Source organism: Homo sapiens, chromosome 3 (genome assembly GCF_000001405.40).
Source record: "Homo sapiens chromosome 3, GRCh38.p14 Primary Assembly".
In the NCBI taxonomy this organism is placed as follows: Eukaryota; Metazoa; Chordata; class Mammalia; order Primates; family Hominidae; genus Homo; species Homo sapiens.
Window position 1 is genome coordinate 150236940 of NC_000003.12, and position 144179 is coordinate 150381118.

The following is a 144179-nucleotide window of genomic DNA, read 5'->3' on the forward strand; positions in this document are numbered from 1 at the left end:
GCTTTGGATGCATTACTTTCCTTTATTCATCCTCACAAGGGAACTCGAAGAGGAAGAGGGGGGCCAGGCTTCTTTAAACAATCTTCCTAGCATTTGTAGCTGCTGTAGTATACGTGGTACGATAGTTCCCCCACCGTAATCCACAGTTTTGCTTTCTGTGGTTTCAGTTACCTGCAGGACAGTATTATAAGATATTTTAAGAAACAGAGAGAGACCACATACACATAAATTTTATTAGAGTATATTGTTATAATCGTTCTATTTTATAGTTATTGCTGCCAATCTCTTACTGTGCCTAGTGTTTAAATTAAACTTTATCATAGGTATGTATAGGAAAATATATAGTCTGTATAAAGTTCTGTACTATCTGCAGTTTCAGGCATACCCCTGCAGATAATGGGGGCTACTGTATATACATTGTTTTTCACTCTAGGTGCCTCCAACTAAGTAGAAGTGTGGAGACTCGACAAGGTTTAGAAGGAACCTAAAATAGCTATTAAAGGTAGAGCCACCAGATCAGCGCAGCTGTCAGGGTTTGAAGGCACCCCTGCTTTTGGAGTTGGCAAAGACCTAAGGAATCCACCGCAAGGAGAGAAGGAGGGGGCATGGACACACACAGGTGATTTAGGAGCCTGAGGATACACCTCACTCCCAGGCAAGCTCTCCCACCCTCTGCCGCCAAGGAGAGTGCTGGCACATCTCTCTGGCAGTCTTCCACCTGAAAGAGCTAATCTGCCAGTCATCGCACACTCATCTTCCTGTGGGCTGCCAGGAAGAATCTGGGTCAGTGGGAGTTTACAGCTGTAGGAGCAGCCAGACCAGGTCATGAACTATGGTTCATCTACTTTGCAGAAAAGATTTAATGAATCCTTTAAGGCTATGTTGCCTCTCCCAGGGGTATTTGCATTTATAAAAGAACCAATGAATAAAACCATTATTTTATATGGGAAATTGGCAAATCAAGTGGAGGAGGCATTTAAGGCCTAGTAGATCCCTCACCTAGCCATAGATTATACCAGAAGTGTGGTCGATAACTACTGTACCTATTCAACATGCAGGGCATAGGAACAGCATGGAGACTGGCACGGAGGAGGGCTGAATTCCCAGAGGGCTGCCGCCAACTCAACAGTGAGGGGCTCAGACCCTTCACCTCTGTGGGTGTCAGTGTGCTTCTCTGTAGAATGAAGGGTAGGAAGAAGAACCAGTCCACACCGCTCCTTCCACTACCTCCTTTCCTCATCCCTCTTCCTTCTCTTTCACTGTTGGGGCGGCTGTGTGGATATCAGAGTTCAGCTGTACAAGCCGGAGTGGGAAGTTTTGGCTGATTGCCAGTTTTCTTCAGAATTTCTCTACAAGTTGAGTTAGGGAGCAGCAAGCTGGTGGCAGGGTGGAACCAGTGTTTGTTGTGCTTTCCATAAAATGAGATCCATCTCTTCCAAGCCACCCTTTTCTCCAGTACTGACTAGCTGATCTCCAAGATACCTGATGGTCTAGTTTCAGGATTAGCCCTGTGGTCTGACCCGCTGGCTACTCCAGATGGAACTGTCTCCGGGCTCTTCTGTGTGCTTAGCCTTCCCTCTGGGCAGAAATGCACCAGGGAAAGGACATAACGAAACTGGTTTTATCAGAACAGCCTGCCTGAGAGAGATCAAGCAGGGCACAGGTAAAAATGTTAATAAAAATTAAAAATAGAACCTGCAGAACAGGTATTGCTCTTTTTCAGTTGGCAGAAGCCTGCTGCCAATATCAGAGTGATCCCTACCAATGTGATGAGTGTGGGGAAGGCCATAGAAAGGACCGGCGAATGCTGGCATTGATGTGTGTTATTTTAACATTTCTGAAATCCTGTTCTTAGTCTGCACACCTTGTCCGAGGCTCCGATGTTATCCAGGTGATTCATCATTTAATGCTGTTGGCTTCAACATGGATTTAATGGTAACTAAACCAAGTGCACACTATGTGAAGATCTATTCACTTGGAGGTCCTTCATTTCAGGTCACCAGGTATGCCCCTGGGCTCCTGCCGCAGCTGATCGGGTGCTAGGTGCTGAGGATACACGGTGAGTTCCTTCTCTCCCCTCAGGGGCCGGTGTCTGGATGGGTAACTTTAATATGATGTCGGATACAGAGAGGGCCAAAAGAACATGAAGGAAGGCCCTTGACCTCCCAGGTGGTGAGCTGGAGACCTTGGGGAGATGGAGTGAGGTGCAATTTGCAGGAAGAAAGGAGTTACCCAGGTGAGCGGGAGGAAGGCAATGGCATTCCCAGTAGAGGGAGCTCTCTTTTTGTATATTGTGGACAGGAAGGAAGTGGGAGGTGGAAGGTGGGAAGAAGGTGGTCAGAAGGAAGAAAAGGAATTGCATTCTCTCCCTTTCCTACCCATCTGCACTCTTATTGCTGCAGAAATAGAGAGAGAAAATCCACATCTAGGGATGGTTTTTATCAGCTTAAAGGAGGTAGAATAAATTTGGATTACTGTTTCTAATAGCAACAAAACAAACAAATCAGAAAACCCAAGCTGCATGCAACCTGAATGTCTATCCATAGACATTGCTTAAACAAACGCAGTACATTCATATATATTATGGAATAATATGTAGTTTTAAAAAAAAAATAAGATAGCTTTATATGTAGAGAGATATCCAAGAAATATTAGTAAATAAAAAAGCAAGTCATAGGAAAATATATATAGTGTATACGTTCCCATTTATGTAAAGAAATATATGCATCTTGCTTGCGGTCATGTATTTTTGTGCATCTATATACATGCACATATATAAACACATAGAAAAAGGGTCTGGAAAGATTCTTAACTTCTGGGGAGGGAAGTGGGATTGGAGGATGGCAAAGAAGGACTTTCACTTTCTGCTCAGTTTGCTTCTATATTGTTTATATTTTTACCCGAGAATATATTACTGAGGTAATTTTTTTTTTTTTTTAGTCTGGGAGAAAGCAATTGGAAGAAATGCAAAGCTCTTCAAAGGAGACCTATAAAGTCATCTTTGTTTTGTTCATTCTTCTCATGTTTCTGCATTCTGGGCATTCTCCTAAATTGGGGAGAAACCAAAATGCCCAGAAGTCAAATTCTGCAACTGTCATCATGCAAAATGTCAAATGAGAGAACCAAAGTATGCTGGATTCTATATTGTTAGGAAGGGATGGTTAATTTGATTGACTCTTGGGAGCTATTTTTCTAGCATTAAGTAATTCTAGGGAACCCTTCTGTGATCATCTCTGAGTAAATAAAGAAGTGAAATTGCAATTCAAATAAGGAATCAACTTTAATGCTCTCATAGAGAATATAAGCCAAATTACAGTGTGAATTTAAATTGTAATATGTCAGAGGCACATTATCTCAATGGCAATATTTTCTAAAATGTCTCTTCTTTTTTTTTTTTTTTTTTTTTTGAGACGGAGTTTTGCTCTTGTCCGCCAGGCTGGAGTGCAATGGCTTGATCTTGGCTCACTGCAACCTCCACCCAGGTTCAAGTGATTCTCCTGCCTCAGCCTCCCAAGTAGCTGGGATTACAGGCATCCGCTGCCACGCCCAGCTAATTTTTGTATTTTTAGTAGAGATGAGGTTTCACCATATTGGCCAGGCTGGTCTCAAACTCCTGACCTCAGGTGATCTGCCTGCCTCGGCCTCCCACAGTGCTGGGATTACGGCTGTGAGCCACCGCTCCCAGCCTAAAATGTCTCTTCTTACCCAGCTTCCACCTCCAAGCACACATGCCTCTCACACATCTGTGATTTTGTTATCTAGTACTGAGCCAACAACAAAGCAGAACATCTAGCACCAACAAATATTTAGATGATACACTGTTAAAGCAGCTCCCACTAACACCAGATAGGCTTAGGGGTCATTTTGCTCTTTAGCATCTCCCCTACCGAAGCCTGCAGAAAATTTCTAAGCTTATCTGGTGCCGGTGGGAGCTGAGTTCAACCCCGCTAGACAACAGAGTCCCAGACTGTATGTCCCAGATTCAACCTCTGGTTCATGTCAGATCTAGCAAGAGTTTGGGGCCACCTTAACTTTTCAACTTGCCAGGGATAGAAAATGTGGATGGCCTTTCCCACTGTTTATTTATGTGGGTCAGGTGGCTTCACCTGGGTAGGCTCCCATTTCCTCACATCCGCAGGGGTGCGCACTTTCTAGACCAGAGAATGTGTTTAAACCCCATGTGACCCTTGAGGAAAAAGCTCTAATAGTAAAGAAGATCCTCTGTTTGAAGAGAAGGGCAAGGCAGTCTCACACCAAACAAAGCAATCCATATAAGACCCTTTTCTTCTGCCTCAGGAATTCTTTCTTTTCTTTTCCTTTTTTTTGGTGGGGGGTGGGGGTGGGGGACAGAGTCTCACTCTGTCTCCCAGGCTGGAGTGCAGTGGCACGATCTTAGCCCACTGCAACCTCTACCTCCTGCGTTCAAGGGATTCTCCTGCCTCAGCCTCCCAAGTAGCTGGGATTACAGGCACCACCATGCCCAGCTAATTTTTGTATTTTTATTTTTATTTTTTTTAGTGGAGACGGGGCTTTGCCATGTTGCCCAGGCCAGTCTCGAACTCCTGAGCTCAAGCAATCCACCCGCCTCGGCCACCCAAAGTGTTGGGATTACACTGTGCCCGGCCGCCTCAGGAATTCTCTAAGTGGAGAATTAGTGGTGGGAATATTACACCTGATAGCTCAGAGGTCTCTACATTCAAATTTGTCCAAGGTTTATTACTGGGGTCCCTGGACATAATCCAAAGGGTTCACAGACTAGTTGGACTGGAGGAGGAATCACTATTTCCACTAACCTCTCTCTGAAATTTAGCAAGTTTTCTATTTTAAATATGGTAACATCGCTTCTCGGCCTTTTAGCTAAGATCAAGTGGAGTATCTGTTCTTATCAGTTTAAATATGGTAACAAACTACAGTAGTCTTATTGGTACCTGTGGCTTAGTCACCAATAGAAATCAAGATAGTTTCATATAACATTATAGTTACCCCTGATATCTCAAAATATTTGCCCTGATCACTATTGCAAAATTATGGAAGTTACTTAACTTGCCATTAGATCTTTTTGTATAATGTTTAATAAATAAGAACATATAAAAATCTTTATCATAGACTTTAAAAAATATTTTAATAACTGTATTTCAGTATGCCCAGATGCATTTTTAGCCCAATGTATTTTCTTTTTATAACCCAATTTATTTTCTTTTACTGTTTTATATAAAGATAGTATTCTGAGCGGGATGCATAAACCTCACCAGTCTGCCAAAGGAATCCATGTCCAGTAAAGATTAAGAACCTCAGCTCTAAGTGAGGTTAGAATGGGGTTTGCAAATGTTGCTCAGGGTCTGTGTCAATGTCACTTTATTTAAACATTCCTGAGATTCAGCCTCCAGCTCACTGAGCTCCTCCTAACCAAATATGTGAAGGAAGAAGCTGCATCTGTATAAACATCATCCAGCTAAAGTGTCAGGTTTCCTTCTCTTCTTCACAGTTGTTTGAAGCCAACAGTTAAAGGCATTAAAAGGATCAAATATCCTGTGTGGCTGGAAGAAGAGAAAAGAACTTGGGAATTACAACCCAAGCATTTGGTTTAACTCTGCTACCCTGTTTTATTTGTTTGAATTAAGCGCAACCAATAAGAGCTCAAAAAATGAAAGAATAAGTCATAAACCTGTAAGTTACTGGTTTAATTTTCTCAGTAGGGCATTAGGGCATCACCTAATAGCTGCTTAACAGCTTGATAATGAAGAGTCATGGCTTCTGATCAGTGCCTAGACATGGCGTGACGAATGCATTTTACTGTGATCTGATCCAGTTACCACTGTGCTGGGAAGGGCTCTGAGGCCATCTCCAGGTCTAAGAAGGGGAAAGGTGCTGTGGTAGATCACTGATGCCTGCTATGGTAAAGGGATGGAGCTGTCTGCATGCCCCATAATTACCCAGAGTCCAGCCCTAACTGGTGCCAATGGCCACCTTTACTTGAAACCCAGGTAGAAATATATTCCTGAACGTTCCTTCCATATCTCCCCTCTGTGCTGAATAGAAAGGGTAACCTCAGTTCCTGTAACTATTTTGCCAACTAACTGCATTATATTGATGAACAAGGAGCATGAAACACATGATATTGTACAAAACTGTCTGGGATGCAAAAACATTATAGCACAATTGATGAGAGAGAATTTACTAAAAAATTAATAAATTGATCAAAGAAATGGGATTCCTGTGCTTCTTCCTATTAGTATTACAAAGTTTGACCTCATGACTTCTGCTTGGAAATACTCAAACTCCCAAATCCAGTGCTTACTGACTCAGTTTACCTGGCTGTGTTTCTTTTGTAGGCTCTTATTGGCGGGAGGCAGTGGGAGGTGGTGTTAATGCTACCCTGAACATACAGAGGACTTTCTAAAACACTGTCTCCTGTGATGCCACCCAGCAGGCAGGAGAGTGTCCATTGTAATCATTATTTCTATTTTGCAGATGAAGAGACTGGGGCTCCAGGAATTGACTTTCCCAGAATCCCATTGTCACTTCAGGGCTCTCAAGATGTTGCCTTCCAGAATTCTGCTTGCTCGTATCAGGTTCTCCTAAAGAAAGGAAGCCATTAAACAAGAAAAGAAACCAACATTCCGTTATGGATTAAAAATATGCTGTCATTCACCTATTAGCTCTTCTACATTGGCCAGGATGGAGGCGACATTTCTGGTTTTCTTATCTTTCCTCTTGTTTTAGCAGAATTTGAGGAATCTGCTTAACCATTTGTACTTTGTTCTACTGCCAGTCCAAACAATTTCAATCAATGGATTCCCAAGCCAAGCTTCTAACTACAGCTCACCAGGCATCCTAGTTGGACTGATTTTGTTTTTGTTTTGAGAAATTATGAAATAGGCAAGTTGTCTTACATGTAAGTATTGACCATTTGGGAAAAGCTGTTATTTGCCTTCAGTTAAAATATGCAAGAAAAGGAGATGGATGGGTTTGGGGACTTGCCTTAAACTCAACTAATCAAGATGGTAATTCCTAAGTAATTCATGGTTCCTAGCGGTCTTCTTAATCAGTGGGTGGGATTCCTGGCCTCATATTTTGCCCCAGCTACTAGTCCAATTCTCTGATGTCTGTTCACCCACACCACAGCCCTGGACTCTGGCTGCAAGAGTAGAAATATTCTGTTGTTTCCTCTAATCTTGTACGTTCATTTGTGCATCAACTATGTGCCAGTCATCCTAAAGAAACTTACAGCCAAGTTGAAGACAGACAAGTTAAAGGGCAATTTTATATTAAAAAAGAGAACTCTATGGAGTGCATGTTTGTGAACCCTGGTCTTTGGAATTCAGGGGAAATTTTCTGGAGGAAGGGACATTTAAACTAAGACCTTAAAGAAGAGTAGGAGAAAGCAAGGGGAAGGAGTGAAAGAAGGTATTTGAGGCAGAAGAAAACTTGTGCAAAAGGTAAGTAGGCAAAAGAGTGGGTTCAAGTCTAGAGCAGAGAATGTAAGGGATGGTATAGAGGTGGGGAGAGGTGGGAAGAATATGCCTGGGAAGGTAAACAAGAGCCAAATCATAAACAACCTCACATGTGAACTAAGAATTTGGGGCCACATCCTGAGAGCAATAGGTAGTCACTTTACTATTAATTTGATCATGATTGCTTTGATTGCTCTTTGGAGAATGGAATTAAGAGGAGCAATATTGCAAGCAGGGAGGCCCACTTCAATCCAGGGGAAGCTTTCTGGAAGCCTGAAATATAATGGAGAGAGTAAAGATGGAGAAAAAAGAATTCCAGAATCACCAGGTCAGCATTCCAGTGTGGCAGGTAATTATTGCTAGGTCCTCTTCATTGGATTACCGTTTGATGTTTCTGGCTTTAAGCTGTTTCACTTACCCCTGAGTTGCAGGGACTAAGCATAAATGAGCTCCACTGTTAGAAAGAACAACGGTTGACTAAGCATGGAGAAGGGTTCATTTTAGGTCTCAAGTCCAGTTAACAAGTTCCAAGGTTTGTACATATGTTTCATTATAGACACCAATTATGATGATCAAGGCTGAGACAGATGTAGGAAGTTTATTTTAGGATGTGCAGGGAAGTAAGGAAGCAGAAGAAGCCATCTTAACAGTGGCCAAGCCAAGCTTCATAGAGCGCTGAAATGTCCCTTAAGGCATCACAGTAACCCCAGGGACTCAAGAGAAGTCTGGCAGCCAGCATTTCTCTGCCTCTGCTTTTGTGCCAACATCTCAACTACCAACTCCCTGGACACCTCATAGCTTCTACTGCATCATGGCTTCTGTTTACCACCATGTGTGTGTGTGCTGTTCAGTTTTAGTCTCTACTGCCTCTATTGCTGTAGGAGGGTTTCCCCATACCTTGACACCCTGAGCCCCAACCCAAAGACCTGAAATTATCTTCCCTGATAGCTCAAGGCAGAAAACTCCTTGGGAGAATCGTTATTGGTTTTGTTTGGGTTATTCACCTATCCCTGCTCTAATCACTGAGGCCAGGAGGCTGAGGATACATGTGTAGCCAGCAATTTGGGGATCCCATCTCAACCACATGTCATGGGGAAGAGTTCTCCAAGAAAGTGGTGATCCACTAGCAACCTCTGGCAACTTTTCTGGGAAGAAAAAAATTGCCATTGGCAGGCATTTTGGGCTTCATGGCTTGTCCCGAAGGTAACATTCTTCTAAATATAGGTAACAATGTTAACAACTTCAAGTTTTAACTTTCTCTGCTGGAATATAAGTTTGTCAGGATGTTAGTTTTAAAAGAAATCTTACATCTATGGAACATTCATAAGACTTTGTGCAGAAAGGAATAAAACAAAGACAAATTATTACACGCTATCTTTTTCTCTATCAAGAGTCTTTTAGAAAAACAATGATACCAGATATATTCCTTTGGTTGCAAGCAACAGAAATCAACACTGGCAAACCTAAGCAAAGTAGAATGTACTGGGAGAATATTGAAGGAGTCAGTCACTGGAACATCTGCAGTCTCTGAAGCAGTAATCATAGAAGTGACTGACTTTAAAGCAGGAATAGTATGTCAGAGCATACCCTGAGGATGAAAGAGCTCCAGATGCATACAGGTGGTAGAATTATAAAGAAAAGCAAGAAAATCATCCTCACAACAGTCAGGATAATGGTCACCTTAAGAGTGAAGGCAGAACTAGCTATATTAATTTGTGGGACTCAGAGAAAACTTCAAATGCAGGGCCACTTACTCAAAAATTATAAAAAATTTCAAGAAGGCAACTGCAGACATTAAACCAAGCATGGGACTCTTCTGAGCATGTGCACAGGTCCCAAACCCATGAAGCTATCCGTGAGGGAAGAAGACGGCTTTGACTGGAGAATAGCATACAGAAGGCTTTGGTGGGTTAATAAACTGGACAATGCTGCTACATAGGCATTTGCTTTCGGTTATTTGCAAATCTTTCATGTCACTTTTGCATTTTTCTTTAGTTGCGTGATATTTCACAATTTAAAAAAAACTAACTGTATCTTCTGTCCTTGTGTCAACCATACAATATTGAATATTCCAAGGAATCTGAGTGGCAAAGTTTAGGTCAAGTACCCTTGTCCTGGCTCTGCAGAGGATAATACTACTACTAATAACAACAAAAATGAGAAGGCAAACAAGAAGAGGATGAAGAAGAAGAACAAGTAGAAGAGCTAATATTAGCAGTTGCCACATGTTTTATGTGTTATTTCTAAATTAACTCATCAAATATACTCATAACAACCCTGTGAAACAGAAACTTTTCCCTTCAGCTTTTGAAGTGGGAAATGGGTAGTGTACTTGGACTTTTTGACTACTAAGAGCTCATGCCATGATAGGAGATCATGCTCTAACAGGAAGCAGGGTTTACTGGGATATAGAATGGATTGTGAGTAGCCATGAAATAACAAATGTCTACTACACAGAGGGTCAGAGGACTTTACTACAATCTAGTCCTTCTTCTTTTTTTTTTTTTTGGAGACAGAGTCTTGCTTTGTTGCCCAGGCTGGAGTACAGTGCCATGATCTCAGCTCACTGCAACCTCTGCCTCCTGGGTTCAAGTGATTCTCCTGCCTCAGCCTCCTGAGTAGCTGGGACTACAGGCGTGCACTACCACACCCACCTAATTTCTGTATTTTTGAATAGAGACGGGGTTTCGCCATGTTGGTCAGGCTGGTCTTGAACTCCTGACCTCAAGTGATCTACCCACCTCAGCTTCTGAAAGTGCTGAGATTACAGGGGTGAGCCACCATGCCCAGCCTATTCCTTCTTATATGTAATAATCATTTGTTGATTTCCAAAGTTTAATGCCCTAAGCTAGGTAATATATAGGAGAGACAAAATTAAACAAGACAGTGAACTCCCAGGTACTATGTCACTTAAGAAAAAAAGGGAAAAAAGGGACACCCCCTAAGGAAAGTTCACCTACAAAGAAACAATACATGAAGTGCTTAGTAACTGAAGAAGATGAGTCTAGGACATGTCCAGGGCCATCACGATCACATCACACATCACATTGTCAAGGTAGCTTCAGTCCCTGCAAAGATGGACTCAGAAAACTAAACTCACAGTAAGTCTGCCCTCAGATTTAACCTGGCCACAGCCATCATCACTTATTTGCCAAACTGGAACAGCTGAGGAGCACGACTACACACAGACATTAGATTCACAGATATGCAGGGCTGCCAAATGGGACTCATGAAGAGGCAGAAATCTGGAAATCCCATTAGCGACAGATGCAGCGCAGCATGCGTGTCTGGGGAGGCACTGGCGCCAGCCCTTGGGGAAAGGCAGATCCATCTTGGATCATGACAGCCACTCCAAACCAACCTGAGGCCAGCATGAGGGTGAGATGTGGCGCAAAGAAGGGGTGGATAAAGCCAGGCAGTTAGCAGCCATCTACTTGCCCCAGAGTAGGGCAAAGACTCCTTGGTTTCCAAGAGAAATGAGTTCAAGTCCTTGGAGGGCCTCTAATTTGATGTTTGAATGGGAACCAGAGTGCTCAAGTTTGAATCCTACCTCTACCACTTCACCTTGGGCAGGTTCCTTCACCTTTCTTTTTCTTCTCCGCAAAATAGATGTGACCCATTCTAGGACTGTTGTAATAATTAAATGGGAAAATACATATATACTGGCAATAGTAATTATTGTTAATTGTGTCCTATATAAAATGAAGTTCAATGAAAGACTCTCTTTGTTTCTTTCTAATGCTAACATTCTGTGATTATCTTAAAAGTACCTGAGATGAGATATCCCTGGTTCATTCCTTTTGCTCTTAACAGCATCTAAACATTTATAATTTTGGATTTCTATACAGAACTAGCTGTTTGATTGAAAGTGTGACCTGTGTGTCTATTTTCACTTCCGTTTTTATGCCTGTTAAAATCTCTGATGATATTCGTGCACTAGCTCAGGTAAAAGACAACTACTTTCATCTAACCACTTCAACATTTGTAATCAGTGTTAACTAGGGAGGGAAACTTGAAGATTTCACTTGCCTATTTTCACTCAGTCCTACCTTTCACAGAGAGCTCATTCAGGAAGGGATGAATTGAGGCTGAAAGGGGCACACATAAATGTGAATATAGTCACATGACAGGAGAATTCTAGATTTAGAAGTTCAACGTGGGGATTACACTTGCTGAAAATAATCTTAATGTATATTTTAGTGGTAAATTGTTAACATTCTTTCCATATTTCCTGACCTCAGCTATTCCCTTTCCTCCGCTGTGGTTAAGGGTAAAATTCAGGAATGGATAACTTTCAGAGAACCAAGGAGACAGGATTTTGCCTGTGGTCAGGAAAAAAAAAAAAAGAGAGAGAGAAAGAAAGAAAGAAATTTCAGTTGCTTCAAAGCTGGTTTGTGAGAGGTCAGGGGTGGGGAAGGCAGAGGGAGGAGGCCTCTCCAGGGGCCCAGCCGAGGCTCCAGCTCCCTTTTTGTTTTAATCTGGTTTGTGGTCCTGCTGGCCCAGGGAAAACACGGACTTGTACTAATGTAGCCCAGGAAAAATATTGGAAGGAAAAAAGCTTAGACACTTTGTATAAACTACAGAAAATAAAAGCAATAAACTGCACAAGCAGATGAGACTTTCCTGATGGAAGTACTGTGATTTCTCAAAGCCAATAAAAAAGTCCTCAAATACATCCTCAAAGAAACTTGATTGTTTATTGTGGTGTCACATTTATGACCCACGTAAGTAGCAGTCAACTAATATCTTTATAAAACTCTGATTTATAGGTACTTTGATTGGGCTTTTCTGCTTACTGGGACCCCAAATGTGACAGGACCACCTCCCTATTTGCGTGAGGAATTCTTGTTGTTATTGAGGACTGTGGATGCCCAGTAACCAAGATGGTTGCTGTTGATGACAGTTTTACATATTCCATTTTTCCGAGGGGCAAAAGTCACATGCATATGACTGAATTCTTGGTAGAAGCTCTTTCAATTTTCTTTATGGTGATAATCAGAGACAAAGAATTTCCTTTGGAAAAGATCTCTAATAAAATTATGAATAAATCACTTGGACTGATCCCAAATGGAGAAATCAATTTGATTTGTAGAAGCTAAGCCCTTTAGATTCTTCTGCAACATTTTGGTAAACTCATTTTTTAAAAACAGCAGCACACCACAAGTTGGTCCTGTAAATCATGTAGATCACTAGATTTGGGAGACTAGAGGACTAGGAAAAAATGATGACAGTAATCCAGCAAATGTTTAATTTCTACCCCACCCCCAAAAGGAACAACTACCCTTTCAGAGCCAAGTCCTGACTTCAGGGCTGCCCACAGTCTTGCTCTCTGAAAGCCCTGTAGAAAATTAGAGGGGTGGAAGGCAATCATTTAAAATAGATCACATTCAGTTTTATTAAAAAACCAAAACAGCTGGGGTATTGATTTGCAAGCTCTGTAATGCCATTGGTATGCCCAACCTGGCCAAGATATTAAAAAGATATTTAAGGAAATGTCACTAAGTGTCTCAGGCACAAGTTTTGGCATATTCAACCAGCATTGTGGTGCTGTGGGTAATTCGTCTTCCTTTATGTTTTGCTATGCAGCACAGGGGGAGGGGACATTTACAAAATGATTTACTGTGACACATCCATTATAATGAAAGCATGTGCCGCTTGCCAGCACTCCTGGCCCATCTTCTCCCTCCCAGATGCTCGGCCATATGTCCCATGCTTGGCGTGAGCGACAGTTGTGTTGATAGAGAAGGAGTCCTGGGATCTCGGTGTTTTTAACAGAAATCCCAGAAAGCTCTGAGGTTGCTGGCTCAGGTAAGAAAAGCAGCAGGAAAGGGCCCATTGTTTGGGACTAAGTGTTTTTAAAGATGCTTCAGTGGTATAACCACAGGATGGAGTGAGATTTACTGTCTCCTCAAGGCCAGGAGGATTGCTGAGAGAGGAGCTCAAGCTTCACTTGGGGAGCTTTCCACTGTTGCTGGCTTCCCAGCTCAAGTTCTCTTTCCTTCCTCACCCCTCCGCAAGATAACTGGCTGCTCTCTGCTCTATCTTCCAGCAACAGCCCATTCCTCAGTTACCAGGACCTTGCATCCAAATTCGAGCGGCACGCATTACTGCTTCGTGAAAGCAGCTGCTACTTTGACCATGTGGATCTCCTGGCTCCCTAACTATTGCAACCCTAGCTTAATTGCCTCTGCTCCTGGAATAAAATCAGCACTTATTGAACACCTGCATATGGAAGACATCATGCTAGGCCCTGTGAAAGAAAGAAAGAAATTTGGTATACAGTTGGTTTTGCCTTGAAAAGTTTACCATCTAGTTGTGAATTAGTACTCCCATCTATGTCCTGGCAAACCTTGGACAAATTTCTTAACCTCTTTGCACCTTGATTTCTCCATCTGTAAAAGAGAGGATAATAGTATATAGGATTGATGTAAATCAATTAATATGTATAAAATGCTTAAACTAGTACATGACACATAATAATCACTCAGTAAATGTTAGCTAAATTTGGCCCCTAGTTGGAGGAAAGAAAGAGGGAAAAAAGAGGAATAAAATTAGATTTATGTGCTGTATCTTGTAATAAAATTTTATATATGTTCACTGAATTCTCACAATACCATGTAAGGTAGATATTACTGTTACTCTTTAATTTTTAGTAAATTGAGGCTCTGCTAGGTTAATACTTTGTCCAGGTGTTCAATGTTGACAAAGCTTACAGTCAAGGCCAAAACTACTTAGTGCCACAGCCCATGATTTTGAAAAGACAAATAATTTAAAATTTAAATAATGTTTACAAGACACTAGAGGTTGTCTAGCAAAGGTCAATCTCTGATTGATTTCCCAATAAATTGCATGAGAAGACATTGCCTAAGAGTTCACTTCGATATGGAGCTGGCAACCGCAGGGAGCTCTTCCCACCACTAGACCTGAATGAAGCATCGAGGAGCCATTCTTGGAAGCCAGGGAGGGGAGTGGAATGGAAAGGGCTGCCTGGCAGGAGCTGTATCTCTGGGTAGAGGGACACAGCCAACCTGCAGGAACCAGCAGAGAAGGGGCCAGGAACATACTCTGATCTTACCTCCTCCTTCCTCTCTCCTGCCAGTACTCTTGGGTAAGCAAGCCCTTTGCTGCTGTCTAAATAGGTCATCCTCCCTGGGCAGAGAACAGGATGGAAAAGAGTAGAGAGAGGACCTGGGGGTGCAAATGTAAGATATCCAACACAGGAAGTTTGTTATAAGATTAGATAACTTACATGGCACTGTGTCTGCTACACAGAAGATACTGACCACCTGATGGTTACTATTATTTCTTATTATTTGTCCTGCTTTGGTTGGCTTGGTATTTATGTGTCCAGTTCAGATCCTCTGGCCTCACCGCAAACAAAAGAGTTTTCTAATCCCTGTAGTAGCATGAGAAGTGACTCACTAAAAAGTCAATTAAGTTTCTTGTCTACAATCTTTTGCCTCTATTTTTTTTAAAGGAAGCTTTCAAATGGGGTTGGGGGTGGGGAACTTGGAAATCATTTTTTTAAACACAAGCTTTGTGATTTGTCTTATTGGAAGTTCTTAACAGAGGAAAGGGGCCTGTTTGTTTAGATTGCTATGCAACAGGAGGCATTGAGTAAATGGTTTCCCAGTTTTTATTATTTTAAACTTCACCCGGAGAAAATTGATCCAAGTTTAAGAAAGACAGGAGGAATGGAATATAGACTCTAATGTTTCCAAAATTCTAAATGGCACTGCAAATAATAGAACCCTAAAACAAACATTCACAAACAGAAAATTACCTTTGTATTTCTCACTTTCAAGGTAAAATCCGTAGAAAATATGTCTTCATCTATTCAAACAGAATTTTTTCCAGCTAATTTATACACTACATGCTAAATAATGACAGAAAGTTGAAAGTTTATCACTTTCTACCAAATATCAGCAAAAGGTTAAGTTGCTGTAGAATAATTACTTTTTATCTCCATTTTTCACCCACAACATGCAGAAAGCACAACTAGGCAGAAGCCATCATTGACCAAGAGGAAAGAGGGGCAGATGCCTCCTAAAATTCTTTCCCTATCTCAAACTCAGTCACCAGTTTTTACAAAAGCTTCACATTCCCCCATCGAGCTATTTTTCATTAGGCCAAGAGGTTTTGGGTTGATATTCATGTTGGTGCTGGCTCTATCAGGCTGGCAGGCTTAAGGCAGTTTCTGAATTTCCTGTTCAAGTTAGAGGGGAAAATGCACATGCGTCCAGTGCCCTGAACTTGGTGAAATCAGACATCTGGAAGCCAATGGTGGGGAAAGAGAGCAAAGGTTACAAGAAAAATAACACTCAGTAGCAACCAGCAAAACAAACTTTTGTCTGGAGCAACAAGAAGGCACAGCAAACACATCAGCCCATGTGGCACCAGCTCATCTTCTTAAAAACAGTGTCTTACTGCTTCTCCTAATGTCAGGAGTTCCAAAAACATAAAGAAGTAAATAAAAATAATTAAAATGCCTCTACCCAATAATTAAATGCCACTACCCTAACACTGTGATATATTTCCTTCTAGTTTTTTACACACACATATTCTATAGGTATATGTACATAAGTAAGATTGCAAAGAAATACGAAGGATATTTTAAAACTAAAAAACAGAATTATTTTATACTTGCAGTTTTATGTGTTGTATTTTAAGTCTACATTATTTTTACACATTTCCTTATATCATTACATATTGTCAGAATGGCTATTTTTTAAATTAGCTACGTAATAGTTCATCCTACAGATGTAGCATAATTTGACCAAGCTCTTGTTGTTGGCATTCACGCTGTTTCCAATTTTTTTACTGTTATGAATAATATTTTGAAGAATATCTTTGTAATTCTGCCTGCAGAATAAATTCCTAGAAGTGAAATTACTGGGTGAAAAGCACTCACTTAAAACATAAAGCCCAATCTGCCATCTAGAAAAGTTATGTCAAGCCTTGGTCTTGTGAGTAGTTTAGGAAAATATCTATTTTACTACACCCTATCGATCCTGAGAATTACCACCTTTAAAACTCTTGGCCTATTTGAGAGGTGGAAATGGTGTCTTAATATTTAAAATTTTTATTTTTCTTACTTAATAATAGTCTGAACATGTACTGACCATGCCAAATCAGTTTTTGTCATCTTTGAAAACATTGACTTCCTTTTGACTGGACTTTAAAGTGCCAGTTCCCGCAGAAAAGTCAACTTCCATGGACGTGTGAACACAGCCCTCTTAATATAAATATTACCAACTCCATATCAGTCTTAATTTTAATAATAACGCCAAACAATGGATTCTTTTCTGTCACGTTTTGCAATATAATCATGTCAGTTTTCAAAGGCTGGTACACCCTGGAATTACAAACACAGTCTGTGGCAAGAGATATTGGCAGCTCTCCAACCCAGAATGACAAGCAAGCATCCCTTCATTCTGAGCCCACAGGATGATGGTGCAGGGACAGGGGACCTAGTGACATGGGTATCCATTGGCAACCTGACACTCGTTGACCCCTCACATGTCAGAGTTCCTAACTTTCATGCCAAGGACCCCTCTGACAGGTGAGGTCTACAGATCCCTTCTTAGAATAATGCCTTTAACAGCTTAAAATAAATACATACATAGAATTATAAAATAATCCAATTATATTGAAATATGATTATCAAAACATTTATAAAAATCTGTGGTATAGTAATATAGGTGCTTATTAAGCACTATTTAACAAAATCTAGCAGCAGATCTAAAAACTACCATCACAGCAAAGTGATAAAAAAGGTAAAGATATTTCAAGATACCTGCAACAGCTAATACAATGTGAAAATGTTTATTTCTATTAGTGACAAAGTCCAAAGACTGCAAACACTGTTGTGGTTTGTTGCCTACATTCATAATGAAGGTAATGATGCATTTCAGTGAGAGTTCAGTAAAAGATGTAATTTTTTTTTCCTGTCCTGGAATGCCTGAGTTCTCTTCATGGACCCTAGGTTAATAACCCGTAGTCACATGAAGTGTTCTGAAAGTAGAAAGTTATGTAAATGCATTTATTTCCACCTCCTCCCACTACTAAGAAATGTTACATTTTCTCTGGGTCCTATTTTTTTTCTTTGCTCTAATTACTACCATTCTGGGAAGCTGTTGGAACAGTGCAGTAGGGTTGGCTACAGTGGAAGAGCTTAGTCAAAGTGTTGAAGTCACCATGTTAAAAATACCTTACTTGATGAAGTTGCAGACCTGTGCTCTCTGATCACGTGCCACACGTAGCACCATTATACCACGCTGTGATTTAACAACCCATGTCTGAGAGTCAGAAGCTCAGGGTTCTAGCTACAGCTTTGTCACTAAGCAGCTGTGTGACTGTGAAAAGGCCCCTTGACATTCCTGAGCCTTAGATTTTCATAACTAAAAAAAAAAAAAAAAATTGGAAAAGACCATCTCCCGTTTCAAGTTCTCACAATATTTGACTTTAAAACTTTGTAACTTCCATTGTATTTTGATGATGAGTGTATCCTTCCAGAAGAGTTCTTTAGCATCCAGAACAGACAGATAGGCTTACCTGTTGTCTAAAATAAAGTTTCAATCCCCTTTTTTGTCCCTGCCAGTCTCTCTTTTCCATTTTTCCCTCATCCTCTTTGTAAAACAAACGTGTTCTTTTCCTTAAAGCAACAGAACCTGAATTCTTCTGTTGGTTCTAAAGCAGAACTTAAAGTTTCTCTGGATCTTCTGTTTGTCACACGACTTCCCCAGTCACGTCTGAATGCCCAGGCCAGCCAGTGTCAATTTCAGTGTTGGTTCCAATGTTCCCAAATCTCCGCTCATAGAGCATTCTTCCTTCCTCTTTAGGTAAGCTTTCCTAGGTCTTAGGCAGGGATTTCTTAACTTTCTATGTGTTGCTTCACTGAACAAGGTAAAGTATTCTGTTCTCCTACTCACATAGAATTCACAGAGTAAATATTTCTCAGAGATTTTCCTTCCTAATCACGCAGCATTTTTAAACACTTGGCATTGTGCTCCGTTCAAGTTGTCGAGCCCAGATTCAGGGAGAGCCCAGAGCTTTTGGTGTCAGAGTGAACAGGAGTGCTGGGTGAATGAGGCGGCCTGGCAGGGACACCATAGGCCTGTTGGACCCTAAGAATACTGACAAGGCTGAAGAGAAAGACACAGAGGCAGCCTGCTCTTGGCAAGCCCAGGCAGGGTTCCCTTTGATGTGAAGTCTTGCTTGATATTGCTTTGTGTGTCTGCATTTGTCCTTGGCAGGCGGAAGGCAGTTCCTTTCCAACAATGAGGTGCCCTTGTGTATTGCTGCCATCCACCAAAACAGTGATGCATGCAAGCAGCTCCCAGGGTGATGAGGTAGGCAGAGTGAGGTTGAGGCTGGTGAAGGGGGTGGGGAGGACACTCAAGGAGAACCCAAGTGCCAAGGTGAAGATGTTAGCAAAGAAGCTGTGACAGGCCTGAAACTCTGCACCAGGGCTCTCAAAACATTTCACTGATTTCACCTTGAAGTAGGAACAATTTGAGAGGGATACAGAGTAATTAGGAGCAAAATGTTGAAAGTGATTTCTTTTGATTGAAATACAAAGAGGTTTAGAAATGCTGCCTGCAATTGCCTCAAGTTAGTCTGGGTCAAATACTAGCCTGTGAATGTTAATCATTACAGTTGGGTCTGTGGACATCATTAGTGCTGTTCTCTAAATATTTCCAGTTCCCCTTCCTCTCAAACACAAGGTAGATTGTATGTAATTCCTGGTCTCTTTGGTCAGAACCATGTGACTAGTTCTAGCCAATGAACAGAAGTGATGTGGGTCTCTTCCTGGCTGGAATATTGAATTATTGATGCAAGACGCTCCAGAACTCTTCCTCTCTGGAATGAGGGTCACTGGTATGGGGACTCTATTATGTCAAAGTCCTCCTGCCAACCCACATGGGAGAAGTAACATAAGCAAGAAATCAACATTTTTGGTTTAAAGCCACTGAGATTTGACTGTTGTTCATTATAGCAGCATAACCTAGATTATTGTTAACTGCTGCAGGCCCCAAAGACTCCTTTCCTTATCCAATTGCTCTCACAGAGATTAGATAGTGAAATGATCCTTGACTTCTTTGAGAAAGTACTCCTGCCTTATTTAAGCAAGGAGCTCTCACAGCCAGGGAATTTCTCCTAGGGAGTAGCACTGGAAGTCAACTGTCTGTGGTTGATTCTCAAAACCTCAAGCTTTGGGAAGCCCAAGATGTTGTAGATAAGAGCCATAATAGGTCCCAAGAAAGAAGCCAGAAGATGCTCGTTGAGTCTTGCTTAGCCTAAAAGAAGCCATGAGAGAAATTCACCAACAGACTGCGTTAAGTGTCTATTTGCATATATTTCTGGGGTCAGAGGTTGTAGTCCCTAAGCAGCTTTTAATGTAAGAGTGGAAAAAGTGAAAAAAGAAGAATATGGTTAGAGAAAACTCAGACTCTAAAGGACCTAGAAAGAATACTGGCTAAAAATCAGAAGAAACACAGTTTGTACTGAACAGAAAATAATTTGCAGCCCTGGTAAGGCACAGAAGAACGGACATTGATTGGCGCTTCCTGTGAGGAGCGTGAGAGCTGCAATTAATCCGGAAATGCTTCAGGGAGGTGTTGTTTTAAAGAACGACTTGACATTTAGAGGGAAAGATAGAATGGTGGGTCAGAAGAAGGACAGGCAATACAGCCTGCAGCCCTTCCTGGAAAAGGACTCAGATACAGGTCAAGGTGGCTTTACAAATGGTTTTTTTGTTTGTTTGTTTGTTTGTTTGTTTGTTTGTTTGTTTGTTTGTTTTGAGGCACAGTCTCACTTTGTCACCCAGGCTGGAATGCAGTGGCATGATCTTGGCTCACTGCAGCCTCTGCCTCCTGGGTTTAAGCAATTCTCATGCCTCAGCCTCCCCAGTAGCTGGGACTACAGGTGGGCGTCACCACACCTAGCTAATTTTTGTATTTTTAGTAGAGATGGGGTTTCACCATGTTGGCCAGGCTGGTCTCGAACTCCTGGCCTCAAGTGATCTGTCTGTCTCGGCCTCCCAAAGTGCTGGGATTACAAGTGTGAGCCACTGTACCTGGCCAGATCAAACTTCTATAATGACCATTTGTAAGCCAGTCATGGTGACTGACACCTGTAATCCCAGTTCTTTGGGAGGCCAAGGTGGGTGGATCACTTGAGGCCAGGAGTTTGAGACCAGCCTAGCCAACATGGTGAAACCCCATCTTTACTGAAAATACAAACAATTAGCCAGGTGTGGTGGCAGGCACCTGTAATCCCAGCTATTCGGGAGGCTGAGGCAGGAGAATCACTTGAATCCGGGAGGCAGGGGTTGCAGTGAGCCAAGATCGCGCCATTGCACTTCAGCCTAGGCAACAAGAGTGAATCTCTGTCTCAAAAAAAAAAAAAAAAGTTTGATCTGAGGGACTCAGTGGGGTGTTACATTTTCAGGTAAGTTGAGAAGAGAAAAGTCAGGTGGCCTGAGGTGGACTGATAAGAGAAAGAATTTTTAAAATAACTAATGCTGGCCGGGTATGGTGGCTCACACCTGTAATCCCAGCACTTTGGGAGGCTAAAGCAGGAGGATGATTTGAGACCAGGAGTTGTAGATCAGCCTGGGCAACATAGTGAGAGTCCATCTCTAAAACAGTAATAATCATAAATGAGCCAGGTATGGTGTAGCTCATCTGCAGTCCTAGCTACTTGGGAGGCTGAAGCAAGAGAATTGCTTGAGCCTGGGATTTCAAGGCTGCCGTGAGCTAGGATCACACCACTGCACTCCAGCCTGGACAACAGAGCAAGACCTCATCTCTAAAAATAAAAATAAAAAATAAAAGTAACTAATGTGAATAGAAGTAGTCCAGGCAAAATGCTTCAGGAAAGGGCAACAGGCCAAAGTGACAAAATATGATATCAGCAGAAGCATTAATACCTGGAATGAGGGTGGCTTTGGGACCTGAGATGCCAAGAAAGAGAAAACTGCATGCTTCTGTATGAAGGAGGACTGGCTAGTTACAGTTATGTGACTGAGAGTGCTAACTGTCCTCCAATACCCATTCGCACCTTCTTCTTCAGGAGGGAACCCCCAGTTTTCCCCTAAGTACATAGCTGCTCAGAATAAAGATTGCATTTCTCAGTTTTCTCTTCAAATAGGTATGACCACAGGGAACAAAGGGACATAACAAAATTTCACATGTGACTTCCTTAAAGAGAGGGACATATGTTCTTACTTTTCTTTCTCCCTTTCTCCTGGCCGGAATGTAGTATAAGAGAGTGAGCTAGAGCAGTCATCTTGGGCAATGAAGTGTAAGCGTGTGTCAAGAATAGCAGAACTGTAAGAGAGAAAGGGCCTGGATTCCTGATGGTCTTAGAGCCACTATCCCTGGACTACTTACTCCTGAACTTTTTTATGTGAGAAACAAAGAATGAAATGTTTACTTTAAAAAAAATTTTTTTTTTTGAGACAGGATCTTGTTTTGTTGCCCAGGCTGGAGTGCAGTGGCATGATCATGGCTCACTGCAGCCTCGGTCTCCCAGGCTCAGATGATCCTCCCACCTCAGCCTTCCCCAGTAGCTGGGACTACAGGCACATGCTACCATGTCTGGCTAATTTTTGTGGGGTTTGCTTGTTGGTTGTAGAGACAGGGTTTTGCAATGTTGCTCATTCTGGGAAATGTCTACTTAATTTAAGTTGCTTGTATGTTGAGTTTTCTATCTCTTACAGCTTAACCTCATCTTTACTGATTCAAGAAGTTATCCCCACTAGTAAAATTACAGATGCTTTTTATTTCCTTCTTTATAATTTTCTGTATTTCCTAAGTTTTCTACAATGAATATATATACATATATATATATATATATATATATATATATATATATATATATATATTTGTAAATTGGCAAAAAAACAACGGTTTCTTTTTTTAGGTAAGTAAGGGAGAGGCTGGAGGACAAGGCCTGAATTGACACAGACTGAAAGGCACTTTGATGCCCTTTGTAGTATAAAAGAGCTTTGGACTTGAAGTATTTTTCTTCAGTCCCACATTGACTTGCCTTTGAATGGCTTTCACCTTCTGCCATGCAAGTTTCCTCATCTTTTGTTCCTGTAAAGATTTGGTGCAGGAAATAGAAAAGGGTTTAGGTATCTCGAGTAGAAGGGAATTTAATACAGGGAATGGGGTGCTGCAAAATTGTTGGAAGAGCCGTAGAAATGCATGTGAAGAGGTCCTATTAGACTTACAGATCATGCTGATGCTAGGTTATAAGGTTATAACCCTGAAGCTATGAACCAGAGGTCAGGAAATCATTGTCAACACGCATAGGTCAAGAAACTGCTGCCAGTTTCACAGTTGCTTCACATTCATGAAGCTGGTCACTATAGGGTGATTGTGAAGTCTGTCCACTACAAAATGCATTTCTGCCAGGGCTTACCACTGCCATAGAAATAAAAACGGGCTCCACCAGCATTTCACTTTCCAAATCTCATGGGAAGGATCTTATTTCCTGGACTTCACCTCAAACCCTGGCAGCAAGGGAGCCTGAGAAATGTAGTTGTTAGCCTTCCAGCCCCTATGACACAAGAGTGTGTAGAAGGGGGTAGATGTGAACAGTGAGTGCCAAAAGAGCATGTCTGGCTTATCTCTAAGCTGTCAGACATTCTCAATACCTTTTTTGATGGCTCTCCTGCTTATGTATTTTTCTATAGCCAATTAAAAACTATTGTTGTACAGTTATTATGTGCTAACACTGTGTTAGGCACTTCAGAATGTACAGAATGATAGCATGGTTTGGATCACCTGACACCTCATCCACTCAAAAAACTTATGTTTAATGTCTATCAGGTACTCAGAAAACCATCAATAGCTCCTCGTTATCTATCAAACAAAGTCCAAGGGCCTTAATTTAAACCTAACAGACTCTCCATGTTTTCATGACCTCAACTCATGTTTTAAACCTTATCTCTCATTTCTCTGCTTATTGAGCTCTTGTGGACCAGGAAAACTGGATGATTTTCTCTTCTTTATACATGAGCCTCTTTTCTGCCATCAGCACTTTAGTTACAATGTTTTTCCTCCCCAGAATGTCCTTCTTTCCATCTCCCTATGGTAAAGTGCTGCTGGCCCCTTAATGTCCAGCTCACATGTCACATCCACTGTGAAGCCTTTCCTGACGCAGGACAGCTGGAGATACTCCTTTCTTCCCAGAATCTTGGGAACTTGTTTTAATCTCCTGTGTGAGATTTAGAACGGTCTATCCTCAATTACGGTTTTTTGTTGTTTTTTTTTTGTATAAACATTATTTCTTCCAAAGTAGACCCTGGTCCACAGAGGAAAGGAAATTATTTCTTATTTATTTTTGATCCCCCACATAGTGCCATGGTGCTTATTGAATGAATAAATGTAAAACCAGAGGACAGGCTTTGCTCTCAAATAATTTATAATCTAATAGCAAAAATATAAAAAGCACCAATCACTCTATGAATAGTATCTAAAATTCTTTGTCCAGAATTTCACACTTCCCAGATAACTGACATCCCAGTTCTTAATTCTTTAATTTTCTGTGAGAATAAATAAGCTTTTTTGTTATTGCCACATGTCAATCATCTTTCATTTCCTGTTATTCTTTCAATTAAGTGTAATTTGTGTCATGTAATTTTCCATTTGCTACTAAACCACCAATAAGATGAAAATGTCTCCTTATGTCTATAGCAATAAAAACAATTCTCAAAGTGTGTTTCTGTGTTTCTAATGTAAACCAACAATTAGTGCAAACGATGTAGCTTGAGTATAAATGATGAAGAACATATTCACAGATGTATTTAAAAATTTCACATAGGGAAACTCCATTCACCAACTCTCTTCATTTATTAACACCTCCAACTATAAAGGAAGTCATAAACCTTAGTTCTTTGTAACCAAGCAAATACCTTAAACATAGAATTGGACATAAAAGCATTATAATTAAATTGTACCTTTTTCTTCCAAACATAGAATTACCCTTTATTAAAACAACAGTGTTTATAAATGTTCTGGTTTCCTTTCTCAGATATGTTTTCTATGTTCCTCCAGTTCAACTAGTACATAGCTTCTTCAAGGGAAGGCACATATGTTTCTTCCCTTGAGCTTGAGCTTTTAACCTCTAGTGTCTAGTCCATCACACCAAGTATTCTGGTCTTCAAGCAGTGAAAGTTTAAGTAATGCTTGATATTAGGTTGGTGCAAAAGTAATTGCGTTTTTTGGCCCATATTTTGATGTCAAATAATTAGTACTGAAAATAGAATGAAATAAGTTGTCATTGATTTCTTTGTTCAAAGTTGTCCCTCCAAATATTACCTAAGCAACTACTATTCGCTGTTCAATAAAAGGATTTTTTTTCTAAATATTTCTAAATTTAGACCCAAGTCTGTTATGTAAAAGATAACATGATCAGGGGCTACAAAATGAGTAGGCTGATAGCCAGCAAACTACATAAATATGGGCTGTAAATACCATCATAGAGATAAAGACAAACTCTAAGGGAAGATAGTGGAAAGAATAATTACCTCTTCTTGGGGCTCACCTCCACCAGTCTAACCACCAGTGATCATTTGTCTAACAGGCACATGTCTTGGTTATGCTTCTGAATTTTTATAAGGAGTGCTTAACCCTACTCTCTCCCTGGTTGGTTGTCAAAGCCTATGTATCTGTCCTTATCAACAATGCAGGCTTTTGTGCTCCAGGTAAGATTGTGTTAGAGATTACAGCCTTTAACTCCCTGTGGTCCCATTCTTATTCAATGTCCAGCTGTGAGAAATAATATTTATGGAAAGTGGTTCAAGGGCATTGCTGTTCATACATGACTCTAGATAAGCTAAATGTTACTGTTGGATTAAACTAGATCATAACAAGGCTTTGTACTTGAATACGTTGTTTTGATTTCCCGTAGACCTGCCTTCTCCCAATTTGTGCCTTGGTCTAAGCCATCAGCCTACAGAGAGAACCATGAAACTCCATGATACATGATAGAACTCACTGCTATATTTACTGTATAGATTGACATTAGGGTATGGTCTGATGTATCACACAGTATCTTCATTTGATGACACCCAGGAATGAGGTTGCTCAATATCAGGAAAAACTGTTCATATCCTTTGTAAAAGATACTAACCTAATGCCATCCCCAAGACCCTCCTTTGCCCTCCTTGCTCTAAAAAGGCCAAAATGGCAGACACTAATTTAGCAGTCTCTCTTGTAGACAGGGTGTTCATATGATCCAGTTCTGGCCATGAAACATAAAAGGAAGTCTACAAGGGGGCTTTTAAGGTGGCAATTGCTTCCTGATGAAAGCTACAGATGGAGAAGAGCTCTCTAGTCTTCTCCCTGCCTTGGTCATGGATATGATGCCACAAGTTAGCAGTTCACTTGAGACAATGAAGTTACAAGTATGACGGAAACCAACATCCTAAGGATAGCAGAGATGACAGATAGAAAAAACCCACATCATTGATAATATGACTGAATTATCTCTGGGCTTCTTGCTATGTTAGAAAAAAATCCTAACAATGCCCGTAAGCCACTCCTAGTTAGGTGTTCTGTTACTTGCAACCTAATGTATCCTAACCAATAATCTAACAACCAGATTAGTTTTTATTTTATGGATTGTTATTAGTCTTGCAATTAAGCCTACTTCATCTTAACTTTAGCCACCAGGAAGTTACAAAATTGTACCCTATGTCTACCATGACACTATAAGTTCTGCTAGTTCAACTTCCTCAATCCTAAACATGGGTTGATGTTTATTTTCCTAAAATATTTATTTTGTTTTTTTGTATTATATGTACTTTTATATGTCAAAATTTTTCTAGAGGATGGCAAGGTGTAAATAAACTTATAAACAAACCCCCCAAAATTTAACTCCACTGGAGGATTGAGAAAGTAGTTGGTTTATTAAAGTTTCACAGGAGGATGACATCTGGGTCCCACTCTTTAGTCCAATTCACGAATTCAAACCATTCCTAAGGTTTTAACTGAAGTGAATTTGTATGTAGTTTAAACAGTGGCCTATTAAAAATTATGCATCTATTAAATTCAGCACTTACTATAGGATCTTAAACTAGGGGGCCCACAATTGAACTTGAGGAAATCTATAAACTCCATGACGTAAGCAAAATTTTTATTTTACACACAAATGTGTAGTTTCCTGGGTGAAGCTCTGAGGCTTTCATCAGATTCACAAAGAAGTCTATTATCCCAAAAAAGTTATGACCTACTGGGCTAAGTTACATTTGCCTTTTTTGAGTCCCTGTCTCCCAAATCACCATTTTATTCATCTGGGTTTTTGCTTTCTGTCAAGACCCTAAGGTCTATCAGAAGGCTGATGCCTGCATCATTCTGAGAGTGCACATTCAATAAATGTTAGTTGACTTGTATTGATATTTAATTATTTACAGTGCTTTTGGTGTCTTTTGGAATAGCAGTGTCTGGTTGATCATTCTAAAGGCTCTGAATCCTCAGTTGCATCCCAGTGGGCTTAGTGTGTTGTAAACACACAAATCAAAGTAGTGTGAGGGAGGAGAAAAATCATTCCTTTCTAGGATAATGCATTTTTCATGAGAAACAGGTCATTACAGAACCAACCATTGCACCCATGCGTGCTCTCATTCTACCTCTTCATCTCTTCTCTCTTTTCGTATTATCTCACCTCCTCCCCCTTCCCTCACTGTGTTCCCCTTCCACTTTATTATCCTGTATTTGATTATTTTACCATCTCCTTCTTTAGTATATTTTAATGACTTCTACATAATATACGTCTTTGAACTACTTTCCTGTGTCTTTGAACTACCTGACTCTCTGTTCCCTTTTTCCTTATGTGGCACCTGTCTCTTCTTCAGCTGCTGTACATGATACTTTCATGCTCCAAATTGATCCATTGCATATTTTCACAAATTTCAAATTCCTGACACATAAAAAGACAATATTCATACCCTGTTTTACCATGATATTTTGGTTCTCCCTGAAGATTTAATTTTATTGCAATTTTAATCTTTTTCCTATTCCCTTTCACATCTGAATATAGACCCAATAATTCACTTGTACCAATTTTCTAGTTATGCGAATTCTGTGGAAATTTCCACCCAGTTGATACATGTGAAGTGATCAATTCATCACATTTCATAGTTCAACTTTCTCTTCCCTGGTTAAAATTAAAAGTGGGTTTAAGTAAGCCAGAGATTTTTGAAGAAGATTTCTGTCATGAGAGGGATGACTCTATGGGGAAAAAGTCTTGGTGAAAATTTCACATGTCTGTTGAGAGTTGAGGTTTTTTGTTTTTTTTTTAATAGCAGCTAAGTTACAATTTTTACCAACATTTTATTACACGCAGAGAGTAAACATCTGGAAATCATCCTGGGTAATCAGTGTGAATTTTTGTGGTGAAATAGAGGCTTATATTATATGCTAGAGTTTAGTGATTATAGTCTTAATGATCTGTACATTATTCATAAAATGCTTTGTTTTAAATCTGTCTTTAAAAAATAATTAGAATTCAAGTTATTTGCGAAACAGGAATCCTGCCACTTTATTTTTTACTTTACATACATCTCCCTGGGACAGTCTGGTTGTTGGAGAAGGGAGTTTAGTATTGGTTTGTTTTTGGTGTGTTTGCTTTTCTTCTTTAACTCGTTATTTATGAAATTTAAGAAGCAGTACGGATCCTAAGTCAGGCAAGTAAGCTAGAAAACAATCAAACTCGAAAATTACCCAGGCATGAAATCCCCTTGAACTAAGGAATGCTTTCAACGTTAAGTTCTCCATAAGCTTGAACTATAAATGATAACATTTCAAAAATACTTTTTAAAGGAAGATTCATATTAGGAAACTTGATCATCTAAAATTAGACAAACCTATCTTCTCTTACTATCCTAAAATAATAGCCTACACCCTTACCCAATATGATCTAAAAATAACAGATTGTATATCACCCCTAAAGTAACTTGGCTTGGGCCCAAGAACTAATACATACATGACACTCAGAATTGCATCCAAAAAAAGAAATGGCATTTTATTTCTTGTGAGTTCTCACAGCACAGTAAGCCTCCATGGCACTATAATCCTAATTAATGTTCATCTTCTTCACTGTGTTCAAGTGTGAAAAATGCAAAGCAGCAACACTCTTCACCGGAAATCAGGCTCCCAAGAGCCTGCAGTTTCAGAAGGTGGGTCTCAAACTCGATTTTAAGTCTTCCACTCTAATAGGGATTATGTGTCTTCATTCTGAAAGCTGATAACCTGAGGAATTAAAGAGCTGACATGGGAAAGGAAAACCAATGCAAGGAAAATGCTAGTTTTTATGTTATTTTATTTTTTCACTTAATATGAAGGAGTCATATGGATATAGGCCAAATAATGCTAGAAGTAGAAGAATACTAGGAATTACAACAGTAAAGAGTGGGGTGAAGGCAAGGAGGAGATGAAGATGGAGAGAATAACAAAAAGAGAAAAACAGCAGCTCAAAGGGGAAAGGCAACAGGGCTGCATCCTGACTTTTGTGGGCTTCTTCCTCCACAAAAAAATATTAAATTTCTATTTTACTACTGCATTGGAATGAAGATCAATACACTTATATTATGTATAAAAATATTTTCTTCAACCTGAAAGTTCATCTTTTTCTTCTGATTTTGAAAGAAATAAAAACATTTTTGTGTGCTCCTAAAAGTTCTGTGGGCCTAAGCACTGGGCCCACTGTGTCTAATGGTTAAGTCATCCCTGGCAGATAGAAAGAGAGGGAGGGAGGAGGAATGTTCTGCTTGGAAATGACGGGCGAATTAAAGCAAGCAAAAGAAAAATTAAATAAGCACATAGGTGGAAGTGTATTTTCATCATTAGATATAAATTATATATTAAATTATTTATAATCATGCCAGGTAACCTTTATTGAATACTATGTGCTAAGCACATTACATTATCTCACTCATTCCACACAATAACCTTGAAATTAAGCAGAAGATGTACCTTGATGTTTTAGGGCCTCTTGGGTCATAGGCTAGAATTCAGAATTGAATGCAATCACAAACGTAAGGTGCACAGAACTCCGTTCTCAACCTACTTTTCCCAGGCAGTCTCTGTAACATCCCTGGCTTTAGCAGTCACCCATTGGCTGGTGACTACTAAATATATAGCTCCAGCTGTTTCTGTTAGGATATTTTCAATTGTCAATAACAAGACCCTTATCCAAATGATACAGGTGGCCAGTAAGCCATCAAGGCTAACCCCAGTATCCTCGGAATCACCCTATTTCACCTGCTCATCACTCCTTACTTGAATTATTGCAATACCATCCTACAAGACCTCCTTACCTCAAGTCCCCTTTGACCCGTGTCCCCATTGCTACCAGAAGTATGCTTCCAGGTCGCCTAATGAGGGAAGAGAAAAGCATGTCACTATTTTATGTAACTTCCTGTAGTAGCTCCCCTTTAGCTTCTGGATATGGTCCAAGTATGTTTTTATTCGGCAAATACTTATTGGGATCTCCATGTCAGATTTGGGTTTGGTGATATGGATGAAAGATGAACTAAATAGATGGGGTCCCTGCCTTCATGGGCATGTACATTCTAGGGGACTCTAGAGGGAGTGGATGAGAGTACCTAGAGTGAAGTCCTGATCCAGAGAACAGAGCCACTAACCTGTTTTTAAGGAAAATCAGTTTCATGAGCTTGGAGGGGAAGGAGCTGCTAAAGAATCAAATAGTGATGTTCCCAGTGCTCTTCAGTGTTCTCAGAATTCCTTGAACCTTATTAAATTGCTCACCATAGTGTCTTCATAACTGTTAATGTCCCAGCCTTTCCCCTGGGAAAGCTAAACTTTTTTTCCTAATGCCTAAAACTTCTGTGCACATTATTTCATTTCATTTTTCTGCTTATTTATACCCTGCCTTGGTCCTCCTCCAGCCCCCACAAGAAAATATCTGGGATTTGGGATTGCTTGACCCATAGTAGAAACTCAAAAATGACTGAACACCTTGACAAGTGAAAAAACTGAGACCCAGAAAAGTTAAACTGTTGCCCAAGGCCAACCAAATAAATTTCCTCTGAAAGCCACATAAGGTTGGAAGGCTTATCATGAAAGGTAAGTTCCGCATCATAGGCAGTGTCTGACAACAGAGTAGATGCTATGGGTCATAGATCATCCTGAGGTCCTCGTGGCCCTGTTCAAGCTGTGATTCTGCAAAGCACAGAGCAGGTTGGCAATTTACAATCCCTTGCAGAACTTCCTAACTTTAAATAAATTTTACAGCAATTTTATCTAAGTTCAAAATTTTAAATATTTTAGAGAATTTTTGGATAATGCCTACAAATCTTTTAAAGAAGTTTAATAGGTTCTAGACAAATATACATTTTAATGAGAACCCAAAATTATATTTAGCTATATAATATAATTTAGCCTTTTAGAAAATCAGTATGCTATAATAAAAGCATAACGCATTTTGTTCTTTTATTCATTGATTGATTTTTCTCTCACCTTAGACCTAGAAACACATTTTGTCCAGGAAAGCAGTTTCAAGTGAGTGAGTTACGTTGAATGCTCTGAAAGAATAATGCAACTTCTGGAAATCCCATGGTATCAGCCAAAGTTGTCAATGAATCAAAAATCAACTTTGAGGAATGTTTTGGTATGTAGATGCTTCTAATGAATATGCTGAAATCATGTGAAACAGCCCTCATCAGCATCAACAAATATTTGTTAGGCTTATCATGTGGATGGATTAATGAGGATATGAAAGCCTTAAGTGTCCAAAACTGACATTGCCTCAGGATGCCCTCTTGGGTTCTTAAGCCTAGTTTTTATTTAACTAGAGTCCTCAGCTTTTTATTGGACATTGTACCTTCAAATTATAATAAAATTAATTGTAAAAATATTATTATTCTTATTTCAATTGTGCAACCCAAATTTCTGGAATATACCTGGCATAGAGCAGGGTGAAATCATACTTAGAAAAAAACAAACCAAAACTTTGAAGACATTTTGGTAGGATTTATCCCTCCTGAAAATCTGTTGGTCTATTCCATGACATCTGCTGACCAGTGTTGCATATGTTCAATTCTATGGTTTAATCAGTTATTTTTTAACTTAACACTAAGCATTTTCCTGCCTCTCTAGAAAAGCCAGAGAGGAATCCAATCTTCTGTAAGCTCTAGAAACGCGTTAATATTTTTCTTATACCACCTAGTCAAATATCTTTTTTCCCAGACAGGTTCTGCTTTGTGGAAATGAGCTGCAAAGACCTGCCAATTCAACTCTCAATGATAAACAAAGCCTACTTGTCTTAAAATTTTGTCAAGGCAGAATTTTACCTGTCAATTTCATTTCAAATTGTACAGACTGCCCTATGTTTGCAGGAAAAAACCCAGCTTGTTAACAGTAGGACCCAAATACTAAACTTACAAAGGTAGTCCAAGAGGAAGCACCCACGACAAACAGAAACTTCCAAAACCTAACACAATGTGGACATGCACATCACACTCAGATCTTTGCCTTCACTAAAAAAAGTAAACAGTGTGATGACATCATTCACAGCCAATTAAAGCACAGCCCCATGGCAAAGGAAGTGCTGGGAGATCCTTCTGCAAGTAAGCATAAGAGTGAACATGCAATATGTTTGATAAGCTGTCCTAGTACATGTCCAGGGGCTCTAAGCTGTATTTACAAAATAGCATTTGTTGCTGCTTCAAAAACAGCTGAGGGTGGCCAGCAATATATCACATTCCACAAGAGGAGCAATTGCGGTGATGGACACAGGATGACCAGGAACAACCTTTGTTCGTCGTTCCATCACATGGTTCAATAATAAATATTACTACTCATCCAGTGTACACATAGGATGTGGTGAGGCAAAACCCTCTCCCAGAGGTCAGAGTTCACTCCCTTTTCCAGGCAGATCCCTTAATCAAATTTATTGTCTTTACTTTGGGGAAACACAATTTTCCCATCAAGTAGAAGGCAATCTTGGAACAGCAGATTGGGGCCTATTTATTACAGTCGCTTTCAAGTTCTCCTTTTTTTCTTCTGAGTCCCAAACAGTTCATGGTCCCCTGGTCTTGATTAAACCAGTCTTGTATTTTGAAGTTTTGCTTTCTCTCTTATCTAGCCTCCCCTAAGTTCCAAATGATCTCACTTTGTAGTTTCATTGGCTAGAGATACCACAAAAGTCCGAAGTCACTGATAATGTACTTGGAGGCACAGGCCCATTTTATGAGATTCTATCGTTTTGGTTCTTCATGAGAACACAGTCTTCTTTCAACACAGGGTTGTAGATCCATTACTAGGTGTTAGCAGAATTATAAAATAGTATTGTGCAATACACAATATAATCAATTTAACACAAAATATTGTATTATTTTAAAAACACAATATACTGTGGTTTTGACTTTTTTCTTTAGAAAAATAAAATAGCCCCTTTTTTTTTTTTTAGAAATTCAAAGTATATAGAAAACATCACACTCTATGCCTTCGTATGCAGAAAAACCATAAAGAAAGAAAACTGGCCTGGCATGGTGGCTCATGCCTGTAATCCCTACACTTTGGGAGGCCAAGGTCGGCAGATCACCTGAGGTTGGGAGTTCAAGACCAGCCTGACCAACATGGAGAAACCCCATCTCTACTAAAGACACAAAATTAGCCAGGTGTGGTGGTGCATGCCTGTAATCCCAGCTAGTTGAGAGACCAAGGCAGAAGAATCACTTGAACAGAGGTTGCCCCAAGCTGAGATTGTGCCATTGCACTCCAGCCTGGGCAACAAGAGCAAAACTCCACCTCAAAAAAAAAAAAAAAAAAAGAAGAGAACTGATAGAAAGAACTGGCACTCAAATGCCTACCTTTGACTTAACAACAACAACAAAAAAACAAACAGACAACATTTGACACAGAGTACATCCTCTGAACATCTTTACTAACTAGCAATAAACTTATTTTATAAATACTGCCTCACTGAGGACCAAGTCTGAGCCAACTTAGATACCTTCACTATGAATGATGCCTTTCTAAGAAGGACTACAAAGATCAGAGAAAGGCCAGTCCTCGTCTGGGTAGTCTGGTGTCTGAAGCAAGAATTTTTCTTCGTGCCTAACCCATGGCTCTAGTCAAGTACCTCACACTTGTTCTGATCCTCCTACTTGGAGGAAAATATTTATCATTAGAACTCACTGGACATCTGTATTCTTTTGATGATATGGTTTGGCTGTGTCCCCACCCAAATCTCATGTTGAATTCCCACGTGTGTGGGAGGGACCTGAAGAGAAGTAATTGAATCATGGGGGCAGGTCTTTCCCATGCTGTTCTTGTAATAGTGAGTAAGTCTCATGAGATCTGATGGTTTTAAAAAGAGGAGTTCCCCTGCACAAGCTCTCTCTTGTCTGCTGCCTCCCAGGTAAGATGTGACTTGCTTCTCCTTGCCTTCTGCCATGATTGTGAGGCCTTCCCAGCCATGTGGAACTGTAAGTTCATTAATCCTTTTTTCCTATATTAATTACCCAGTCTTAGGTATGTCTTTATCATCAGCGTGAAAATGGACTAATACACTTGATATATTTAAAATTCCTCCTCTTTCAATAAAAAGCTGTCTCAGGGACAATGGCATGTAATAAAGTCTACACCTACCACACTCCGAAAATCCAGGCTTCTTCTTGACCAGAAGTCACTCAACAGGCTGAGCAGTTTCAAAGATCAGTGAGGGTTGGGCATGGACAATTCCATTTTACCTCTACCTTAGTCCTCAAGCTAACTATCACTGTTTACTTAACTTTACTTGCCTACATCTCTCCAGTCTCTGGGACATCTTCCTACTTTACTGATATTCTTCTTTTCTCTGGAATGTAGAGATTGTATCTCAGACCCCCAACCATACATGCTATTACAGTCAGGACCAACAAGAAAATGCTGGGATTCCCAAGTCCAACTCCCTCCCCTTGTGTTTTCCCCCACTAGGATAACCACTCTGAGGCCCTTGTAAATTTGCCCAGTGGATTTTTATTTCGGTCCTAAAGTTCAGAGTTTAATGGCGGGAAGTTAAGGAAGTGTGGGGCTTTTCTCAACCTTCAAACCCTATGGCCCCCAATAAAAAGGATTCCAGATAGCTTTCAATCTTTTCCATTTGTACTCTCAGTCCAAGAAGAGATTTTATCTGAGCATCATAAAAATCATGCCAAACAAGCCCTTCTCTGTTTTGGTCAGTTCAAATCAGTTAGTGATTTTTGCACTTTCTAATATTTAAAGGACTATTGAAAGAGTGTCCTAACTTTTCTTTTGACACTGTTAAGAGAGTTTTTTTGGAACAATTCCAGAAAAGATTCCAAGTTGGGGCTGGAGGAAAAGAGCCAAAGGCATAATATGGTTTGTATTTAAAGTTTCTCCATATCAGATGAGATTATTGTGTAGAAAGTTCCTTTTTCCTATGTATATTTTTAAGCTACATTTTGCCTGCTGAAATGTAGCCAGTAGAATTATTGAAGCCCCAAACTTCTTTCTGAAAAGTAGCAGGAAATGCACTTCTTAGAGAGAAATGACATTTCTGAAGTGGAAGAATTGGTGGAAATTAAGTTCCTCAGAGGCAAATTTTTTCTCCCAAAGTTGGTGGCCCGGGCTCTGGTGAGCCCCAGGCCTAGCCTTTGGTAAACTGAGAAATTGTCAAGCTGAGCTTGGGTGCAACCTCCTGCACATCCACACTGGCACACACAGCACTAAACACTTGAGGTCTTTGTCTGACCAATGCCAAGAAACCCCCAGAGAGTACCCTACTGGACTTCTCTCTTCTCTGTGAAAATGTCCTCTTAGGAGGTTATCCTATTGTGAATAAAGAAAATAGGGTCAAATTACAGAATGTTGAGTGCCACTGGAGGCAACGATTTTTAAAAAAATCTTGAAAATCATCCAGTAGGGTTATTTCCAGAACTGTTAATTTTTAATATTTTAGCTGAAAATCCCTTTCTTCAAAAAAAAAGTTTCAAAAAGGCGTAAGGTATAAATAAGTGAACCAAGAGCTACTGGTTACAGCTCCTTTTCTTTCCAGAGGGAGAGCCTGGAAATCCCCAGATATTTAAAAAGCCATTACTGTAATCCAGTCCCTTCAATTCACAGATGACAAACTTGAGCCCAAAAGTGAATCAACTTGTCCAACATTACCAAATGAAACAATGACAAAAGTCAAAAGCTCCTCAAGGGTATGTCTTTACTGTCACTGGACCTGACACAGGCCCTCAAAAGCCCTGTAATAAATGCTAATTACCTGAATTCAACAATTTATGCTATGGTGTTAATGACTGATACAATCTTTAAACATTACCCCTCTTAGGGGTGTTTGCTTTCATTTAAACAGGATTCAGTTCCTTAGATCAAAGAAGGAATATCTAACAGCAAATATGTAGATGTTGTCAATAGGCTTGTTGGTACAGGAGAAAATTGAGGGTAGTATAACAGAACCTCCAGAAACAGACTCTCTGTCATTTGACAATAATACACAATTACATAATTCAATTGTGTGCATGTTGGGTGAGGGACAGGAGAGGAAGGGGATAAAAGCAATATCTGTCATTTTCATAAAAGTACCTAAAATAAGAAAACCTAAATCAAATCATATTGACTGGTGCAGTATGCTGAAGTTTGAATGAGAACACATTGAGAGTTGATCCTGCATTAATTCCGGTCGGAGCACGTCTGTTAGCTACTTCTGATGTCATCATGCGTGTGTGTAATTTACACTGCTCTGTGTCTTACCATGAGCAGAATGTTTTCTGTTTTAGGATGAGTATAAGTTTTATTTTAACTTAAAGTTTGCCTTGATAAAACAAAAATAGGGCTTTTAGGCCCTATTGAGTATGATAATAGGAGCTTTTAGGCTTTCAAAATGTATTTGTTTCTTCCTCTATTTCTTCTAGCCCATCAGATGAATACATCATGATTACAGAAATAAGTGGATTATTAAAGTAAATTTGTTTAGATTGGGTAATAGGTTCCATTAAATGGCACCAGGTATTATGCTGTGAGCCAATGTGTAAATGAAAAATAAAGAGTAATTCCATTTGTCAGAGATCTAAAAAGCTTGACACCCTGGAAAAAACAGCTACACCACCCATCACCACTATCAGCTTCATTCATTGCTCAACCAGCCAGACCAGACACTTTCCCACAGTACGCCTCATGATTACATTATTATTATTATTTTGGAGGTTAGTTGATGATGACAGGAGAAAAAAAAAAGGAACTCACATCAATTATGGTTTCACATTTACTGCAAAGGAAGAGGTTCTATTTTCCAATATGCTGCAAATCCCAACAGTCCAAAGTGACACTGTAACTGTCATTTTGACAGACACATGAGTCAAAATCACAAATATCTAATTTAAAACGCTATGGAGTTGCTTATTTTTCTGCAAGGCATAAATGTTGGCAACACATGAAACTGAATAATACTGAATTCATTAGGAATTCACAAGGGTGGTGAAAGTTTTCTATCTTGAAGTTAGGAGTAAAAAAACACCAAACCACTTTACATTCCGCATTCTGTCAAAACTATACTTGATGAGAAAATTGAGAGGAGATTCCAAAATATTTCCTTATCCAATTCTACCACCAAATGGCAAACATCTGATTTTGCCATCAATCAAATCATTGCCCTTTTCAGCCATTTTGGTGACTCCATCAAAGGATATTCAGCTCAACTGTTTGCGCATGTGCAATTGTGACTCAAGATGGTACGGAGGAAGAAATCCTGCTTTCTTACCTCTCAGAGACTATCATTAAGGATTACAATGTCTTTAAATTTGCCCAAAAGAGCAGAAATGATTAGAATACTCATGGAAGGTTCTCTAACAGTCAGAATTCTTGTGGAAAATAAAATAACAAAAGTTACCTGTTGTTGCCAAGTGTCAGCTTCCACATATGGCCTGGGCATCTACAGAAAGACCTCAGTCTTGCTCTCAGAACACCAGATTGTCTGCCTTGCATTGTGAAGATCTGCACGCTTATCACATAGTTCTAGCCTTTGTTGAGCTCTAGGTTTGTTGAGAAATCTTGTGGGCTACATTCAAGAATTGAGAGATACAGCTGCTCTATTTTGGAATACAGAGAAAGGACTAGGAATCATTCTTCAAAATATTTAATAACTAATACGGCACAGGCACAGACAAGTCAAGACTGACACTGGCACAAATAATAGGTATCACTGCATTGGAGCATACTTACTGAGTACCAATTATTTCACCCTTCAAAAATAACAATGAGATCACAACATAGGTATCAACATAGAAAGATGTCCAAGTTATAGCCCAGTGAGGAAACAAATTTGTGTAACACGAGGTATAACATGGTCCAATTTATAAATGTTTAGAGAAATCTGATGAGACTTACAGATTACCCCCACAGGATTCTGGCAAATAGGTATAGAACCTCAGGCAAAGAGATCTCCTGAGAGTCTTATTCCTGAGTTCTAGTCCTAAATCTACCATGTTGCTTAACCCTTACATGCCTCGGGTTCTATGAAATCAAGGAGTTAAACTAGAAAATCTTTACGCTATTCCAGTTCTCATTTGCTATGAGTATAAGAGCAATTCTTTCTTAGGTCACTTTTGTGAAAGAAAGGTTTAAAAAACCTACTTCGAAGATTATTGCAAGGCTTAAAAAGAGCAGGTTTGTGAATATGCATTGTAAACTGTGAATATAGTATAATAACAATAATAATCCATAGCTTGAAAAAGCTATGTACTACATAAATTGTAGCCTGTACTACAATTTATTAGTTGTTCATACTAGTTCTTCTTAACTTCAGCTCACTTGGGGATATTATGTACACAAATTCTTCATCAAAAAGCCCAGAGCCTTATGTTTAAGGTTACTTTAGGGGCTAAACCATATCATATATCAGCCTCAGGGGTAAAAAAAAAAAAAATCTGTTGCAGCAAAGTTGACTTCATTAAACTTCTGAAAAGTGAATCCTATTTTCCCACTGATGACCTTGATAAAATCAGAATCACGTCTCCTAGAAAATATTTCAGTGGATTAGGTTGCAAACTCATTTTTCTATTTAAAGAATTATAGAAGTTAGCTAAATATCTTTGAGGGGTCTCTGTCAACTAAAATAGCCTGTGGTTCTGATTCTGTTTTAGGATTCAGTCCAGGAGTTACCATTTCTCAAACTGGGATGCCAGTGGGTGTGTCCCGCTCAGATTTTCATGGGGTCTTAGGAATGTGTCTCCCCTCTTGATGTCAATCTGGTAAAGCGGGGTTTACTCTGAATCTGTTTCTTTTTTAACTGTATGGCCACCAAGGACAGAAATAGAATTTGGACTGATGTCACTGAAGGAACAATTCAACGTAAAAAACTTTCTAACAACCAGAGCTCTCTAATAAAGAAGTAGCCAGTAATCAAAGGAACTGAGTTACTGTGGCAGGAGAAAAGAAACAGGGGAGCTCACTGCTTATTGGGGATAAGCATCCATTTTAGGATATTTTTGCTCATCTTTTATCTCTTCTAATTGTAGGCGCCCTGAGGACAGCTTTTTACATTTTGTTGCTTTCTGCATCTCTGGACATATTGTGGATGTTTAATAATTATATTTTTAATGATTGAAGGAATAACACAGAAGGGAATCCTGCATTTATTGAGCAGGGCGTTGGAATGCAAAACTTTAAGATACTTTAACTGTGAAATTCTTGGAAGCATTCATCATCCTGTGGAAAGCTAAATTCAATGGTAAGTGTGCAATGTGTTAGTAAGTATTTTGCAATTTTTAAGAACATTTTTCTATCTCCAGATTGTTGTCAGTTCCTTCTTGCAGTTCTCTATTTAGAAGATTTTCTTTCTTATCTAAGGCTCCAACGTTATACTAGAGCCCCCAGAACTGAGAAATCACTATTCTTCTCATTGCAAAATGTCTAGTATTTAAAAGAGCTATGCTGCCAAATCGTCTTTTACCAGCATAAGCCACATGCTAATTGCAAAAATATCTGATTCTGAAAAATTTGAAGTTTTACATTATGACAAATAAAACATAAATTTGATAACTTCTGGATTCTACCAGACTTGTTTGTTTCAAATAAAATATACTTGAATTTCATATTATTCTCGAGTACAATCAGCACCCTGATTTGTTTATGTTTGTGATTTTGACTCATACTCTGAGTCTCAATTCTTTTGTAGGCGGTAAAATCAATTTAATGGATTAGAACCCAGAATTTAAAAAAATAATAATACAGTGAAATGGAAAAATATCAGAATGCATCATGCCTACTAAGAAGAAGTATTTTTTTGTTGGGTTTTTTTTTTTTTTTTTTGAGATGGAGTTTCATTCTTGTTGCCCAGGCTGGAGTGCAATGGCGCGATCTCAGCTCACTGCAACCTCCGCCTCCTGGGTTCAAGGGATTCTCCTGCCTCAGCCTCCCAAGTAGCTGGGATTACAGGCATATGCCACCTCGCCCGGCTAATTTTTGTATTTTTAGTAGAGATTGCGTTTCTCCATGTTGGTCAGGCTGGTTTTGAACTCCCGACAGGTGATCTGCCCACCTTGGCCTCCCAAAGTGCTGGGATTGCGGGCATCAGCCACCTCACCCAGCCGGAAAAGTATTTTTTAAATGAAACTTCCATTTCAGTAATTTAGATTTACATGTTTGCATATGTGTGTTGTGATATCAAATGTATTTCTTACAGTAGATCATGAGCAAAGAAAAGTTCTGAGACCCTTTAAAATAATATCTGCGGTATGTCAATAGTATTATGTATAAATAATATTCACAGTATATCACTATCCAATTTTTTCAGGAAATCATTTTGATAGATAATCCAGCTCATACATGTGAAATTACTCAGTTCAAAATTTCTCATTAGCACTAAGGGGAACAGATGACCCAGTTCTCAAGTTTCATGCACTTAGGTTAACTGGAATTAAAATAAGTGGGGGATGCTCTTTATTTTACATCATCCACAGAGGAACTGAAGGTCAAGTGCTTCGCAACTCAAGGGTCCAGACATATATGCCCCTGCTTCCTTCCCCAGGGTCAGTGCACAGGCATTGTTCCTTTCCTGGAGTTATCTTTGTTGTCTTCCTTCCACCTTTATAGCCCACTATTATTACTGTCTCCTTTACTGTTTTTTTTGTTTTGTTTTGTTTTATTTTAGCACTTGGCAAATATGTGAGGCAAAGTTTATAGGAGTTAAATATTTCTAAGAATATTGCTCTTAAAAGGTTTGTTAGAAAGGAGTCCTTTCTTCTACCCTCCTTACTTTCCTCCCCTTCCCCCCTCTTTTCTCCACTCTCCCAAGACCACAAGATAAGTGTTCAAAGCCACTTTTGTTCTACAAAGTGGTCTCTGTCTCCTTTAGAAAGGGAAAGTTTCTATGTATGGTGGCAGTGGTTGGAATAAGTCAAAATGAAAAAGGTTAAGAGAATGTAAACATTTTTAAATTGCCTTTTTCAATTTTCTTTTAGTAGCTTTAAATAGCTATAAATAATATACACTTCATACACAGAGTAAAGTTAATTCTTATAAATATTCTTTCAGGAGAAATAAAACGTTAGATGCATTTCACTTGGTAATATATTTTCCATTTACTGATTCTTTTCTAAAAGACTCCCCCTGCCCCCAATTTCTGTCTTATCAGTAGAGTGCATAGAGAATATTTGACTTGAAGCTGAATCTGTTTTCTCAATTTTTTGAGTGACTATTCTCTAAAGAAAGTATTATTAAAAGCAGACTTCCCCCAAATTGACTTTAACAGCAATTATTTTCTTTGAATATGAGAAGGATATTTTGATTTCCCAAATGCACGTTAACTGAATTTTTGAACTGGATCTTTTATGGCTGAGTTTTCTCTATTTTTTTCTGTAACAGAAACATTACATTACATTGTCTCCCTGAGAACCCTAAAGCTGGAGGTTCCATGGTATGTGTCTTGCATAAAATAAAACAGCAGATGACAGCAAATTCATTTTCCTACTCTGCCATAGCTCCTATGGCTCACTAACTTTTGAACTGTGGCTGTGCTGAGTGAATTTTCTTGTCAGGCCCTGTAAAACTGCTTTACAGAGAGAGCAAAAGCAACTTGAGTTTTCTCAAAGGGACCTGTGATAATGGACAAGTCACACTGCTTTTCTGGGCATCAGTAACTTCTACTGTATAAATAAGAACTTTCAGATAGAATAATCTCCAGGGTTTGTTTTTTTGTCTTTCTAGCAATAAAAAAGTATTGACTCTGTTAACCAATATTTAATCATTTTAAGTCAAACAAAACAAATTTTTACATCATTGTAGTGTTACAAATGTATTTGGTTTCTTTTATACTGCTTAGAGATAACTTCTTAAATATATATTGGATTTCAGTATTCTATATATAAATTTGAGCATTTCTTAATGGGGGAAAAAGATTAAAACTCATATTGGCTCAATTATACTGGAGCAGGGTGAGAACATCTCACCAGGCAAGAGCAAAGACAGCCCCGAATGTCTCCTCCCCTTTGTTGAAATATTACCAGCAAAACCCAAGTGATCAAAAAAGACTCACAAATTATATGGCAGTCCATGCCCATAAAACATGATACAATTCGGTCAAGGTACACTAGGTCAGTTGCTAAGAACCTCGTGTTTCTTCTAGTAGTTACGTAAACAGTTAGATGTGTTTGCTTTTTTTTTTTTTTTTCAAAGACTAAGGAAAAGGGAAAATTGCCAACACAATTACCAAAATAATTAATTAAAAGCCAGCCCAGTCCGCAACAGCTGCTTTCAGTTGTCCGGAGTGTGCCCTGAGGCAACAGCACCTTACAGCTCCTTTCTCAGGCAAGGAATGCTGCCATTATCTCGTTCTCAATGGAAAACCACCTCCCCTGCCACATCCCTGTAAATTGTTGAACCTAAAGGGCTTTTTTCTCCACCCAGAAAAGAAGGTAATGGAAACTAAAGTAGGCTGTTCAACCATAAGCCTTGGGAAGCTTCCAAAAGCTTTCATTCCTGTCCAGAAGCTTCTAAAGAGGAGGCCTACGATTAGGGAGATAAGCAATACTATCAAATTTTTGGAGCCTGGAAATGCTTTCCCCAACCCCATTTTTCTTTTAAGTAAGGGACCCAGAATGAGAAATAAATATTTGGGAAAGACACAGGAACTACATTTCCATCTTATAAATCCTTTTTTTAACTTTACGTGTTGAAAAGTTTTAGATATATATAAAAGTAGAGGATAATATAATGCACCCCCATGTATGAATCATTCAACTTCAACAGTGATGAACTTGTAGCCCATCTTGTTCGTTGTTTTGAAGCTAATCCCAGATATCACATTATTTTAGAGGTTTTACAGATTTTTTTTTATTTGTTTGTTTTTTGTGACAGGGTCTTGTTCTGTCACTCAGGCTGCACTGCAGTGGAAAGATCACAGCTCACTGCAGACTTGACCTCCAGGCTCAGGTGATCCTCCTACTTTAGCCTCCTGCATAGGTGGGACTACAAGAATATGCCACCATACCCAGCTAATTTAAAAAAAAATTTTTTGTAGAGAGACGGTCTTGCTATATTGCCCAGGGTGGTCTCAAACTCCTGGGCTCAAGTGATCCTCCTGGCTTGGCATCAAAGTGCTGGGATTACAGGCATGAACCATCACGCCTGGCCTAGAGATACTTTTGTTAACATAAAATTGTCTTCCACTTTTCAGAGGTCAGGAAATCCAAATGCAGGAAGAAAAATGAAAACTTCAGCTAAAATCATTACAGTGGTTAAGGTAAGTTATATAAACTTCTTATACTCTAAGTGGACTTTTCATTTTAGCCTCAAAATTGACACTTGTCAATCATGAGTCAACAAATATTTATTGAATGTCCCTTAAGTGCCAGACTCTGTCACCACATAGCCTAAAAATAGATCAATGGGGGGTCTATTTTTTAAGTCTTTCTAGCGACAAAAAACTTTTGATTCTGTTAACTAATATTTAATCATTTTAAATCAAATCCAATTTTCACATTGATAGGGACAGGAGACAGGAAAATTCTGGGCAGAAGAGGGCAGGTCCCCAGCGAGGGCTTCACCTTCAAGCCTGGAACTATGGCCCAAAGTGAGAATGTACATCCCTGTTTTCCCGCTTGAATGTTGCCTTTTCCAAAACCACCCATGGCCTCCCCTGCCCCCATCCTGTGCCCATAAAAACCCCAGGATCAGCCAGCAGAGAGAGGAGAAGAGGAGATGCAGCTGGATGTCAGAAACTACCGTTGGAGAGAAGCAGCTTGACTTCAGAGGGACAGGTTGATGGCACAGCTTTGGAGAGGGGTTTGGCCATCCCCAGCCAGACTCCAGAGAAAGATTACCTTCTCCTAATCCGTCCCCTTTGCAGCTCCCCTTCCTGCTGAGAGCCACCTTCATCGGCAATAAAATCCCCCACATTGACCATCCTTCTAATTCATGTATGCAACATTCTTCCTGGATGCCAGAAAAGAACTCAGGTGTGGGTGCAAAAGGCTGTCACACTGACCCTCTACTGAGCTGTTAACACTTAAGCTGTCCATGGATGGCAAAGCTAAAAGAGCACCGACTATAACACTCCTTCTGGGGCTTCAGGGGTCATGGGCACCCTCAAGACACTGCCACAGGACCGGCACAAAGTTTGTTTCTGCTGGCACCCCAAAACGCCCACCCCAGCTCGTGCACCTCCTCACCTGCATGCCCCCTTCAGCAAGGGGTTAAGCACTGTGGGTTTGAGTGAGTAGAGCTTGCCCCTGCCGGTGCTGAAGCAGCTGACTAGTTCCAGTGCCTGCACTCCAGTTCCTGCCCACAGAGGGGTCAGGGAAATTTCCTGCTTCAACATCACTGTAGTGCTACAAATGTACTAGGTTTATTAATAGTGCCCCACAAATTAAAAATAAAGTTATGGCTGTTTTTCTATTTTTTTAAAAAAGTCCAGTGGCCCTGATATATGAATACACAGTTATTTTTCTAGGAACAGACATAAAAATTGGGAATGCATATGCATTCCTAGAGAAACAAATTTTTGTTGTCACAAAGTAAACAAGCTTATATTATTTGTTAGAGCTCAGAAACAAAATGATAACCTTATAAAACATTTAAAAAAGAACTAACACCAATTCTACTGAAACTACTCTGCATAATAGAAGACAGAATACTTCCAAATTCATTCTATGAGCCAGTATTACCCTGATACCAAACCAGACAAAGACACATCAAAAAAAGAAAAGAAAAACACAGGCCAAATCCCTGATGAACATTGATGCAAAAATCCTCAACAAAATACTAGCAAACTGAATTCAACAACACATTAAAAAGATCATTCATCATGACTAAATTGAATTTATCCCAGGGATGCAAGGATGGTTCAACTTACACAAATTAATGAAGATGATACATCATATCAACAGAATGAAAGACAAAAATTACATGATCATTTCAATTGATACTGAAAAAGCATTTGATAAAATTTAATATCTTTTCATGATTAATAAAACCTTCAAAAAATTGGTATAAAGGAATATACTTCAACCCAATAAAAGCCAAATAGGACAGACCCACAGCTAGTATCATATTGAATGAAGGAAAACTGAAAACTTTTCCTCTAGGATCTGCAACATGACAAGGATGCCTACTTTCACCACTGTTATTCAGCATAGTACCAGAAGTCCTAAATGGAGCAATCAAACGAGAAAGATATAAAGGGCATCTAAATTGGAAAGGAAGAAGTCAAATTATTCTTGTTTGCAGATGATATAATCTTATATTTGGAAAAACCTAAAGACTCCACACACACACACAAAAACTATTCAAACTGATAAGTTTGGTAAAGTTTCAGGATAAAAAAATCGACATACAAAAATTAGTAGCATTTCTATATGCCAACAGCAAACAATCTGAAAAAAATTTAAGAAAGTAACCACATTTACAATAACTACAAAAAATAACTGAGAATTAGCTTCACCAAAGAAGTGAAAGATCTCTACAGTGAAAACTATAAAACACTGATAAAAGAAGTTGAAGAGAATACACAAAAAATGAAAAGATATTTCATGTTCATAGATTGCAAGAATCAATATTATTAAAATGTCCATATATCCAAAGCATTCTGCAGATTCAATGCAGCCTCTATCAAAATAGCAATGACATTCTTCACAGAAATAGAAAAAAATAATCCTAACATTTATATGCAACCACAAAAGACCCAGAATAGCCAAAGCTATCCTGAGCAAAACAAACAAAACTGGAGCAATCATAGTACCTGACTTTAAATAATACTACAGAGCTATGGAAACCAAAACAGCATGGTACTGACTGGCACAAAAACAGACACATAGACCAATGGATCAGAACAGAGAATCCAGAAACAAATTTATACACCTACAGTGAACTCATTTTTGACAAAGGTGCCAAGAACATACACTGGGGAAAGGACAGTCTCTCCAAAAAGCAGTGCTGGGAAAACTGAATATCCAGATGCAGAAACTAGACCCCTATCTCTCACAATATACATAAATCAAATTAAAATGGATTACAGACTTACATATAAGACCTAAAACTATGAAACTACTGAAAAAAAAAAAGAACATTGGAGAAACTCTCCTGGACATTGGACTGGACAAAGATTTCTTGAGTAATGCCCCATGAGCACAGGCAACCAAAGCAAAAATGGGCAAATGGAATCGCATCAAGCTAAAAAGCTTCTGCACAGCAAAGGAAACAATCAACAAAGTGAACAGACAACCCATAGCATGGGAGAAAATATTTGCAAGCTACCCATCTGACAAAGGATTAACACCCAGAATATATAGGGAGCTCAAACAACTCTATAGGGAAAAAAATCCAATAATCCTATTCTAAAATGGGCAAAAGATCTGAATAGACATTTCTCAAAAGAAGACATACAAATGACAAACAGATATATGAATTGGTGCTCAACATCATTGATCAACAGAGAAATGCAAATCAAAACTACAATGAGATATCATCTCACCTAAGTTAAAATGGCTTATATCCAAAGATAGGCAATAACAAATGCTGGCAAGGACGTGGAGAAAAGGCAACCCTTGTACACTGTTGGTAGGAATGTAAATTAGTACAATCACCGTGGAGAACAGTTTGGAGTTTCCTCAAAAAACTAAAAATAGAGCTACGATATGATCCAGCAATCCCACTGCTAGGTATATACCCAAAAGAAAGGAGATCAGTATATTGAAAAGATGTCTGCATTTCTACGTTTGTTGCAGCACTGTTTACAATACCTAAAATTTGAAAGCAACCTAAGCATCCATCAACAAATGAATGGATAAAGAAAATGTACATATACACAATGGAGTACTATTCAGCCGTAAAAAAGAATAATATCCTGTCATTTGCAACAACACGGATGGAACTGGAGGTCATTATGTTAAGTGAAATAAGCCAGGCACAGAAAGACAAACTTTTGCCTGTTCTCACTTATCTGTGGGATTTAAAAATAAAAACAATTGAACTCATGGAGATAGTAGAATGATGGTTACCAGAGACTGAAAAGGATAGTTTGGCAGTGGGGGTGAGGGGTAAGTGGGGATGGTTAATGGGTACAAAAATATAATTAGATAGAAGGAATAAAATTTAGTATTTGATAGCATGACAGAGTGACTACTATCAACAATAATTTATTGTACATTTAAAAATAACTAAAAGACTATAATTGGACTGTTTGAAACACAAAGAAGAATAAATGCTTGAGATGATGGATATCCTATTTACCCGGATGTGATTATTATGCATTGTATGTCTATATCAAAATATTTCATGTACACTATAACTATATAGATGTACGATGTACTCACAAAAATTTAAAACAAAACAAACAAATAAACATGAATTCAGTTTATTAGAATTCCCAAACATGAATAGAAGATCTAAGATAACTCTTTTTGCCATCCTGAGGAATTTGGTAAGGTTTTCTGGTAGATTTTCTACATAGAAAAAAATACGCTTTGAAGGAAAACAAGAGCCTTTATGACTTTAATAGAACAACCCTTTCCCAGAGTCTCTCAGAGGCTAACATAATCCTGTACACACAGATTAACCTGTGCCTATATTCCTGAAAAGACTGCAGTAAAGGCAAATTCAGGCCTCATTATAGGGTCATTTTACATTTCAAACTGCAGTTTTCTTTTTCTTTTTTTTTTTTTTGAGATGGAGTTTTGCTCTTGTTGCCCAGACTGGAGTGCAATGGTGCGATCTCGGCTCACCTCAACCTCTGCCTCCCGGGTTCAAGCAATTCTCCTGCCTCAACCTCCCAAGTAGCTGGGATTACAGCACGTGCCACCACGCCTGGCTAATATTGTATTTTTTAGTAGAGATGGGATTTCTCCATGTTGGTCAGGCTTGTCTCGAACTCTTGACCTCAGGTGATTCGCCCGCCTCTGCCTCCCAAAGCACTGGGATTACAGGCATGAGCCACCATGCCTGGCCTGCAGTTTTCTTTATAATCGAAAAGTCCATCTTTACAAACTAGCAGTAAGGCTCAAAAAACAACAACAACAACAACAATACCACACACATACACACCCCAAAATTATTGCTTAACAACAAACATCCTGATATCTACAGTTATTTTTCTTCCCTTTACTTAAAATTCTATTTTCTGACCAGTTGAAGAGTCCTCCTGTCCTAACTTGGTTCATTAAAAATATCAGTTTCTTTCCATGGCCTCCAAAATTTTTTTTTAATTTGAAAAATTTTTACCTCATTTCTGAAAGGACTGTCTCCTGAAAACATTCCCACTTCTGAGTGCTTCCTATTTTAGGAGAACAAAAGTTCCAGCTTTCAGTATCCTTAGAGCACACCACTCTCTGCCTCAGATGGACCCAAATTCTCACAAAAACAAAAGAGAGACATGGGATGAGACAACGAATTCTCACTTGGCCTCACTGCCAGACTTGTATACAATCCTCTCTGATGTCTTCTAGATCTTGGGCAGCTTGAACACTTTCTTTATTGTATATATTTAAGATGTACAGCACAATGTTTTGATATACACACATACAATAAAGTGATTACTATAGTCAAGTAAACTAACATATCTATCCTCTCACATACTTACTTTTGTGTGTGTGGTAAAAGCACCTAAAAATCTCTCTTAGCAAATTTCCAGTTTGTAATATTTTTAGCTGTCTTCCTCACGTTATTCATTAGATCTCTACACCAATTCATCCTATATAACTGCAACTTTGTCCCCTTTAACCTACATCTGCCCATTTCCCCCATCCTCCCACCCCAATCGCCATTATACTCTCCATTTCTATTTATTCAGTGTTTGAAAAGATTTCGTATATAAGTGAGATCATGCAGTATTTTTCTTCCTGTGGTCTGGTTTCCTCAAATGTCTTCAACACAAACTGTATATTTGCTAAATAATGCTTTGTGGTCCTGAGTCAAATATTATTAAAACTTGATATGTTGGGAATTCCAAGCCAAGAGGAGAAATACTTCTAGACCTCTCCACAAGCTGGTATGTCTTCAAATGGAATAAAAAATGTAAGTAAAAACTTATTTGAGGTCTATATGGAATGTATGATTTTCTTTGGAAAATAATCATTCAGACAATTACTTATGAAGAAATCTCTTCAATGCCATCTTTGCTAGTAACTGCTGGGCTATTTTCCATTCCCACCTCCAATATTAACATACCATGACATACAATTCTATAGAGCCAAAAAGATATTCAAAAGACCCCAAATAAAAGAACTTGAAAGTCAAAAGGGGACCAATTCTTACAGAATATTTTGATAATAAATGTAATTCCAGACACACAGACTCTTTAGGGACTTAAAGTCCTAAATCTCTAAGATTATAAATGAGAAAACTGCAACCTGAGATATTATGCCAATTGTCTAAAGTTTTTAGTGGCAAGAACCACTTATTTATTTCAACAAACATTTACTGAACATCTACTCTATAGCTGGCAAAAGAAGACATTTTGGAATAAAGAAATGCAAGACACAGTTCCTGCCCCCACCTCCGGTTGTTTACAGTCCACTGGGGATACCTACCTAGTGAGCAGAGACACAGAGTGATAGGCTCTTTGATAAAGGCAGTCACAAGGTGAGGCCCCAAACTCACAGAGCAAGAAACCAGAACAAACTTTCTGGAAGGGGTTTGTCCTGAGCTGAGTCTTGATGAAGGTGAAGGAGCTGCTTAGGAAAGAAAGAGATCAAGAGAAAAGGGCCTGGCTCTCTAGGTCTTTCCGCATTCACATTAGACTAGTCCGCTCTTAAAATGTTTTGGTTTTGAGTTTGGTTTTGTCCGTGAATTATTTTATCTCTAGGTCAGAACATAGTGTTAAAGGAGTGAAAGCCACACCAGACACCTTAAAATGTCTCACACTAACCACAAGGGGGAGTAGGTTAAAGATGGCTGAATTCAGGTAACTCACTCATCACCATCACTAAAATCCACCAGTAAGTAGCCTAGTGTTGCGGGGCATGGGCCGAACCTCCCTATAAAGGCAGCTTTGCTTACTGAGTTATTCATTTTATCAATCTGTGTACTTTTCAACAATCACTTTAACATGTAGGCAGAAAATAAGAAATATTCAGTAAAAATATGTAAAACAAATTTATTAATTCAAGTATTTATTGAGTTCCTATTATTTGCCATGTAGATATTACAATAATATTCTAATCATATATATAAGCCTTTGTAAAGAGGTTTACGGCTTTAATTTTTTCCTCATTTACTCATTTGTTGCTCTAAGCCTGAATTTGGAGGTGTTCAAAGACTAGAAAGACAGGCATAGACAAGGGTATGTCGATGTATAGAGAATGGGAGAAGGAGGGAGAAGGAATGGTTTGAAAGTATCTTCAGAACAGGCTGCATAAGTGACAAAAGTTTTCAAAAGTGGGGTTTGTGGATACCTTAAATTTGTGTGTAGTGCCACAGTTTGTAGAGTTGGGAAAAAAAAAAAAGAGTTGGAGGATGATGGTCAGAACTCACCATTTATTCATTCATGGTAGATGTGGGTTCTTCCCTTTCCTCTAGGCTCTAAACAATTGGTTATCTTTGGGACCACTGAAAGAAAGATCACATTTCTGATCAAAATTTAGGATACATGGTCTGCCACATATAAGTGTTTTTATAAGGAAAATGGGATAAACATTTAAAAGCAGGATTGTCACTTTTTTGTCCCTTTTCAACGTTAAAGATGTCAAAATAAGAACATCTTGGTGAGTCCTCTGGTGAGATCTCTCTCTCTCTCTCTCTCTCTCTCTTTCTCTCTCTCTCTCTCTTTCTCTTTTCCCCTCTTGGCTCCCAGGACTAAGAAAAGGATAGATCAAAGGGACAGTAAATACAGCCTATGCCTGGAAGACTTAATATCATAGCTGTTTTGTTGGGGATGGAATCTGGAGGTTGCAATAGAGTGAAAGGAAAAATGATCTAGGAGTTAAGACACAGGTAAAATTCTGGCTTTGCTGCTAAATATCTGGATGTGTTGGGCAAGTCATTTAGTCAACCTAGGCCTCAATTTCTCTATCTGTAGGAAATAATGATGGCTGAAATTTGTTAAACATGTATTATGAATCTATCAACAGTTCTTAGAGGCTTATTTGGAGGGGGATGAATAGATCAGTGGTTTTCAAACTTAACTTTATGCAAGGGAATCCTTTCGTAAAATGAAGTCTTGTATGGCTCCCCAATGCATAGCACAGATAAAAGTAGTATACCTCTTTCATAAGTTACTGTGTATGGCATTTCCTCATGAGACATTTGAAGATTATCATGATCTGTGATTTCTACCACATCAAGCCTTGATCTGTAACACATTTGAGTAGTAAGCCTTTTTTAACTTAGTTTTTCAAATAATAAAATAAATGTAATGAAATGCGTGTGGATCCCTAGAACACAGTTTAAAAGCCACTGAATGAGTTTATCTCTGAGGTCTCTTCTGAATCTGATGTTCTCCCCATCTGAGCCTGGCTCAGATGGCAAAAACTCCTGCCAAGAACACATACACACCCGTCACTTTTCTCCCCCATGAAGGAAGATGCCTCTTATATTTCCCAGCAGAAATCAATGCCTAATATTAAAAACATGTCAGTGTGACTAGTTCTAATTCAGTCTCTCCTTCAACAAGTTTTGGGGACAAAGGTATTGCTACATCTGTGACAGTTGTAACTGCTTTGGGATTCTACTTGGACTCACAGTGTGTATATCTGAATATTCCCAGAAGTATCTAGTCAAGCTCAATAAAATTTTGAATGTCAGCAGAACTGAAATCCAGTATATAAGAAACCTGAACTAATATCACATAGTGAATTTCAACAATGCTGCTTGGATGGTAAGAGAGGTTCTCATCACTCTTTACCTGTGTGACCCTGGCCACTTTTCATTTGGGACCTTGTTTCTTGAACTAGAGATCAACATTATTTCCTTTCCAGCTGAAGTATTCTTTGTTCTCTAGTTAGTTAACATCCTTCTGTGATCAGCTGTACTACCTGCATCTCCACCACTTCTCATTTACCAGCTGGGCTGTTTTCACGGACATACATTCGGTACAGATTTTCCACTGTGTAATTCTGGTGATTCTACATATGAATTAAATGTTTTATGTTTGCACTTAAAACTGGAATTGCATGATATGAGATGAATGGTAAAATTTACATTTTAATTTTTAAGCTCAGAACAACATTAAATAGCAAATAAAAGACATAAAATATTTATGTATGAATTTAACAAAATATCTATAAGATCTCATGGGTACAAGAAGAAAACTACAAAACTCTAATGAAAGAAATCAAAGTAGATCACTAATAAATGAAGAGATATTCCATGTTCATGGATAAGAAGACTCAGTGTTGTTAAAATATCAGTTCTTCCCAAGTTGATCTACAGATTCAATGCAATTTCAATAAAGTAGTCCAGAAAGTTACTTTGTGGTGACCAACAAACTGATTCTGAAGTTTACATAGGGAGGCAAAAGACCCAGAATAACCAACAAAATATTGAAGAAGAATAAAGTCAGAGGATTGACACTATACTTCTTCAAGAGTTACTACAAACTGCAGTAAGCAAGACAATGTGGTATTGGTGAAGGAATAGACAAATAGAGCACAGGAACAGAATAGAGAATCTGGAAAAAGACCTACACAGTATTGTCAACTGATCTTTGACAAAGCTAAGTTAATTCACTGGGGAAAGGATAATATTTTCAATAAATGATACTGGAACAATTAATCATCCACATGCAAAAAATGAATATAGAATCTAACCTTATACTACACAAAAATTAACTTAGAATGGATGACAAACCTAAATGTAAAACTATAAAACTTCTAGAAGACAACATTGATGTTGGATTTCATTACAATAAAACATGTCTGCTCTGTGAAAAATTTCATTAAGATGATGAAAAGATAAGGCACAGACTGAGAAAAAATATTTGCAAAGGACATATCTGAGGAAGGACTGTTACCCAGGATATACAAAGAACTCTTAAAACTCAACAACAAAAAACAAACAATCTAATTAGAAAGAGAGCAAAAGATCTGAACAGACACCTCTGCAAAGACGATATACAGCTGGCAAGTAAGCATATGAAAAAATGTTCCACATCATATGCTGTTACAAATTTGCAGATTAAAACAAAAATGAGATACCACCACATACCTATTAGAATGGCTAAAATCAAAATGAGTTAAAAACTTATGCCCACACACAAAAGAACTGCACATGAATGTTTACAGCAAATTTATTCACAGTTGTCAAAAATTGGAAGTAACCAAGATGTCTTTTGGTAGATGAATGAATAAACTGTGGCATATCCATACAATGAAATTTGGCAATAAAAATAAGCTATCAAGCCATAAAAAATCATGGAAGAGAAAGCTTAAATTCATATTGCTAAGTAAAAGAAGCTAGTCTGAAAAAGCTACATATTATGTAATTCCAACTATATGACACCTGAAAAGGCAAAACTATAGAGACAATTAAAAGATCAGTGGTTTCCAGGGATTGGGGGAAATAGTGGGGAAAGGATGCAAAAGCAAAGCACAAGGAATCTTCTTTTTTTTTCAACTTTTTTTTTTTTTTTTGAGTCAGGGTCTCCCTCTGTCACCCAGGCTGCAGTGCAGTGGTGCAATCTTGACTTACTGCAACCTCCACCTCCTGGGCTCAAGTGATCCTCCCAACTCAGCCTCAGTGGTAGCTGGGACTACAGGTGTGCCCACCATGCCCAGCTAAGGTTTTTGTACTTTTTTGTTGAGACGAGGTTTTGCCAGTGTTACCCAGGCTAGTCTCAAATTCCTGGACTCAAGTAATCCACCCTCTCAGCCTCCCAAAGTGGCAGGATTACAAGCGTGAGCCAACACGCCCAGCTCCAACTTTTATTTTAGACTCAGGAGGTACATGTGCAAGTTTGTTACCTGGTTATATTGCATGATGCTGAAGTTGGGTGTACAAATGATCCTGTCACCCAGATACAGAATAGTACCCAACTGTTAGTTTTTCAACCCCTCCTCAACTCTCTAATAGTCCCCAGTGTCTATTGTTGCCACCTTTATGTCCATGAGTTCTCGATGTTTTGCTCTCACTTATAAGTGAGAACATGTGGTATTCGGTTTTCTGTTCCTGCATTAATTTGCTTAGGATGATGGCCTCCAGCTCCATCCATGTTGCTGCAAAGACCACAGTTTTGTTCCTTTCTTTCTTTTTCTTTTTTTTTTTTTTCTTTGGAGACAGAGTCTCACTCTTGTCACCCAGGCTGGAGTGCAATGGCACGATCTCCGCTCACTGAAACCTCTGCCTCCCAGGTTCAAGTGATTTTCCTGCCTCAGCCTCCTGAATCGCTGGGATTACAGGCACCTGCCACCATGCCCAGCTAATTTTTTTTTTTTTTTGTATTTTTAGTTGAGATGGGGTTTCACCACGTTGGCCAGGCAATTTTGTTCTATTTCATGAGTGTGTAGTATTCCATGGTGTATATGTACCACATTTCCTTTATCCAACCCTTCATTGATGTGCATGTAGGTTGGTTCTATGTCTTTGCTATTGTGAATAGTGCTGCAGTGAACATGCAAGTATTAAGTGTCCCTTTGGTAGAATGATTTGTGTTCTTTTGGATATATACCCAGTAATGGGATTACTAGATCAAATGGTAGTTCTGTTTTAAGTTCTTTGAGAAATCTCCAAACTGCTTTCCATAGTGTCTGAACTAATTTACATTCCCACCAACAGTTTATAAGCTTTCCCTTTCTCTACAATCTCACCAACATCTGTTGTTTTTTGACATTTTAATAATAGTTATTCCCACTGGTATGGGATGGTATCTCATTGTGGTTTTGATCTGCATTTCTCTGATGATTAGTGATGATAAGCATTTTTTCATGTTTGTTAGTGACTTGTATGTCATCTTTTGACAAGTGTTTGTTCATGTCTTTTGCCCATTTTTTAATGGAGTTGTTTTTTGTTTGTTCAACTCTTTAAGTTCCTTAAAGACTCCAGGTACTAGATCTTTGTTGAATGCATAGTGTGTGAATATTTTCTCTCATTCTGCAGGTTGCCTGTTTACTCTGTTGATAGTTTCTTTTGCTGTACAGAAGCCCTTTAGTTTAACCAGGTCCCACTTGTCAATTTTTGTTTTTCTTGCAATTGCTTTTGAGGATGTAGTCATCAATTCTTTCCCAAAGCTATGTCCAGAATGGTGTTTCCAAAGTTTTCTTCTAAGATTTTTATAGTTTAAGGTCTTACAATTAAGTCTTTAATTCATCTTGAGTTAATTTTTGTATATGGTGAAAGATAGGGATCCAGTTTCATTTTTCTGCATATGATTAGCCAGTTATCAAAGGATATTTTTGATCAGAGAAAATATTCTGTATGATACTGTAATGGTAGATATATGACATTATGCATTTTTCAAAACATGTAGAACTAAACACATTAAGAGTGAACTCTAATATAAACTATGGATTTTAGTTAGTAACTATGTGTCTATATTGGTTTGTCAGGTATAACAAATGTACCACACTAAATGCAAGATGTTAACAATAGTGGAAACCTGGAGGGAGTAATATGAGAACTCCACTTTCCACTTTCTTATTTTTTCTTTTCTTTTTTTTTTTTGTAAATCTGAAATTGCTCTAAAAACTAAAGTCTAGTAATTAAATACAACACCACCATCACAAGCCGAGAGAGAGCACGAAAGAGAATAAAAAGCTTTTTTTAAGTACCTTTAACAGCACTTTTTTTTTTTTGCATTGCTTTCTGAACAAAGGGTCCCACATTTTCATTTTGCTGTGGGGCCAGAAAATTATGTAGCCCTGTTTATCACTTTGTATAAATAATAGCTAATGTTTATTTAGCACATATTATGCAACAGGTATTATGGTAAGTACTTTCACATGTTACTTCATTTAAAATTCACAACCCTGATATTTTATATATTTTATAATGATCTCTTTTACATATTTTAAAATATTTTATAATGATATAATTAACCCCATGATAATATTTTCATGCCTATTTACAAATAAGGAAATCAAGGTTTAGAGAAGTTGAGTGTGTTGATCGAAGTCACTTAGCTGGTAGGAGAAAGGGTCAGATTTGAACCCAACCATCTGATTCCCAGCTCCTAACCACCAGCTATAACCACCACCATGTTAGATTTCAAGCTCTCTGAGGTACTTCTTTAGCTATGCTACTGACCACTAAATATAAACCTCACTGACTACAATGCTCAGGCATGTGCCCAAAGGATAGCCCTGCGATTTTAATCATCCTGGGTGTAATGTAAAATATTCCCAGCCAGCAGATACTTTTAACAAAACCCCTCAAATTCTTTGGATGATGCAAGCTGCATAAATGCACAAGAGTTATACGAACATTATGAACAGTACTTCTTTAGAGACTTATAAATTACGAAGAATTAATTTTCTCTTAAAAATATGCACTATGTATGTATGGTTTTATAAAGCAGACCTGGGTAATCAATTTTGAACTGAGAAGGCACACACTAGATTTGAACATCAACAGCAAAAAATCAAAAATAATCCTCTTAAGCTTCTTTGGCTAAGTTCTTTGCCATACTTGTTCCTGCTTTCTTTCTGTCTTGCTCAGCACATAGCTATGGGGTTAAGCAAAGGAGACCTTTTCATCTGTGTGGGTTATGAGGCGCAGTTGTCTGTACAAAGTTTAGGGCTCTCTGCCAATTCCATAGGCCTCAGCTCTGCAGCACAGATGTATGCCTCAACTTACCAGATAAACTAGGCTCCAGTCTCTCTCATATTAACAACTGATCTTAAAAGGAATCTGAATGAACGTGTCTGCCAAAGTTGGCTCTGTACTTCTGACTGAAAACCACATCTAACTGAGTGGTTGAATCTGTCATGGAGGGACTCGGGTCTTGGGAGGTTTGAAGTACAGTAGGGGGTTTTAGTCCTGCTGTGACGAAGCTAGTTAGTCCATGCATCTCTTCTTCTTTGGCGCATGGTGGAAGCATGAGGGATATGTTATGATAAAAATCCCAATTATGCCTTCTACCATCTGTTAATAGCATGTGCTTGTGTACACGTTGCCAGGAAATATCGAGAACAAAGGAATGAGAGGCCCTCATTCCAGAGACATGGCTCTCAGCTCCCACTGAGGTTCACTGGTTTGGTTACAGATGTGTCGATGTCCTCAACACCCAGCCCCACATAACACGGAAGTGCACGGTCCTGGGCAAAGCTAGACTCATCCAGGTCTGTTTGGGAAGAGGGACCCAGTGGAATGCAACATTGATGTTTTTCTTATAATGTCTCAAAAATACAATTAAAATGGAGATAACCATTTAGCTCCCACATCATATGTGTACATGACACTGACTTACAAAGTCGTTTGAAAAATACAGATCTCCTTGAAAAAAAGGCACACATGGCATGCGTTAAATCAAGTTTTGTAAAACAATTAAAGTTTAAGCTTTTATTACGTTTTAAATATGTGAGTTGGAACCATTGTACTTTATCACATCAGGGGATTTTTTTTTCTTCAAGATGAGTGAGAATAACTATAATAGTCGTGAAACTATTGTAGAAATAAGCAACAACTTTGTATAGATAATTGGAACCCACAGATAAAGTAATATACTGAGCCATTGGTTTCTACCTCTTTCTAACTACATTAGTGTCAGAGTTAACAACTAATAAAAATTCTACTAGGCTGGGTGCTGTGGCTCACACCTGTAATCCTAGCACTCTGGGAAACCAAGGCGGGTGGACAACTTGAGCTCAGGAGTTCGAGACCAGCCTGAGTAAAATGGTAAGACCACGTCTCTGTGAAAAATACAAAAATTAGCTGGACTTGGTGGTGGGTGCCTGTAATCCCAGCTACTTGGAGTGTTGAAGCAAGAGGATCGCTTGAGGTTGAAGAGGTTGAAGCTACAGTGAGCAGGGATCACCCACTGCACTCCAGCCTGGGTGACAAAATGAGACCCCGTCTCAAAAAAAAAAAATTCTATTATATTTTTAAGATCTTTTTTATAATGTGATCCTAGAAAATAATCTGGACCTTAAAAGATGTGTTTAAAACATTACTAAACAAAATTTATTTAGTTTCAGAGTAATCTTCTAATGAAGACTCCTGATTCTGTTATTATAACACACAATCAGGGATCTCATCATACAGACTACATTCAGAAATTCCTTGGTAGAAGTTAGAAATGTGCCTGTGAGAGCAAGGATTCTTTATCTACATATAAAATAAAACAAAAGTGGAACCATATTTTTGTCCCCAAACATCCCTTTGATACTACCATTGAGGTTTCACAATTAGGACAGTTTTCTTCCAGCACCCTCACTAAACGACACCCCTCTACTCTCATCTTGCACAATTCCCTTCCTTCCTCTCCAGCAAACATTCCTCTATTTTCCTTTGCCAGGTGAGTCTTATGCTGCTGCACACCCACCCTGAGAGCTGGCTGCCCTTAAGAGGAAGTTCACTTAGAACATCTTGATTAAAATGAAATTTGTGCATTGTTTTCTAGTGTGGCCTGCACACCCTGGAGATGAAAAAATTGATGCTCAAAAAGTGAAATGACTATGACATGGCTTCTTAATATAGCTGCTAGGGATACAATTTCTGATCCCTATTTTAGTATTCCCTTTTCCTGCCTCTCTCTATTCATTTGTCTTTTGCTTCTCTACTCATTCCCTCTGTGACCCTAGCTGAACTCCTAGCTCCAATTTAATCATAATGGTTTCTCCTCAACCCTTTTCTCACAGGACTGCATGAGTTAAGAAGAGAAAGTCCTCCTCTTCCAAACTTTCTTCCTGTAAACCCTTCCTCTGTCATTCCTGTACACAAAATTTAAAAAGGTTAATACTTAGGTATGTTATTTTTAGTGGGTTGTTTAATTAAGAAAGCAATGCTTATAGAATACTTGAAAGATATAATGCATGAAACAACAGTTACCTGTAAATCTACAACCCAAAGATAACCACTGTGAAGACACTGATGTATTTTCTTTCTTATAATTTTCTATATAGAGCTATATGTTTTAGCATTTTGGGGACTGTACTGGAGCTATAGTTTTGCTACCAGATTTGTTTCTCATGTCACTAAAAATTATTGAAGAGCATAAATGTAATCAATGCCTTATAGTTTATCATACACTCTAAAGAATTTTGGACTACTGGCTAATCATTTTTAATTGACTCTGTCTTAATGGTGTGCTGCTGAACTGGCTCTCTTAAAAAAGAGCTCTGACTTACTGTATTTGCCAGATTCCATGGTATAAGTGCTCCTACCATGGCAAATTTCAACAATCGGCCCACAAAAATTCCTAAAAATGTAATCAGTTATTGTAAGCTGGTATGTACCGGTCCCAACAAACCACTGACTATCAAATATTATAAAGGTTACATATTTTGGCTCTCAAGCAGCCTACACCTAACTAGGGCCCTTGATAAACAAGGAAATGACCTTTAAACCCATAGTTACCTCCATTTTCACCATACTGTATTTCATCTAGCTGTGTTCCTAGTTGACAGCCTTCACTTCAGAGTGACTATCTCCAGTAATGACCTTTAGAGTGTATCATAATGGCAGACAACTTGGAATATGCTTAAATAGTTTTCTTTACATTCCTTACCCTGGTTGTTCAAAATCACTTTCCATAGTCTTGTGCTTCCTGCCTTTCATTGCTATTCAATCCTAACGGTTTCCAGATGTTTAACTTCCATTCAATTACAATTACATATGGTTTGAACATGGAAGAGGTCAGTTAATCTGAAATTAAAAAACAAAGTAAAACACTAACGTGTAACTGACTTTGCGGGTAGGCAGGATGAGCTTCCAAGCCATCTCTTCAGTGACTGCTGACAACTTGCTCCTTAAAGAAAAGTCCTAGAACTGTGACATAAAGATCAAACAAATAGCTTTTCTGAAAGTTTTATTACCTAGAATGGGATTCTGTAGGCCACCACCTTCAGAGTAAATGTGTCAAATTTGAATTTATAATATTTCATCCATCATCACATTATAATAACCCTTGGTCTTCTTAGCTAAGTAAAAAGTTAAGTAAAATTTTCAGATTCCATCTAAATTACATCTCTTGTTTCCCCACAAAGCTTAGTGCAGTGCTTACCTGTGGTGACAATTATCAGTACACATTTATTGAGTTAATGAAGACTGACATGGGCATAAAATGTATTGCAATAGAGTAAAGGCTGAATATTATGGGGCTACTGTATCACGAATAAAGCTAAGGAATTGAAAGGACCTGGGTTGAAATCCGAGCTCCTTATTTGCCAGCTGTGTGAACTTGAGTAAGTTATTTAATCTTTCTGAGCTTCCATTTCCTCACCCAAATATTTGCATAACAACATCTTCCTTTGTAGGGTGGTTGTAAGGTGTTTCAGTTATTTCTTGCTATGTAACAAACTACTCAAAACTTAATGCCTTAAAACAGCCATTTATTTTGCTTTTGCTAAATTGTTGATCAGGAATTTGGGAAGGACTCAGCTGGGTAATTTGTCTCTGTTCCACGTGGCATCAGTTGAGTTGGCTGGAGGTGGAAGGTTTGAGATGTATGGCATATTTATATACTTATATGTATTAGCTCCTTGATGCTTCCTGGCCTCTCCCTCTTATCCTCTAAGGGTGGGGGTTGCAGACTTTTCCTGTAAAGGTCCAGATAGTGAATATTTTAGGCTTCAAGGGTCTTATGATGTCTGTCACAGCTATTCAACTCTGCCATTGTAGCATGAAAGCAGCCACAGACAATAAGTAAGCAAATGAGTGTGACAGTTGCAATAAAATTTTATTTAAGTTTCATATACTTTTTACATATCGCAGACTGTTGTTATTCTTTTGGCTGCCCCTCCCTGCCATTCTTAGCTAGAAAGAATGTGATGAGCCAGATTTGGCCCATGGGCTATAGTTTACTGACCCTTATTCTTGGGCCTTTCCATATAGCTTGGGTTTCTCATGACATGGTGGTCCCAGAGTACTCACATTTCTTACACAGTAGCTAGGTCCCCATATCAAATATTCTGTGAGGCAGGAAGTGGAAGCAGGTAAAATCATAAGGCCTGAGTCTTGAAACTGGCATAATGTCACTTCTGCTGTATTCCCTTGATCAAAGCAGTCATAGGGCCCACCCTTATTGGATGGGGTGGAGAAATTGAGGGAGTGGAGATTGGACGGGTTGGAGAAAATCTCTTCTTGATGGGACGTTGGCTAGGTCACATTGCAAAGGAGCATGTGGAAAGGAGAGATTATTGTAGCTACAAATGCAACCTACCACATGAGGATTAGGAATAATATTTATAAAGTACCTGCTTCTCATGATATGCACCCAATGAATGATGACTCATATTGCTATTAATAGTGCCATTATTAACTTTAAGTGGGGAGCAATTGGCACTGAGATTCATATTGACCTTCTTAGAGGAAAAAGGTAGTGAAAAATTAGGCTTTTAAGAAATTCTCACTTGTGTTTCCCTCGTCTGCAGTAATGGGGCCCATAATAGTAACTGTTTTTGAGTTGTTTTAAGAAGTTTATTGAAATAAAATATGAAAAGTGCTCAACTAGAGCACACTTGGCATGAGCGTCAGAACTGTTCATTATTACTATTTTATGTCATGGTTTAGAAATAATGTATTGTTTTTGATTATCATAAGCTTTTCTAGGACTTCCAAAACCTAGAATCTAAAATGCATTGGCTGGGCATGGTGGCTCATGACTGTAATCCCAGCACTTTGGGAGGCCGAGGTGGGTGGATCACCTGAGGTCAGGAGTTCGACACCAGCCTGGCCAACATGGTGAAACCCCATCTCTACTAAAAATACAAAAATTAGCCAGGGGTGGTAGTGGGCACCTGTAATCCCAGCTACTTGGGAGGCTGAGGCAGGAGAATTATTTGAACCCAGGAGGCAGAGGTTGCAGTGAGCCCAAGATCATGCCACTGCTGCACTCTAGCCTGGGTGATAGAGCAAGACTCCATCTCAAAAAAAAAAAAAGCATCAAGATGCCACGTCACAGGATTTAATAACTTCAGAAATTTTATAACTGATACATTCAAGAGAAAAATGTTTTTAAAAATTGGAGCTTGCATTATTAAAAATTACATATATAACAATATAATAGATATAGGTAAATACATCCATTCATGTACACATCGAAGTCAAATTTTGAGGTAAATTTTCCATTGGAGTTACATTTTTAAACAACTAGCCAAATATGATATAATTATATTGACCACTATAGGAGCAATCACATAAGAAGAGAAACACTAAAACAGAAAAGAAACTGATTCAGAATTGTAAATAGGGTGCAAACTGGGGTTTTGTTGATTGATACTGGTTTCAACAGATGAGTTTCTAAAACAAGGCAGCAAATGGATAAAAGGATCAGGACACCAGTGAAAGCTCTAAACAACTGCAAATAAATTAGATTCCTGAGTAATAAATCTTGAATCTTGCTGTTTGATCACCCTTATCAGGCAGAAGCCTGAGAAAATAGAGGAGCTCTCCATCCTGCCCAGAAGGTCAAGGACACACTTGGCATCATCAGCTCCACATTCCTAAGGGGAGGACCCTCCACCGAGAATGCAAAGAATGGCTTCTTGGTCTGGATAAAACCACTGCTTCTGGGGCTGTATTTCCGCTGGCCCATGGCAAGGCAGCATGCAGCAGCTTAAGAATAACACACTTTGATGCTATTCAGCCATTTAACAGAATCTTTGCTGACATGGGAAAACAGCCCCCAATATGTTGTTAAGAGAAAAACAGGCTCAAAGCTGTAAATATAATGTGATACAATTTTTGTCAAGCAACATAAGATACATGAAAAAAACATTATAAGGCTTTGCCAAACATAATGGAAGCCACCCACGTGCGACAGGATTTGGGGTAACTTATTTTCCTGTTTCTTTTGAGTTTTTATTTGTTTTCCAAATTTTCTGCTATATGTGTTATTGCTAAAGTACGTAACAGTTATTTTAAGACATAACTGAAGTAGAAGGAAGGCAACAATAAAGTGATACTGAGAGTAAATAAAACATAATATATTTGTCAGTGCTTAGTAAACAAATCAGTGCCCTACCTCAGCACATAACATTTCAAAGTAACCACAACATGCTATGTTAAATATTTAATTTAAATTTTTATGTGAGGCTGAATTAGGAGGTATTATAAATATTAGGTATTGCTATACTTCATTAGCTAATCAAAATTTATCAAGAAAAATGCACATGAAATTGCTGTTGCCAACATATAGACTCATTTAAAAGTCTTTAAAAGAAATACTGTCATGTTAGAGACCATGACATTATCATGTCTGAATTATGGGGTCTATTCGAAGAGGTTGTGGTGGAATCAGGTGGCAAGGTGGGGGAAGGAAATCCATTCAAATCAACCAATATACAGTAATCTCCTGTTATCTGTGGGGAATATGTTCCAAGACCCTCAGTGGATACCGGAAACTGCAGATATAAATTCTATATGTACCATGTTTTTCATATACATTAATACCTATTATGAAGTTTAATTGATAAATTAGCCACAGTAAGAAATCAACAGTAATGAATAATAATGTAGAACAATTATAACAATATGCCAGCATCTCTACTCTTGCACTTTGAGGTCATTATTAAGAAGCATAAGAGTTACTTGAACACAAGCACTGCAATACCATAACAGTCCATCTGATCACCAACATGGCTACTAAGTGACCCACAGGCAGGTAGCATATCCAGTGTGGATATGGATGCCCTAGACAAAGGGATGATTCATGTCCCATGCAGGGCTGAGTGGAACGGTGAGAGATTTCATCACCACAAAACAATGGGCAATTTAAAATTTATAAATTGTTTATTTCTGGAATTCTCCATTTGATTTTTTTTTGTCCTCAATTGACGACAGGTAACAAACCACAAATAAGGGGGAACTACTGTATGTATTATGCTTTTCGGGGGAAAAAGCCATTGAGGATGGAATTTCTGAGCTTCCCTTAGGTTGTGTTGGCATGACGAAACCGCCCTTCCACAAGGCAGTCGCTACCTCCTTGATTTCTTTATCTCCAGTGCCTAGTGTGTGCTGCAAGGTATTGCCCAGTAAATATCTGTGCCATGAAGAAGGCCAAAGTCTTGCTTACAAGGTGGTGAATGTGCTAAAAGTAATCCCAAGGTCCATATTGGAGAAATACTACTTTGAATTAGAGTCTTGCCAACACAAAGCACACTCGCTTACTATTAAACTGATACGATTATCAGTATGATAAGAAATGATTATCATTTCCTTACACTTACTCTATACTTGCTTACTCACTAACTAGTCATCAGTCACAGGCTGTAAAGTCGGAAGGAAAAACAAACTGCTGCTTCCTGCTGTAAATTCTCTAACTACACTTGTGAAGTCTTTTCGTTTTGTCTCCTTTTACTTTTAGAGAGCCCCCTTTTTATTTTAGTCCAATCAACTAAAATAAGACAGGCTTTTGGTTTAGCCTAGTATTCCCTGAATTTATGGGAAAGAGAATGGCTTTGTGTCTAACTAGATCTGTATGCCAACTTGGGAATATCAGTTCTCAGAAAGCATTATTTCAGTCTCTTCGTATTTGATTTTGTTTGAATCTCCTGTGCTGCCTCACCTATATGGTTACTTAACAAGGGCTGTTCTGAACGCCCAGTTTGGTTGCTGAAGGTGATTGATAAGTGATACACTTTTGTCCTTATGGAGTTTGTCCGTCAAACTGTTTCCACATACTCTGTAAATTGGGAACTTGGCTTGTAAGTTCCAATCCCCATGAATCCTCAAGAACAAGGAACTGACCCTGTTGTTCCTATATTAAAAGCGAATCCAGGAAAGAAGGAAGCCTTCGTGTGCACTTGTCCATTTACCTCATTCCGGATGGAGAAGCACATGCTGATCACTTGGGGTCCCTTCCAACTTTACCAAAATTTGCTGTTTATTCCTTTGTGCATTGTTTCAACAAATAGTTGTTAAGTGCTAACAATGTACAGAGCTATGCAGTAGGTTCTCCAGGGATATACGGTTGTAAAAGACATACCTCTAACCCTCAATAAATTTACATTACATGCCGATTTGCAATCTAGTTAGCTCAGGCAAATTCTCTTCCAAATAAATAATACACATAGGAACAATTCCACCCCAAGCCAGTGGCCTACCTATTTAAAAAATATTAGAAGCTGCCTAATTTCTGTGTGTTTTTTAAAAGATGTATCTGCAGAGTCACATACAGAAACATTCGAATTGTTAATTCCTAATTACGAGTTAAAGTTCCTGCTATTCTTCCTTAGGAGACTAGGTGTTGGGAACCTGAGGTCAGATTTTTAAAAAGGAAGCTTGACCCACATGGATGGTGTAACATGGCTTCACTACAGTAAATAGTAATTCATCAAAGTAACAGGTGAAATGATATAACACAGCTTCTAGGACATTCACAGACATAGGCTTTGTGTTTTTTATCCATACTCAGATTTTCCTTAACCAATTGAACATTCCAGTTCTTTCTTAGCTTCTTAATCCCTTAGCCTACTCTCCATGATATTTCTACTCTTCTGCTTAGTTCTCTGATATTTTTGGCAACACTGACTAATTTCCTTCAGAGACCATTGAAGGCTATTAAATGTCTGTGCCAGAAACTCCTCCAATGCACATGTCATCAAGGCATAGAGAGGTATATTTGCAGTGGACAGCCCCTCCACCCCCTCAAACAAAAGGAGAAAGTCCTCTAACAAACCAAAATATTGGTGGCTGATAATCTCAGCCCAATTTTTTCATCATCTGGGTTTTTTTTTTTTTCCTGTTCTCTTAATTAGATGGAGCCACACACTATGGCATGTTGTAAAAGAGTTTCTGAAGGGCAGAATTTGTGGCAGAGAGAGAGAGTTCCAAACTGGAAGACTCAAGAAATAAACAAAGATACCACAAATGAGAACAGATAAAATGTTCACATTCTAAATCTTTTTTTGAAAGAAAGAAACAATCCTCAGAAGTAAAAATAATTATCATTAGTGGCAAAAAGCAAAACATACACACACAACAGATAAAGGAGATTAGACACTAAAACTGGGAGCAAAAAGGCAGTGGAAATAAGTGCAAAAGTACACATAGAAAATGTTGTAGTAAAGAGAATGAAATAAGAAAGGCATCAGATTGAACCAAAAGAAAGGCAGTGAAAGGAGGATTATAAAAAACTAGAAACAGAAGTCAGAAACAAAAGGGAATTGAAAACTTCAAAATATAGGCACTTAGAAGATGAAAGGATAACTGGAAGAAATGTAAAGACGGGGAGTGGTTCAATGGGGTCTAAAATAATTCTTAATCTCACCTCCCCATCATATATAAAAAGAAAAAATAATATTTTGCATAGAATAATACTTGCAGTGGAAGTTTCAGAGTTACACCTGTTATATGTTTGCATACTCACTGAGCTACTTCTTTCCTTAATTGAAGTTTCACAGAAAAATTATTCCTCCTGAAGAAATCTTTGACAAGAGATTATGGCAGTATCTACCGTTTACATCAGGAAAATTATGCTACTTTTGGGAAAACCAAGGATTCTCTATTTTGGGGGGTGGGGTGGGGAAAAATCTCACCACGGCTGCCTGGAATGAGACAAAAAAATAAATTGCTTTTACTAGGGTTCAGCACATGCTAATCCCACCATCAATTTAGTTAGTCTGTCTTTCTGTAGCAACATTCACTCTGAGGCATCTGCATAGGGTCTTGGTGTCATCAGTGTAACTAGGGTTGGTATTACCAGTTGTTGTCTGGATACGCCCTGTATGTCTGTAAGGTCTGAAGCTAGTGGGACAGGACAAACTCTATAGTTTAGGTTAGGACATCAGAAGAGTACGGAAGGCAATCATTGGCATGCATGGGACACTAAGGGAAATGCTTCTTTAGATAAATGTCTTCCTTCTCTCCCACTCATTTCAACTTCACCCATTCTACACACTAAAACGCAGGGTACTGCTGCAGTTCAAATCTACCCACAAGATGAATAACTGGAATGCATAATCATTGAGTAAAACCAATCATGCCACATTTGGGGACGCTGTAGCCTCAGTTTAAGGTTCATACTCAAAGTTTTGATGATGCCAGCATAGGTCTTGTGACTGCATGGTAAATGGTGGCCTCTGGGGGCAGCAGAATGGCCAGGATGTTAGGCTTCACTAGTTCAAGCTTTAGGTTGTTTTCCACTATGGAAATGGGAGGCTTATGGGAAATCCCTAAGGCTCTGGCCAACAGCAGGGCTTAATAAAATTTGGCTAGTGAAATTAATAAATGAATATATGATTTTTATATCTTCTCCCGAAGCATCAGCTAATTGCAGTCAGCTCCCTCATCTCCTGACCACCCCCAGTCCACTACAGTAGAGTCAGCACATGCAATAATCTAAAGACAGTAATATTTTTACTTGCTACTCCTGCATTTATCACTTTCTCTTACCATTTGATAAAATCATTCTATATGAAGTATGAGGGACTTATGTGTGTCCTTCATGTATCTTTTTTTAAAGCAGTTTTAAGTTCATAGGAATATTCAGCAAAAGATACAGAGCGTTCTCATATGCCCCCCACACATGAACAGCCTCCCCGACTATCAAAATCCTGCACCACGGTGGCACATTTGTTATAATCAATGAACCTCCATTGGCACATCATTACTACCCAAAGTCTACCATTTACACTAGGGTTCACTCTTGGTACTGTACAGTCTATGGGTTTTAACAAGTGTATAATGGTATGTATACACTGCTATAGCATCATACAGAATAATCTCACTGCCTTAAAAACCCTCTGTGCTCTGCCTATTCATCACTTCCTCCTCCTAACCCCTGGCAACCACTGATCATTTTACCGTCTCCATCATTTTGCCTTTTCAAACAAGTGACATAGATGGAATCGTACAATATGTAGACTTTTCAGATTGGCTTCCTTCACTTAATAATATGCACTAATGTTCCTCCATGTCTTTTCATGGCTTGATAGCTCATTTCCTTTTAGTACTGAATACTATTTCATTGCCTGGATGTACCACAGTTAAATTTTCTGTTTGCCTACTGAAGGACATCTTGGTGGCTTCCAAGTTTGGGCAATTATAAATAAAACCTGTATAAATTTTAACTTCTTTGGGTAAATACCAAGGGGTGCAATTCCTAGATCTATGGTAAAAATGTTTGGTTCTGTAAGAAACTGCCAGACTGTCCAAAGCAGCTGTATCATTTTGCATTCCCAGCAGCAATGCATGAGAGTTCCTGTTGTTCCACATCCTTTCCAGCATTTGGTGTTGTCAGTGTTCTGGATTTTGGCTGTTGTGATAGGTGTGTAATAGTGTTGTTGTTTTTATTTGCAATTCCCTAGTGACATATGATGTTGAGCATTTTCTCATATGCTTATTTTCCATCTGTACCTCTTCCTCGGTGAGGTGTCTGTCCATGTCTTTTACCCATTTTTTTATTCATATTGTTTTCTTATTGTTGAGTTTTAAGAGTTCTTTGTATATTTTGGATAACTGTTATAGATTTTTCTCAGATATGTCTTTTGCAAATATTTTCTCCCAGACTGTGTCTTGTCTTATCATCCTCTTGATCTTCATGTATCTTCAAATGGGAGCAACAGAAGAGACTGCTTAATCCAAAGCAGGGTTTCTAAACCTCAGTCTGCACTATGGGCACTTTGGGCTCGATAATTTCTTTGTTGTGGGGGACTGTTCTGGGCATCGTAGCATGTTTAGCAGCATCCCTGTTCTCTATCCATTAGATGCCAGGGACAGCCCCCCTCCCAGTTGTGACAATGAAAAATATTATTAGGCAAATATCCCCTGGTGGCAAAATTATCCCTGGTTGACAATTTCTAATCCAAAGGAATGAATCTGTAATGGTGAAATTTAAGACATCAGTAAGGAAAGGGAGGTGCAGAAATATTTTGGCTCAACATCCTTTCCAGTCTACCAGCAATTGCAATGGTAGATTTGAAATAATCTGAGCCCGTTAGGTATGGTGATTATGCATTCTAATTTGTCTAGTATGTATTTACACCTATAGTCCTGGCAAAATTATTCATTGTGCCTTCTTTTTCTCTCAATTTTTCATTTATGATCTCAGTTTAGATCATAAATGAAAAGTCCATCTGGAACCTCTAAGAACTGTAATTTGAATTTGTGCTCCCTTTCATGGTCCTCTGGACTGGGGTGTCTGAGATAGTAAGCAGTTGATGGGTGTAGCCACAGATCTGGTCATTCGTATGCTTTATATTCATGTGCAGTTCCGTGGAGCAATGGAGAATCAGAAACTTCCAGAAAGTCTTGGCTGTATATTTTACATGGCACTAGAGTAAAAGACAAAAGAAAGAAGAGTGCATCAAAGCATTTTGTGTGTGTCTGATTTAATGAGTACTCATCAATGCCTAGATTCTGATTTCCTTCCTTGTGTATGAGCAGCAAATTCACCATGGTGTAACTCTACACAGTGTGAAGGAACAATTACTGTGTGATTTTAGCAGCTGTTGAAATCTGTAACATTAGACTATGTACATTTTTCTCCCGTTTATATCAGAATATAACATAGGTCAGAGGCAGGACAGGAATAAAGCAAGTGGCTCAAAAAGTTCTTGTGTATTAATTTCAGGTATATTTATTTGCAGGAATTGCCCTCTTTTAATTTTTATTTTTGGAGTGCAAAAATCAGACAATAACATTACAAAATGCTCTTAAACATTAGCACTTTTTTCGTAAATAACTGAGAGCTATTATTATTGCTAAACTCAGGATTGCTACTATAGCCAAACATAAACCCTGACTTTTTGACAGCCAAAGCAAAGAATAAAATAAGAATGAAAAACTAGTCACTCATCTGTGTTTATGATATTAAAGTTAAAGGAAGCCTGTTAGTTAATCAGGAGGGCACATTTCTGTTTTTCTAGCTTGAGTAATCTAACATTACTTTAACAAAGGCTTATTTACTAGACGGGACATTAAAAGGAAAAATGAGCAGTATCTTTAAAAGTAGTTTTACAAAAATTGCAGAAATATCTTCCTGTAGATACAGTAAATTCTTATATTGTTCCCAATAAGCACCAAGAGCAGTGTGCAAAAGCCTAGTGATCACAGGTAATGGGACCGAGTAGTGACTACGTCCAGCACTACAATAAGTGCTTTGCCTGCTTTGACTCATTTGATATTTACAAATAACTTATGATGTAAAGGTAGGATTCAAATGCAGGAAGTATGCTCTGGAGCCCATGTCTTGGGCATTGCTACTAGATGCTAAGGTGACCTATGGAATTCAAATGCGTCACTTCCTGGTGCTGGGACTTGCTGCAGGGTCAGAAATTATTGATGCTAGAGAAGTAAATTGTTAGCACACACTACAGATTCTTTTTCTAGATTCTAGAATTTCGATGCTCTCAAATACTTTTGTGAGAGTAGGCGCTAGCTGAAAATTCAAGGGTAAACTTTCTGGTATTCACCTAAATTGCGTGTTTAATTGGATTTTCAATTTAGAGTCAGAAGGCATTGGTTCTGACTTTGGAAGACTTCTAGAGGCTCTTGAAGAGGGGCGTGTGTGTCAAGAAGGCTGTTTGGACATCACACAGCTCTTATGAAAGAGGGCTTTCCTAAATTAAGTGTAAATGAGGTAGAAACATAAGGATTACATTTCTTTTGAAAGCAAGGATTTAAAAAAGCAGAACAATTAGTGCGGGAAGGGATATATGCTACCCCATATGACTGGGTCATGTCCCACTCCCGAGACAAAGTCTATTTGAGTTCTCTTTTAGCTGTGGCAGAGGGAAGGCCTGCCAGGCTAAGTGAAATTCCAGGACACAAAGCTGATGAAAGTAGCAAAAGAGAATCATGAGCAATAAAATGAAATTGTAAAAATTTGGTAGGAAGCCTTAAGTGTCGTTAGATATCTACCTGCTATGAATGGAGTAAAGCTATATAAATTGTGGGTGTGGGAACAGCCCTCTGGTTTCTGGCTGTTTTGGTGGTTGAATGCCAACTCTGAGAAAAGCAGGCTAAGGTGGAAAGGGCAACTCTCCTCCTTAAATATCCCAAATCCTCTTCCTTTGCTGTAGCACATGGAAAAATGTTCACATTATGCTGAACTACTTTTCTGTTTATCCTCCAAATTAGCTGTGAATTCTTTCCTTCCAACTTTAAGTCTTCCTAGGCCTCTCAGTTCCGCTTGTCTTCTTGGATTAGATTCTCTTCAAGGCCAGGACCCCTGGAATCTTAGCTTTATTTCCGAGGTAATTTCTGCCGGAAGGCAAAGTTTGGCACGTCAGCTTTTAATATACGCTGTGGCAGTTGGTGGAGGCAGGGAGGAGGGAAAGGGAGAGGAAGAAGAACACAATTCTGCTAGCCTTGGAAATTCAACTGGAACTTATGTTAGTTACATTTTTGAAACTTATTTATTATCCAGACATATGACAAACTCCAGTGAAGCACTAAGACTTCATACAGTAAACTTTGGAAGACGACCAAAACTCAAAAAACCCTCTTCAGCAGCAGGGACTCCAGAATGTTCCCCTGAGACTTTGAGGCTTTTTCAGGTAGGTGGTAATTGAAGAACATAAAGAGGGTCAATATGGGATGTGAGCACTGGAGTTCTCTCTCGTGTTCCTAGAGCCTCAGAATGTAGACTTGGGCTGGTAGAGGAACGGCAGTGGCGAGAGCCTGGCGAAGGCTTGGCAAGGACATGAGACTCCCAAGGAGACCTTGAATTCCTAAACAATGAATGGTCTGAGGTTAAAGATAGGATTTATAAGGGAAAGAAATGGAGCGCTAAATCAGGCTTGTCAAAGCTGAGTCCCACCCAGGGGCAGCACCCAGGTTGCATCTCAGCTGTCATCAAAGTAGGATCTAATCAGTGGGGCAAGGTCAGCAAGGATTTGGTGAGGAGGACGTGGAAGCCTCCCGTGGATTGCATTCAGGCCGGCATACTCACCAAGGCAGATGACGTGCATGAGATCTTGGTGACATTTGCTCAGGTGAAAAGTGCAGGGTGTGGTGTTATCTACGCTTTGTTTGGCTGGGCAGTCATAATTCTTCCGACATTACAGGAGCTTGAGTGTCAGATAGCTTGGTTAGGAAAGCTAGGGGATGCAGCTGCCCTGTGTTTGGGAATGTCTTTAAGGGTCATTCTAACTGCTATTGAAATATAGGACCGGGAAAATGTTCATTTGTACCCATTGTACAGTCAGTTAAGCATCAGAAACAGGATTATTCTGAGTAAAAATTAAAGCCTCATGACTAACCTATGGTAGATCTCTGATGACTAAATTTTTTTCCCTTCCATTATTTAGAGAAGTTTTTTGTTTGTTTACATATATTAAATTAACTTTTGGGGGGGGGTGTACAATTGTGAACGTCTTAAATGCATAGTCATGTAACCATCACCACAATTAAGACACAGAACAATTCTCTCACCCCATGTCCCTGATGCTTCCCCTTTGGAGTCAAATTCTTCACCCACCCCCAACCCCTGGCAACTCCATCCTATAGTTTTATCTCCTCCAGAATGTCATATAAATTTAATTTTATATTATGTAACCTTTTGAATCTGGCTTCTTTCACTTAGCATAATACATCTGAAAATAATCAATATTGTTGTACATACTGTTGAGTCCTTCCTTATTGAATAGTATTCCATTGTATGAATGGATCATGGTTTGCTTATCCATCCACCCATTGAAGGCCATCTTAATAGTTTTCAGTTGTTGGCAATTATGAATAATGTTGCTATAAACATTTGGATACAGATGTTTGTGTGAACTTGAATTCTCATTTCTCTAGGGTAAGCACCTAGGAGTATAACTGCTGAGTCATCTGATTTGTGTATGTTTAATTTCGTAGGAAATTGCCAAACTGTTTTTCAGAGTGCCTGTACCATTTTGCATTCCTACCAGCATTCCATACATTCCCAATGTATGAAAACCCAGTTGCTCCATATCCTTGTCAGCACTTGAAAATGTCAATTTTGTTTTTATTTTTAGCCATTTTAATAAGCGTGTAGTAGTATCTCATTGTGGTTTTAACTTACATTTCCCTAGTGACTAATATACTCCAGTACTGTTTCATGTACTAATTTGCTGTCCGTATATCATTTTTTTGTGAAGCATATGTTTAAATATTTTGCTCAGTTGTATTGGGTTGTTTGTTTCCTTTTTTTTTTTTTTTTTTTTTTTTGGGACAGGGTCTTGTCACCTAGGTTGGAGTGCAGCGGTGTGATCTCAGCTCACTGCAACCTCTGCCTCCCAGGTTCATTCTCATGCTTCAGCCTCCCGAGTAGCTGGGATTACAGGCCACAGTGCCCAGCTAATTTTTGTATTTTTAGTAGAGACAGGGTTTCACCATGTTGTCCAGGCTCATCTCGAGCTCCTGGCCTCAAGTGATTCGCCTGTCTCAGCCCCACAAAGTGCCGGGATTACAGGCATGAGCCACCGTACTTGGCCATTTTTTGTTGTTGTTGTTGTTGTTGAATTTTAAGAATTCTCTATATATCCTGGATACAAGCTCTTTATGAATATATGATTTCTGAAAATGTTGTCTTAGTCTGTAGCTTGTCTTTTCATTCTCTTTAGAGTGTCTTTTACAGAGCAAAGTTTTTAATTTTCATGAAGACCAGTATATCCATTTTTTCTTTTGTGGATCATGCTTTTGGTGTTTTATCTACGAACTCTTTGCCTAGCCCAAGTTCATGAATATTTTCTCCTATGTTTTCTTCTAAAAGTTGTATAGTTTTACTTTCTACATTTTGATCTGTGACCCATTTTGAGTTAAAACATTTTTTCAAACTTTTTGATGGTTACTTGTTAATTGAAACCACCATGCCCATTTACGTTTGGTCCTTGGTGTATAAACTTAGAGCTACAAGATATTTTTATCAGAGGTATATCCAGCATTTGACGTTCTTTAATCAATCAACAAATATTTATTAGCCATGGCATTTCACTTTCATTACTACATTCTGAGCACTTTAGAACAATCCTGGTTGGACGTCCTGTACTCCCAGCTCACATCCCTGGATTTCATAGTCCTCACAATTATTTCCATGGAACCAAAGTTACTTTCATTAGCTCCTACTGACAGATATATAGTCAAGGAGTTTGGAGTCCAAAGAGGGGAGTAAACTGTCTTGTATCTATTCCCAGGAAAATTCAACTGATTTTCCTCCTCGACAAAAAAAGACTTCATGTACACAAGCAAAGTGAAGAACAAAATGAAAATAATTGGTTGGATAATTGAAACTTCAAAAGTTCTGCCAATCCTCTTCATCTTGACTTCATGGATATTAGAGTTTTACATAGAGCTGAAAGCAGCTTAGAGGTCACCTTGTCTTAGTCCTTCATTCGACCACTTAATCAAGTCAACAAATATTATTATTGAGACCTCCTGTGAACCAGAGGCTTAGTATATGCCAGATGAGAAAATCAAAGTTCAGCAAAATGAGGGCAGCTGCCCACAGCCCCAGGCTTATCCAGAGGGCCCTGAAGTCATGGTTCTAGAATTTCTGAATTTCTGCCTCCAGCAGCCTCTCCACATGTCTCCAGAGCCTCCAAAGTTCATAGCTTCCTGGTCTCTTCTCTCCATGAAGCAGTCCCAGCCCCATTACTGATTGTAGGACATGTGTGTCTTTCAGTTCCAAAAAGTAAACTATAGTTTTCAGGAAAGTGGATTTGGGAAAAGAAGCTGGTTTAGGAAATGAGTTTTAAAAGTTTTGAAAGGGAGAATTGTGATTTGGAGGAGGAGGTAACTAGAAGGGCCAGGGGGTGAGGTCTGGAAAGGGAGATTAAAGAAGAGAGGCTATGATTTAGGGACTTTTTCAGAGGAGGGTCTAGAGTTATTGAGTGGGGAATAGAAGAAAGAAGGCTGTGGTTTGGAATAAGGGGATCAAAAGAAAAATTAGAACAAAGAAAAGTAGTTTGAAGAAATGATCTCTGGATTCGGGCCACAATTTACTTGTCTTGGACTCTAGGTCACATATAAAATACATACATTTCAAAAATGTACCCAAAAGAACAAAAATACAGTTTTGAATATTATACAGTGAGTATTTTTAAACAATAAATCTGAATGTTTCCTTCTTTGAAATAAATATTTAGGTAACATTCTGATGCATTGATTGTGTAAGATTGCCCAGAGTTTAGAGTTTTTTCTCTTCTGATTGTGGCAGGGTGAAAATCCTGCCTTTTTCAAGATAGCCCTGAGCACAGCAGTGCACATGTGAGACCTGGAATCCTCCCTGTAAAATAACTGCCCAACCTGACACATGCAGGTGGCAGCTGAACCTTGTTTGTACAGGGAATGTGGGGGCAATGCCTGCTCTTAGATTAAGAAACTACCAAACAGAAACCCAGAAATGGATCCACTTCAGAGACTGCAAAAAGAGCAAGCTGGCCAAGAGCAAGCTAGTCCTCAAAGAGTGTAAAAGGTTTTTGAGAGCTAAGCCAGAGTGAAGCCCTAGAAAGACTTCCACATTCATTGGTAGAGAAGAAAATATTTGAAACTTCATTCACTCAAGTGGGTACTCCTGTGTATTTATTTAAGATGCCTATGGGTAAATAAATGTTTTTAGCAGCATTATTCATAATAGCCAGAAGGGGGAAACAACTCAAATGTCCATCAGCTGATGAACAGATCAACAAAATGTGGTATATCCATACAATGAAACATAATTTGACCATCAAAAGGAACGAAGTTCTGATATGTGCTACAACATGGATGAACCTTGAAAACATTATGCTAAGTGAAAGAAGCCAGACACAAAAGGCCACATATTGTATGATTCCATTTATAATAAAATGTCCAGAATAGGCAAATCAGTAGAGTCAGAAAGTAGATTAGTGCTTGCCAGGGTCTAGGGAGAGAAGATAGACTGTTAATGAGTATGAAATTTCTTTTGGGGATGATAAAAAATATTCTGGAACTAGATAGTGGTGATGGTTGCTCTGATTGTGCACTTTTAAAATACAAACAACAAAAAAAAGATACCCATGGATATATATCTCTTTCTATAGTTAAAACAAACCCTGTTAGTTCTGTAGCTGGCACTTTCCCTGCACAGGTACAGATGGTGTCGCCGGGCTCCTATCTCCACCTTACCCTCCAACCAGACAGGAGCAGGTAATGTCTCCCAGCTCCACACTTTTAAGCTAATACATCCACTGATATCCCCCTCCCCTTTCCTGCCTCTCACAGTCCTTGATCCTCTTGAATGCCACCCACTCCAGGAAATATTTTCCTCCTGTAAGTCTCCTCTGTATGCTCAGACTTTCTGTAGACACTTCTCCCACAACCCACGGCTAACTTCTTCCAATATTATGGGATTTGTGACCTATGCAACCCTTACTTTGCCTTGCCTTGGAAGCCAATTGAGTCACAACACTTGTATTTTCCATGCTAGTGCATAGCCTGGCACATGATAGGAACTGAATAGAGTGGATTCAAGTGGGCATAAAAAGCCACACTAGTCCTGGCCCAACTCACCTTCTCTACTGTTTCCGATTATAGGCGGATCCTTGTTTCTGTCCCTCAACCCCTTACAGTTTCAATCCCCACAGGAGCAGTGTGGGGTCTCAGCACCAACTACATCCCTCACTCTACCCAAGGCTCCCTCAGCCTCTTGGAGCACATAAAACTCCTTCTGATAGATACTCAAGTTCTATGGCTAACTCTGAAAATAATGAAACCTCTTTCATTCTGTTCTTTGAGCACTAACACTAGGCCATGCACCCGGCTGCAGAGCATCATTCCCCTTTTCTCACATGCCTCACCATCCACTGGTCCCCATCACAGCCAAGGCACTTATGAATGACAGAAAGCAGCAAGGCTTGTTGGAGAGGGAGAAGGGGTGAGGTTAGAGGCAGGAGCAGCAGAATCCCTGCAGCAGATCCAGCTCACCAGGCCTGATAGAGATGTCAATGGGCAAGAGGCCGTCTCTGCTACACGCATATCCCTATTTTGTGGGCAAGGGCGTTCCATCACCATAGTTTACTTTTCTCATTTATTGGTTCCAACCTGGATTAAAAAGCTAAACCAAAGGGTGTGTAAATAATTTTATCCTAATTTACAAAGTTTGAATTTACATTTCCCTTGTTATGGAGGCAAATTATTGAAAACTGAATCAGATATGGAGGGCAAGGGAGCACTCTATTAAAAATAACCACGTGGCGAATCTATTTGTAAAATGAATGGTCACATCATAGTTTACTTGTTTTTAAGTTGAGGATTTTTGTGCACTGGGTTGTCTTCTAAAGAGGTAAAAATTTTTGTTAGAGATATGAGGTAGTCTTTGAAAAATAGCTCTTTTCTTATTACAAAAGAAACAGATGTTCGTATAGCATAAGTGTTTTAAAACACAAAAGAAAATACTTGTAAGAATCTGTTATGCCTCAGTCATGGAAACCACTCAAATGATATCTGAATGAAGAATAAAATGAAAGAGAAACCCCCCATATTCCACCATCTAGAGGTAACCACTGTTAACTTGGCGGTATCTATCCTTCTAATATTTTTCTGTGCATATTTCAAGTGTACTGCTGTTTTATATGCTGTTGTTTTCACTTGACAAGGTGTCATAAACATTTTCCAGATCACTAGCTGGCTGCAAGGTACTCCCTGCTCAGCTGGATCAAATCTAACTGTATCTCAAATGCTGACCCACAGGCGTCCTAGCCAAAAGAATGGGAGGGAGCATTCTGAATTAAGCCCCTTTAAATGGATTGAAAATTACACTACATTAACACTTTTTTGTCCCACCCAAAAGTATTAAGCTGTCAGAGAAAAATTCACAGCCCTAGCAAAAGGACTGCTAGAGCCAGGCTGTGAACACAGTCCCAGCAGCAGGGCGTGTAGCCTGTCACCTGTCACCTGCCCTGCTCTACCTGTTGGGTGACCTAGCTTTTTCTTTTTTTTTTTTTCCTTTGCTTTGCTGTTTTTTTTTTAGACTCAGAAGTTCCTTTAAGCCTCTGGCCGTTGGAGGAGCTGATGGCAGCTTGACTGGGCCTCTGCCAACCATGAGGAAAGAAAAAGTCCCATTCATATTGTCCCTTATCACTGGGGGCTGAACCCCATAGATAAATACTGGTTTCCTCCCTCACTATGTGTCACGGATTACATACTCACAGTGTTTCAACTGAACTCTGTGATTGAGAGGGGACAGTTCTTTCCCAGAAGCACTAAATCTGCTTTGGGGGTCCCGCAAGGGGGCTCAAAGACTGCAGTATGCCAAGCAGGCTGCTGGGTCCAGTCTTTCATGTTATTCTGTTACTAGGTATATACAGTTTAATGTGTATACCATATGCACAGGAGGCATGCAACTCAAAGCTATCTTTCCAGGGTGATGTTCAGAAATAGTTTATATTCATGGATAAAGAGAAGAAAAAGAAGCTACAATAAATAAGTGGATCTAGCCTGCTCCTTGAGTATATTAAGGGTTACGATTTCCTTAGGTTTGGTTAGGTTTTCCTTATGGGAGCCAAACATCTTGGTTACTGCCATTACTAGCGATGTGACCATGGGCAAGCTCCTTAACTTCTTTATCACTCAGGTTCCTCAACTTTATAATAAGGATAATAACTACTAGTCTATATTTCAAAGTGGATGTTTTCCGTATTGAATTATGCAATGTGTACAAACACTCAGCACAGTAGTTAGCCATAAGCACTCCATGAATGTTAACTATTATTATTGTCATTGTAATTGAGCTCTTTGTTTTCTTATAATGGTAAATTATGGGTGTCTTATGATTTGGGATTTCACCTCAGGACATATATCTTCTAGAGAAAAACACATAGACTATATTCAGTTAACCAGGGGATCATCCTACAGACAGGTGAGAAGGCATAGACTAGTTTCTGTGACATAAACTAGAAGAGAATTAATGAGGTGGTTGAGACCAGTCCAATGTTATTTGTAAACTGACCCAGTTTAGCAGTTTAATAAGAGGCTTGATTCTGAGGCTTAAATGAAATTTAAGAACTACTTGTGGCTTTGCTTTACCAACCCAGTTTTTGTTGCCCCAGTAACTCAGAATGTCTTGCTCCAGAGCTGCTGCCAGCCTCAGAGAATGTGGCAAATAGTCGTTGCTGACATGCATATCCTCCCCTCTCCTCTTTCTAGCACACACATCTTATGCTGCCCACCCACCTGATGCTCTGTTCTTACCAGTCCTACCAGTTCTCATTTTGCCTGAGAACTTCAGGGACTCAACAGCTGGGCCCAGGCTGAATTTGATATTACTGTGACTTGGCAACTTCATGTTAGTAGATCCAAACTCCCCATGCAGTCAAGGGCAGGGATGGTCCTAGATTCTGATGGTTTTAGAGCTGCCAGAAGGAGCATGAGAACTGTGGTCCATACTCATCCTGCCCTCACTTTCCTTCTGAGTGAATCCAAAGTCACAGAAAGCAAAGCAAAAATAATTCTCCTTGTTAAATACTGATCTAATTTATTAGAGCCCATCCAGAATATACCTGCCAACTGTCAGAGTCAGGAATTATTTAGTGGAATTTTAGAATCCCTAACAAGAGCTAGTCTCTCATTCTCTCCTAAAATTTACATTCCTGCCATCGCCAGAAATAAAAAAAAAAACAACACACAAAAAAAGCCATAGCCAAGCATGGTGGTGTGTGCCTGTAAGTCTCAGCTACCCTGAACACCGAGGTGAAAGGATCACGTGAGCCCAGAAGTTTGAAACCAGCCTGGTCAACTTAGCCAGACCCCATCTCTAAAAAAAAAAAGAAAAAAAAAAAGTTTAAAGCCTACATTCATAAACTCATGTGTCTTATTATAAAGGTATCCCCAAAAGATAATTTTGTTACCTTGGAAACTTCAGGTAACAATACTTCCCTTGGCAAGTCTGTCCTTTTCCTTTCTTCCTTCCTACCTTTGGGTGTAACCTAAACCTTTCCTGATGTTACTTAGGCCCATAGGATCAGCTCATGTTAAGATTTTTATGAGATCCTTGCCCAATCCATGCACATCAGTCCATCAACTCTATGCTCAGTATTTTCTATTTAAGTTGTTCACTGCTGACTGCTTTCACAGGCACACCGTGTGAGTTCTAGTTTAAACATTATAAAGTGGAGTGAGGATGTCTTCTTACATTGGAAGATGATCTACAACTTATCAAGTGCTCACCATTGAAATTGTAATTACTTCATGCCTCATTACAGATAACATGAAATATCTTGTTTAGCATCTATGGAACAGCAATAATTATATCTGCTTGAATATATCTCAGTTAGAGCTTTCCAAAAAAAAGATATTTAACAGTGGAACAATACTCAACAACTATAATAATTATAAACTAGATGTATCCTAGCCCTATTCTATTTCATTATTTGGCAGTATATGCATGAGTTCATTTTATGATTTTCCAAAATCTATCAATGATAAGGAAATTATTAGATTGCTTCTGAATTTTCAATTATAGTTCTTTTCCTAATGATGTGTATTCTCCTTGGATTCCTTAGCTCACCAAAACTTTTTTTCATCATAGCCAAATTCTGACAGAACTATGTTTGAACTATACTTACCCTTTAAATTCTAAGGCTAATTGTAAATTTTTCATCATCCTTTTAATATGGCAAACTTTATTGAGAGGTAAAGAATCAGTTAAATTAAAAAAATTTTAATTATGAATCATCAGGGCAGCTAAGACCTCAATAAACCATTTTTTACATGAATTTGGAAAGGAACTATTTCCTCCAAGCAGACTCTGCCCTCCCCTGCCTGCACCCAGGGTACAGGGCTTGGTGAGTGGAGCACAGACAGGATGTCAGTGCCCTTGAGTCCCCTTTGTAGAGCACAACAGCACAACCATGCCCAGCGGCTCTAGGAACAGTGTCAAAATTAGCTTTATTTACAAAGTTACTCATCTTTATTTACTAAGTTGATCCAACCAGTTCAAACACACTTCTAGGACAAAACCTAGAAATGAGCATACTGACCAGAACGTCAAAGTAAAGTTAAAGTAAAAAATGAATGAGGGGTATGGTAGAATCATGAGTTAGTTAAATTTATAAGGATAACTGAAAGAATAAAACCAAAATTAAGCTACCTACCTCTGATATGGAAGTCAATGGGCTATAGACACTTTTGCTTATCTCTTAAGTTAGTTTCATGGGACTTCTGGTTTGACTATTTTCTTTAAAAAAATTTATGGAGATAAAAATTGATAAAATCTTCTCACAGTATGGTTTGGAAGCAACTCTTAGAAATTTGAATGGGCAAATCTTCGGCCCAGCAATTTCATTCTAAATACCTGTCCTAAAGAAATACACATATTAACAAAGAGTACAAGGATTGTAACAATATTTCCAATAGCAAAAAAAAGACTGCACAAAAATTCATCAATAATGGGTTGATAAAAACAAATCTTTGTGTGCCCATATTGTAAATGTAATAATCATATGATTCTATTTGAACTGACAAGGAATAAGACCAAAGAAAATATACCAATGAAGCAAAAAAGGCAAATAGCAGAATAGTAGAAATCCCATTAATGTAAGAAAAATGCGTGTGGTAAATGTGCAGATATATGTATGTATGTGTAAACGCATAGAGAGGTATTTAGGAGGACATATTCCTAAGTGGTCATTGCTGAGGAAGAGTGTGAGATTTGAGGAGTTGGAACAGAGATGGGAGGGTAGAAAATTGGGAGAGGGGATTCATAAGGGACTTTTAGTTTCTGCTCTATATGCCTTTGCAATTTTTTAAACAATAAGCATGAATTACTTTTATAATTTAAAAGTAATTTTAAAGAATTTTAAAGATAAAAAAAAGAAAGAAAAATGATTACTCATAACTGCATCACCCAAACACAACAATTTTCATTTACATGTATTGCCTCCCAAGCTTTTAATATGAGTTTAAGTATGGGGAAAATATATAAAATTTCAAAATTACATAATAAGAATGTTGCTATATAGTCATTATAACTTTGAATTTTATATTTTTAATATAAACTACATAACTACAGTATATGAATTGCCATTTTGTTGCAAATAACTATCATCTGGTATTGATGCATATACATACAATTATTGTACCAGAATGTAATCAACCAAAGCAGTATGCTAGCTGCTTTGGACTTTATGCTCTTCTCATAAACAATGCAGAAAAAAATAGTTTATAAGGTATTCTCTCTTTGGATTATATCTTTAAGGAAAATTATAAGTTGCAAAGTGATCAAATTAAACAAGAATTTAAACATTGCATAACTCTTAATATACATTGCCAATTTTCTTTTCAAAAGTATAGTTTTAACCTTATTGCCACAAAAAGTGTATTAGTTTTACTTCATCTTCACTAGCATTGGGTATTAATTTTTTAACTACTCTGGCCAAGTACAACAATATATTTCTTGAATAAATTATAAATTTGAACATTTCCCTTGTGTTACAACTGCAGTTGACAGTTCAGGTCATTTTTGATTTATTTAACAATTTTGCTTTTACTAATAACAATAATAGGTAACTCCCATTGAGTGTTTATCAAGTTCTAGGCACTGTTCTAAGTATTTTACATATATATCACATCTAAACCTCACAAAACTCCAAAAAGTATTACCATAATAACCATTTTACAGATGGAGAAACTGGGACCCAGATAAGTTTATATCATAGGAAGTCTAACATCAAAGCTGAGGCTCTTACTGTCACCTCACTATATAGCTGTACATGAGTGTATTAAATAATTAAGATGTCATCCCTTTACCTGTCATACTTACCAAAAGTATTTTCCCAGTGTTTTGTATTTTTGTTGTTCTGGTGTTTTTATATGCAGAACATATTAATGTTCTTATAATCAATTGAGCTTTTTCTTCATTTTGTAATTATTTCTATCATTTCGAAGCTTATAAAGATGTCTCTGTTCCAGAGACTTGAGAAATTTTCAAATCTGTTTTCTTCCCATGTGTACATACATGTGTAGTATGTACAAATATATGTATGTGAATATATTAATGTATTTGTACGTGTGCATATATATACATAAACACAGACATATGCACATACTCTTTTTAACCCATGCAGACATTGTCTTGCTGTACAATAATACAAGGCATTTGGGGCTGTTTTTCTGACCCTGACACTGTTGCTGGGCTGAGAATTACTCTGCCAGTGTCCAGATGAGATACTGAGCCACCAGGATTTAAATCTTCAACTTACCTTTGCTCCAAGTGATATGATTAAGCAGAGATTACTTAACCCAAGCCCCAGTGAGTCATTCCAAACCCTTGAATCAGTCTGACAAATCCACAAAGCTTCTGTTGAATTACTGCCTTGGAGAATTCTTTGCCTGACTGGTTGAACACTGGATGACTGCAAGCCTGATGATTTATAGAAAGGCACAAGTCTGACCCAATGGGCACACCCATTGTATTTCTACAGAGAAGAAATATCTTTGGAGTTAAATTGGTAGGTCCCAAATGAATCAATAGAGCAGCACATGTGGTATGCTATCACTTGTGGAAGAGAAAATATATATCTTCTGTATATAGAAAAAAGGATAGATATAGATTAAGATATGGATATATAGATATGATATAGCTATATGGGAGGGTGAGGACTGGCTGAGACTTTTCATTATCCTTTCATAACTTTTTAAAATTTAATTTAATTTTTAATTTCAACTTCTATTTTAGATATGGGGTTATATGTGCAGATTTTTTACGTGAGAATATTACATGATACTGAGGTTTGGAGTACAAATCCTGTAACCCTCGTAGTGAGCATAGTACTTGATAGGTAGTTTTTTAACTTCACCATGCCCTCTAGTAGTCCACAGTCTCTACTGTTCCCATATTTATGTCCATGTATGCTCAAAGCTTATGTCCATGTGTTCTCACTTATAAGTGAGAACATGCAGTATTTAGTTTTCTGTTCTTGCATTTATTTGCTTACAATTATGGCCTGCAGCTCCATCCATGTTACAGCAAAGGACATGACTTTATTCTTTTTTTATGGCTGCATAGTATTCCATGGTATATATGTATCACATTTTCTTTATCCAATCCACCATTGATGGGCACCTGGGTTGATTCCATGTCTTTGCTATTGTGAACAGTGTAGCACTGAACACATGAGTGCATGTGTCTTTTTGGTAGAATGATTTACTTTCTTTTGGGTATATACCCAGTAATGGGATTGCTGGGTTGAAATGTAGCTCTGCTTTAAGTTCTTTGAGAAATCTCCAGACTGCTTTTCACAGTGGCTAGACTAATTTACATTCCCACCAGCAGTGTATAAGCGTTCCCTTTTCTCTGCAACCTCTCCAGCACCTGTTGTTTTTTTGACTTTTTAATAACAGCCATTCTGATTGAGATGGTATTTCACTGTGGTTTTGATTTGCATTTCTCTGGTGATTAGTGATGCTGAGCATTTTTTCATGTTTCTTGGTGACATGTATGACTTCTTTTGAGAAGTGTCTGTTCAGGTCCTTTGCCCATTTTTCAATGAAGTTATTTGTTTATTGCCTGTTGGTTTAAGTTCCCCATAGATTCTGGATATTAGGTCTTTGTCAGATGTATACTTTGCAAATATCTTCTCCCATTATGCAGGTTGTCTGTTTGCTCTGCTGATAGTTTCTTTTGCTGAGCAGAAGCTCTTTGGTTTAATTAGGTCTCACTTTTCTATTTTTGTTTTTGTTGCAACTACTTTTGGAAACTTAGCCAAAAATTCCTTGCCAAGGCTGATGTTGAGAAGGGTATTTCCTGGGTTGTTTTCCAGGATTTTTATAGTTTGAGGCCTTACATTTAAACCTTTAATCCATTCTGAGTTATTTTTGGATTATGGTGAAAAGTCAGGGTCCAGCTTCGATCTTCTGCATATAGCTAGCCAGTTATCCCAGCACCATTTATTGAATAGGGAGTCCTTTCCCCATTGTTTGTTTTTCTTGGCCTTGTCAAAGATCAGATGGTTGTAGGTGTGTGGCTTTATTTCTGAGTTTTCTATTCTGTTCCATTGGTCTATGGTCTGTTCCATTGGTCTGTGTGTTGTTTTTGTACCAGTACCAAGCTGTTGTGTTACTGTGGCTTTATAAGAGCCATCTATGAAAAACTGACAGCCATCATTATACCAAATAGGCAAAAGCTGGAACCATTCCCCTTGAGAACTGGAACAAGACAAGGATGCCCATTCTTACCACTCCTATTCAACATAGTACCGGAATTATTAGAGAAATCAGGCAAGAGAAAGAAATAAGAGGCATCCGAATAGGACAGGAAGAAGTCAAACTATCTCTCTTCACTGATGATATGATTCTATTCCTAGAAAATCCTGACGACTCTGCTAAAGGCTCGTAAAATTGATGAATGACTTTAGCAAAGTTTCAGGATACAAAATCAATGTACAAAAATCGGTAGCATTTCTATACATCAACAACATCCAGGCTGAGAGTGAAATCAAGAACACAATCCCTTTCACAATAGCCACAAAGAAAATAAAACACCTAGGAATACAGCTAACCAAGGAAGTGAAATAACCCTACAAGGAGAGCTACAACACGCTGCTGAAAGAAATCAGAGATGACACAAATAAATGGAAAAACATTCCACACTCATGGATTAGAAGAATCTAAATATTGTAAAAATGGCCATACTGTCCAAAGCAATTTACAGATTCAATGCTATTCCTATCAAACTACTAACATCATTCTTCATAAAATTAGAAAAAACTATTCTAAAATTCATATGGAACTAAAGAGCCCAAAGAGTCAAAGCAATCCTAAGCAAAAATGAAACAAAGCAAAAAACAAAAACAACAGCAACAAAAAAACAAAACAAAGCTGTAGGCATTAAACTATGTTTCATAATTTTGAATTTTGTTTCATGTGCCTGTATTACCTATTTATTAAAATTTTTATATCAAAAATAGTGAAGGTCAAGTTCAAGAATTTCACTAATAATACAGTAATATTTTCTAGTCACCTTATTGAGAGGTAACAGCATGCTGGCAGTCCTCACAGCCCTCGCTCGCTCTCTGCGCCTCCTCTGCCTGGGCTCCCACTTTGGCGGCACTTGAGGAGCCCTTCAGCCCACCGCTGCACTGTGGGAGCCCCTTTCTGGGCTGGCCAAGGCCAGAGCCGGTTCCCTCAGCTTGCAAGGAGGTGTGGAGGGAGAGGCGCGAGCGGGAACCCGGGCTGCGCGCGGCGCTTGCGGGCCAGCTGGAGTTCCGGGTGGGGGTGGGCTTGGCCGGCCCCGCACTCGGAGCAGCCGGCCGGCCCTGCCAGCCCCGGGCAATGAGGGGCTTAGCACCCGGGCCAGCGGCTGCGGAGGGTGTACTGGGTCCCCCAGCAGTGCCAGCCCACCGGCGCTGCGCTCGATTTCTCACCGGGCCTTAACTGCCTTCCCGCGGGGCAGGGCTCGGGACCTGCAGCCCGCCATGCCTGAGCCTCCCACTCCCTCCATGGGCTCCTGTGCGGCCCGAGCCTCCCCGATGAGCGCCACCCCCTGCTCCAAGGTGCCCAGTCCCATCGACCGCCCAAGGGCTGAGGAGTGGGGGGCGCACGGCACCGGGACTGGCAGGCAGCTCCACCTGCAACCCCGGTGCTGGATCCACTGGGTGAAGCCAGCTGGGTTCCTGAGTCTGGTGGGGATGTGGAGAACCTTTATGTCTAGCTCAGGGATTGTAAACGCACCAATCAGCGCCCTGTCGAAACAGACCACTGGGCTCTACCAATCAGCAGGATGTGGGTGGGGCCAGATAAGAGAATAAAAGCAGGCTGCCTGAGCTAGCAGTGGCAACCCGCTTGGGTCCCTTTCCAGTCTGTGGAAGGTTTGTTCTTTCGCTCTTTGCAATAAATCTTGCTACTGCTCACTCTTTGGGTCCACACTGCCTTTAAGGGCTGTAACACTCACCGTGAGGGTCCACGGCTTCATTCTTGAAGTCAGTGAGACCAAGAACCCACCAATTCCGGACACATTATGACCATTATTACAGGGTTGATCTCATAAAGGGCTAATAATTCCAAGGCAGTTTGGCAACATCCTTAATTACACAAAACTTAAATTTGTTGTGCTATGCAGCCCACCTGCAGTTTGCTGTCTTAGGAATCCAGTACTCTGCTTTGGCTGAAAGAAACTACATTTCCCAGGTTGCTTGGACCTCTGGTCCAGCTAGCTATAGCCAATGGAAGGCATGAGCACTAGAATGAGGGGTAAAAGGAAGAAAGAAGCCAGCGTATGTTTCTCTCTGTGTTCCCTGTGGTATTTCAAGCACCAGTAATGTCCCCTCTGTGGTCTCAGCTCCAACTGGAAAGTCTCTACTATGGTTCTAGTCCCCACAGAATGGCCCTGGGCTCTGATAATGCCACTTTCTGCTATTGTTCTTCCAGTCTTAAAGTGAGAGAAGGTTGCTAATCTCTGGAATTCTCCCTGCATTTCATGTTTGGCTTCTCTGCTCTTCTGTTTCATAGGTAACCAATTCTTTATGTCAAATTTACTGTCAGAAAAACCTGGAACGGCTTGTTTTTCTGGCCAGAGGGCCTGACTGATATACTTCACATTTTCTGTTTCTTGCTTTGAAACACCCTTCTCCATGAGAAAGAAAAACAGCTCAGTAGTTTTTCATATAACATCTGACCTTAGATTCACATTGCAGAACTCCTAACATACTAGCTTTACGTTAGTTTTTTGCACCCCGCCCCTATATTTCATAACTACCATTCTTTATCTTTGCTTAATGCTATAGATGCCTTTTAAAAGGACACTATTTGTAGATACATGCATAGGCATAATGGCCACTGCATTCTTTTCAAAACAAGAACACTTACCTACAGCATTAATTGTGGAAATTTCTCTGATCAAACTCCTGGGGCCAGAGGAGTTGCCCAAGCTGCCTGGGGCCACAGAAGTCACCCAAGCTGAGCTATTAGAGAAGGCTCATATTCAGAGTCTCTCTCCCACAGAGGTTTTAGGGGAAAATGACTGAGTGGTGCTCACGTGCAGACTCTACATTTCTCAGCTGGCTTTGTCTCAAGCTCTTCTGGTGTAAGAAATCAAAATCTCATTTCACTTGTTCCTCAGGAAAGACAATTATTCTCAACCAAGCCAGTGGCCTTTATTTAAAGGTCATGGGCTTATCTCTTGTCACCACAGAGTGCTCACCAGAGTTTATCCTAAGCCTAACTACTGCAGATTACACGTTCATGTGGGGTTTGCTAACACATTGTTCTAATTCATCTGAAATGATTGGGTTTTCTCAACTCATATGCATCCGAATCACACTCTGGCCTGGTGAGTGTTATCCTCCTTCATAATTACAGGCTGTGTCTCACTCATGGCTTCTGACTTATTCATGGCCCCTTACATCATGCTTTTCTGAACTCGAGTGGACTCCACCCCTTCTTACTGCCCCTGCACCTGTGGCCTCTTTTGTCCACCTGCTGCAGGTGAGAATGCACCTCCTTTCTTCCTTGACAATCCCCTTTTCTAATGCTGGCCTGATCCTTCTAACCGCTAATCACAGCAATGTGGAGCTAACCTAAACCCTGCGCCCCATCCCACCTCAGCTATAGAATCTGTCCCCATCCCCATCCCTCTACTTTTCGCTTTTGAGCCAGTCTTACCCATCCTTTCACCAATCCTGTTAATGTCCCACATATGGCCCCATCCTGCCACCCCAAAGGTCCTGTCCCTCTAACAACATGCCTTTGACTCTGACTGTTAAAGGTCAGGGTAACACCATCTCTGGCATGGGAACAATCATAGCTATTGAATGTCCCATCCCCCTACACTGGCTATGTTAGGGGCCTAGTGTCTATCTCTCTTAGTCCTTTAACTGCTCCCCAACAGAGCTTCAACTTCCTCTCACAAATCTCCCACCCATCCATCCATTGTTACCCCTGGCCTGACCCTGCCATAGCTATAGAGACAGATTTACCAAGGACACCAATGAAGCTTAAACTTCGGATGTCCTAGCTTGCACGGGCCCTTTGCAAGGTCTCATATCTAATTTTGTATTATTCTTCTTAAAGAGGGCCCCCCAAGTGGTCTAATCTTCAGGCCACTGCAAAGCCTGGACCTGCCCCTGCTTAGGTGGTAGCTCCCTTGATTATCTTGGAATTAGGGAAATGTTCCCACTCGCATTTCCATACTGCTTCCAGGAAAAATGTGCTTGTGGATAGAACTGAAATTGAACTTTGAATGCCCTCAACCTTAGAAACATTGTTAAACCTAGTGGTTAGTTTTAATTATAAGACAAGTGCTTGGTTTCAGCTGCTTTATAGGTTAAATAGGTTTTTTGCTGATCGGCTTTGGAAAACTACCATTGAACAAGTGACTTGTAAACAAACTTCTGGAATGTAAACCACTTCTAAATTGTAGGCTTCAGGGACTTTGCATTAACAAAAGCCCATAAACCACAGCATATGTACCCTATTTTATACCTTGTGTGGAAATTTATGTACAAATAGTGACATTTTGTCACATGAAAGAAATTACCCATTAAATTCAACCAAAAGTTGTAGTAATATGCAACTAGGCATGATTTATAACTATAGCAATCAGTCAACCTAGATTTTCTGAGGTAGTTCAATAAGAAATATTCTGCTCTATGATCACCGTGTGTGACTCCAGTTCATTGTCATATGCTCAGAAACTAATACAGTATCTGGCACACAGTAGGCATTCAAGCAATGCATTCAAAATTAATGATTGTGTAAGACTGTTTGGCAAACTATGTGCCCTGCTTTTGGTTTTAAAACTATGGTCACTGATTATAGTTATAATAAACATATACAAGCAATTTAATATTCCTTTTTATTATTTCTAAGTATACATTGCTAACTATATAAATTTGTATAATTTTTCAAAACTCACCTCCAAAATAAAATAGCTTGGATTTCAGTGGAAAATGTATACATTAATGATTCTATCCTCAGTGAAAAAAAATGCTTTACCAAACAGTTACAGAGCTTCTTACACAGAATACTACATGTTTTTTTGTATTCATTCAGAGGAATGCTTTTATATCAACTTGGCATGTAAATCATTTTATTTTTAAAGAATCAGTATGGTTACAGCATTCTAACCTCCCACATAGTTCTGCTAAATGTTACAAATATGTTACACACACTCCAATTTTTAGCCTAAGAACTTATTAACTTTTAATGAGACTATGGATTCTCTCCAGCAAGTAGATTAACCAGGTGAGTTTGATAAAGAAACCTTTTCATATAGATTATCTTAATCCTTCTAAGAATCCAAAAGAATTAACTATAATAGAGGGATAACCAGAAAAGTCTTTGATTTCTGGATTCTGGACTATACTAGTATTACAAACTGCCTCTCCACTGCCTCTTCTGCTTCTCCTTTTATCCATTCACCACCGAAGAAGAGTCAACTGTTGGTGTTTGGGGAACAAGTTTCGGAAAAAAAAAAATAATTTAGATTGAAAATGAATTCTTGATTCTAGGAAAATTTATAGCACTGGCACTAGTTTGGGGATTGAGCTATTCATTTCTCCATCAGAATACCAGTCATTAGAACAAAGATATATTCTCATAATACCATTTTTCCTTTTTCTCCACCTCACCTCCCACCTACCCAAGAACACTCCAGAAGACTACTTTCTCCTGTCTTTATTTTTTTTTTTTTGAGACAGACTCTCACTCTGTCACCCAGGCTGGAGTGCAGTGGCGCAATCTTGGCTCACTGCAACCTCTGCCTCCTGGGTTCAAGCGATTCTCCTGCCTCAGCCTCCTGAGTAGTTGGGACTACCAACACCCCCCACCACGCCTGGCTAATTTTTTTTTTTGTTTGTTTTTTTTTGTTTTTTTTAGTAGAGACAGGGTTTCACCGTGTTAGCCAGGATGGTCTCGATCTCCTGACCTCGTGATCTGCCCACCTCGGCCTCCCGAAGTGCTGGGATTACGGGCGTGATCTCCTGTCTTTTTTAATTTCCACTACAAGCACATTTCATCCTAAGTCACACACGAGCACGTCAGGAAATCTCTTGGTTCTGAATTGCAGCATGTGCATGAGTCCATTTCCTTCCCTGTTAAGAACACCCCTTCCACTTGTACTCCTCATCCTTGACCAACAAAGTAAAGGACACAACCAACTCCCTTCTCCACAGATCATGGCTTGTACTTTTCATGGCTGGGAATTTACCCAAAACAGACACCAAGTACAATAGATGTTACAGATGATTATTCCTGTAAGTACATAAGTGCTCTCTACACAATCCGGGAAACTTGTTGAAGTCTGGAGACGTTTTCAGAGTATCTGAAAGCCAGATTCCACTTAGCGGTTCTTTGAAGAGGAAAATTCCAGACATTTCAAAGGGGCAGATCATTCAGACACCTGGTATTCCTTTTGCAAACCAGCTTCTATCCCCTCAACTCACTCCTTTTAAACACCATCAGAGGGTCATGAGAACACTGTTTGAAATGGTGGCTCTTCAGAAAATACCAGGTTCTCCCACTTCAAACACAATCAACATAGTATTACTTCTTCCTGTGGTGTTCCTCCCTACCAGACATCGATGGAGGCATTCCCGCCTTTCCCATCTTTCTCTAATCTGTCCAAGCAGAGGGAGAGGACTTTTTCCTTCCTAGTCCCCTGAACTAGCTCAAAGAATATTCCCTGTGAAGAGCACTTCAGGCAAGATTTCATAAGATCTCAGGTCTACTGCTTTATTATACAGTTGTGGGCGAGAAGTGGGAATTGTGGGCAAGGAAGGCAGAGGTGAATTTAGTGCTTTAAAAAACCAGGGCACACAATGTGAAGTAACTCATTTCCTCTCTTTCCCTGGGGCTTGATGCAGCCTCTTCATAACCTTGGTGTCCAGGTACAAGAGGAGAAGGGAGCAGTTTCATCTAGCTCCATGGAGATGGTCACGAAACTCTTTACTCACTTAACTTTCAGCAATTTGGGGTCTTTAATTACCAGTTCGTGCTCATAGAAAAGGAGAACTCAGCAAGCAGCTGGGAACCAGAGTTCTAAATGCTAAGTCCTTTTCTGCCTAAGGCTTGCTAGGGCACTTGATGAATTCCTGACCTTGTTTATAAACCTTGTTTCCAGCAAAGTCAAATGAAGCTGCTTAACACTATTGAATATTCTACTATATTAACCACCTTGGCTTTTAGAGCAACTTTCCACTTACAGCTGGAACTACCATCCTTCAGCCCTGGGAGAGATAACTAAAATCTCTGTAATCCAAGTTGGGAGAACAGAAGCAAATTGTCAGCCACCTCAGAACACTTCTTCTCAATTCTTCTTAGCCCTTCTCTAAATAACTGAGCACAAGCTCTGTGTCTTTGCAGAAGCCATTCTGGGATATGTTGGGCCTTCCCCAAAAGCTGTATGATCTTCATGCTATTTGCCACAGAAGGAGCCACTCAGCTTGCTCTTTAAAACAAGTGGGGGTGGCTGGGCGTGGCGGCTCACGCCTGTAACCCCAGCACTTTGGGAGGCCGAGGTCGGTGGATTCCTTGAGGTCAGGAGTTCAAGACCAGCCTGGTCAACATGGTGAAACCGTGTCTCTACTAAAAATACAAAAATTAGCTGGGTGTGGTGGCTTATGCCTATAATCCCAGCTACTCAGGACGCTGAGGCAGAAGAATCACTTAAAACTGGGAGGTAGAGGTTGCAGTGAGCTGAGATTGTACCACTGCTCTCCAGCCTGGGCAACAGAGTGAGACTCTGTATCAAAAAAAAAAAAAAAAAAAAAAAAAAAGGTGGGGGTGTCACCATCATTAGTCATCAGAGAAATGCAAATCAAAACCACGATGAGGTCCCACCTCACACTTACTAGGATGGGTATAATACAAAAGACAATAACAAGTATTGGTTCAGACAGCTGGTGTTCCTTTTGCAAACCAGCAAAAGGGGATGTGGAGAAACTGGAACTCTCATACACAGTGGTGGGAATGCAAAATGGTACAGTCACTATGGAAAACAGTCTGGCAGTTCCTCAGAGGTTAAACATATAGTTACTATGTGACCCAGCAGTTCTACTCCTAGGTATATACCCAAGAGAAATGAAAACATGTCCACACAAAAACTTGTACACAAATGTTCTAGCAGTGTTATTCATAATAGCCGAAAGATGAAAAGAGCTCAACTGTCCATCAACTGATAAATTGATAAATAAAATGTGGTATAGCCATATAAGGGGAAATCATCGACCAAAAAAGAAGGAAGGAGTGATACATGTTACAACATGAATAAACCTTGAAAACAAAGGTTTTCAAACAAAGTGAAAGAAGCCAGCCACAAAAGTACATGAAATGTCCAGAATAAGCAAATCCATAGAGATATAAAGTAGTTAATGATTGCCAGAGGCTGGGGATAGAGGAATAGGGAATTTGACTGCTATCAGGTACACGGTTTCTTTTTGGAGTGATCAAATTGTTCTGGAAGTGGGTATTGGTGATAGTTGCACAAACAACTATACTAAAAACCACTGAATTATATTGTTGGCACACAAATCATATCTCAATAAAGCTGAAGGAAGGAAGGAAAAAGAGAGAAGGAAGGAAGGAAAGAAAGGAGAAGAAAGAAAGAAAGAGGAAGAAAGAAGGAAAATAGAGAAAAGAGGAGAGAAGAGGTGAGGAGGGGAGGGGCAAGGAGAGGAGAGGAAGGGAAGGAAGGGAAGGAAGGAGGGAGAAAAAGAAAGAAGGAAAGTATGGAGGGAGCGAGAAAGAAAGACAAAGAGTAGGGAGTAAACTGATTGGGGTAAACACTGAGCTATTTAATCTTGCCTCTCAATGTCTCTTTCCCCCAGCAAACCCCTCCCAAGAGTCATGAAGGGGAAAGGCCCTCCTTCTAGTGTTGGCCAAATTTGCCCCCAGGAACGAAGCCTTCATTTTCAGCCTCTTTGTAATTCATGAGGCTAACCTCACCCATATCTGCTTGCCATGAACTCCTGCCCCAACACAGCTGCTTGGCCACCCTGATGAAGAAGGCATCCTTCAGAGACCTGTCCTGGGTCCTCTGCTGCCCTAAGAACTGGCTGTTGGGATGACACTGACAGAGCCCTGTCAAAGTTTGCTGATCATCTCCAGACCATCAGAGCTCCCCACTGCTGTATAATTGAGAAGGGCCTGGCCTTCCACCTGGGAAGGTAACCAGAGCCCCGTTGAAACTCACCTGGTGCTGTCTCTGCTTCAGGTAGAAGAGTGAACTGGCCCCTGGACTTGTGCTTCCTTTACTGACCTGACCTGTGTTTGGCTTTCCCATCATCCCTCCCTATTGGTGTTTTGCTATAGTCATCATGTTTACACAACCCCATCCTTCCGTGAGTGTGCTGGGAAAAGCTATCTCAGCAACATATACCCAGCATCTCCTGTTCTCTCCTACTCACTCCAAGTAAATTCAGGATGGCTCCTGCTTAAACTTTAAAAGAGTTGCTCCTGTGAGCCAGGTGCTTAATATATGTAACTCCACTTAATCTTCACAACAGCTCTGTAAAAAGAAGATACAATTATCCCCATCTTTCAAGATGAGGAAACAGATTCAAAGAAGGTAAGCAACTTAATCAAGGTCATGTGGATTCAAATACAGAACTGTCAAGGTTCACTGCCTGAAATAATAAGTTCTTCCCTTCACTGAGCATCTATCATATGTCAGGCAGTGTTCTAGACAACAATATTATTTCATTGACTCTCACAACAATTCCATGAGTTAGGACTTAGCATCCCATATAATGGATGGGAAAACTGAGGTTCAGAATGATTAAAAATAGACATGCTAATCACTATAATTTGATCATTACACATTGTATACATGGATTGAAATATCACTTTCTGGCCCATAAATATGTAAAATTACGTGTTAACTGAAAAGGAAACAAAAAAGAATAAATAAGTAACTCTTTTGAGATAATATGTATTTGTCACTCACTGAATGCCTTGGGAGTTTGCGAAGATGTTTGCTTTTCCTGATAAATGTGAAAGATGCAACTGGTACATCTTTCATCTTCCTCTTTACCTGAATTTGGATGTGATGATTGAAACTTGAACAACTATCTTGGAATCATGAGAGAAAAGCCAAAAGAAAATTCAGTGAAATATTTTCCCAAACATTATTAGCCTGATAAACAACAACCCACCTTCAGATCTCTTGTTATATAAGAAAACTGAACCTCTGTTTATTTTTATTATTTTTCAAGGCCACACAAATAGTACGTGACTGTGATCTATTTATAGTTTTCCCTCATTCTTCTCTTAGTAACTGAATTTTCCAAATTATAGCTTAGCACATGCCTACCCAGCAAATGGTCACATTTTTCAGATCTCCTTGCAGCTTTGTGGGACAGGTGACTGTATTTTGGTTAATGGAATGTGAACAGAAGGAAAGGATGTGATTAACTTCCAGGTCATGCCCTCCAGTTCCTGTTTCCTTCTTCCCACTAGTGTTGAAAGTAAACCACCTGGTCCAATCACATGGACCAGAACCACACTTTAGGGGTGGCAGACCAACAAGATAGAAGGAATTTGGATTTCTGAATGACCTCAGTGGTAGAGCTGCCCTCCATTCTAGAATCACTATCAACTTGGACTTCTATGTGGGGGAGTATTTCTTTTATCTCATTTAAGCAACTATGTTTTGGTCTGTCTTAAGACCCTATTATCTTAAGCAATACTGTGGCCAACTAATTTTCAAACAGGTCTGTCTAACTCCAAATCTGAGTAATTTCTACTACAATTCTCAATACCTAAACTGGGAATTGCAAACTCAAATGCCTACAGAAGCTAGGTAGATAAATTAGTGAAGAAGTCTGAGTAGGAGCTATGGTGAGCTGGAGAATACATATGTGGTTGCTACGTGCTTAACAAACTCTGTTTCCTTTTCTTCCTGCTAGACTATATTTCCCAGGTTTCCTTATAATTAGTTAGGGCCATGTGACTGAATTCTGGCCAATGGAATGTATATAGTAGGAATGAGTGCTCAATCCAGGCCTGGTCCATGAAAAATCTCCCACTCAGTTATTCACTCTTTCTTTTCCCCCTGCTGAAGTGAAAAAGATACCACAGGAGATCTTGAGAGCAATGCAACAAATACAGCAAAGCCACAGATTAGAAGTCTAGGTTCCTGGGTCATCACTCAAAGAAAAGCTACCTAAATTACATTGACACATGGATTTTCATATGAATAAAAAACAATGTATTCCTCTGATGATTTATTACAGGTTTGGGTCTCTTGTTAGGACAGGATAGGATAGCCTACCTGGACCAATACACAAAGGAAGCCCCTATAGAAACGCAGGCCCAATATTGCCAGGTCTTTTGATTTATATTTTTAGGAGAAGACAGAAATTTTTAATATTATGAGGAAGCTGTTCATTCAGTGTTAGCCAATACTGTGAAGGTCAAACAAAACACAACTATATTCCAGATTATATTCCAGCTTCAATATTACCCTGACCCTGAGACTTTAATCAGCCTCCCTTACTGATCCCAGTTTCAACTGGTACAGATTCAACTGCCCCTGAGAATCCAATTAAGGTTCCCAAGTCTTTCTTCCATTAGGTCATGCAGGTTTATTAAACTTTAAGCCAATGGCCATTGGAGTATAACTGTGAAAAGTAGAAACTATCTACTGTCTATAGCTCTTCTCTCATTTGATAAAAGTAGCCTTGCCAAGCAATTGCCTAGAGCTCCAGTGTTGCTTTTTCATTCATATATTCTTAAAATTAGAGCTACTAATCCTACATATCCAACTACATTCACCAAAATGAATCTATTTACAAACATTTCTCTAGTTAGCCATCTATCAAATTCTTTCCACTTATCAAGGCCCAACTCAAGGTTATCTCCTACATGGGGTATTTTCCATAGAGGTCTTTGCCTCTTCCTAGGTGAAACTGACTCATCTCTCTGCTATGCACCCCTGTGGGGCTCCCTCACCCTAAGTAAGGAGCATGTTCCCCTTGTAAGGTGTGAGGTCTTGAACAGAGACCAGAATAATATTATCTTTATATTGTCAGTTCCTGATCATAATAAGTGCCCGATACTAGGGCTCACTATATGTATTAGATGTTTTGTTGTTGATGTTGTTATGTTATTTTGTTGTTGTTTTGTTTTGTTTCATTTCAGGTTCACTTTATTCAATGGTTCATCATAACTGTGCCCTGCACTGGGTGGAAAGAGGTTGGTAGGGAGAGTTGGAACCAAGAGCAATGTCTACAATAATTGAATTTAGAGAGGTCAAATACCTTAGCCATTTAGGAAGACAGAATTTGGAAGCAGACTGAGTTTTCATCCCATTTACTAGCCATAAACTTCAGTCTTTGTTTTGTTTTTTGAGACAGAGTCTTGCTCTGTCATCCAGGCTGGAGTTCAGTGGCGTGATCTCAGCTCACTGCAACCTCCGCCTCCTGGGATCAAGCAATTCTCGTGCCTCAGACTCCCGAGTAGCTGGGATTACATGTGCCCACCACCACGCCCGGCTAATTTTTTTCTATTTTTAGTAGAGATCGGGTTTCACTATGTTGGCCAGGCTGGTCTCAAACTCCTGATATCAGGTGACAGGTGAGCCACCCACCTCAGCCTCCCAAAGTGCTGGGATTACAGGTGTGAGCCACCACACCAGGCCAAACTTCAGTCTTGTTACTTAACCTTTCTGCCCTCAGTTTCCTCAACTTTTAAATGGGGACAACAATAATAGTACAATTATATTCATTTACAAGAGCTGCTGTAACAAAGTATCATAAACTAGATGACTTCACAGAAGTTTATCTCACAGTTCTGGAGGCTAGAAATCTGAATTAAGGTGTAGGCAGGGTTGGTTCCTTCTGGGGGCTGTGAAGGAAGAATCTGTTCTAGGCCTTTCTCCTTCGCTTATAGATGGCATCTTCTCTCAGTGTCTCTTCTGGTCATCTTCCATCTACATGTGCCTGATCTACCCTAGTGACCTCATTTTAACTTGATTACTCTTGTAGAAGCTCTATGTCCAGATAGGTCATATTCTGAGGTATTGAGGGGTTAGGACTCCAGCATATCTTTTTGTGTGTGGGGGGGACATAATTCAATCCATAATGACCATATTATCTAATCAGGTTGCTGTGAGGATTAAATAAATTAATACAAGTAAAGCATTTAAAAGACTGTCTGGCACACTGCAAGCACACAAAAACATTAGCTGGTGTTATTATGTTTCTGAAACTCTTGTTACACCAAGATGTTAAGATATCACCCTTAAGAATAAGCCAATAAAAATTATGCTGTTTGAGTATATTCGTGTGTTTTGGGGGAGTGGCTGGAGAGTGGGAGGTTTGCAACCCTTGCTCTCAGAATACAGAAAAACAAAAGAAGCCACAGTTCCTGACACTGACAGTATATATTTTTAAAAAGGTATGACAAGACATAACAAGTCATTGCACTCATGATAAGCTTGAAAGTGACTCAATTTGACAGGTATGTCGTATATTGAGAGGCATATCACAGTTAGTATTTGTCCTTTGATTTATTGTTAGGTATTGTTAATTCACTTTTAGCAGTAATCATTAAGTCAGTTATACAATATAAGATTGTAGTTTGATTTTGCGATTATTAAATTTGACCTCCCCTAAAGTTAGGGGTTGGTTTCAAAGTCTTCTTAGATACTCCAGGCTTAGAATTTTAAAATAAGTCTCTTAGGTCAGTTGGTCGTTGTGTGACTCAAACATACTAAAATATAGCCCAACAAGCTGTTCAAGGCACAAGATTTCTAAACACTGGCATTTCTCAATAATGCCCATGGATGCAAATTCCTGAATTATAGGGATTCCCAAAAAAGAATGGACTCTTTCTAATGGATAACATTTATCCTCCTTTTAACAAAGAGAGAATACAAAAGTCAGTTTTGTATTCCAATGTTTTGCTCTCATTCTCTTGAGAGTACATCAAAATTTTACTTTCAGTCCATCTTCCAGATCATTCATTAATGCAATTCTGTGGTGATGTGGTTTTTACATTCCGTTCAATCCTGACAGCATTTTAAACTCTGGCCTCTGAGTAAAAATCTCAGTACAGGTCCCATTGCATTTGTTGATTTTACAAATGAATAGATCCTCAGTAGGGAGAAGCCAGCCTTCTCTCAAAAGCCCTCTTCAAAGCAGAGGCTGCCTGGGTGGTATGGGTGATCTGAATATTGCCTGTTTAAACGGGCAGTCAGTGATGCACATACCATCCAACCACATGTGTAACTTATTTCTGAATTATTATACCAGGGCAGAAACCTACCTCATGAGTTTCCACCACAGTAGTACTGAAAGTTCAGCTGTCCAATTTCAATTATATTCCATCTGCAAATCCAGACTATATCCAAAGTCATGATTCCACCATTTGTCAGCATTGAGAAGGGCAGAAGAGTATATACCTGAGGCCTCTTCTCTCTGCTCCCACCTCCTTCTGTATATCCTCCCCACCAATATTTTTACCCACTCTCCTTCCCCTTTCTCTATCACATTCTTGGCCCTCTCCATTGAAGGAGTTTAGTCTTTTCATCTCAGGTATAGTCATTAGCTCTAGAGTTAAAATTTATTTTTTTACTTACTTTTTTTTTTTTTTTGCTACTTTCAACATAGTAAATGGAGATTCAGAAGAAAGCTTCATACATACACTTTAAAAATAAATTATTTTCTTATTACATAAGTTATGTTCATTGTAGGAAATTTAGAAATAAGGATATATTTTTTGTTTTTGTTTTTGCGGCGGGGTCTCGCACTGTCGTCCAGGCTTGAGTGCAATGGCGCAATCTCAGCTCACTGCAACCTCCGCCTCCTGGGTTCAAGAGATTCTCCTGTCTCAGCCCCCTGAGTAGCTGGGATTACAGGCGACCACCACCACGCTCAGCTAATTTTTTGTATTTTCAGTAGAGAAGGGGTTTCACTATGTTGGCCAGGCTGGTCTCAAACTCCTGACCTCATGATCTGCCCACCTTGGCCTCCCAAAGTGCAGGGATTACAGGCGTGAGTCACTGCACCTGGCCAGATATATATTTTTTTAAAGGAAAGATAACACCCCATATCCTGAAACCCAGAAATAAGCATGGCTACTATTTTGGTGCATAGTTTATCAATTTGCATATACTTTTAAAACTCTGAACAACCATGCAATTAGATCACCCAACTAGTATATCTGGAGGAAAGCAGATGCTGAAAGGGTCAATTACCAGATTAATGACCTTTCTCCCCTGCCCTCCCACTGCATCTACATCCCAGGACTGCTCTGAGAGGACATCAGTTTCTAAACACTTGCGAGAGTTTCTGTCCCAGCTACTAAGTATTCTCATCTGGCTCTGGTCATACATTACCCAGTATTGGTCCCTTGGCTTCAGATCATCAACTGACATGCGAGATATAAATATACAATAAAAAAGAAAAGAACTCCCGAATTTTTGAGAGAAGAAAAACAAATTTCTCTAAAGCAAATTCAATGCAGCAGTTGGTCTAGTTAAGTGAGAAAGTACATATTCTGAACATGTGAACTCCATATTTTGAAAACTCAACTTACACTGAAGAAAGTTGCATTCTACCAAAAGGAAAAATAATCTCTTAGTAGATTTTTTAAATACCAACCCTTGAGGAATGTATGTCCATGGACATGTCCACACTCATTACCCATGCAAGATATACACAAACTTGCACATTTTAAGAATACATACTAAAAAATAATATTTTAACTATAAGAATTCTCTGACAGAATTTAAAAATATTAAGATTATAATTCAAGAACTGGATACTATAAAAAAGGATTGACCCAAAATAAGAAAGACCTCTTAGAAATTAAAAGTATAGTGATTTAAGCAAAGTTTTAATAAATTGATTAAAAGATAAAATCAAGGAAATCTCCAAGAAAGTAGAAAATACAAGTAGTTTAAAAATGTGAAAAAAAGCCTAAATTGTAATGTACAAATCCAGGAGGCTAATGTCCAGTGAGTAGAAGCTCCAAAAAAAACAAACACAATGAGAGAATACAAACAAATTTTTAAAAGGGAATTTATCAGAGCTGAAAGACCTGAGTCTTTAGACTGAAGAAAAAAAGGAGGAAGAAAATACTAGAATACTACACAAAATGAATGAAAAATGACCCATATTCAGTCACAGAATGGTGAAATTTAAGAATATCAAAGATTTTTTAATCCAAAAAACATTCAAAGCAAAAAAAAAATTGCCTTTTTTTCCCAAAAAATCAGATTGTCATCTAACTTTTCAGCAATACTGAATTCTAGAAGACAATGAAACATTGCCTTCAAAGTTCTGAGGAAAAATGATTTTAAATGAAAAAGTCAACATTCAATCAAATTATCAGTATAATTGGAGAGTAGAATAAAGTTATTCTAAGTCATGGAAGGACTTAGTAAGTTTACCTCCCATATACCTTTCTTATAGAAGTGATTCAAGGATGTGTTCCAATAAAACAAGAGAGTAAACCAAAAAAGAGAAAAATAGGGAGTTAAAGAAACAAGCCAAACGAGAGAAAAATGGAAGGAAGACATGGCTTAATTGTCTCTTCCATTTTAGCTTTTCAATAAATCTAGAGAAGAAAAGTCCAGCTTGGAGCTGGCGGGACAAGGGTTTTAAAAGGCAGGTATCTGGAAAAAAAAATGTATATGAGCTGAAGTAATCCACAGATTTGGTGCTATCTTTAAGAAATTGAAATATCAAGTTGTAAAAAAAATCACAGTAATGCAAAAGATGGGGATGGAGAGGAGGAAATAATTAGAAATTCCAAGAAAATCACAAAGCTATGAAAAAAAGATATAAAATCATAGTATCTTATGCAGCTAAGAAGTGAACAATCTTTACATAGTCATAATGTAATCACTGCTGATCAATTTTCAACTCTTAGAATCAACCCACGGGGTTAGCCTAAAAAGGAAGACTTAGGGGTAGTTGCAGAATGAGGTTCATGTTTTTTGTTTTCTTTTTTCTTGAAAACATAAGTTAAAATTAAGCATTTGGTTGAGATTAGGAGGAATCAAGAAATGAAGGAAAGGGTAAGGGCTTTCATACTTTCACCTCACAAATCAAAGAATTAAGAGGTATTGTCAAATGGTTGATGGAATTAGAAGTAAGGATGTGAGTGTATTTTTTGTAGTTACACAGGTAACGGTTAATAGCAGAAAAAATCTAAAACTAGTGGCAATTTATGGGGAAGTGGAGGAAAGAAAGGCCAGATTTGGAAGATGAAAGATAAGTGAGTTAAATCCATAGCCAACATTATAGAAATCAGCAGATAATGTCTAAACTTGTTGACTAAAGAAACAGGAAAGTAATAATGTATTGAAGAGTTTATAACAAGTAAAAGCAAAATGTATGACAATCATAGCACAAAGGCTGGGAGGGAAAAAATAGGCATACTGGGGGTTCATACACTACACATGAAGTGGTATTGGATCACTCAAAGGGAGACTACGATTAGCTAAAGAGGTATGTGATAATTCCACTTCCAGTCGAATGGAGTAAGAAGGATTAGATTTACCGTCCTGCCTGAAACAACTAAAATACCAGATAAAATATATGAAACAACGGCGCTCAGGACTTTGGACGCCCCATGATGAAGAACAATGATCTCTGAGAAAGGAAAGAGAAAAGAAAATGTAAATCTATACAAACATTTGTGTAAAAATGTTCATCGCAACTTTATTTGTGATAGCCCCATACTGGAAACAACCCAAATGTCCACCAAAAGATGAATGAATAAACAAATCATGCTGTATCTATACAATGAGATATATTAGTAACAAAAAAGAATGAATTAGGTACATGCAACTACATGGTTGAATCTCAGATTAATTATGCTGAGCGAAAGAAGCCAGAAAAACAATACCACATACTATAAGATTCCATTTATTTAAAATTGAAAAATGAAAACTAACTTATAGTGACAGAAAACAGATCAGAGAGTATGGAGAGAGGTGGTGGGGGTATTAAAAGGAGCATGAGGAAACTTTCAGGGATGATGAATATGCTCACCCCTGAAAAGTTTCCCCTTGCCCTTTTTAATAGCTTGATTGTGGCATATATAAATGTCAAAATTCATCAGACTGCTCACATTAAAAATAAACAGTTTATTTTGTGTCCATTATACTTCAATGGTTAAAAAAGAAAAGAAAGACATGGCATAAACATATTATGGAAAAAGATAACAAATATATTACATATATTTATGTGTATATAACAAATATCTAAAATATATATCAAATAAATAATAAGCATGGCATAAACTTATTTTAGGAGTATGGAACTAACTGTCAAAGAGCTATAAGAGAAACTGTTTAAAGTGTTTCCTCATGTGAGGAAATGCAGGGCAGGAGAGAATAAGGGGAGGAACTGTGGCTTCTTCGTATATGCCCTTCTGGATTTGCTCATTTTTAACAGTGAGTACGTATGTCCGTTCAGATGCTCATAGAAGCCGATGCTTAGATGGGACCTGATGTTTACTTACTTGATGTTTAATGCTTAGCCTGTGAAGGATAAAGGGAGGAGGAAGCAGGAGTGGACAGGGAGAAAGCTGGGATTGAGATCAGGTCTGCCACCTGTGAAGAGAGAAGGGCAAGGAAAGGCTGGATAGGAAAAGCCTGGGAACCCAGAGCAGTTCTGAGAAAGACTTGCCGAGCTGATAGGGAGTGTCTAAGCAAAAGTTGCCCACTAGCAGAGTTCTGTGTCAGGGAGGATGGGCCTGCGCTGGCATCCTAGCACCACTTCAGTGTTCAGTCATTGGCTGGGAGCAGCCCAGAGGGCTATGGCTCAGCATGAATGCCGCAGTATATCCAAAGATGTGGCAGCTAGGGGCTGTCATTCTGCTATGTGCCCCACAGCAGGTTTTTTTTTGTTTTTGTTGTTGTTTTTTGAGACGGAGTCTCGCTCTGTCGCCCAGGCTGGAGTGCAGTGGCGCGATCTCGGCTCACTACAAGTTCCACCTCCCAGGTTCACTCCATTCTCCTGCCTCAGCCTCCCGAGTAGCTGGGACTACAGGCGCCCGCCACCACTCCCGGCTAATTTATCTATTTATTTTTGTATTTTTAGTGGAGATGGGGTTTCACCGTGTTAGCCAGGATGGTCTCGATCTCCTGATCTCATGATCCGCCTGCCTTGGCCTCCCAAAGTGCTGGGATTACAGGCATGAGCCACCGCGCCCGGCCGCAGGTCCTCTTAAAGGGACATCTGAAGATCATATTTTCCTGGCTGCTACAGCAGGCACTGATTTGATTTTAAAATTTCAAAAGTTTTTTTAAAAGAAGGATAAATTCCTCTGATCAACAAGTAAAATGAATAAACATTCAGAGAGCAGCACAGTCTTTTATAGAGTGGAACACTCACCTGGTTGGTGCTATATATTCTGCATTCTTTTTTGTTCAGAAGTGTCGAGTTGAGTAGGTTAAATCTATTTGGTTCTTTCCTAGTTGAAGAGTCACAGTAGACAGCAAAGAGGCAGCCATTTTCTGCAAAAAGTATCTGTAGAGTCAATAAGCGGGGTTCTGCGAGCACAAGGAGGAGCGCCACTTGAGAACCTATGGATTCTGATGAAGCAAACCTGGGAATCACATAAAACCATTTAGAACACATTGAGCTCATTAGAAATCCTCTCATTCTGTAACCCTCATGGCTCTGAAATTTCCTCTGACTTAACAAATAAGGCTAGCAAATAATAAATTATGTTCACAGTACAAAGCAATTGAAAAAGCTGTTAATATATATATATAAATACCACAGATATATATTTATATTAAAAATATATTATGTATATATTTGCAATTCAGAGACAAAGAGGTATATCCAGGTTTTTAAGTCCTGGAACTTACACAATTTTTCAGGCTCTGTTAAAAAAAAAAAATCATAACAATAAAATGCTCTCACATGACCACTCAGCACCACCCTGCATAAAGGAAAGTATATGTGTGTTGGGTTCGGGGATGGGGCAGAGTGGAAAGATGTAGCAGTCTTAACCAATTGTGATTCAAGTTTTTTATTTTTGCAAATTTTGCAAAAACGTATAACCATCTGAACATTTTGTAGAACCCCTCTCAGGGCCTTGGAGAGGGTCCTGATGCCTACACTTTGCCAGCATTGCAGCCCTCTATGAAGAGCAGAGAATAAGGGAGTGTTGATTCCCATAAGAAATTTGTGGATATAAATATAAGTTAGTGGGGGACAGGGGTTGGCCCTTCACACAGATGTTAGTACTGAAAATAAAAAGAATATGCACAGAGGGAACTGCCTGTTGATGTAAATCATCTTCCATGTGTCTGGCACCCCGGGCACTGGTCACTCCCTGCCAGGGCCTGGCTCCAAACACATGACACCCTCATGAGCCATCTGCACGCTAAGGACATAGTTGCATCTGATTTCTCTGAGAACCTGTCACTCGGAGCAGGGAGCTGAATGACAAGGATGAGCAAAGCACATTATTGGGCTCTGCCTTTAAAGGAAGTGGATTTGACTTGGTGAAAATATGGTTATACAGCATATGATCACAAGTACTTTTTTAAACACCCTGAAAGAAAATATAGAGAAGTACACTCAAATGTGCTAACTATAGATGTTAGAACTATGGGTGTTAGAACTATGGGTAATCTTTTTTAACGTTCCCCTCACATTTTCTTTAATAAGCATATATTGTCTTTAAAATTGAAAATAAATTTCAAAAAATGTTTAGAAAAAAATGCATTAACTTTGTATATATGGATATACACAGGTATATGTATTAATTAATGCAAGCAATGTGCAGGAATCTGGAGAGATTTAAAACTTCCCATGGCTTCCAGTAAGAATATTTCACATGGCAGCTATTACCAGTGTGGTATGAGAATCAGAGAATCAATTAATCTCACTTTTGAAAGGGTCTTTGTATTAGTTATCTGTTACTCCATCACAAATTACCCCAAAACCTTGGCGGCTTAAAACAATAAACATTTATTATTTCACACAGTTTCTGTAGGTTAGGAACCTCCGAGTGACTTAGCTGAGTGTCTCAGGCTCAGGGTCTCTGATGGGGTTGCAGTCAAGCTCTGAGCAGGGGCTGCAGTCATCTGAAGGTTTATCCAGGGCTGGAGCACCTACTTCCAAGATGGTCATTCATATGGCTATTGGCAGAAGTCCTCAATGCCTTGCCACATGGGCCTCTCCATGGGGCTGCCTGACTGTCCTCACAACACAGCATCTGGCTTCCCCTGGATGGAATGATGTATGTATGAGAAAGAGAGAGAGAGGAGCCACAAGGTCTTTTGTGATCTAGCCTAGGAAAAGTCATACCATCATTTCTGCCGTATTCACAGACCAATCCTGATGCAGTGTGGGAGGGGACTACACATATCCAAGGCAGGGATCGTTAGAGGCCCTTAAACACCATCATGTCCAATCCCCATGGGATCCTTGAGAAACTAAAATTTTTCCATAAAACAAGAAATATTGAGATTGTTAGTCACAGTCATTTAAATCTATTAAGGAAATAGGTATTTGAATCCTATTTTATATTCTGACTCAGCAGAAATGGCTCTTCTGAAAATAATGTATTAGAGGTTATGAGTGTAATGTGACTTTAAAATGTTAATTGGTTTTCACTTCTTGGAAAGTTACAAAATTTTATTTCCTTCCTTTTAGAGAGGTTTAGATAGGCAAAACAGATTTTTTTTTAAACAAGCCTTTGTACTTTGGTGGTATGGCTGCCAGGCAAAAACAAGTAAACAAACGAAAACCTTTTAGTGGTTGTTTTCAGCCTAGCTAGATGTCTAATTGATTTAAAAACAATAATAATCTATCTCCCCCAATAGGTCAAATGTCTTTCTAATACAATCCATGGATTTCAACACATGGAAAAGGAGGCTTGTGAAATCAATATAGAAACTATATTGTTAAAAAACAACAATTAGTCTGGGCACAGTGGCTCATGCCTGTAATCCCAGCACTTCAGCAGGCCGAGGTGGGAGGATTGCTTGAGCTGAGGAGTTCAAGACCAACCAGGGCAACATAGTGCGACCTTGTCTCTACCAAAACAACAACAACAAAATCAGAATGAAAACTCTGTCTGACTTGGGGGATTTTCTTTTTTAATAAATGAGTTTATTTGGTTAAAAAAAAGCATTTCAAATAACATCTTATGTATTTAATGAATTGCCTTTACTAAAAAGAGTAAAATTATATGAAATTTGAAATGTCTTTAAATTAGAGACATAAGATTATAGAAATACAGGGCAATGCATCTTCCAGGCTGCTCCTCTTAATAAGAATAGGAAGAGGAAATTTGTCAGTGTTTGAAATTACCTCCAGACTCTTTAAGCAATGAATTCTCCTGTATTCATCTTTGAATCCCAAATGCCAGCAGAGTGCCAGGCACAGAGAGGTCATGAAATATTTGCTGAATGAATGAAGAAGGGAAAAGCACTAGATTGTTTTGGAGAAATGATACCACTACAAAGCCCGTTCTCACCCTAATTTCCATTCCTCCCTTCACCCCCTGTGTTCCCAACATCCCCTGACTTCAAAGAGAGTCCCCAGGAAGAGAGCTGGCCTTGGCATCGGTAAATCACCAGTTGCCCTAAGGGCTCATGACTTGTCATCCCAGCAAGTCCAATTAATTCCCTGTTCAAACTGACATTTTAAATTCCGGTCCATAATACAAAAGAAAAATGAATCTGCCCAACTTCTTGTTTGGGCATCTATTATATTTTCAACGCCATCCCATAAATTCTATGCATTCACTCCCTCCCCCAGTGCAAGAATTAAACACGGATCTGCAGCCGGATGGATTCTATCTCCTGTCTTTTATCCAGCTGGAAAGCTACTTACTAGTTCTTTATCGTCTTTTGGTAACAGATATTCTCCCAGGAATCTCCACTCTCGCTGTTAAACTTCCCAGCAAGTTCAAAGGGGCTCTCATCTCTCCAAGATCTGCTAGTTAACTTACTGCTGCTACATGGCATTGCCTTTGATAATTTAGCCCCTCCCAGAGGCTGATTTTTCTCCATCTCAGGATAAAATAAGGTGTGTTTTTTGTTGTTGTTGTTTTTGTTTTTGTTTTTTTTTGTTGTTGTTTTTTGAGACAGAGTTTCGCTCTTGTTGCCCAGGCTGGAGTACAATGGCGCAGTCTCGGCTGACTGCAACCTCCAACTCCCGGGTCCAAGCGATTCTCCTGTCTCAGCCTCCCGAGTAGCTGGGATTACAGATATGCGCCACCATGCCCGGCTAATTTTGTATTTTTAGTAGAGACGGGGTTTCACCATGGTGGTCAGGCTGGTCTCGAACTCCTGACCTCGGGTGATCCGCCCGCCTCGGTCTCCTAAAGTGTTGGGATTACAGGCGTGAGCCACCGCACTTGGCCTAAAATAAGGTTTTATCAAGCCGTCAAAGCCCTGGACTTTGGCACTGTTTTCAAAGGGTGTTAAAACATTCCCAAAGGATGAACCCTCTTGAACTAAGGAATCACTGAGGGGAAAGGAATGCAAGCAGGTCTGACAGGATCTGCAGCTTTCCCCTGATTTATTGCACCTTGCTTTAGAGGAACTAAATGCTCATTCTGATGAGTTTAGTGAATATGAGACACTCTCTGTGGATCCAGGATTTCACCATATGCTATTGGGTCATATGTCTCAAAACTCAGGTGTGCTCATCGTTGAACTAATAACCTCAGTTATTCATTTGGTTTCAAAATGCTTATCCTGGCACGTACAGTACTGTTTTCTTTTAGGGCTGAGATTTTATCTAACACAATTACAGTTTCTGATAAGCTATTCTGTGTTTAAAGCACATATTTTTAAAAAATCAGAGGTCTGCATCTCCAAGCACAGGGCAGTCCAGGATAAATCAGACCCACTAAAAATATAAGGACTATAGCTGATCTTTGTATTATTGTTGTTAGAAAGGTAATTATTCCAAATTGCAGAAAGAATGAAAATAGAAAAAAGAAAAATATGACAAGTAATTCTAGGCTATTCTTTTGATGTGTTTCCTTTTAGTCTTTTTAAAAAAAGATAAAATTTTGAATTTTTTTTTTCATTTAACTTATCACAGATATTTTGCCTTTATTTTGCCAGTCTGCTTCATGACTATGGCTTTTAGAGATCGCTTTTCAAAAGGACATGTTTTAGTGAACGCTATCAAGCTGGAAATTTTAAAAAGCAAGAAATCCAGATCATCACACATTTTTTCATTATTTTTTAGTCATCAAATTATTTTTCATGTGTATTTCAGAGGATTGCTCTTCCAAGAAATACTCTGTAATACACTGTATGCATTTGAGAGAAAACTCTGAACTTGTTTTTAAAGTTTGTATATTCAACCAGGTATCAATGACACTTTTTCATCTTTTTTTTTTTAATTACTAAAGAATCCAGTCACATCAAGCATCATGAGCTTCCAGAATCCTGAGTTCTATAGGAAACCAATTAGTTTGAACATCTTCCCCAAGGTATAAAAGTATTTCGCCAATCCCAATACAGGGTGAGAAGAGTTTATGAGAATTGAATGAAACAATGCAGATAGTCTCTCACCAACATCCCCCATAGCCTCACAATTCAAATGCAGCATTCCACTTGCTCGGCTTTAAAATTTAATAAAGAAAAGTAAAGCGATGGGTTGGAAGATTTTGGAAATTGAGCAAAGATGAAAGAGGCAGTATTGTACATTTGCGTTTCTTTTATATTTGATGTCCTTCCATGTTAGGGAGAAAAAGAAAATATGCAAGAGTACGAAGGACAATGTTTTTAATAAAACCTTGGCTGCTTTTCTGTAAGAATCGATGCAAGTAATTTTATCTCTTTAGGGGTGGTTTTCAAAGCAAGGGGAAGAAACAAATTGACAGGATCTCATAAGGTACTTGGGAAATGCACTCTTTTTGTGCTTTATTTAACTTAGCTAGGGAAAAAAACTACGTGAAAAGGCAAGATTTCACTCAGATCTAGTTCTGCTTCATATGACTTAGAAAGGAAAAAAAGGAAGAAAGGAAGAAAAAATCCCTCTCAAACCTTATGCCCTATATCATAGTGTTGTACAGATGACTTTTAAAAGGATAATAACATATTTCAGTATTTTTTAAACTGAAATTTGACTAACTGTACAAATTTGGGTTGTGGGTTCTTTAACGAAGGAAGATAATTATATTTATATTTTTCTGACATGATATAAAAACTTAAGTCAGCATAGAGCCCCTGCTGTCAAGCTAGGCTGCCATTTGAGCTCCTAAGGAAGAAAATCCTTGGGAAAGATTGTATTTTATAGTCCTGCCCTCAGCAATTCAGCTGTGCTTCATTCCAAGACACATTTTTGCCTTATGTGCCATAATAAAAGCAAACCTTCTTGCCCCTTAGAGGGGCACATTTAGAAGATCAAGAGGAGAATGTACTTGGGCCACAGTCTCTCCTAGGACGGCTGCAAGGCAAGCTGTAATAGAAACCAAAACAGGGCACATCTAACCGGTTCTGGGTTTTCTCCTGAAGGCAGGATGTAGACCAGGTTTTTTGCAAGGGTCACTGAAGTTTGCAAAACTTTTTCTGCTCCTGGCTGATTGAGCGAGCCAGAGCCAGCTCATAGCTTGGATTGGAAATCATGTGAAACTCATTTATGCCATTTTGTATTTTCTCTCTTTAACTCCCTATCAGACATTGAGCCGAGTTTGCATCCGAGTCTGGAGTTGGTTTACAAGCATACTGGAAATAAAACTCAATTGGGAGTGAGAATCCAGGTGAACCGAAGTAAACGTGAACTCTTTGTGAACCAAATACTACTGTACGCCTCTTCAAAGCCTACAGGCGCCTGAAAATCTCCCATAAATCCAAGCTGCATTGAAAGGATTTGCTCCAAGCCTTCTACCAGTAGCTTGCATCCACATGCATCAGATTCAGCTGTCTCCTAAATCTGCAAAGTGTTATCTGCCTCACCGTGCACAAACTACTGTCCCAAACTGTATTCAATCCAGATGGGAGGTTTTATCACTTCCTGACTTCCCTTCCATTGTAAGGATGAATATTTTGAAACCAGGCAACTAGGAAAACCATACCCCACTAAATGGGAGCATATACTATTTAGGGAAAACTTTCTAATTGTCCCCCAGAAAATGAAGAAATTATGCTCTTCTTGTACCCTGATTGTACAAAATGTTCAGCTCCCTGGGATATGCACCAGATCACATTCACAAGAGAACCTACCATGGGTGTGTCCAGCGTCACGCACAATTCTCAGTGAAACAGCTTAATCTCCACACTTTTCTGTCTCACAAGCAAATTAGGATGCAAGTGAGGTTGAAATTATCACAGGAATACATGTTATCCTATTTTAAAAAATAATTTTCAAATGCTGGCACTTCACTATTAATAACAACAATTTACTTGTGACAGCTGATAAGACACATTGATATTTCAATCCTGATTCACTCAGACCACCACCACTCCTATAAGTACCTCCAATCAGGGAACTTGTCAATCATAAAGTGGAAGTTGGTTTATGTTCTATTTCCTCCTCAGGGACAGGGCCCAAGTCTTGATCATCACTTTACATAAATCAGTGCCCAGGCTATTGCAGGGGTGCAATAACACTTATGTAAACCAAGGGAAAGGCACATAATATGCCTAGAATATCTCTAGAAGGATCCTCCAAGAAACTGCTAGCAGTGATTGTCCCTCAACAGAGAAACTAGGGGTTGAGGTGAGACACTTGATTTCACTGTTTTTTTTTGTTTGTTTGTTTGTTTGTTTACTAATTAAACTTTTTACCCAGTATTTTGTATTTTATTGGGTACATTAGAATATTTATTGAATGAATCAACACACAGATGAACGAACAAGCTATATCCAGGAACACAAGAGTTGACGCCCAAATATTTTTGTCTGTACCAACTTAACAGCAGTGGCTTTTTCCAACCCGAAGTTTCAAATCCTTCTGGTGACTCATGTCAAGTTGCGTGCGCCAAGTTAAGAGAGTGCTGACACTCTGACTCAGTGTGTACAGAAATTCTTGGCCAAGGAGGAGACAAAGAACTGTCACAAAGGCTAGACTTTATTGGTTCAGTTTTGATTCATTAATCAGAAGTGGAAATGCTCACAGTTTTTCTCCATATTAGATGTTGCTGTATCTTGTCTGTGAAGAGCAAGCGTGGTTACTTCTCAAGATAAAGCTCTATCCAAGATCCAGAAAAATGGCAATTCTTTAGAGAAAAAAAATCCATTTATCTCATGTCCCTAGTTTCATGTCTCCTTTCAGCTCCAGAGAGGTGGCTTACTGCAGTGAATTGAAGAGCACTGGCTTTGGGATCAGGCAGAACTGTCTAACTATCCTTTGTCTCAGAATTTGCAGTTGTATATAAACTGGGGACAAAGGTACCTACCTGACAAGGCTGCCATTAGGCTTAAATTAGCTAATATATTTAAAATCCCTGTAACATAGTGCTTAAAAAGTGGTAGCTATTATTCCTACCGTAAAATAGTTTTACAGCCCTTTTCATCCTTTAAATTGACTGAGAATCAACACCAGTCGTTGCTTTAAAACAAAGCTTTGAGGCTTTAAGTCTTACCTATAAGGTGCCACTACATTATAAGCTTAAGAACGTTTTGCCTCCTCCCATAATAAAAATATTCTGTGGTGTTTTTGACATGTTACTTCTTTTGCCTACAGTGTAAAGATTAGGAATAAGCTTGCTATTAATACTTCCAATATTCACTGTGTCATCTGTCTGACTGTCATAATCCTCAATCAATCACCTTTGTGCTAGCATCACTTTTTATCCAACCAGGTCAAGATCATGTAATTTGACGGCTGCTTAGGAATTTGTCAGCACTGTTATTTGAAGGGTGTTAGAAAGACACTGGCACTACAATCAGACTCTGTAGCAATATGCCATGCCAAAGGAATTTTTAATGAGGTGGATTTTTTTTTTTGAGTTGGGGGATCCCTTGTCCCCAACTCAAATTCATGCTTCAGTCTGGTTCCAAAAGAAACCAGACTTTTTGGAACCACAATCCCCAGATTCCTCAATGTTTGGCAAGTTTGCCAAGAGGTTCAAGCTGCCCTCTAGCTCATCTGGCTGCTGCTCTTGCCCAGGCTGTCTGATGACTTGCTGGGCCACCAGGGGCCCTGCCTTTCCCAGCATGGAAGTATGTGACTCTCCCCACACTCCCTGCGCCAACAATGCCAAGAATCAGAAACAAGGGCCGGGAGTGTTAGCAGGCCCCGCATGAGTGGCAGCTTAGAGGGCTTGCATTGTGCTTGGTGCACCAAGAGCAGATTGTTATTCTGCAGGCATGAATTAGAGCCTGGGCAGAAAGCACCATGGTCTTGCCCGGTGGTGTCTTGCTGCTGCTGGAGAAGTGAGAGGGCTGCGGTTGTACAGAATTTCTGCAGGCCATGTTCCAGGAATTGTCCTTAGAGGGCTCATCAGAAGTGGAAACATTTGCTTCTTGAATTCCAAACACCCTGAAATTCCATTAGTCTATTATTTTCCCCCTACCTTCCCCACTTCTCCTGCTGTGAAATGGCATCAATTCATTAACTCTGCTCAAAGGCGATTGTATTCTCATGACTTCAATGTATCATTTTAAATTTTTTATATTTTGCATAAGCTTTATTAAATACGTATCTAAGTTGGAATGATTATCCCCACTGTCTGTTCAGTTGTCATTCAGACAATACTTCCTGGCAGGTTAGCTACTACAGATTTAGCATAGTTACTGAAAGAATGAAGATGGTTGGATTTTATAGACCTTTTTGTAGACTATAGGGCTCTGAGGCGTCAATCCATGCAATGACTGCCTCTTTCCTCCAGGTATTGAAAAACACAACTCTTCGTGCTTTCTGACTGGCATGAACCCATAACAACTAGATTTAATTGTGTAAAAGATCTCAACTTCAAAGTCAGCTAAAAAGGCCTACAAAACCATCCATTATACTGCAAAGTTAAACGATCACTGTTTTTCAAAGTCTTCCTGATTTCTCTGCCAACAGAGATGTGCTAGAACCAATATTACCCTCTTCTGGTGGTGGGGTGCTGAATGGCTTTGCAACAACAGAAACTAAATACATCTGGGCAAACTGAATGGCAGGAAATGGTGACCAATGAGATTTGCAGAGACCATTTGGGGGGAAGTTTTTAAAGGACTCAACATGCATATATCATCTCCCCTACCTCACCCTTCCTATTCCCCCTGCCCTCACACCCTCACACTGCCAAAGTGGAATTCAGTAGCATTGAAGGAATAAAAATATCCAGTGCAAAGGATTTCCTTTTTTTTTTGAGACAGAGTCTCGCTCTGTCACCCAGGCTGGAGTGCAATTGCACAAACTCAGCTCACTGCAACCTCCGCCTCCTGGGTTCAAATGATTCTCCTGTCTCAGCCTCCTGAGTAGCTGGGATTACAGGTGTGTGCCACCACGCCCAGCTAATTTTTGTATTTTTAGTAGAGACAGAGTTTCATTATGTTGGCCAGGTTGGTCTCGAACCCCTGACCTCAGGTGATACTCCCAAAGTCCTGGGATTACAGGCGTGAACCACCACACCTGGCATTGCAGAGGATTTTCTAAGATGGAGTCTGCAGCATTTTCCTTGGGGGGTCATTTACTCACTCCTGCCTCCCCAACCCCTATTCCATTCTGAGCCTGGAGTATCAAAGATACCAAAGGTATTGAAACTCTCCTCACACTAACTTATACGTCATGCGTCAGCCTCACCATTGCTGGGTGGGGATGGCAGGGAAGTATGCATGAATTTCTCTGAACCATTTTTCCGGTTCAAGCAAAAAGCAAAGGAAATGAAGGAATCTGTCTCATGCACAAAGCACAGACTATGATTCTCCTCTAAGACATGTGCCCACAAGTAGACTATCATTATTTGAGGTAACCTTGAGTATAATTAAAAACCTTTCAGCACTCTAGTCATATTTCCTGTCACAAGGACAAGATGATACACTGAGAACTGATCAGGCTTAACTGTACCAGCAATGAAAGTAAACAGGGCATTATATGAACATACTCCCCTGTATATACAATTGTGTATTGGCAAAAATTAACATCCTTCAACCACTCTTGGAAAATATACTTTATTCAAATGATTTTTAGAAGGAGCAGAATTAGGGAGATGTAGAAATCTTTCACTCATGCATTTGTGATCAATATTTTTTGAATACATAATACAGGATACATACACATTGTTGAGGAAATGAATAAATGGTTTCTATAACTCCCCATTTCTACTCCTAAACTTGTACACTTTAGTGGCCCAGTATTTTAGAGTACCATTGACAATCAGGCTCAATCAAAGGAAATGTAATCATAGTAGTAGCAGATTTTATTCTCTCTTTCTTTCTTACACAGTGCAAGAAAAAAATAATGTGAAGACTGGGGGAAAAACTGCTCCATGTAGCTTTTGTCCAGGAAGCCTGATGTGTGTTTCTTATGGCCTTCCCTCCCCTATTTAACTTGGATAAAGATGGCCTCTTTTGAGAAAATTCACTCACCAAAGCTCTAATGCCCGAGCTTATAAAAGGAGAGCTATATCACAAGTGGAAGATGACAGAAGAATGTTACTAAGAGCACCAGAGTTTCAAAGCTTCGTCCTTCCTCTGCCAGTCTGGAATCCAAATCTGGAGCAACATGCTTTTGCTTGCAATGTCTTCTCTTCAAAGTAGGAAATGAAATTTTAAAAACAAGTGAACTAATCAAAGGTGGGATTTACTTGTCTGCTTTCAAACTAACAGATAATAATGATTCCTTCCCTCAGACGGCATTTGAAAAATTGCATACAATTAAAAAGACCATGTATTTACCACTTTTGTACTTTATCTAATAGTTAATGCCAAAAGGTATTAGATCTGATAACAATGACTATTACTGTACTATTTTGTAATATTCACTGCACATTCAGTATTTTACTAGTTGGAAATATTAATAGTATTAATAGTATTAAAAGCATGGTTCCTACCTTGATGGAGTTCACCTGATTGGAGAAAAAAGGTATTATTTGCTGGTAGATGTGTGATTATTTACAATGACTCATATTACTCATATTCTCTATTCTGAGCTCTGCCACCCTACTCTAGGTAGCCCTAAGCAAATTATTTAAATCTCCCCAATGCCTCAGTTTTCTCATCTGTAAAATAGAACTTTGGGAGGTAATGAGGGTTAAATGAGGTCTTGAGAGTGGGCCCCTGGTCCTATGGGATTACTGCCCTTATAAGAAGAGACACTACTCTCTTTACTTGCGCATACACCAAGGAAAGGCCACGCGTGCACACAGTGGCCTTCCTCAGCTATTCAGTGAGAATTAATTAATGTTTGAGATCTTCAGATAAAAAGACTCTCTGGATGTGCAGAGGGCTATTACACAAACAATAAAACTGCATTTATACACCACTTGGCATGATTCATACAAAAAGAAACAAATTCCTGCAAGCTCTGCGTTCTGTCAAGACCAGGATATACATCTGTCCATTGGTGGTGTTAAGCCTTAGACTCTGTCCAACAGAAATATAACATAACTCACATATGTAATCTTAAATTTTCAAGTTACCAAATTAAAAAAGGAACAAGTAAATATATTTTAATAACATATTTTAGCTTAATATATACAAAATATTATTTCAACATGTAATTAATAAGCAAATATTAATGAGTTATTTTACATTCTTTTAACTGTTTTTGAAATCTAGTGCATATTTTACACTCACATCTCAATCTCAATTTGGACTGACCAAATTTTGAATGCTCACAGCCAATTGTGGCTCTAGTGGCTCACCTATTGGAGAACACAAGTCTAAGAGTTTGCTCCAGGCTGTGACATCCATTCATCCACGTGCTGGTTTCTCTTAGGTGGATAGGTTGGTAGAGTCAACTTTACTCCATTTTCATCCCATGTACTGTTGGGCTTCAGCGCTGGTGATACTAGAAAGTCCTTGTTTCCAGTAGCACTCAGGAGATTAGCAAGATGGCAATGAAGGATGCTCCAGAGAAAATAAATAAATAAATCTCCCCCACTTCTTCTATCCTCACAGAGGGATATCTTGAGACATTTATGGCAAAGTCCCTCTCTGTTTTCTACCATGACCCCCAGAACACACTTGGCATCCCGCAGAAAATACACAGAATCACAGCATCACCCCTGAATCTCCACTTAAGAACATTATGTCAATTTTAAGTGGTTCCCAATAAACTAGAGTTTGAAGTGCAATAAACAAAATATTTTTTGTTTTGCTTGTTTTGTTTCATTTCATTTCTTTGGGGGGCAGTGGCTGCCATTGTTGGATTTTTGGATTTTTCAGTTGATTGGTAGTTCTTTTAAAAATATCTTTTACTACATAAAATTATTAAGGATATGACCCATTCTCGATTTCAGCCTTTAAACTCATTTGCTTTAGACAAACTGTAACTCAAAAACAATTTTTTTTTCAAAGTTAATTTGAAGCAGCCAAGCCAAAACATAATTTTACATAATGGCTTGCAAAGTGCAAAATACTCAAAAAAGAATATGCCTTACTTGGAGACATGTTGGCCATTTCACTTTTCTCACTGATCATTGTTGAGAACCTCTGTCCTTGCTAATCTCCAAATTTCACATTGAAATCCTATATCTTGCCGTTTCTACCTGAGCCCAAGTCTTGAATGCTGCCTAGTCTCCTGCCCTAAGCTTGTTATCTGTGACCTTCTTCACAGAAATTACTGCATTATCTTGAGGTCATCAAATGTTTATTGAACATCTCCTTTGGGCAAAACCTTGTGCAGGGCACCACAGGGAATGCTAACATAAGTATAAGGAAAGACCTGCCTTCAAGCTACCTATAAGGTGGAAGAAGTGATAAGAAACATATACTAATAAAGAGAGTGAAACAAAAGACCAACCCATAGGAGAAATACAAAGAACCCCTTATACAAGGATATACTAGTCAGCTCAGGCTGCCATAATAAAATAAAATATCATAGACTGGGTGGCTTAAACAACAGAAAGTTTTTTCACAGTTCTGGAAGCTAGAAGCATCAGATCAAGATCCAACAGAGTCGTTTCTCTGAGGGCTCTCTTCTGGCTTGTAGAGACAGCTGCCTTCTCACTGTGTGCTCGCGTGGCCTTTCCTTGGTGTATGTTAACAGAGTAGTGTCTCTTCTTATAAGGGCAGTGATCCCATAGGACCAAGGGCCCATTCTCAAGACCTCATTTAACCCTCATTACCTCCCAAAGGCCCCATCTCTAAATAACACAGCATTGGGGATTAGGTCTTCAACATATGAATTTGGTGGGGTGGAAGAGACACAAATATTCAGTCCATAACAAAGAGTGTAAGAGTAAAGAAGCCCTACCTAGTTGGGTTGATAAGCAAAGCTTTTATAGTGGAGATTGCACCTAAGAAAGCTATTAAGGTGCCCTCTCTTCTGAGTACTAACAGACGTCATGCATCAAGGGCCAAATAGATGAAATAGCATTTGTACATCAGTGCAGCTATTTCTGATCAACCTCTTACCCTGGCATTTTGCTTATGTGGCCTTCACTTCTCTTTACTGAGCTGCAGGCCTACATATCAATCTGCTCACTGGATATCCTTTATGACCCAAAAGTATCTAAAACTCACCATGTCCAAAGCAAAATTCATTATCTTCCACCATCCCACTTGTTCTTGCTCCTGTCTTCCCAAATTCCTCCTACCTCATCTTGAATCTAATCGCCAAAAAGACCTGTCAAATCCACTCCTTATATTTCTTATTCCCACACCCACCTCCACTGCCTGACCATCAATATCTTTCTTTTGAACTCCTAAATATAATAATTATATTACATTTTAAAAATAATAGCTAGTATGTATTAAGAGCTATATGGCAGGCTCTTCCTTGAGCACTTTATATGTATTGTTTCTTTTAATCTTCACAGCTATTATTATTGTATTTTTCAGATGAGGAAACCAGCTTTGCCCACACACACATTTGCTAAGTCATAGAAGCAGTTTTGAATCTCAACACTCTGAATTCAGAATTTGCCCTTATCATGACCCTTGTGGATGCTCCCTTCTCAGCAGTGAACTCCCCCCTTCCAGACTACTCCCCTTCAATTCATCCTTCATTCCTTTGCCAGCACGGTCTGTCTAAAATGCAGTCTGATGTTCTCACTTCCTGCCTTTGAATCCTTCAATGGCTTCCATTTCCTATTGGATAAAACTCCATGGAACCCAGCACCACAAAACCCTCCAGGTTGTAGCCCTGTCTTTCTCTCCAATTTTGTCTCCTTTTGCTTCCTCACCTCAGTCCTCTAGCAATTTTAACCACCTACTGTTCTCAGAATGTGCCACTCCATGATGTGCCTCCAAGCTGACACATGTGCTGTTCCCTCTTCACAGAGTATTTTTACTCATTAACTGACCACATGCCTTCCCATTCAAACTCCTATGTGTTTTTTTGTTTTGTTTTGTTTTTGAGGAGTTTTGCTCTTCTTGCCCAGGCCGAAGTGCAATGGCGCAATCTCAGCTCACTGCAACGTCTGCCTCCTGGGTTCAAGTGATTCACCTGCCTCAGCCTCCCAAGTAGCTGGGATTACAGGTGTGCACCAGCACACCCAGCTAATTTTGTATTTTTAGTAGAGCTGGATTTCACCATGTTGGTCAGGCTGGTCTCGAACTCCTGACCTCAGGTGATTCACCCGCCTTGGCTTCCCAAAGTGCTGGGATTACAGGCCTGAGCCAATGCACTTGGCCTTCCTATGTATTTTTTAAATCCCAGCATGGACGGAATTTCTATGAATGTACCTTGAGATCAGCCCCTCAAAGAAACAGGCTGATTAGGTAAAAATCATCTACTAAAAGTGAATTCCTGAATGATCAATTTGTCAAGTGACCAACCTACCAAATTTATCAAAAATTTAAAATGTTCAACTATTTCAAAGGCTTACAATAACTCATCTTGGATGGAATGGTTTATACAGCTTTTTAAAGATTTCTGTGAGGCTATAGTTGTCCAGATAAATTAATTGATCCCAGGGTCCTGACCCTGAAGTTGTCCACTCTTTTCTCTCTGTGGCTCTGTACCATGTTCACACTTGTCTGATGCACTTATCACTCTGTGGGATAATTATTTCACAGTCTGAGGTCCCCAGAAGACTGGGAGTCCTGTAAGGGTCTGGCCTATGTATTTTTGCCTCTCATCCTGTACCCAGTAGAATATGGTGTATGGTGAAGTTTCAATAAATATCATATTAAATTGAACCTTAGCCAGTCAATAAATGAGCACTCATGTAATACTCCTTTTCATTCATATAGAAAGGTAAATTATTATATAAAACAATTATTATACATTCTAGAAATTTAGGAAGTATATAATCTGTGTATTCAGGCCTGCTCCTGACATTTTTAGGGGCTGCCTCAAGTACAAATGAAGGATAATACACCTATCATGTGCCAAAATGTTTTAAAGTTATGAAAGCAAACTACTAAATAAAAAATATTATCTCTTTTTTTCCTTAAAAAATGTAAGCCTCAAAATTATCTGGAAGATGGGATTAAATTTAGAATTCTCAGTGGCAGTGTGGGTCTATCCAAACCCAGACACTTGTCTTTGGTTCCTGGCCCAGGGCTTTAGTTCACACCTCTTTCTACTCTCAGCTCAGTTCCACACTGTGAAGTACCATACACACATGCACACACTCACCTAGACACCCAGCTACCTTAAACAGTGCCTCTTGGCTACCTTTTGATGCCACAGTGGTACAACTTACCCTCAGGAGGCCAGGCCCTGGGATGATTACGTTTCAATTTAATGTAAGATCTTTGGGGCAAAGAATTCCCAGTCCTATTCAGCTAAAATATTCTTGGCTTGCAGCCATTAAATATTATGTTGGAAATTGAAAGGTATTTATGGTATATTAAATTTTAAAAGCAGGGTTTGAAGGTTTTAAGACATCTATATGATTTATTTTTGTGAAAAATTTTATGCATGTATATAAGTGCATAGAAAAAAGTCTAAATCAGGTATACATCAAATTTATTATGGTTGCTATTATCTCCACATGGTGGGATCAGGTATATTTTTCTTTTTACTTATCTGCATTTTATATGTTTCCATTATGAATACACATTATGTTATTTTTAAAATAATAAAAGTTAAAAATCAAAAACATAAAAATAGTAATGTACTTATACTGGGATAATTTCTACACTGCCTAAGTGAAACATGGTATTTGTTAAAACCTCAGCAATTTAGTACTTCCTATCCAAGAATAGTAGAGGATTGATTAAGTATGCCAGAGAACTCGCTGGCTAGTGAGGAAAATGCATGAAGCTATTGAGACCCCATATTTACAGACATGCGCTCATGAGGCTATGAATGTATACATTTATACTGAGTCATATAAAAATACTCAAAGTCTACAGTGCATATGTGTTCGTCCTGGTGCCCGGAATTCTGTGGACAGAGAAGTGCTCTGTTCTCTGCAGAGCCTGTCACTAACTCACTGTTTGAGTGTCAGCAGGCTGCTGCGGCCTCAAACTGTGGTGTCAAAGGATAAAACTAGTTATCAGCAAGATGCTTGGAGGGTCTCAGAGAATAATCTTCTTTCTCTCTAATATTATTGCACAAACATCGGATGTGCATGATATTATTTGTTAATATTCCACGTAATTTTAAGGATTGTGGGCGCATGCAGACACACACACCCTACCCACATACATAGGCAAATTGAAAATGAGCCAGGATGCTTATATGCATGGCATTTCAATAACCTCAGCTGTAGCTGAGTTTTTATCCACTGAGAGTAACCTCGTGCCTTGAGATGGAATCAGAATAGTCATGATATAAATTTTCAACAAAATTAGTGAATAATAAATTGATCTAAATATTACCTCAAAGTATTCAAGCTATAAATTAGTTCGAAACTAAACTTCCCTGAACTCCTGTGTGTGTGTGTGTGTGTGTTTGTGTGACAGAGTCTTGCTCTGTCACCCAGGCTGGAGATCAGTGGTGCGATCTCAGCTCACTGCAACCTCCCCCTCCTGGGTTCAAGTGATTCTCATGCCTCAGCCTCCCAAGTAGCTGAGATTACAGACATGTGCCACCAAGTCCAGCTAATTTTTGTATATATATATATTTTCTTTTAGTAGAGATGGGGTTTTGCCATGTTGGCCAGGCTGGTCTTGAACTCCTGACCTCAAGTGATCCGCCCACCTCGGCCTCCCAAAGTGCTGGGATTACAGGCGAGAGCCACCGCACCTGTCCTGAACTCATTTTTTAAAGTTAGTTTTAAATTATCATTTCTTGCCAGTTGTAATAAATGTTACATATAAACAAGAATGTGACATGTCTATTTTCAAGAAATTCTATCTAGCCCGTAAATATTCACTCCAGAAGAAACATCTGAAAAAATATACAGCTCAGTGGAGATTGGACTGCTTATTTCCTCCATATCTTGAAAAATGTATCTGTTCAGAAATAAGAACATATTATACATTCAGGAGATTAAAGCAATGTTATCAATTTTGTTTCTCACAATGCTAAGTTAAATATGTAATTATCTTATAAGTTACACAAATAAGCAAATGAGAAATCAAAAAAAAGTCTATGGTGAAAGAGAATTAAAAACATTGAACATATTGCCATAACATGCCACATTCACACTCAAAATACTCTTTATTCATTATACTTAGTTGTCTAAGTAGTTCCCTACTGACTGTAACGATGCATTCCAAAAGTTGGAGACTAGAACACATACAGTGGGATCCATATTAAATTTGGTAGTTGAGTTTATAAGATATGCCTTAGAAGCCTGTACCTAACCTATGATAGAACTGGGCTAGCCTTGGAACCTCGGCACTGTTTATAACATTGTTACTAAGGAGAAATACATTTCAAAACACAGCTCAGAAAGTCACTTAACACCCTCCCTCCACACTTTCATTCCATTTGGTTCACAAGAGGAAGGGAACACATGGCTGAGGAATGCTCTTGCACTCCAGAGGTGAGCTGGCCTGTCTCTCTCTGTTTGCTTTTTCTTTTTCTTTTCAATTAACTGTATTTTGTTTTTCTGAAATACATGCTTGTTGTTTTAAAAATTAGCCTTCTCTTGTCTTATTTTTCAAAATTTTCCTAGCCTCACCTCTTTTTGTTTTGTTTTTTTCTTTTAGATGAACGAACTTTCTATTCATCTTATTGATTTTCTAAATATATCTTGTTGGGATTGTAATTGAGATTGCATTTGATTTCTAAAATATTTCAGGAAGAAATAATAATTATATAATACTGAGTCTTCCTGTAAGATCTCAGCATACATCTTTCCCTTTTTTTCAAAGTTTTTTAATGCCCCTCAGAAGAATTTCTGATGTTTATTCTTCTAGAAACTGTACATTCTTTATTAAATGTATTTCCAGGTATTCTAAGGCTTTGTTGCTGTTATTGTTTCATTGCTACTATGATGGGGAAATCTTCACCATCACATTTGCTAACTAATTATTTTTGCGAGAGAAGATAATTTTTGTATAACTATTTAATCTAGTCCCATTGCTGAAATTGTGTATTGCTTATATTAATTTTACATGAATTACTTTAGATTTTTCTACATATGTAATTATATCTTCTGTAACTAGTGATCATTTCATTTTCTCTTATGTACAAAGACATTTGTAATTCAAAAAGTGCCTTAATGAATTTATAGAATTTGTATGTTGGAGCTGGCTCAGGCTCATACTGTTCACAAGAGCTGATTGTTACATTTTCAGGATTTTTGCAAGCTGGCTGACAGACATCAAGTTGGTAGCTTGAAATCGGTAATGGGTGGGAGTATTCACATTATGGTAATAAGCAGTGGTTACAAATCAGAGCTCCTCCTGCTACCCCCACCCCACTGTGGCACCCCAAGTTGGTTGTCAACCATTTACCAGCTCATCACTGAATTTAATCCATAGCTATTATATCCTAGATTAAAAACAAAACCGGGCTGGGTGCAGTGGTTCACACCTGTAATCCTAGCACTTTGGGAGGCTGAGGCTGGAGGATCACTTGAGGTCAGGAGTTTGAGACCAGCCTAGCCAGCATGGTGAAACCCCATCTCTACTAAAAATACAAAAATTAGCTGGGTGTGGTGGCACACACCTGTAATCCCAGCAACTTGGGAGGCTGAGGCATGAGAATTGCACAGGTTGCAGTGAGCCTAGATCACGCCACTGCACTACAGCCTAGGTGACAGAGCAAGACTGTCTCAAAAAAACAAAACAACAACAACAAAAAAGCCCTTGTTTTTAAAAGCTTCTAGAGGTGAATACCCAGATGATAATTAAAATTCAATCCAGTGCGTTACAATCTTATCAACGTATTCTTCCTTACTTCTAGGAGCATGAGAGAGATGGTATTGCACAGTGGCTAAAACTCTGGCTTTGGACCTGAACTTGAATCTGAATTTCATGAATTTTAGCTGGTGAGGAAATGCAAATCAAAACCACAATGAGATACCACATCACACTCACTAGGATACCTTAAATAATGTTAACAAGAATGTAGAGAAATGGGAACCCTCATACATTGCTGATAGGTTGTAAAATGATGCAGCCACTTTGGAAAATAGTTTGGCGGTTCTCAAAATGTTAAACATAGAGTTACCACATGATCTAGCATTTCTTCTCCTAGAAATAAACCCAAGAGATCTGAAAACATATGTCTACATGGAAACTTGTACATAAATATTCATAGCAGCATTATTTATAATAGCCAAAAAGTGGAGACAACTCAAATGTTCATCAACTGAAGAGTGAACAAAATGAGGTTATTCATACAATGGAATATTACTCAGCAACAAAGAGAAACAAAGTACTGATATACAATATAACATGAATGAATCTTGAAAACATTACTGAAATGTCCAGAATAGGCAAATCCATACAGAAAGAAAGTAGATTTGTGGTTACCAGGAACTGGCAGAGGTGAGGGGGAATGAAAGGTAGAAGCTAATGTGTACAGGATTTCTTTGGGGGTGATGAAGATGTTCTAAAATTAGATAGTGGTAATTTACAAGTACATGAATATGCTAAAACCCACTGAATTTTATATTTTAAAAGGGTGAATGTTATGGTATGTGAATTATATATCAATAAAGCTGTTATTAAATATATATATGTTGGGTGACCTAGAACAGATTATCTAATATCTCTAAGTATTGCTTTTTTAAATCTCTGTAGGGTTCTGTGAGGCTTTATCAATATATATGAGTTTAATAAATGATAATATATAATCACTATTTTATAAAAATATAAAAATATGTAAAATATATTTATGTAAAATTTTTAATATATAAAATAACAGCAGGCTGGGTACAGTGACTCATGCCTATAATCCCAGCACTTTGGGAGGCCCAGGCAGGTGGATCACTTGAGGTGAGGAGTTCGAGACCAGCCTGGCTCACATGAAACTCTGTCTCTACTAAAGATACAAAAATTAGCCGGGCGTGGTGGTGCATGCCTGTAGTACCAGCTACTCGGGAGGCTGAGGCAGGAGAATTGCTTGAGCCCAGGAGGCAGAAGTTATGGTGAGCTGAGATCGTACCATTGCACTCCAGCTTGGGCAACAAAGCAAGACTCAGTCTCAAAAATAAAAAAATAAAATAAAATAACACCATGCTTGGCACAGAGCAGGCCCTCTGACTATGGTAGCCATTACCTTAAATTCTTTATGCTACAGCAAACTTCCTTTTTTATGTCTTTTTTACAGTGTATAATATTCTCCTCTACATAATTTATTCATCTTATACTTGAAAATCATAATTATTAAGCTAACTCTCAATTCACCTGTCTTTATGTTGAGTAAACCCAGATTTACGACACTTACCTGACTGGTAACTTTACATTTACCTGCTTGCCTTGATTAATGTGTGTCTTGCACTAAACCATGCATGGCCTATGCCTGTTTCTGTTCAACCCTGAGTCACCAGTGCTAGCCCATAGCCAGACACAGTTAGAGCTCAAGAAATAGTTGTTTAATGAATGAATAAATAGATATATCTGCTTATGAGTGGCCTTCCTGTAAAAGGTGGTTCTCATTGAGAGACGGGGTGTGGACAGAAGGCAGGTTGTCATACAGGATACAGGTTGTCATATCTGAATCACCTGCAGTGATTTTTAAAAGTTAGCTGACACCTTCTCCCCAGGGCATACCATACCAGAGCTTACAAGGTGCTACCCCAGGGGCAGCAAGGCCCACCTCACCCAAAATACACCTCAAATAACTAGTCAGTGGTGATGAAAATTTCTTTAATAGGACCCAAAACCTTTCATTCATAATCAGAGATCAAGGTTAAGGTACAAATACCTTCAGCCAGTGTGATATGATAGAAACACCCCTGATTGAACCAGAAGTCAACAAAGCAGGACTTTAGACCTGCCTTGGCTTTGGAAATGGGTAGATGACAGGAAGGGAAGGGGGATAAGTACACAAATACACAGGCTGCTGAGAATCCAAAGGTGTAGAAAAGCAGCAGGCTGCTGAGAATCCAAAGGTGTAGAGAAGCAGAGCAAGGGGCAAGCACAAACAAGATAAGGTACTTAAGGCTTCATCTTCATAATTTTGCTAGCATCAAGCCTACCCTCTCTTGGGCCCAACTGCTTTCTGCTGTCAAGGTGAAAAACTTATCAGTCATACTCCCCAGGTTTAGGAACTGCCTTGGCAACCAGGTTCAGACTACTGACCCACCCAGTGATATTTAAAAAATATAAGCCAGGAGATAGTTTATTGTGTGCTACCCTAATTCTTATGTCCCAACACGTGTTAGTTGTTTTTAAACAGAACCTTAATTGCTAGTTCATGGTCACCTTTTGATCCAGTCTGATTTTCAAGATCCTATGCTGTATTTATACTCTACTTTCTCTTTTCCTGTCTGTGGAGAACAGGATCTTGCTCTGTTGCCCCGTCAGGTCTTGAACTCCTGAGCTCAAGCTATCCTCCTGCCTCTGCCTCCCTAAGTGCTGGGATTACAGGCATGAACCACTGTGCCTGTCTATACTCTACTTTGGACCTTTTAAACTGTGATATATAACAAAGTGCATAGAATACAAATGCATGGTTCAATGAACTTTGCTTGTTAAGTTAACATCTGTGAAACTGATATACAGGTTACATTATATATTACACACATATATTAGAAGATGTATTATATAATATATAAGCATATATAATACATTATATATAAGCATATATAATGCATTATATATAAGTATATATAATATATAAGTATATATTTTATATATAATATATATAAAATGTTACATTAATTTTATCACATGTAAGTTAAATTTCAATAGGAATTTTTTTTGTTGTTGCTTTTGTTTTTGTTTTTGTTTCTGAAACAGAGTCTCTGTTGCCCAGGCTGGAGGGCAGTGGCTCAATCTCAGCTCACTGCAACATCCTCCTCCCAGGTTCCAGCGATTTTTGTACCTCATCTTCCTGGGTAGCTGGGATTACAGGTGTGTACCACCATGCCCAGTTAATTTTTGTATTTTTAGTAGAGACGGGCTTTCGCCATGTTGGCCAGGCTAGTCTTGAACTCCTGGGCTCAAGTGATCAACCCACGTCGGCTTCCCAAAGTGCTGGCATTACAGGAGTGAGCCACCATGCCTGGCCAATAGGAATGATTTTTAAAGGAAACAACAAAAAAAAGAAATGATATATTGTAAACACCTCCGAAAGCCCCCACCCATAGCCCCTTTCCAATCACAACCTGTATATAATCCTCCCTAAAGAAACCATTATTCTGACATTTATGGTATTCACTTTTCTTACTTTTCTTTATGTATTTACCTCCTAAGTAATCATCCCTAAAACAAATAGCTTAACTCTGCCTCCCTTTGAACTTCACATAAATAGATTCATACTATATATATTCCTTTGTGTGGGACCTTTTCCACTCAACATTGTTTTTAAGCCTCATCCACATTATTGCCTGTAGCTATATTTTGTTGATTTTCACTTAACGTACAGTATGCTAGTGAATGAATCTTCCACAATTTTCTTACCGTTGAGGGATACTTGTTTCTGGTTTCAGGTTTTTATGAGTAATACTGCTATGAACATTGATGTACATATTTTTCGATGTACATGTGCACTTATTTCTGGTGTGTGCATATAAGGGTAGGATGTTGATAATCTATCTGGTGGTATGTGTAACTTCACCTTTACTAGGTAATGTAAAACTGTTTTCTGAAAACTGATTGTACCAATTTATGTTCTGACAGCAGTGTATGAGACACTTGGTACTATCAGATTTCAATTTTAGCTGATCTCATGAAAAGTAGAATCTCATTATAATTTTAATATGCATTTTTAAATGCATAAAAAACATATCCATGGTTTTTTGGTGGGGGTGGGGGTACACTTTCTTTCCTAGTATTAATTCTTCCTGAACATGTCTCTGATGATTTCCTTCCTACCTGCCAGCATGTATTCATTATCTATTTCTACATGACAAATTATAGCAAAACTTAGTGGCTTAGCACAATAAACATTATCTCACACCCCCATGCGTGTAGGTCAGGAATCGGGCAGTGCCTTAGCTGGTTGGTTCTGGCTCAGGGTCTCTCATGAGGTTGCAGTTAAGATGTCTTCCAGGGCTGCATTCACCTGAAGGCTTATCTGGGGCCCAGGGATTCTCTTCTAAGGTAGCTCATGTACGTGTCTTGCAAATTATGGCTGATTGTTGGCAGGAGGACTCAATTTCTGTTCACATGGGAATCTCATAGGGCTACTCGAGCGTCTTCATGACATGGCAGCTGACTTCTCCCTAAATGAGTCATCCAAGAGAAAGATCAAAAAGTAAACCACAATGCCTCTTATGATCTGGCCTTAGAAGCCACTTCAGCCATATACTGTTCACTAGAAAAGAGGTGCCAACTACTGTACAGCTCACACACAAGGAAAGGGGAATTAGGCTCCATTTTTTTTAAAAGACAGAATACCAAAGAATTTATGAATATGTTTCAAAACCACCAGACAAAAAATTCAAAATCTCCTGATTTTCATCATTTGGCAAGCACTAAAATAATTATTAATTCAAGCATTAATAAAGTAATTTTAATCCAATAATTTTTAAATTAGTGGGTGAAAGTTTTGATGAGAAACAGGAAATGTGCATAGTCTCAAAGTATCTTCTCAAAAAATATGTATTAGTTGCAAAAGGAATCACAATAACTTTATAGTGTAAAACTTTATAGTGTAAAACCTGGGCAAAAAAATTTTGACCAAGTTATCAAAATTAACATTACCAGTAATGAGACATAACAATACCATATGATTTTCAATACAATGGACTGAGAACACATAACATCATTTCTATGGTATTCATGCCAAAAATGCATAACTAAATTTAATCATGAGGAATATTAGATAAACTAAACCCAGGTTGATGAACATTCTACAAAATAACTGGATAGTAGTCTTCATTAGCGTGAAGGTCATGAAAAACAAAGAAGAGTTGAGATATTGATTAAAGGAGACTAACAAGACATGACAACTAAAAGCAAGGTATGATCCTGGACCAGAAAATGTACACTAATCAGACAACAAGGAACATCTGTATAAAGTCAGTTGATTAATTAAAAGCGTATCAATCTTAATGTCCTGATTTTATTTATTTATTTAGAGACAGAGTCTCACTTTGTCACCCAGGGTGGAGTGCAGTGGCCTGATGACGGCTCACAGCAAACTCGATCTCCCAGGCTCAAGTGATCCTCCCACCTCAACCCCCTCCTCCAGTAGCTGAGACTACAGGCACACACCACCATGCTCAACTAACTTTTTAATTTTTTGTAGAGATGGGGTCTTCCTATGTTGCTTGGGCTGATCTCTTAACTCCTGGCCTCAAGTGTTCCTCCCACTTTGGCCTCCTAACGTGCTGAGATTACAGGTGTGAGCCACCGGGCCCAGTCAATGTCTTGATTTTAAAAATTATACTGTGGTTATATAGCATGTTAACATTTGAGGAAGCTGGGTAAAGAGTATATAAGAATTTCTTGCATTATTCCTGAAATTTTTTCATAAATCTGAAATCATTTCAAAGTGAAAACCAAAAAAAATTATTATGTCTGAATATGTAATAATATATAATAAATATGTCTTGGCCGAGTGCAGTGGTTCCTGCCTGTAATCCGAGCACTTTGGGAGACCGAGGCAGGCAGATCACCTGAGGTCAGAGTTCAAGACCAGCCTGGCCAACATGGCAAAACCCATCTCTACTAAAAATGCAAAACTTAGCCAGGCATGGTGGCGCACACCTGTAATCCCAGCTACTTGGGAGGCTGAGGCATGAGAATTGCTGAACCCAGGAGGTGGAGGTTGTAGTGAGATTGCACCACTGCACTGCAGCCTGGATGACAGAGTGAGACTCTGTCTCAAAAAATATATATACATGATCAGTGAAAAATATGAGTGATACAATCACATCAGAAGCTCACTAGTCTCTAACGTGGGTAGCTACTGTAAAGAACTACCGTAGTTTTCTATACGGCCTCCATCTTTCCTTGTCTCTAATTCTACCATGCCCTCCTTGTGATCCAACACCAGCTGTCTGTCTAAAACATATATCTGATTCTGTCAATCTCCTCATTAAAATCTGTCAATGGCTTCTCATATCTTAGGATAAATTGATCTTCCCTAGCAGGGAATCCTCATATGAATCCTTAGCCATAACTACATGGAATTGAACACATTCCCTAAGGCACACCATGGGTCTCCCACCTCTGGGTCTTTGCATATTTTATTCTGTCTTTTTTGCCTGGAAAAGTCCTGATTTTTCTTAGAGACTAATCGCTAATGTCTATTTGTGAAGCTTTTCTGTACCCCTTCTCTCTCCAAATAGAGTGCGTTATTATATATCTGTTGTCTCCTACAGCACTTGTAGGGATTTCCCTCGCAGCGTTTGTTGTACTGTGTTGTAAGTAGGTACTTATACACCTGGGTCTTGTTTTGGTTTGTTTGGTTTTGATTTTTTTTTCCCTGAGTACTGTTAGGTTCTAGAAGGCAAATTCTTAAGCTATATTCATTCCCAGTACCTGGCACAGGAACAGACAAATGGTAGGTCTATTAGTTGTTTGTTGCTATGTTAACAAAATACCCCAAATATTAGCAGCTTAAAGCAACCAACATTAACTGTGTCATACAGTTTCTGAGAGTCAGGAATCTAGGAGCAGCTTTGATGAGTGGGTTCTCAGGGTCTTTCACAAGGCTCAATTCAAGGTGCCAGCCAAGGCTGCATCATCCAAAGACTTGGCTGAGGCTGCTGAATCTGCTTCTAAGCTGGTTTACTCACAGAACTGTTGACAAAAAGCATTGGATTCTCTTTGGCTGTTGGCAGAGGCCCTCAGTTCCACATGGCCCTGTCTATAGGTCACTGAATGTCTTCATGAGATGGCAGCTGGCTTCCTCCAGAGGAAGTGATCCAAGAGAGAACAAGGCAGAAGCCACAGTTTCTCCAATCATCTATCTCAGAAGTGACATACCATCACTCTGCCGTATGCTATTGGACCCACAGAACACCACTGACAAATGTCCAAGGGCACTTACCCAGCATGCATACCAGGAAGGAGGGAGTCATCAGGGGCCATCTTGGAGGCTGACTACCACAGTCGGCACTCATTCAACATCTGAATGAGCGAATGAAGTGATCTCCTCAGGACCACATCCCAAAGCACTTGTCAGTGAAGAACCAAAGTGAACTCATTTATCTTACAGAAGTCTTGGGTATAAAAATCCATCCCGGCCGGGCGCGGTGGCTCACGCCTGTAATCCCAGCACTTTGGGAGGCCGAGGCGGGTGGATCATGAGGTCAGGAGATCGAGACCATCCTGGCTAACAAGGTGAAACCCCGTCTCTACTAAAAATACGAAAAATTAGCCGGGCGCGGTGGTGGGCGCCTGTAGTCCCAGCTACTCGGGAGGCTGAGGCAGGAGAATGGCGTGAACCCGGGAAGCGGAGCTTGCAGTGAGCCGAGATTGCGCCACTGCAGTCCGCAGTCCGGCCTGGGCGACAGAGCGAGACTCCGTCTCAAAAAAAAAAAAAAAAAAAAAAAAATCCATCCCCAGTCACTGATTAGGACCACAAACAGCACATGAGAGAAGTTCCCATACCTTATTTACTGACTCTCTGAATAGAAGGACCTTGCAATTTTTCAGCAATATAAACTCAGAGCAGGGAAGATGGGATGATTCACCCGAGGTCACTGAGAAGATCAGATGACCCAGGAGGTCATCTGATTAGGATCCAGGTCTTAATCAGGAGTAGACTCCCTGCCCATTGAGAGTTATTGGAGTGAATTTTAGAGGAGCACACCTTTTGGGGGCTGTTGAGTTGCTTATAATGCTGAGTCTACTTCTATCTTCATTAAAGGGAGATGCATGGGTCCAGGGAATGGCCAACTCATAGCACATCAATATGTTAAGCTTTTCCCCTTTCTAATTTTAAGATGAGACACATTTCCACTACTTCCTATTCTCTGCTATAAAAGCAAACAAATAACTGACCATCCCGTCATATTTTTATAAAATATTCTATATTACTTAATAGCTATTTACCCTCAAGGAGGATTCATGGCCTCATCCCTTATTCTTGTCTTTTTGTCTCACACTAGTTCCCTGTATGGGCTGTCCTTTCCTTAACTTCTAATATCAACCTCTTGTTGTTCTACCAGTTCTGTTAGTTCCAGCCAAGTCTCTCCTCCTTCAAGAAGATTCCCTGATCATTTGCTTCAGGGGATTTGTTTCCTTATTAGAACAACCCTATTTTACCATTTGTTTCACTCTTAGGACATTTGACTTTTTTTTTTTTCTTTTTTTTGAGACGGAGTTTCCCTCTTGTTGCCCAGGCTGGAGTGCAATGGTGTGATCTCGGCTCACTGCAACCTCTGCCTCTCGGGTTCAAGCGATTCTCCTGCCTCAGTCTCCCAAGTAGCTGAGATTACAGGCATGTGCCACCACACCCAGCTAATTTTACATATTTTTTTTAGTAGAGACAGGGTTTCTCCATGTTGGTCAGGCTGGTCTCGAACTCCTGACCTCAGGTGATCTGCCCACCTTGGCCTCCCAAAGTGCTGGGATTACAAGCATGAGCCACTGCACCTGGCCTTGACTTCACTTTTTAAGTATTTAGGTACATGCTGGATGTGTCATACATATTTTTATTCTCTGTGTCCCCAGGAATAAATGAATACATTTGATTTCCTTTAATAGAATAAGAATTTAAATAAACCACAGAGGCTCTTTATACTTAAAAACTCTGGGGTAAATTTTCTTGCAATATTCAAACTGTTTTTCAGTCTTTGTTTGTTTTGCTTTTTATTGTGATTTCCGATTTTTAAAATTATTATATTTTTGAAGGCAGGATGCCCATACTGTGAAATTAACAGGTTACATATGTGCAGTATTGATACACTTCCCCTTTAACAAAATTTAATTCACTAATCACATGCATTTCTAAAGCCCTTTGAAAATGTGTGTCATGCTTATGGGTGGCCACATTCCAGAGGGCTGAATATGTGCTAGAAAAGGAGAGGAGGCTTGGGGGTGGGGAGAAAACCCTTACAAGGCAAGAGAACTGAGCATGTGCAAGACTCCTTACTAAACGAAGGAGGGCAGAGGAGTGCCGTTTTGGAAATATCAAGGGGAATGAAAAGAGAAAGAGAATTGACGGGAGAGAGAGGAATCTGCCCACACTCAGGGGATCATCCAGAATTCACAGATGAACAGGGTGCACTCAAGGAAGACTGCCCCTCCATCAGAGCACCACCCCTCAGTGACTGCTGACGTGTAAGACACTTCCAGCATCTTTTTACCAGGCCCCACCCTTGGGGATGCCCAGACCAAGATATCACTCTTTGCACTAAGTGACTCCTGAGATACCAGCCCTTTACCTGACTTACATTCTGTCATCCTGCATCAGAATTGTTTCGAATTTTTAGAGGTATTGTGTTATAATGGTGTTCAATGAAGTTGGAAGAATTCTGGCTCTGCTGCTTAGAAACTGGCAAGTTACCTGATTTCTTGGGACCTCCATTCTCTCATCTGTAAATTAGGACTAATAATACCTACAATGCAGGATATTTGTTAGGATTACACATTAGTTGGTACTCAATAAATGGCAGCTATTGAAAAGCAGTGTAGTATGGTGGTTAAAAGCATGGAGTCTGGATCTAGACAGAGGTTGAATCCTTGCTTTGTTACCTACTGTCTGTGTGACTGATTTTCTATGTGTCTCATTTTCCTAATCTATCAAGTGGGGATAATAATGGCACAGTTTCTATCTCGTAGAGTTGATGAAGAGATATGATGGTTATAATTCAGAGTCTGTCAGATAAAAAGCATTTAGTAGATGGAAGTAGCAGTGGTAGTATCAACAGCAGGAGTAGTAATAATTGTTGTTGTTATTATTATTACAAAATATACAGTGCAAGGCAACAGTTAAGACTGTGTGCTGTGGTGCTGAACCACTTGGATTCACATCCTGGTTCTACTCCTTTCCAGTTTTGTGATCTCACAGTCTCCATTCCCTCATCCTTAACCTGGGAATAATAATAGTATTGCCTTCATAGGATTTAATGAATTAATATATGTAAATTACTTCGAACCTGATAATAAACAATAAATAGTAAACAATAAATTTTAGCCAGAACAGTGATGGTAAACAATAAATAGTAAACAATAAAGGTTAGCCATTATATTCCCAAATTTCAATCAGCTATTGCTCCAGGATTTAGGCATTTCTGTGGGTAGTTTTAAAGTTTGATATCTTATACAATTAAATCAAATGTATGTATTATGTGGTGATTAACCTGTATACCAGTTCCCTGGGAAATAAACGGGCTTTCAGCCATAAAAGGTTTTCAGCTGGGTCCCCGCTGACCATCTCTTCAGTTTCTATGTGTATAGCAGATGGTGGACTGCATTTTTTTAAAGTATTGCTTCTAAAGGGAAGACTATAAAGTTCTTAGAAAAATAAAATGCTCTAATTACAAGAGAATGCCATTGTCTCGGCTGTCTCACCCCACATCTTAATGACCGATACTGTGGAATATGACACAAAGGGAAGAGATCTCATAATTAGGCACATTGGAGAATCTCCTCGTGTGCTACAGACTGTGATTTCCAGTGACACACCAAAAGCCAGCCACTATAAATCCCTTTTTACTTTTCTCTCTGGCTGTACTGCAGTAACAGCACAAGTCGTTCGTTCAGATACCGGAAAGGCTTACAGTCCAGGAAACTTTTTTTTCTTGTCTCCAGCCAATAATCTTGTAGCATGGTGATGTCACCCCACAGTTATGCAATATGACTTAACTGTTGGATAGGTGACAGGAATTCCACGGACACCAAGATCACAATGAAATTGCTTAGCTGCTAAATTAGTCATATTGTACATTAGAGATAAGTCACTTTTAAAAAAGCTGTGATTAACTGCCAGTTCAAATAGTACTATTCTTTGGGTAGGGAAGTCAGGACCCCATCACTCATAGTTTAAATGATCCCATCCAGTTATTCCAGCATCTGAGTAATACAAACAAGGTAGTTATCAAACTTCACAATATCACAGGCCACTTGAAAAGGGACCCAGTGTGAAAAGGAAACACTTTCTATCCTCTATATTTAGGAGGAATTTTGTACAAAATTTCCTGATTGTCTTCCAAAATTAGTAATTTTAATCTCTTGATGACTTTCCTAATCGAAATAGGATGAGAGTAGGATCCTGTTCCTCAATGATGACAAGGATTGTTTAGTATTGTTTTCTTTTTCTCACACAAACTGGGCTCTGTCCTACAAGTCAACTACACTGTGAAAGGGGACTTTTTACTGACCACAAGCCATGATGAGGTAGATGTCACTTATTCTACAATATCGATTGTTAGAATAATCCTTAAATCTTCCCATTTTTAACACATGTGTTAGAAAAACTTAGAAAACACTGAAAAGTACAAAAATAAGCAAAGCCCCCACAGTCCCATCCTTCCCAAAACAACCATAACTAAAACTTGGTTGTAATTTCTTCTAGCCTCAACAAAGATTGAATAAATACAACAGCCTAACAAACTTCTTGCCTGGCAGTGTGCTGAGTGCTGGGCATAGAAAGATAAATAAGACTTCATCACTGCCCCTCAGGAAGTACACAGCTTACTGTAATGGGGTATGTAAACACAAAAAAGGCATTTAGCCCAGGCTGCAGAGAACGGAATGTGGGGTGGAGAAGATGCAAGGGATTATCAGAGCAGATTAGAGAAATCCTAGAGTGGGACTATTCAAAGTTTTGTCCACTAGGTGACTGCAGATTTTACAAGCAACCAATAGAAACTGAGAGTCCTCATTTAAAATTTTCAGAGCAATTTGACAGAGTAACTGTAATTCTGTTGAATCTAATAATTTTTAAAATTGGGTTTGTCTTTTATATTTTTTATCTCATTTTTGTTGTATTTATTTTTATTGTATTTTCAAAAATATCAGTCCACAATGGATTGGAGATTTAAAAATATATAAAACTCTATTCTCATGATGAAGAGTTTGAAAACCACTATACTCAGAGATTCAATAGCTTAGCCAAGTGTAGGGTGACCAACCATCCGGTTTGTGCTAAAACTGGGAAAGTTACAAGCAAATCAGGTGAATTGGCCACCTTAAAAGTGTTTATTTCTAAGAAATAATTATCTTCATGAGTGAATAGATGAGATGAAGGGGAAGCAATCATCATCAAAGAAATAATAGAAGAAAAATTCTCTCAACTGAAAAGAGGTCAGTCATTAGGTCAAAAGGGTTCACTAACGGGCAGCCAAGATTAAAAAGAGTGCTGCAGCTAGCTGTACTTTCTAAATTTCAAGGGCCAAGACAAAAATCCTATATGATTACACAAATTGAGATGAACAAAATAATCAGGTGGTGAAACAGTATTTTCATTTCTAGTGAAATGAAATTTCTAACGAAAATGCTACATTTCTTTAACAAAAAAGATGCTTGCTTTCACTTTCTAAATTGAGAGAAAAGAAATAAGGAAGAATCGTCCTTTATATACAAATGTAACAATGAGGGTAATAAAAGGAAAACAGAAAACAATACCAGGGAAGAGTAACATGAGAAGATGCTAATATTAAGAATTAACATAATTTTTTTGATTTGGCTTCAAATTTGGCTCTCAGCTTCCTGGCTGGGGAAGAAGAGGTTAGAAATCACAATCATTAAAATTGTTGCTATGATGATGAAGGAAGAAGCATATATGTTTCTCAGCAAGACATGTTTTCCTGGTACTGAAATCTAAAACAAATTCAAAGAGTTTAATATTGGGGGCATTAAGTGGTGTGGTAGAGCTACCCTCGATAGCATTTCTACAGTAAACGTAGGAGTGAATTTCACATACCTGCTTCTTGCAGGGATCCTCAGGTCAGTGAAATCAAGATGTCTAAGCACATTATAGCCTATATACCTTATTTGATTCAAGGATAGAACTTAAGAGTACCCTAGAAGAGTAGGTAAGTGGCGTGTCACTTAGTATTCTCTGATTATTTCTCTCAGCCAGGCTTGTAAAATAATAGGTAATTTGAGGTCTCCTAATATCTGAAAGTAAGTTACTCTGGTGCTCTCTATCGCTGATTGAGGGTATACAAAACTTCCAGTTTCACAGGAGATACAATTGGACTTTGTTTACTTTCAGCACTGATATTAGCATTGGACATCAATTCTGTGCGAGATTAGGCTATTATGCTTCACATAATGAATATTATTTTAGTAGGTGTAAAAAGCCTTTAACATTCTTACTGGTTTTATTCCTCCTCTGGCACTCTCAATAAACTTAATAAATATTGTAGCACTTTCATTAATGCAAATGGCATTGTTTATCAAAATATTGTTATAATACCCAGTTCTCATAATTTTAAGTTAGAAAAACTTTCTTCATATGTAATCTGTTTGAATGAGCAAGAATCAGTTTGCAAATCAAGTATGTACATTATGATCAATTTTCAGAAAGTATGTATTTGTATGTATGTATTTCATAAATTGTATAATATCTACAAATATATAAGCACAGAAAAAGCATTAGAGAGATGCCTAATGTTAGCCCTGATTATCTCTGGGTGACAAGATTTAGATGACCTATTTTTTTCTTTTTACTTTTCCATATGTTTAAGTGTTCTACAATTAAACTAGTATTATCTTTGCAAGAAGAAAAATAATATCATTGTTTACTTAAAGGCATGTAGGGGTGAAAGCAATTAATGTCTCTATATCATCCCTAAGGCAAATCAGTCAGGTGATCATGCTGCCCTCTCAGGGCTTATATGTTGATTTTAAGAATTGCATAGTTTAAGAAACAGCACAATTTGGGCCAGACACAGTGAGCAACTTTGCCACTTTTGCAGCTATTTGACTTTGGGCAAATGTTTAAACTTTTGATTCTCTGGTTCTTCATCTTCAAAATGGAAACTGGATTGTTTTAAGCATAAATGAAATCTCTGATATAAAGTGCCTGGAATGAAATAGGTGCTCAATAAATATTATATGCTTATTTGCTGGCCCCATTCCTGAAAGTGTTAGACCTGGTTCTACAAGTGTTAGTGCTCTTCCCTACAGTGGCTTTATGCAAACCTGGCTTCAGTCCAATACAAGTATTGGAGGAATAAGGAGACTTAGTCTCATTTTTCCCTTGTTCACTACTTTAGAGATGAGAAAGGGAGGAAAAGGAAGACTTACTGCGGATCTACTAAATATCAGGCACTATGTTACGTGTGTTACTTTGCTTAAGGAAGGTTCTCTATTTTTTCCCAAACACTTAAACATCTGTGAAGTGTCTCAAGTTTCTACCTTATTAATACATTTATCTCTGGAGAACTATTTACATTATATCACCACTCATACTAAAGCAGTTTCGTTATTCCTGTTTTTATCCTCAAAGACTCTTAGCTGTGACATAGAGGTTTGGTGAGTTAGGTCACCATCACAGTTAGGTCACATTTTTAGAACTTCATTTCATAGCATTTGGAACCCTAGAAGTGTATATTTTATTTTTCTATCCCTTTATTTGCATGTCAGTATGTCTCCAGTCTTTATTTTTTACATTAATTGGGCACTATTCTGTCTCTTTAATATATGGTAAATGTGCCTTGTTTAAATGAACCTCATTCTGTGTGGAAAAAGTTAGACAGAAAGCTAATGAAATGGGTATCTCCAATCACCAGTCCTCAGTTTTGAAAATTTGACTAAATTAACCTTACTAAAAAGAACTGAATCTCATCAAATTTACAACACTGGAAAACATTCCACTATGAGAATGTTTCTGGGTCTGTGACAATTCATTTTCTATATAACTTTGCCTCAATATTTCAGACAGAGACAGTTAAGCAATTGTAGAGAGGCCTGCAGCATTTGGGAATGGGGCCTCCCTTCCTAATGATCTATTGCAGTTGTATTGCACATGGATTGCACAACAAAGGTTTCTATTTTCCTACTTTTTTTCTTTATCACGTGCCAACTAAGCCTTTTTTTCTACACTCCCTTAAAATCTGACCCTTTCTCATCTTCTATGCTTTTGTCTTCCTGAGGTGAAAACCCTAAGAAGGCAAATTACTAATTGCATCCCTCAAAGCCTCAAATAAATATGATGTAATTAGCCACACAAACATGACCTGCATCTTTTCCCCTGAAAGCTTTCCCAGCTATTTGTCCACTAAAGCATGGTTTTCTGCAAACTCATTTCCCAGGAAATGTCCTCGAATGGCATGTGATCTTTCCATTTTAGACAAACTGCCTTGATCAGGTGTCACCCAACTGACCTGCTTTTTTTCTGCCTTTATTTCCAACACAGTGTTGTCTCTACAGACTATCAACTAAGTCCTGGTTTTTCCTCACAGAATTCCATTCTCAGCCCTATCCCTACACCACAGTTGACACATGCACTAGTTGGTTAACATATGTTTTATTACTCCCTCATGATTCTCACTGGACCTCTGAGTGACCTTGAAGTGCTGTGGTCATTTCCCCAGTGCTTTCCTCCAATACTTTGGTGGTATGGAGCTTGGCTTCAGGTTTGTTGTCATCTCATTTACTTGTTTAGTTTCCAGTTGGCTGGGAGCCAGCACTCTGCACTCTGCTCCATGCTTACGTTGCAAGCTACCTATCCAGGTCACAATTTTTATTTTTGTGTCTCTCACTATTTGAGGGAGTAAATCCAACACAAAGCAGTGAAGGTGAATGACAAGGGAAGAAATTAACAAGGGCTCTGGGATGCTCTTAGAGCATGAATTGCAGAGCAGAAGAGGTCCTAGATGCCAGCTAGTCCAATTCTATCATTTTCCAGGCAGAGTTGATACCTCCGAGTTTAAAGTCATAAGCCATTCAAATAAATTAATACAAGAGCTGCCAGGAGGAACATTTCCAAGTGGTTGAAATCTTTGACTTTGAAATCATGTAGACCTGGGTTAAAATCCCAAGCTGTGTGGCCTTGTACAATTAATGTAAACGCACAAATCCATAGTATTCTAATCTATTAAAATGGGGATAATAACAACTGTCTTACTGGGTTAAGCTGAATATATGATTGCTATTCATTTTTAACCAAAAACCACCTCTATTGATTTTTAGTCAAATGCTTTTTACAAGGTAATGTTACTATTATGGTTCTAGTGCCAATCTTCCAAGATTTCTAATCTTTACTAACAGTGGTCTGACTTTGAACAACTTATTTACAAAACTGTGTTTCAGTTGATTAATCCATAATACAAAGCTAATAATGATACCTAGTAAATAGGTAGATGTAAGAATTAAATAGATAATCCTTGTAAATATAGCATTTCACATAGAGTTTAGCATGTAAAAAGCAACAAAGCATTGAAAGTTCTATATAGTCTCAAATGCCCAGAACAAATGAATGATCAGGATACTCTCCTCCCATGTACTCTCAGAAACAGATCCAAGGTTATACACTTGGTTCTTTTTGGCTCACAGTGCTTATATTCATTTATTCAACCTGGGGCTTAAACAATAGGTAGCATTAGACCATGTAGAGATGGAAAAAAAAATTTTTTCCACCAAATCAACCACTATGAGCAAAGAAGAGAAAGGGGAAGGTGCATGACATGTCTCTTAAACAGTAAGTAAATCTGTTTGGTTTCAAAGGCTTCAAATTGCCCTCCCCACCTGTAGACTCATCCCCTCCTTGCTGCTACCAGAAACAAAATACCAATTTGAGCATGATTACAATTTTCCCAATTTTAGTGTTCCACATCAAATTCAAAAATAAAGTCCCAACCCCTTAGCACAACCTCCCAGGCCTGTCACAATCTCTCTCTGCCTAACTTGCTAGCCTCAATTCCTCCACTCTGCCAACTGCCCTCCCTGAGACATGTGCATTTATCTGAATCATCTGACTCACCTTCAGCCCTTTGCATGAGTTGTTGTTTCCTTGGCCAAAAACATTGCCCTACTAGGCCTTTAAAACTTAGTTCAGAGGTTGCCTGTAGGAAGTCTTCTTTGACACCCTTTGCCTATCCCTGACACTCCCCCAACACAAACAAGAGCAGAGGTCCTCCTTGGAAGTCCCATAGCATCGTATGTTTACCTTAAGCAAAACTGGCAAGACATGGATTCCACATTTGTATCTCTCTCCCTCTAGAATGCAAGTTCCCTGACCACAGAGGTTGGGTCTTTTAAAGAACCTACTGTGTGCTGAGCGCTGTTGTAAGCACTGAGAAATAAAGAACAAGAGAGGCGAAGTCCCTGATGTCTCGGAGTTTATGGTCTTATGCGGTAAGTCAGACAATTAACAAACAGATAAAAGCATAGTGATAAGTGCTACTCTAGTGTACTAAAGAGTAGTAAGAGAGAAAAAGGAAAACATAAGATCATGTGGTCTAATCACGGCAGAGAATTGAGGAGGAGCCAGTGATGCCTGGAACCAGGGCAAGACTGCTTGATCCTGAGGGCAGAGTAAGAGCTCAGATATTTGCGGAGGGAAGGAAGGAGCTGGTTGAGATCTAGTTCAAGGATATAAAAGGGATTCAAACTCCTTCCATATAGAAACCAGTAGTACAGTAACTTTCCAGTCCAGGAACAAAACGCAGAGAAAAGCACCAACATTTTCAGGTCTAGTTCAGACTTGGAGCCTTGGAAGGTGATAATGGTTTGGATCTGTGTCCCCACCAAATATAATGTTGAATTGTAATCCCCAGTGTTGGAGGCAGGGTCTGGTGGGAGGCGATCAGATCATGAGGGCGGAGTTCTCATGGATGGTTTAGCACCATCCTCCCTTGGTACCATATAGTGAGTGAGTTCTCACGAGATCTGGTTGTTTAAAAGTGTATGGCACCTCCCCCGCCCCATCTCTTGCTCCTGCTCCAGCCATGTAAGACTTGCCTGCTTTCCCTTTGCCTTCCATCATGATTATCAGTCTCCTGAGGCCTCCCCAGCCACACTTCCTGTATAGCCTGTGGAACCATGAGCCAATTACACCTTTTTTCTTTATAAACAATCTCAGGTACTTCTTTTCTTTCTTTTTTGAGATGGGGTCTCACTCTGTCATCCAGACTGGAGTGCAGTGGCGCTATCTCAACCCACTGCAACCTCTGCCTCCTGGGCTCAAGTGATTATCTCACCTCAGCCTCCCAAGTAGCAAGTAGCTGGGACTGCAGGCACACACCACCACACCTGGCTAATTTTTGTATTTTTGGTAGAGACAGGGTTTCATTCGAGACCAGGGTCTCGAACTCCTGGACTCAAGTGATCTGCCTGCCTCAGCCTCCCAAAGTGCTGGGATTATAGGCATGAGCCACCACACCATACCTGCCCTAGGTATTTCTTTACAGCAGTGTGAAAATGGACTACTACAGGAGGGGTGGCCAGAGGCTATGCTGAACTGGTGATCTTAGGGCAAAATAGGGTTTTTTTTTAAAGAGATGGGGTCTTGCTATGTTGTCCAAACTGGAGTGTAGTGGCTATTCATAGGCCCAATCATAGTGTACTGCAGCCTCCAACTCCTGGGCTCAAGTGATCCTCCTGCCTCGGTCTCCCCAGCAACTGGGACTATGGGAATGTGCCACCTTGCCAGGCTTGGTGCAGGTTTTTATAAGCCAACATTCCATGAAGAATAGCCCAGAAACACTAGACTAAGCCCTGGAGTTGCTGGGAAGCCTCAGTTTGGGAAATACTACTCTCCCAACCCCCACCTCACCACCACCTGGGCACTCACAATGTACATTAGCATATTTAAGGCTCTGAATATCTCAGCATGTGGAAAACCTGGTACACTTTTATTTCCCAAATTAATCTGACCACTGTATGCTTTTTGTTTTGTCTTGATTTGTTTGAATACAATACTGTTTTAATCATGTGAACAAGTATTTTGTAAAACAGACTTTAGGAAACTGGTCTAAATCATTCTCCATAACCCACAAGCCTAATTGTGATAATGTCTAGCTTCCAGTAATTTTGTTCAGTAGAAGCATTAAATAAATAAGGTAATAGGACTTTTGAAAAGATATAATAGTTTGGTTTGCACATGTGAAAGTAGAAGGTGCAAGAGTCTCAATAAGTCTAATTTCACCACATTTATTCATCTTAAAATAATTTCAACAGAACTAAAAATGGCTAATATGTGTAAAGATAAATATATATAAATATATACTAATATAAGTTTTATGAAAAAACTAATTACTAAAGGTTAAATTTGAATTCGAATGCATTTTTATGCACTGCAGATTAGTCAGATTTTTTAAGTAAAATGAATCATTTCTGTTCAACCCAGTGCAAAACAAATTAAGGTTATTCATCACAAACCCATCTTGCTTATTTTAATTACAACCACTTTAAATAGCAGAACTATTAGGCTCTATAACGTTAATTTTTTAAAATTAAATACATTAGATTTCATAATAATATAGGTACTTAATGGAGAGAAAAACTCCATGTCAAAGGCTAATTAATATCATTGACACTTTCCCAGTAACTAAAAATAAGACTAATAGCAAGTTCCTCCAGTATCATGCTATATTATAATATATACAAAGTCCATTGGGAAATTGACTTCATGCTTCTTTCATCAGAGTAAATCCAACCAAGGCTGGGTGTGGTGGCTCATGCTTATAATCCCAGCACTTTTGGAGGATGAGGCCAGCAGATCACTTGAGGCAGGAGTTTGAGACCAGCCTGGCCAATATGACAAAACCCTGTCTCTACTAGAAATACAAAAATTAGTCAGGCATGGTGGCTCACGCCTGTAGTCCCAGCTACTTGGGAGGCTGAGGCAGGAGAATAGCTTGAACCAGGGAGCCAGAGGTTGCAGTGAGCCAAGATCCCACCACTGCACTCCAGCCTGGGTGACAAGAGCAAAACTCCGTGTCAAAAATAAATAAATAAATAATAAATCCAACCATACAAAATTATTGTTCTAGCCATTCAAAAATGTTA

The 144179-nt window shown here is 39.0% G+C and overlaps 5 long non-coding RNA genes and 1 pseudogene across 8 annotated transcripts, besides 3 other annotated features; 4 read left to right on the forward strand and 2 right to left on the reverse strand.

Annotated features, from left to right (window-relative positions):
- The first annotated feature begins 1579 nt into the window (after nucleotides 1-1579).
- Nucleotides 1580-3267, forward strand: LINC01213 (long intergenic non-protein coding RNA 1213). 2 transcript variants are annotated; one of them, NR_110168.1, is made up of 3 exons: nucleotides 1580-1663; nucleotides 1996-2059; nucleotides 2941-3267. It is a non-coding gene; the product is annotated as a long intergenic non-protein coding RNA 1213 (long non-coding RNA). The 2 variants fall into 2 exon arrangements; NR_110167.1 differs by lacking the exon at nucleotides 1580-1663 and adding an exon at nucleotides 1761-1891.
- A 1570-nt stretch (nucleotides 3268-4837) lies between these two features.
- Nucleotides 4838-4977, forward strand: LOC124906376 (uncharacterized; annotated as a pseudogene).
- A 23490-nt stretch (nucleotides 4978-28467) lies between these two features.
- LINC01214 (long intergenic non-protein coding RNA 1214) lies at nucleotides 28468-86808 on the reverse strand. Of its 2 annotated transcripts, NR_110186.1 has the most exons (4): nucleotides 86772-86808; nucleotides 59529-59665; nucleotides 29788-29844; nucleotides 28468-28720 (listed from the first exon to the last, which is right to left on the reverse strand). It is a non-coding gene; the product is annotated as a long intergenic non-protein coding RNA 1214 (long non-coding RNA). The 2 variants fall into 2 exon arrangements; NR_110187.1 differs by lacking the exons at nucleotides 28468-28720; nucleotides 29788-29844; nucleotides 59529-59665 and adding an exon at nucleotides 71301-71634.
- LOC105374154 (uncharacterized) lies at nucleotides 38252-44376 on the forward strand. Its single transcript, XR_924578.3, has 3 exons — nucleotides 38252-39170; nucleotides 43116-43181; nucleotides 43428-44376. It is a non-coding gene; the product is annotated as an uncharacterized LOC105374154 (long non-coding RNA).
- On the forward strand, nucleotides 69480-116350 carry LOC107986141 (uncharacterized). Of its 2 annotated transcripts, XR_001740958.1 has the most exons (3): nucleotides 69480-71460; nucleotides 110439-111480; nucleotides 115138-116350. It is a non-coding gene; the product is annotated as an uncharacterized LOC107986141 (long non-coding RNA). The 2 variants fall into 2 exon arrangements; XR_007096127.1 differs by lacking the exon at nucleotides 115138-116350 and having other exon boundaries at nucleotides 110439-112430.
- Nucleotides 70832-72031: an enhancer, noted in NCBI's record as "MED14-independent group 3 enhancer chr3:150025558-150026757 (GRCh37/hg19 assembly coordinates)". NCBI's record gives its function as "activates an origin of replication core promoter dependent on BRD2, BRD4, P300/CBP and CDK7 cofactors, and independent of MED14, by STARR-seq in HCT116 cells {active_cell/tissue: HCT116}" and the evidence as "EXISTENCE:reporter gene assay evidence [ECO:0000049][PMID:35650434]".
- LOC107986142 (uncharacterized) lies at nucleotides 102678-106731 on the reverse strand. The gene is made up of 3 exons (XR_001740959.3): nucleotides 106099-106731; nucleotides 104167-106016; nucleotides 102678-103382 (listed from the first exon to the last, which is right to left on the reverse strand). It is a non-coding gene; the product is annotated as an uncharacterized LOC107986142 (long non-coding RNA).
- Nucleotides 133096-133964: an enhancer, noted in NCBI's record as "NANOG-H3K27ac hESC enhancer chr3:150087822-150088690 (GRCh37/hg19 assembly coordinates)". NCBI's record gives its function as "activates a minimal SCP1, AML or CMV promoter by ChIP-STARR-seq in naive H9 embryonic stem cells {active_cell/tissue: H9 hESC(naive)}" and the evidence as "EXISTENCE:reporter gene assay evidence [ECO:0000049][PMID:30033119]".
- Nucleotides 134923-135217: an enhancer, noted in NCBI's record as "tiled region #6181; HepG2 Activating DNase unmatched - State 1:Tss, and K562 Activating DNase unmatched - State 5:Enh". NCBI's record gives its function as "activates a minimal TATA promoter and a strong SV40 promoter by Sharpr-MPRA in HepG2 and K562 cells {active_cell/tissue: HepG2 | K562}" and the evidence as "EXISTENCE:reporter gene assay evidence [ECO:0000049][PMID:27701403]".